Raw genomic sequence first — 144,179 nt, 5'->3', positions numbered from 1 at the left:
GTAGATTTGGATATGAAGAATCAATGCGTAGCTGAACAGTGCTATGGCAGAGGGAATAGGCAAAGGTTCCACTCTCTTACAAAGAGTCCTTGAGCCATCAGCCAACTCAGGCTGGTCAGAAAGTGGCTCATGGTTCATGGCTTCAATTTGCTTTGTCTTTCCCTTATTTCTTTTTCATCTACTCTTTCTGGACTTATTTTCTATGACCTTTAAAACTGACCCTATGATTTCACACTCTATTGGCTGGTCCCAACTCTTTAGTGTGTCTCTTACCCTATATAAAACTATAGGCTCAGGGGCTTGTACAGAAATTATACCATCTGAGTAGAGCTCACAGCATCTTGGACACCAAAATCCTGAATCCTTGCTGTGGCAGTCTGGAATGATTATGATAGAAAATGTAATAATAGCTATTACATAGTTGTTTTGATTCTAATCAAAATACTAGGACAGATCACAGAACGAAAAAATGAAGGAGAAATAGTTGACTGAGAGGACACAGAGTTGGCTTCCATCATGGGACTTAATGGCTGACATGTTTTATTAGAAACCAAATGAAGTTAAATATGTCTGATATTATGTGTGCTACTCATGATTGGACATAAGGATTCCTGGTGCAAGGCCAAGTATCAGCTAGAGGAGCACACAATCAGCTCTGCTGTTAATGGTCTGGCTCGAGTCAGCGGCACAGGACAGCTGGGGAGCTCCATACCTGAAAGGCAGCAGATGATGGCTGGATTAGCCATTGCTCTAAAAGGAAAGTAAAGTAACACAACTGAGCTACAAAAAAACATCTGTATTGTTTTCCTTTTGGAAGGGTGAAACTCACCACATTGATGTCCTGTGTTTGACTTTAAAAAAAAAACAAACAAACAAAAAAATTTTTTTAGAAGGTAGTTTACAAACATAAAAATAACACTGACTGTTGCAGCAAGCTTTCTGTTGTGACTTACTTCTGTTGATAAAACAGCTCTGTATCTGAAATCTTTGTAATGGCAAGTAGACCAGTTTAAGTAAAACACTGTAACGAAGGATGGAAAACAAATGCTCCATGTTGTCATGTATCTGTTTCCCTTGGTTTATGTTTGAGCTTGCCCTGCTGATTCAGCAGATATTCTCACCAGTTTCCTTCTTGCGCTCATTTTCATTATTGTCCTACCAGACATTTCCATTTCCTTTCTCATTGGAAAGTTTCTCTCTTTCCTCTGCATGCTGACTGTCTAATCCAGCAATCTGCCAGGCTAACTAAGGGGAGTGTGATGCCAGTCTGAGGCCACCTAATCTCATGGTGCAGTGCCTCAGATGGGAACCAATTTATCAACTGAGCCACCATGGGCAGCTGCCTAATTCTCCTCAGTCACCTCTGAGATGAGTGTACAGGACATCAAATACTTAAAGAGGAGATTTTTGGATGCAATACAAGGGAATTACACAATTTACCTTTCTTCACTTGTAGTGGACAGGACATGGCTGCAACGCTTGCACTGCGTTGCACAGAAAGTTCAACCTGTGTGCCTTTTCTGTTGAGGATGTTCTAATGCAGTGACGGGGGAAACCAAGGGCCACCTGGGTCTGAGGTGCAGGAAGACCCTGTGTCTGTGTGACGTGGGATGGAGTCACCCGATTGTGCTGCCAGTGTCTTTAGGGCACATCAGTGGGACCTGGGGATGCAATACAGATAGCAACTGCAGATCTGAATCCTTGCTCTGCCACTGGAATGCTGTGGCACCTTAACCTACCGCTGCTTCTGCTGGACACTGAAAATAGTGGCCTTAATAATACTGTAAAGGCTTAAAAGTGCAAGAAATGTGAAAGACTTTGCTACGTAAATTCTAGCCAGAATAAACTGAAAACCTACGTGAACCTAAGTTGCACTTTGATATCCTCATCAATAACGGCCTGGATTGCTCACTTTTAAAACAGAAAGAAAAATACGGACAAAGCAAAGTGGCTTATGTTCCATGTAAAGGGGAAAGACCTGACTTGGGCCACAGTGCCTCAGTCATCCTGTGAAAATGATAAGAGAATTTGCTAAAAAAAAAAAAAAAAATTCCTCAGCCAGACTGAAGGATCACGGAAATGTGATGTTACAGCTCAGTGTGGCTGCCTGAAGTACACGTGAGAGAGAACGATCAGGATGTTTGTTTAATTGATAGTATTAAGCGCAAGAGAGAATAGCTACATTTACTGCATGATGAATTTTACACCTTTACAGGAAATAAACAGAAAAGCTTTACTATTACGATTCCTTTTGCAGCAGATGTTGTTTGTCAATACAGCAGGCTTAAGCAGCGCTGGCTGTGACTCGGATTAGATTCCTATAAATCCTCCAGGTAACCCTGGTACAGAGCGGGTGATGGAATCTTTGCAAATCTTGCTCCCAAGCTGAGAACCAACAAAATGAGGAGTGGACAGTGCAAATGCCTGTATGACTTGCCTAGCTTAACCTGGGAACTCTGTAGCAGAGGTGTTTAGTGAAATATGAAAATGGAACAAGTTTGGGGGAAAAAACAAAACAAAACAACAACTCAAGTCTTCATGACTTATTTAAACCTTTTCCACACTGTCATGGAAAGTTACTCTGAATGCATAGGGAAAAATATTCTTCTTCTAGCCATGGTAAACAGATTAAGTTTTAGGGTATGAAAATGCAGACCAAACACTTCTAGCCTCTTAAATGAAGCTGTGCTAACATGATTTTTTGGAGGCTTTGTATACCATCTGCCCAGCCATTATCAAAAGGCAGTGTTCTACATGTATCAAGAAAGAACTGAATATTAAAGCATGAGATTTAGCCTGGGTAATCCTATTTGAACTTCTTTTGAAGTTTTATTGTTCAATTCACATGCATAAGTTTGGAAAATCTTTAGGGTTTTAACATTCACACAAACCAAAACACTCGTGAAAAAAGAAAGTTTGTTTACAGCTCTGCAGCTAATCTTCTTAATTAACAGATAGCTCAGAAAAGTAGATTTCTTCAGTGGTTTTCTGAGTTGAATGAGTTTTCTTTTCCTTGCTACAAGTGTGTTTCTGTTGCTGTGGATGTTTCAGGTGCTCAATAGACCATCTAAAAGTCATGGTCTAGTTAGGACAACTGCATTTGAAAATGTCGGCACAAACGGCTGGCTCAAGGGCACATAAAAAGCTCATGGCAGAGGAGGGAAATGAGCACAGATTTCCAAGCACTTTGCCTCCTGCTTTTGGGATAGAGAATCCTTCCCCTCTTGAAATAAAAATGAATGGTTTGTATCCAAACTCTTCACATCCTTTCTGTTTCCAGCCAAGTTTTGGTCAATGTTTTTCACCAGGTATTTTTTGTCTAAACTATTTTTCTCTACCTCATTCTTCTCCAGTTTCATGTCAAATCTTTCATCCATCCTTTTCACATGCCAAAAACTCTTCCTCTTTAGCTTTCAGCCAAGCACTTTGTCTGCTGCTGTCTCATACCCATCTCTATAGTTAAAACACCAGAATCTTCTGTTATTCAAGTTCTCCAATTGCTGTTCTGATCTTTTATTCTTCCATGTCAGCTCTTCTTTAAACTCAGTATTAATTTTCTAAATCTCTTGTATTTATCACTAGAACTCTAAATGGACAAGCTTTAATTTCACCTGCTACTACTTTCCTCAATTAAATTTCATTTTCTGCGATGAAGAGGAAAGATGCCAAGTTTTATGGTAATTCATGTCAACAACTAATTTGAACCTGTCAGTATAGCACCACATGTTGACATAGATGTGCCCTTGGGAAAATCTTTCTCTGCTTATGTACTGAACACCAGAGATGACAAACAATAATGAAATATATTGTTGTCAAGAGCAGTCATGGAAGATCATCTGTTAATTGTTTCCTTCCAGTACCTTCTGGAAAGCATTTTATCTTTTGTCAGACAAACCAACTAATTCTAATTGGCTGCTGGATGGAAACAACATCCTGATATCTGTACAGAAAGACCCTGATTAGAAAATTTAGTATTCAAGTATCAGTATATTAAGGACAACCAAGTGAATGGGAAGTGCAATGAAGTATTAAAAAACCCAATATTGTTATCTATTCTGGTTTTTTTTTGCCTCTTCAACTGGCCAAAAGATTCCGTATATTAACTTTTCCAATAACATTGCCTAAGACATCCATGAGCTGTGGTAGGAGACATGGGCAGGCAAGACAAAAAAGAAGGGAAAGTCAGAGCAGCTTTCCTTTGTTGCTTAAATGCTTCTCCTGAGTAAAATGGCAATTGTCAACTGTGGGAGTTAGTTCAGCAATATGAATGTTCAGAGCAGCTATAGAGGAAAAGCTATAAAATACTGGATAAAACATAAAAATGTTGCAGTATCAAGAGCTGCAACAAAAGTTTCCTTTTCAGTCAAAATAATTAGTAGCACAAGAAAAGCCCCAAACCATTGCAGCACAAAGTTTTTTCATCCGCCTTAATTACTTTCCATAGGGAAGACATTAAAAATCCAAATGGTCCTTGTCAGAAGGTTACAAAATGATGGCACAAGAGCCCCAGGCAGTGGTACGTGAATGGTTATCCAGACACACACAGACTGGTACTATGAGACGGGCCTTTTTGTCTCAAGCTTTTTTCCATTTTTCTTTTTGCCGTAGGTAGGTGTTTGCCACTGGATTCCATCCATGCACAGCCACAGCATTTGCTTTTTGTGACAGGCAGGTTGTAAGGAATCACATTGGTACCTAAGCACTGAAACTCTCACTTTGTTTAAAGTAAAAGCCCATCATCATTAACAAAAGCCGTATCTCGGAGAAAATGAGCTATAGAGATACATATTCTGATGAGGAGCAATCAAACAATATTCTGAAAATCTCCAGGGTGGTTCGCAGTGCTGTGTGTAAGGTATTGGGTTTGGCTTGTTCCATGCTGTTCAAAAAGGGAAAAGCTCTTTGTCAGTGATTCCCAGTGATCCAGACAAATGTGCCTTTTTCTGAAAAGAATATCTTACTGCTTAATGACAATGGGCAAGTAAATGCATTAATTAGCCATTGGAATAGCGTCGCTGCCACAGTCAGAGCACATCAGAAGGGAAATCTTCCAAATGCAATTAAAATATCAAAGTTACCTAGAGTGAGTTTATAGCTTTCCAGAGCCAAGCAACTAAGGGACAGCAGGGATGGGATATGATTAAACTTTACTGTGTGGCTTCTAAATTGGGGAACTGTGGCAGTTTGAAGCAGAGAAGGACAACAAAGAGTGCAGGCTAGAAACGCAGTTAAATTGGAGAAAGTAGTTTTATGTGAACTTTGAAAAACGTCTGTGATGGCATCCTTCTCATGGGGCTACCTTAGAGGGGAGCAAAGGCCAAAGACAACCTTTCTGCCTCCACCTCCCAATATTTCCACAGGGCACTGATGCCCAAAATTCAGGGAGGGGATATTGACTAATTACTTCTGTCTCCCTGGAAGAGTGGGGTTGTAGTACAGAGGAAACACTTCTTCTAATCTATTTTAAATTCTTGAAGTAGTTAAGATTACAGACCCATGAATTGCTGAAACCACTTTACAGTTTAATTTCCTCTCGTGTCCCCCATCATGAGCTGTGAACATTGGGTTGAAGACAAGCTGGAATCCCTGAAGTCTGGAAGAGAATTCTCCTAGAGTAAATGAGCCATCACAGGAAAATCTGTGATACACAGAGAATAAATAAACCAAAGCCCTAATCACGCATCTTAGAAGATGATTTAAAAAAAAAAACACAAAAAACCACAAGAGAAAACAGCCCAAACATTCCTGCAGGAGATTCAGGAAAGTCTAAAAGCTTTAACTTTGCTATTAAACCCCACCATTACCACCTACCTTTTATTTATTTTTTTTTTCCTGATAAAGAATCAAGTAACTTATATTTCCTATGAACAATGCTTTAGACACATCTATCAGTTTATTGGATTTGATGGATTTAAATTAGGTGGGTGGGAGCGGGGAAAGCAACAAACAAAAAAAACTAGAAACCCTATTCATAACGAGCCTACAACCATCTGTGGGTTATTTTTGTATGTGTTGCTAATGTTTCCATTTATCTAGTAGTCCAAAATGTCTCCTTGCAGTGGTATGTGTATGTCTGAGGACTGTGAAGATGGCAAACAACTTCTTTGACACAGGATGCTATGCAAGCATGAACATAAAATATGGCTCTGGTTTATATCGCTTATTAGATCCATTGTGTGTTGCAGCTATAAAGCAACTCATGCATTCTTTTGCTATCAATTTTGTCAAGTCAATGAGTTCTGAAATAATTATATTTGCAGTTCTGAATCTATGTACACCAGATTATAAAATCCCTCAGCAGAGTACTTCTATACCTGCTTGTGTCAATTTTGGCTTCCATCAGATTTTAGCACTTTTAAATTCAAGATATGCTGAAAAATCGTCTCTATATCAGGAATTAAACTGCTAATGATCAATGACTGCTAATCAAAACACAGCTTCCTCCTTGTCTTGGTACTTCTATGACTCTCTAACTGAGGTTTAACATCTCTGTACATTGTTGCTCTGTGAAAGAACAGACTGCTGTTCTTATTTTCTAAAAGAATAAAAGTGAATAATGAAAAATAATATTTCAAATAAGCTAAGATACTAGTTAAAAATGCTACTTTAAAATATATAAAATATATTTTTAATCCTGAAGGTAAATTATTTTCATATGTCCTTGGCACTGTGTGGGGTAGCCAAGAACCAATTGCATGTGACTTTTGTTTTTAATTACCAGCTGATATTGGAATAACACCACTCCAGCTACACCTGATTCTTATTAGCACCAGTGAAGGCTGAAACTTGCTTTTTATTTATTTATTTATTGCTTAATAACAGTGACTCCACACATTAATTTGAAAATAAAATCACGCATGCACTTTATTGCTTAAAGGGCAGAAACCTAATCGAAGGTAGTAAAAAGAGATCTGCAGCAAGCAGTGCTGGGAGTCAGGCAAGAAAGGGATGTTTTGCTAACATCACTGTTTTGGCTTTTTTACCTCTGCTGTCGCCCACAAAGACAGATGCTGTGAACAGGAGGTGGTGTTAGAAAGTCAGATGCTTTGGGATTATCTGTGAGCTGGTTTTAAGGTAATGGAGAGGGGCAACACCTGAAAGCAGAAAAACAGACAGGAGAAATTGCATCCTTTGAAACAGGAGTCCACGCTCAGGCCAAGAAACTGCTTGTATTGAGTTTCGTTTAAATTTTTTCAGTCTAAGAAAGTGGGAAACATTGAAAGTGAGAATTATGCTCCATCCTTTCATAAAATATCGTACAACACACTCTGTTCTCCCTGTCCATGTCTTTGATTTTTTTTTTTCCTCTGCTGTTGTTTTACTTTCCAGTTCTCTTTTTCAGCTTAGTTTCCCCCTCAGGCTATTTTTGGTCTTATGTACATTCTGTTATTTCATCGTCTCTTTTCACACTCTTACAAGTACACGATTTATCCTGTGATTTTCATCTTCTTTTAGCAGTTATTTTTTCTTTCAAGTATTTCCTTTTCCTTCTTTAATGAGATTTTTTTTTTTTAATGGTCATTTTCAGGCTTCCTATCTAGATCCCTTCCCTTTTTCTCTCTGCACTCTACTAAGCATGTTTTTGTCCATGTAACTTTTATCTCTCACCCTCTAACTCTAGCATCTGCCTTTTGTCCTTTTCTTTTTTTTTTTTCCACACCCCCCATGTGATTAATTTTATTTTGTCTACATCTAATTTATCTCCTTTCACTGCACCCTGGTAACTCCCATGTTGTTTCATTATGCGTCATGGTCATCTTAATTGGAAATTACATTCAATAACTGAAGATTATTTTGAATTGCACCTCCTTTTTCTACCCTGTGTTACAAGGAAGATGACTATTTTCTAGCTAAATGATACTTTGGTATCCTCATAATCTAAAGCATGCTTCACCTCTGTCTCTCTCCACCTCAAAGCTAATCATGGAGAGGCCCTGCTGTGGCACCTAGTTCAGGCCATTTGTGAGATTAAGACTCTAAATTATCTTGGAGGGAGGGAAAAAAAAGGGAAAACAAACTGTGGAAATTGTTGGCTAACGTCAGTTGTCTTGTCTTTTGTAAACCATTAAGTATCCGTGAGCCAACAGCCTGAAGCATAACGTTGCAGAAGTAGAGTGTGGGAGAAGAAATCTATTGCATTCGGTACGTTAGCCATAATTGTAAAAAGAACAGTGGGTCTTTTTCACAGCTAAATCCGGGTTTCTCCTGGCTGCTGTAAGATGGGGCTGATGAATAAGAGTGGTTTGACATGTAACAAAGGGAGCTTAAGGATGCAGATGCAGGCTTGATGCCCCAAAAGCAAAGAAACAGTTTTGGTCTGATCTCTAAGTGATTATATGGTTAATTTGTTTTTCATTCAATGGAGAAAATCTGACCAAAGTTCTGATCTTAGCTTTACTGAAAACAATATCTCTGAGCATGTTTCCAAGATGGAGCATCTCAGCATTGGTTCGTCACAGTATGGCATAGGTCAGTAATGTGAATACGTGGCATCTAGTAGATGCCAGGGCTTGTATCAAACCAAGAAATTTTCTTTTTTTCTTTTTCTTCCCCAAAAACGTTACAATCAGATTCTTCCTTTGATGCCCTCTGCCTGCTTTATAAATGTCACCTTAGTCTGTGAGACATCGATGGTGATCAATTTTCCTTAGTTACCCTGTGTGGATATTCCTATGTGATGAGAAAAGCCACTCCACCTCATTCTTTCTCTTTAATACATGTAGTTTGGGCATCAGTCAGCCTGTCCTGCACTGTGTTACTTAAAATGTGACATGGTTGTGTCTTTGCTGATGTGGACAGGTTGTGATGTTTGACAAGCTGCCATGAATATTCATTCCCTGCTCAGCCCACAGGTAGACCCAGATCTTAAACCTACAGAGGTCGATGAGGTGCTGAGCTTATGGCTCTCTGCATGACAAGATCCTCAAGCATCTTTACGCCTTCTGCACTGGAAGTTCAAATTAAGCCACACTATCACAAGCATCATCAGGTTGTGTTTTCTGTGGGGACTTCTCATGACAAAAAAAAAATACCTACTTTAAGTGCATTCCTCAGGAACGTTTTCATGATGAAAGGAAAAATGATGGTAAATTGGCCATGCTACTCCCTAAAGAATAACCACCCATATGTTGTCCATATGGAAAGTACTCTCCTTTCTGAAAGGTTTGAGGTTGAGGGAGTGCTGTGACAGAAATAGCTCCAACTTTTTTTACATGGGAACGGCAACACCCACACTTTTTACTTTAATTATCAGTCAGGGAAGAAGGGTTCTTGTGTGCTGGTAGACATGCAATCTGTGTTGGCTTTTTTTTTTTTGTGCCGTGTACGGGACCAGGATATTTGTCAAGGTGCACAAAAACAGCAGTTCTCATCACCATATAGTTGGAGTAACAGATTCTTGATTTTACTCAGAGCTGAACAATGCAGAGTTCTACTTCCCACTAGGAGGTTCAATGTCGTATTGAATGTAACAGGGCTGAAATGAGGACTGGGAATATTTTTTGCATAAAAGTCCATTTAAATTAGGTAAACATGAAGATTCTCTATTGTCTTTTTCTTTTTTTTTTTTTTTTTAATTTTATTTTACCACTTCAGTGAATGAAAACACCTCCAAACACAACGTTTGGGGATTTAACTTGCAGGAACTTTAAAATCGTCCGGTTCTGTCAATGAAAGGTACTGAGATCTGAAAGTTTTCCATCCTAATCAGCTCTAAGAAGCTCTTCTGAACAGTAATTTCTTTGCTGATTATTCTTTTCTATATAGCAAGTATTTCAGCACTTTTGGTACCTACTCTTCTGCGTCAATGGTGGAAGTGTAGCTTTTATTTTACCTTGTGATTCTTCTTTAATATTCATATCCCTATGATATCTGCTTGTCAAGGCTTTTAGCAGAAAGCTAAGACTATAGTTACCTAAGTATTATTGCCAGTTTCTTAAAAGGAGGGAAAATAAAGATACAGTAAGTGCTGATTTCTCAAAGGTCAGGGAGAAAGTCAGCATACGGGAGGTGGAGAAGTACTTGAGAGATTTATGAAAAAAAAAACCAACATAAAAAATCACTACAGCTGGAATTAGATTGTTCTGTTAAAATCGTGAATCTGCAGTATCACTCATGCCATTCAGCCACTATGAAAAGGCCACTAATGGTATCACTCACTGAAAGCTGATAGTTACCCTTTGAGGGTGACCTTTTGTGAAACCAATTCTCCCTGGCCTGGGCTGTAATGCATCAACATTTCCTATTCAGGGAGGTTGATAGAGTAAACAGTCCAAAAAAATTAGTAACAATGGAAGAATCTCTGCCAGCAAAAGGAAAACTTTCTATAGTTGCTGCTCTTTTTTTTTTTTTTTTTATGGGTGGGTCAACATTATCATTTTAGTTCAGGTCAGGAGTGAGCTTTTGGAGCAACTCAGACTTATCACCCACTTGCCACTTTTAAGTTTGTGTTGTGGAGCTCACAGCTGGATCCTTTTTGAAGAAGAAAAATCAGAAACTGTGTTCCTACTACAAATGAGTGTCCAGTCCATTGGACCAGACCAGTCCAAAGCACATAATGAAGCATGTAGAGTGAGAACATCGGATCCTCAGAACAAACATTCTGCTCCGGTGACCATTTCCCACTTCATGATACTGCTCGCTAATGAAAACACAGACTGAGCAAAAAGAAAGCACCTGAACCAGATTTTGAGTGTACAAGTGAACGGTGTTCCTCAGGCTTCCTACTTAGTCTGATTTGAATTTGAACATGGCAATGTCTTACAGAGCTGGTTAGGCTGCATGGATAGTCACATAAAGAGAAGTTTCCAGCAGAAGCTATTTCCTTAGCAGTGAATTTTTCTGTACAAAACAGTGGCTGAAAACCCTCATAGGTTGGGCTTGAAGTTACTCCATACCGTGTTAAAGAGAAGTCAGCTCAGGGTATCTGTTAGGTGCAAGGCTTCCCATCTACTCATCATCTGGCCTGTCCAGGTTGTATGAAAGAGTGTGGAGCTGCCCCAAGAGACTTTCCAATAAGCTTGAAGGTTCAAGCAGTGTGTCCTGTGTACTTACTATATCTGATGTAGGTAATAAGTAGTATTTGGCTCAGGAAAGGGCTCAAACTTCCATTTAAAAGATTGAAGACATTCGCTTATTAAAGACTGTCCAACAATGCCATTAACTAAAATAGGAGTGGAAGAAATGTTTTGATCTAAAGAAGATAGAAATAGAGGAGCCTGCAAGCATTATTTTGACACTTCTACAAGTCAGTATTCATCCTTTGGGCTGTATCTTTGAAAAATGAATCTGACATATCTACAGGAGTTAGGCAAGAAGGACTGTTGGGGCCATCTGCTTTCCCTTCCACATCAAACTACAACAAACCTCCCCACGGGGCCTCTTCTGGCTCTGAACCCTGCTGCCAGGAAGGTGGGCCGCCCATCGGGAACCAGCAGAGCTTTGCAGTCCTGACCGAAATGACAACACACACAGGGCATTGAGGTTGTGGACAGGTTGGTACCTTGAAGTTCTCATCACAGTAGTTCTGGAGTTTTAATTATTACCTGAAAAAGCCATTTGATCTGAAAACTGCTTTACAGCCACATAATCCCCCATGAATCTGTAATTCAGGGAATTTTATTATAAAAATACTAGATTTCATAATGATGCGATGAAATAGGAAGCTTAAGTAATGAAATCCTACAAGTAACCTGTTTTACATTCAGTACTTCAAAGCACAGAATATTAACAAATGTCTTGGGTGCTATTGGGAACTGCATAAATAATAACAAGAATAGGGGATTAAAGGAAACTATAGTAGTAAAAGTCACATGTGTCTGAAATCACAAGGTAATACATCAGCCTGCAGAGCAAGACAATGTTTTAAGGTTGAAAGAATGTATTGTTTTAAGGAAATTACCCTGGAGAAAATGACAAAAATATATAATTTATGAATTACTGGTGGTATTTATAATAAATCTTGTACATAAGAGAGCTGTAGCATGTTAAAATCTTATAACACTCACAAAGTTTGGATCTGGCTTGAGACTGAGGGAGTAAGGATGCTTGTAGCCAGCATTCTACAGTGTGCATCCTAATTTCTGCATGCAGATGTCTGCTTTTATTTTTTTTTCCTGCTTACTAAATAAGGATTTCTCAGCTGTCTTATGTATATTATAAGCTGATCTAAAGCCCTCTAGAGTCAATGGACATATTCAGCAGGCATCACATGAGACTCACTTGAGATGAGTCCTCAGCTGATACCTTTTGGGGATGGAAGTCTGATACTTTTGTGTGTTTGATTCTTAGTGGGGCTTACTCTGCAAGCCAGATTTGGGAAATCGGCCTCATTTAAAACACAACTGCTTAACTCTCGACTGAGACTTAAAAGCCCAACACTGTATGCTTAGTTTGCTTGAGGAGGGCAGTCACAAGGTTAGCTTTGCTGTCTGTACAGCCAGCGAGGCTGACTCCAGGCATGGCCAAGGGCTGTTCGCACATACAGTATGGGCTCCCATGTGCTCAAACATCAGCAATTTAATAGGCTTTTAGATATTGGGCACAACTATACCTACTGCTAGTTCATCAGTGGTGTCAAAGCCATGTAAAAAGCCCAGCCCTGCAGTCAGGAAGCGGATGAAATGCAGAGCACCCTGTGCTTTATGAGCACTTTGAAGCCCACTCATGAGTATAGTGTTATGGACATCCACAGCCCAGCAGACATGAAAGTACTTTTGTGAAAAAGTATAGCCGCAAAGACAAGGTCAATTATCTCAGTTAAGCATCATGTTAATAGATACTACAATAGACTGAGGAGGGGTGGAAATGTATGTTTCCTCTCGTTCTGTTACACAATTCAGTATTTGGTTTCTGCCAATTCTCAGTTCCGTAGCAATCCTTAATGAAAACGCTTTTACGTGGGTGTCTTCAAAGTTTGATTATGTTGGAAGCGTCAGAACTTTTTCTCTCTCTCAGGCAAAAGAAATGTGTTGGTCAGTGTTTACCTCCCCAGTGGATATATATATTCAATATTCTGTTAAGCAGAATTCCACCAAAGATATTATTGGCATGAGCTGTGTTAATTAGAAAATGCATTGAATGTTGACCTGGCTGACAAATGATATTGACTTCTAATGTGGCTGGAAGCAAGAAATTTCATTAGATACTAACAGTTAATGATTTGAATAATTGACTCGAGAGAGGAAAAGAAAGATTAGTGTTGATACACAGAAAATTGTGCTGGCACTAGTCCTGTAAAAATGACAGCAAATAAAGCAAGTATTGAGAAAAAGTCCGACCTGGGCAGGCTGTGGGGTAGGTTCCTAGGTAACAGAAATGTCCCTGTCTGCTTGAAACATGAAAATATTTTGGAACGTTCTGATCATTTTACTTTCAAATTTCAAATTGTGTCCAAACAGACAAGTTGGGAAGAACATCAGGAAATCCCACTGCTGTCATGGATGTTCTCTTCTTTAACTAGCTGTGGCTGTAACTCACATCAGTGAAGTTTTTAAACACAAATTTTAACTAAAATTACTGAGAAAAAAAAAAAAAAGAGTATAAGTGAAAGTGGTAGATAATCTTCCCAAGTTACCATAGACTACCAGTAGTTAATATGACTCCTACCACAAAAATAGTTCTGCCCAAGTATCATGGCTTTATCCCTGCAGTGTTTGTCCTGAAGTAAAATTGCAGCTGCCCAGATCCATCCGGCTCACACACAGGTTTGTCCATTCCATGACCTACACTCGCCCAATCTTTGTTCTCCTGCAGAATCGCCCAAAGATGTTTTATGCTGCAGTGTGATCCTCGTGCAAGAGAGGCCACCACAGAGCAGGCCATCCTTGACCTCCAAGTTCTAAAGAGAAACTGAGAATGAGCATGGAAGTATCTAGTCCAGAGAAAGATGCTGTGTCTGGGGATAGCTTCAGGGTTAGTGAGCTTCCAGAGAGATTCCTGCTTATTCCTGGAGTACCACATCTGGTTATGAATCGGGAAACATGACTGGTGAGAAAGCACAGACTACTAGCTGAGATTGTACCTAACATCAAAGCCTGCCACAGACCACTCCTTACTTTCATGAAGTTAAATGTAGAAAAATTAATGACACCATTGTTACGTGGATAAAGTAGACCTTTTGTGGGATTGACCTGTGCTAGCTAGCCAATGCTTAGCTTCTGACCCTTCACTGACACACATGCACAGACACAGGTAAAATAAATCAGGAGCAATCACCACAGAGAACCCAGGACTGGAAGCAGAATTACTTACTCATTTTATGTAGTTCCTCTACATGACAGTTGAGGTGTATCAGAGGAAAAATGGGATGGGTTTCACTATTGGCAGCTGTTTTGTATTTGTCTCATGGCTAGCAAATTCTTACTTCCAAAACTCACAGTCCAATGCCTTTTATTAGTGATACCTCTGCGTAGTTGCTTATTAATACAACAGACATTCTGGAGAACTGAGATCCGTAACAATCTCTGAGTAATTTCCTGCATGAATGACTTTGTGTAATTTATTATAGTGGCATGGATATTGCTAAGAACTGGTTAGGATATTCATAAGTTTTACTTCTTCGTATAAAACACTTGCACGCTGAGCAGTGAGCATTGATTTGCTATAACATCTCATTTTAGAATGTTCATCATATTACAAAATGTAATACTATGCTTATCAGAATCCCTTAACCTATATTTTTCACTGTCTTTGTCTAGTTTGTCATTCTTTTTAATGTTTTTATATTACTGTTTCACAGTCCATGTGTACTCAGAAATACATCTGAAGAACACTTATTCTTTTAATCTGCAAAGCATAAAATGTCAATTTAAAAAAATCTTGTTTATCACAGTACAAAAAGTCTTATCAATTATTAAATCTTTCCAAATCTCTCTGCTTTACAATGAAATCAACAGAGTTCAAGTTATGCTTTTATAACCCTATGAAATGGAAGACTATAATTCTTATGAAAAAGTTATTAACTAAGGCAATGTATTATGGAGTCTGAGAAGTAAACGACTTCTCTGTGAGCAGCTATAAATACAGGTTTTCAGATTGTATTAAACAAAGACAGCCAGTTTGGAAACATTAAAAAAAACGGAAGAACAAAGGGCACGCATCAGGAGGTGCCCAGGAGGTGACATAGGCACCCGGTTCAGCTTTGCTGTGCTGTTCTGCAGGGGATTTCTCTCTGCGTAGCACTTTCCTTATGCACAGAGGAAGGAAAAGAGGCATTGAACCTGGTGTTTCCGTAAATTTTGAGAGGACAGGTTAACAAAACATGCATATGAATTTTCTACTGAAATTGTGAAAAAAGCTCACCAGCCTCCTCTTTTCCAAAAGCTGTCTCAATTTTTCTTCATGCTATTCGCCGTCCTTTTCAGATCATACTGCAGGAAAGCCTCCACCTTCTTCCCACACCTCCAAATATCATTCCCTGCTCCCTAACATCCCCAGTTCCTTTCTTTCCCTGAGACCAGCTTGCTTGGCTGGTTTAGAGCTATGCCTTTGCCCAACTGCCTCCCTGCCTCTAGGGACAGGTAAGAGCTGAGCTCCATCTTTCTTATCTCTGCGGGGCTCTAATAGGGTCTGTTCTCCCTAGCTGCTGGATTTCCTGCCATTTGTCCAGTCACCTATCTAGATTTCCCTGCCCTTTTGTCACAAGCAACAGGAAAGTCAACTGAGCAAGAGTAGATGGGCTGGTTTGGATGCCTCAGGTTTTTGTGCACAGAGAGATGCTAGAGGGGCTTGAAGCTGTAGAAAATTCATCTTCTGAAAATCAAGCTTTTCAAGTGACTTCAGGCTGAATAATCAGAAATCTTGTGAGCGATTTGGAGAGTTCAGGTGTAGCCCATGTCCTGAGTCCTTACGATAGTAAATGGACAGATCTGTGTTCCGGCTTTTTCTGGGCTGGAAAAAGGAAAGCAATGCTGCCTCTGCACCTCACAGATATGTAAGTCTTCTGCACTTTACTAGCCCTCCAACTTTTCTCCCGTAGCTACTGTTGCTCCCAGGGTGTTCTCCTCCTCCACCAACTCTTTCAGCAACTCTTCTGTATGTCTTTTACTTGTGGTACTTCATTTCTTCCACAATGAAGAAATGAAGAGCAAAAGACCATTGAAGAGCAGCAATTGATTGTCTCCTGATCCATAACAAGGAGTATATATAACTTTGCATTAACTGGATCACGCTTCCAACAGCATTTCCATTTCCACCGTCAAAGTTGCCAGCTCCCAGGGCAGACTTTGAATCATATGACAAACTGCAACTAACTCCTTGTCAAGCAAAGTTCCTAGCACCTTTTATTTACTATACAGATATTAATCTTTAAAATGCATTTTTGTTGAGAGATATTTAAGGACTCAGTTTCCTGTCATAGCTGGATGCCATCAAAGAGGAACTATTTAGAAAAAAAAACATCCAGGCACCGAGGGCTCATGTTTAGTGTGGCTCATAGCAGAGAAAATTTGGTGTTTAGAGTAATGTGTGATTTCAGCTACTTAGGTTATTTTCTGTTGTCCTGCTCTGCAGCGTATTTTTGTTTAGTTGAGATATTTTATTTTCTATTCCAGCATGGTCAGAGCTAACAGTACACATCTTTCATTCCTTGCTGTCCTTTGCAGTTTCAGCTTTAATTCTGAAAATTTGGCTTATAAGCTTCAAGACAGATAAAGAAAAGAGTCCCCAGGATCAAAGAGGTGGTAGCAGATGAAAGAAAACTGGAGAATCCGTTTAGGGATTAAGAAGGAGTCTTGAGGAAAAAGAACCAAAGATCCACCAAACTCTGGAGAAAAATCTCTGTGGGAAAAGAAGTGGAATTTTATAAGGAAGGATGATTGCTGGTACTTAGGCAAAAGCTGAATTTCTGATGGTGATGTGAGAGAGAATATATAGGAAGAAAAATGGGGTTTGCCATCATCCTAGAGTGAAAACTAGAAATAGCAGTGACCCTGTATTAGAGGATTCATTATTTATAACTCTCTTGAGACAAAATAAAATAGTTCATGTTCTTCATTCACCCCTATGATTTGAAGCATAGGGAATGAGCTTTCTTTTCCGAGATGTTCAGGCTCTGCTAAGAAAAGCTAATGTTTCAGTAAGAAATCAGTATTGTTGCATGATCATATGTTTCACTTAAGTATGGAAGTAACAAATCATGCTGCAAATACATAAGAATAAGCAAATGCTGACCTGTGATAAATCATCTTTCTGAACAGTATATTTAGATAATGAGCATATGAAAATCCTAATATGGAGCCTATTACTTAATGGAAATTCTTCCTGCTGAATTTAGTTAGCTTTTGTACAGGCTATGGAAGAGAAATAAATATCTGCTGCCAAATTCTAGGTCATTATTGCATCTTTCTCTGACATGTAATTAGAGAAACTACCCACAGGAGTCAATGGCAATAACCTGTTATGCTTTGTTGGAAATGTGGAATCTAACAACTTTGCCATGCGGCAGCTCCGAGCATCCTTTGGCTCACTGAACACACTGAGTTGATAAAAGCTGAGTAAGAGCTAAAACTGGCTTATATTGCATGAACGACTTTGTCTTAAATCGTTTATATTTATGTTCATTCTCTCCTTGAACCATCCCAGAATTTTCATGTCTGGATTACTCAGTTACTTTTTAAAATACGGGTTAGTTCGTGCAATTAAGGACTCTCTTCAAACAGTGAATGCATTCAAAGTACTCACCCTACCTAAAAAAAAATGCAGCTGCTATTTTTAAGTGTTCTTAATTATTTGCTATGTTCAGTGTCCTGTGACCTTTGTGAAGGGTATATGAATAATTCATTGTTGTACATGCCTTGAATGATGGAAAATATTTTACTTGTTTTAGTCTATCTAGCTCTAATAACTGTTAACTACAGCTCATAGTCAGGACAGCCAAGGCAGGGAGTTTTACCTAAGCTTGAAGTATTTTACAAAAAACTACCCTGGAACAAGCTGAGCCTGCAGCAAGTCCAACTTGAGTATGTGAAAAGATTCAGCCTGGGCCAGGCTGTTGTGCTAAGTGGGTAGCTAGTGGGATGAGAAAATGATGGGAGGGAGTTTCAGTGACACTGTCTTAACATTTTGTCTGGTTTGATAAGGAAGGGACTGGTGGAGGACTGTTGGACCAGGAAGATCAGAAAAGCTTAAAGGAAGCTTTGACAGAGAGAATGAAGAGGTTGGTAGTTGGGAGACTTGCAGACACTGAAGATGAAGTCAGTTACTCCTTGCCCAGCTATAGGCTTGGCAGAGACTTGGGGAAGTTGCCCTTTCTCAGTCCCTGCAGGTTACTTTTCTCCTTGGCTCTCCTCTATTTTAGAGGGAGTCAGGAAAGACTTAGGCTTAGCATCAGTGTGGGGCACATACAGTCTCTGGAAGGGCTGAGGAAAGCTGAAAATTACAGTAGGGTGAATTTCTCATGTTTCTGGAGGGCACTAGGATATTCACATGGCCCCAGGATGCTGTAAAAGCTTTGTGTCACCCCAGTTTGTGTCTCTAAACACCCAGGAAATTGCTGACACTCAGCATCTCACAGGGCCCAGTTCTGATGCAGCTTGTAAAGTCCACACATAACTAGCATGGGAAGGTCCCTTCAAGCCTCAAGCTTTTGAAAAATGGACAAGGTTTACTACCCCAAATGTCATCACAACCAGCTATTTATCAAAGCACAGCACACTGCACATGGGAAAGGCACCGTGCTGCAGTATTTGCTTTCACTGGACATTCTGGGAAAAGAAAATAGCCTAGCAAAAATCAAACGGTTTTAGAAATTACTTAAAGGAAATAACGAAGTGATCCAAAATATACTCTTCTTGGGTTATTAAATTACATTAAAAACATTAGTCCTGCATAGATCATTATTTTATCATTAGCTTAACGTCATTAGTTAATGAAGACTTTCAAGAAACATTCATGCAGCTATCGAATATGGTTTGTCAGGCTACACACACCCATGGATAACAGATGCAACTAAAATGCTGCCAAAGTCATCATCTTTGCAACAAAGCTTTGTCAGTGTCTATCAGTGCTCCAACAGCACAGTTTTTTGGTGGTGGGAAATAGTTCTAATTTTACCCATATGGATGTTTGTTTCCCACTAACTCTAATTTTGCCTGTAGCATCAAGATAGGAAGTTTTCTGTCAGAAATGATTTACCGTTCTTGCAATACCACCTCCTCCTCCTTCCACATTTCAGGAAGGTGTATGTTTAACATATGTCACTGATAGGGAGGAAATGAAGTGGTTAGAAAAGGAATAAGTGTCTAAAGGATGATAGCCTTCTAGCAAAATTATCGTACTGATGTTTTTTTGTTTTTAATTTGTAACCTCGGGACTACAATTTATTTCTGTCTGCATCTGTATAAGATTTCAAAATGTAATACTCACCTCTGCAAAATACAGATTTAGCATCTTTCTGCCAATACTGTTGTGCTGGTTTTGGCTGGAGTAGAGTTAATTTTCTTCATAGTAGCTGGTATGGGGCTACATTTTGGATTTGTGCTGGAAACAGTGCTGATAACACCGGGATGTTTTCATCATTGCTGAGCAGTGCTCACACAGAGCCAAGGCCTTCTCTGCTCTGCATCCCACCCCACCAGCTGGTAGGCTGGGGGTGCACAAGAAGCTGGGAGGGCACACAGCTGGGACAGCTGATCCCAACTGACCGAATGTTCCATACCATATGACATCATGCTCAGCATATAAAGATGGGAAAGAAGAAGGAAGGAAGGGTGGGACATTTGGAGTGATGGTGTTTGCCTTCCCAAGTAACCGTCACGCATGGCGGAGCCCTGCTTTCCTGGGGATGGCTGATGGGAAGTAGGGAATGAATTCCTGGTTTTGCTTTGCTTGCGCCTGTGGCTTTTGCTTTCCCTATTAAACTGTCTTTATCTCTGCTCACGAGTTTTCTCACGTTCACTCTTCTGATTGTCTCCCCCACCCCACTGCAGGGAAGTGAGTGAGTGAGTGGTCAGGTGGGCCTTGGTTGTTGGCTGAAGGTAAACCACGACAACTATATGTTTTAGCAAAGTATTAAGGCATAGTTTAATCTCATTACATTTTATTATAGGGAGGTTAAGACTCATAGTGGAAAACATACTAATTAATTAAGCAGAGCTGTCTATATTTGCTCCTTGGAGCTGTTTCAGTACATATAAAAGAGCTCCTTTCATTATTTAAGGAAAGGGTAATCCCAATGAGTTGGTTAACATTTACTCTCCTTGCTAATAACACAGGATGGCACTGCTACAGCGTACCTGGAAAATATTGTACATTAGCCGCAGCTCCTTCATGTCTGCTGCCATTTCAGGCACCATGAAGTCCCCTGAGGCAGGCTGTATGAAGAACTGCTAGCTGTAGTAAATCCCTCTTGCAATCCCTGCCTTCCTGCCATCCCCACGAATTCCTGCCCAGCAAGTAGAATAAAAAAATGCTTAAACATGAAAAAGTTGCAACTCAGCTTGAATCTGAATTGTTTCAGAAATCTAAATCTGCTGTTTGGTTTTCAAAATGGACTTCTCTTGGATATTCAGATTGAGATGAAAACACAATGGCTACAAATTCAAGATAGCTGTACACCCGTGGGTATTAGCCAGTATTTTGAATGATATTTTCACCTGTTCATCTTGTTCCTCCTGTTGTCCCTTCTGCAAAGTAGTTCATGATTTTGCATTCATGTTTATGGATGATGTCCTACAAATAGGTCATTCTACCTTTAAAAAGCATTTGCAAATGTTTTCAGAAAATAGGTTTCCTTGAGACCACTTAGGATCTGCTGGACATGATGGAATGAAATTAGAGGTTTTAAGTTCATACTCTTTATATGTAAATTACTCTGAGTCACCACTTTAAAACTGAATCCTTGATGATGTCTTAGCGAAAAACTAGCACTATACACTCTGAGTATGTGTAGTCTTCAGCTTGTTGAAATTAAACACAAGACTCTTCTCCCATGTCTACCAGAGCTTCCAGCACAAAGCTGAGACAGGACAAAGCAGAGAAGCTCACAAGGTCACTGGCCAGATTGTCAATGCAGTATCTCTCAGAAGGAATAGATTTGGTTTTTCAAAACTCAAACCAAGCAATTTAATAAAGAAGCCTGTGCTGCTTCAGGATGTACAACTGTTCGTTTGCTGGAAGGTTAGGAAGCATTTCTAGAGAACTTAAAGATTTATTTGCACATTGTTGCTGATATATTATAAAACAAAACGCTGGGGTTTTGGCGTTGTCAGTTGAGAGAGCTGTTCGTTGAACTGTGCCATCTATTTGCAGGAGAGAAAACAGAGAGAGATGGGGGCTTCATTTGCCCACCCCTATGTAGAGCGTGTGTTGCTGTTCACAGATAATTCATCAGCATCATTTGTTCCTCCCATGTCCCCTGTTTGCAGAGACCTCAAGAAAGAGAAGCTAGGCTGTCCCTGTTACCTGTGCCATTGTCTTCTCGGGGTTTCCTGCCCTCTGTGCAGGAGTGAGGTCCTGGAGTGTGAGGCCAGGGACTGCTTTGATCACTCGAAATGCCAGAAGCCGAGGTGCAGAGGCAGCCAGCCTGGAGTGGCTGTTGGGCATCCCACCTACCGCTGGGAACTGCAGTCTGGTGGTGACAAAGGGTGGAAACCTCAGCCAGCTCACCTGAATCACCCTCTGTGTCTTGTAATTAATGTCCTGAGACTTTCAGCTGCTCATCTCACAAAGAAAAAGAGAGGATTTTTCCTGAAATCTTGTTATAATTAAATAACTTTGTTTCCCTAATGTTCGTCCTAATTTAAATTTTTAGATTTAGTGTCTTTAATGTCACATAGCCAGTACTGCAGAACTGTGCTCTCCAGGTTGGCAGATGCTTCTCACAATTAACCCAGTTTTCAGCCAAAGAAGCAAGCCAACATTTTTCAGACTTGTATACTGAAGACCTATAAATACACACCATGGTCTGTTTTCCAAAGGCACTAAGCAAACTCGGTATCTTTTAATACGCGGGGAAAATCAGGTTGTTTGAACGCAGGAATCAGGGGTGGATTTGAGCACTTAACTCAGCAAACCAGCCTGAACAACTGCTGTTTTGGTTGCTAGCAAAGGGCAGAGGAGAAGAGAACTCAGGAACAAAACCACCTGGGTGGATGCTGCAGCAGCACAGTGGTCAGTGGGAACATGGTCATCCTCACTTGCCAGGTTTGTTGATGCTGTAATCAGTGTCAGGGTTGTCAGTCCTCAGCTGTACAAAACTATGAAGGTTCTTGCAGGAGGCCTTTGTTGAAACAAAAAGCTGCAGTTCTGAATACAGTTTCTTCACCCAAATTTTTACTTCAGCAAGTTGCATGGACTGGGAACTAACATGCTGTTATAAAGTTTATGTTTGATTTCGTTTGAAAAGCACAACAACAAAGAAGCGCTGTGCACCAGCTGAATTTCTATTAGCATATGAAGACAAACTCAATGAGCTGTAGCAATGTATTTTGATTTAGGTCAGGTTATTTTCTTAACCAAAATTCTGTATTCTACCAGCAATGTCTCCGAGTGGATTTTTATCAGTGGATGGCAACTGGGGAGCAACTACTCCTCAGGAATAGTATGAAATGCAAATGCAGTTAAAAACATCACCAAAAATCTTGAAATTAGTTAGTTTTTTGAGATGATTAAAATCTGCAGTAGGAATTCTCCTTTTATTTATTGTTCTTGGAGGAGTTTCAGATCTTTGTAAGAGAAAGGGCTTGCAAGGTTTTGGTGCTGGCTGTTTGCAGTTCTTAGCACTTTCTATAATTTATTCCCCAATGTAATGCAGTTTCAGCAGGCTGAGGAGAGAATTGTGTTCTTGGAAGGAAATCGGGATGTTTCAACTGAATTTGCCAGACAGACACGTTGAGTTGTTTTTCAGCTTGGTGGTAGAAGTTAAATTATTTTGCATGACATGGGTGAAGATAATGGCATTGTTTGCACTGGTGGACATACTTGTACACCTTAAGAGTGCCAGCAAGGAAGGACATTATAATAAATGAATTTGTAGCATAAAGTAAATATCAGGATTTGAGTAAGGCTTATCTAAAAATAAAATCCAAGCAATGTCCATCCTCATTACAAATGTTTAAGAAATGACAAATACAAACATGAGTGTACAGATTGCCATTTCACAGGGGATTCTTTTAGGCAAGTAAGGAAAATTTCTTTAATTTAATTTAAGCAAAAGGAAAATTTCTATTCTGTTCCAGTCAAGGAGTGAATGGTACAAGTTTCTGCTTATCTCAAAACAGTGAGAAATTCAGGTTTTTACCTAAATGGGGTTAGAGAGTTGGCTGTAGTCCTCATTAGTACCATGAGCTCTGCCTGCAGAGAAGAGGATGCAAGCGGAGACGATGTCTCACTGAGCAAATATCCTTGAACAGGATTTGCTTTTTAGGCAAAAAAAATGTGTTTTTAAAGATATCCTGAGCTTCCTACACTTGTATTTCTTATAGCTTTCCAGTAGTGTGTACTGGTCCCTAACCGAGAAGGCTATAAACGCTCCTGCCTAAAGACCATCTCAACCCAAAAAATGCTATTTGTCTGGCAGAGAGAGGCATTTGCAGCCACTTTCTTAAGTGAAAATGCAGTGGGTGACTTCCGGGGAAAGAATTAATTAACTGGAATTAACATTTGGGTCAAGTCTGGAGCAGCACCCTTCACTCTCTTTCTGACTCCTAGAGAATGTTTCAACGTGATTTCGCAAGTGTCTTCATGTGTGTGAGGCGTCAGTCAAGTTCATGGGGGGCTGTGGTTAAGAAAGATTGGTTTTCAATTTTTGCACGTGCTGCAATCTTAACTTCAGCATCCCTCAAATCTGAGCAACTTCTGTCTGCCCAAAACACCACCATCGTTTCTCTTCTCTACTTTCACAATAATCAGCTAATTTATACTTCCCATATGACTCAGCATAACTATTCATTTCAGTAGAGGAGCATCATTTTACGCTATGTAAGCATCACTTCATCAAATTCGCTCTGGCTGAGAAGATTTATTACATGTTATTATTACAACAGTAATATTAATAAGAAATTGCAGGGTACCATTACAGTGAGTCGCAGGTTGTTTCCATTTTAGTGAGAAGACAGTAATTCCTTCCTACAATTTCATTTCTTGCACCCTTTAGGGTCTGTAGAATTAAGGTATTTTCTTTTACTGACAGTAAGAATAAGTATGTTCTGTATTTTTTCGTAATAGATAGTATTATAATAAGTAATATGATTTCCTCACTCTCCTTAAAAACTAATTAGTTTTATTAGTCCAAAATGACAGAGAAAAAAAAATCTACTCAGAAAACCTCTGGAATTTACCATAAGTTATTGTATGTCCTGTCTAAGATCTGAAAGTTGATTGCCCTTTGATTGTTTAATCCTATTAATTACAGCCTTATATTATTGATCATTTTAGATGCATGTGCCATCCCCACAGCACCATTGATTAATTCCTTCTCAGGAGCTGCTTATGGAAATACTATCCCAGTATTAGGCAATATCAGGATATGTATGAATGGGTCAACAAATGAACGCACGTTTGCTGCTCTAGGGATCAGGACTCTGAGCTCCCCTGTCCCTGAAGACCGTAGAGAGACACTTGAGAACTGCCAGATACCTACCATTAGGTCATTGATTACATTCTATTAGAAATTAGTAGGTCACATTTTGGTTATTATCTTTCACGCAACCAAACAAATACATGACATCGTGCTAAGGCAAAAGGACATAAAGTCATGCTTCACACTGATTGCATCCTTCTTTTACAGCTAGACTAGAATTTTTTATTAAACCTAGTGCTTTTGCATATATCTCAGATACAAAGTTAATTTTCAGAAGGTAGAAATTACTGGCATAATTTCTGATTTTGGGGAAATTTATGATAATGATAGGTGTTCATCTAAACATTATATTTTTCAGTGTAATGGAATGGAGAAATTGGTTAGAATTAATCAATGATGCACTTTAATCCAGAGGGTAGCCTTTACCGTTAGTGCTTTGGGCAATATTGGAATGAGAATATTAAAATAGTTTGTGCCCTGAAGGCTATCCTGGTTACTTTTCCATCGTTTTAAAGAAAATGCTTTTCTGAGGTGCTAGGAAGAGAGATACTTAGTTTTCATTCAAAACAAAGTCCAGAGTCTCCATCATTCTGACTTGTGACTATCCAGTCTTTAGCCTTAGGGCTAAGAAATCCCATGGCTTGAGCATGTGACAAAGCAGATCCCCTCATCCCTCACAGACCTTAAACATGAGCTAGAAACAGGAGTAATTTGGGGAATCTGCAATTTGCTCTTTTAAAAAGCAACTATTTCAATGACCAAGTTAAAAGGGACATTACCAAAAAAGTTACTTATGGAACACAGAAAATGAATTAAAAATCATGAAGACAAAACTAACATTTTGAAGCACATCTTGCAAAACATATAAGGAAAGTATATATTCAAACTCATCAGAAGAGACTTCTAATATTCAAACTTTTTAACTTAAAGGTATTAAGAAATAGTAACAGATGGCTAGTCCACAAAACAGGACTTTTACCCAAATGATTTAAACTGATTACACAGAATAATAGTCAGCCACTTGCTGAGTGTATGGGTAAAATATAGCAGAGGAAAACAACAGACGTATTCAACCTAGCTTTTTGGGAACCTTTGATTTATCACTGCTAGACGTGACTGAAATCTCATTCTCTAGTGCTTTCTCTGTTCTTTTTCTTTCTATTTGCTTCCAATTTCTGGTCTTTTTTTTTTTTTTCCCCCTCCTGTTCTTTGACTTTTGGAAAAGACCTACTATATGAAAACACAAGAGAAATAAAGCATAACAAAACCCAAGTCAGGCTAATTTCTAAATCTTTTTTTTTCTCAACCATAAACTTGTGGGGATACATTTTTAATACACTCAGAGCTGTTAGTTAATTAGAAGATGTCACTGCCTTTGAGGACTCCAGGTGGTACAATCAAAATTCCAGAAGTCTTCGCATACTTCTAGACAGCTTTGAAAAAGTATCCCTATAGTGACCAAATGGATCAAAATATGTAAAAATAGAAAAGCTATAAGGGGGTTCAATTGTTTAATCAAAGAGATGCATAGGAATTGCAAATGTATGTGCAATTGCCTTTGGGAAAGGCTACAGTAAATGTGGCAGAGTATTGCATGCAAATATGCTGACAAAATCCACTTTCCTGTACGAGACAGGGCATCTCACTGGTGCAATCTGTTATCTTTAGAAAGGCTGTAGGGCTGATTTTTTTCTATATTGTTCTTTTCCAAAATTAAATCTACATTTTAAATCTTAACTCATGCCATCTTAGTAATTAGTTTCAGCGTCTATCTGTACCAGTCACCGCCACCGTAATTTTTGTTAATTAAAACCAGTCGTGGCAAGGGAAAATTAAAAATGCTGTTGTGGAAATTTGGAATATTTGTTGAAAAGGCAAAATTTTTCACTGAAATTAATCTGCTGCTTTTGTACATTTTCAGCAGAACACCAACGCCGAGACTACTTAATATTACAAATATTAACCTGTAGGCTGCATTTTGGTAAGCCGTGAGCAAATGAATCAAATGCTGGTCCTGGGCAACATCGATTTTGTTGAGAGAGTGGTTGGCCAAACGTGCATGGCAAGAGCATTCGTATTCCAGCCTGTGCACAGCATTGCTTCCACTTCCACGGTCTGCAAAAAAATCCAGAAGAGCCACGACACCTTGTTTGCTTTCAAGGGCTCTTGCAACTATTTTTTCTCATTGCAGCTGCTTTCTTCGTTGCTGTTGAGAGAGAAAAGAATGGATCAAACTCATCCTAGCAGTAAATCCACTGATGTGAGCTTGCATTAGAAAACTGCATTCTTTTCAAAGGCAAAATTATCACAAGCAGTGAGAAGGGGTTGTGTGTCACGTTAAGGCTTTGTAAAAGAGCCAGTATTCTCATACTTTATTAATGAGGATTTTTCTTTTGACAGATGTGCTTTGTATCCCAGTAGCTGCAAGTGGTTTCAGTGTTACAAATACTTTTATGGGAAATGCCAGGGTTGCTTACAGCTAAACGGTGATTTTCAAAGAAGAGTTGATAGGAAATCCACGATGCATCAGTTAATGAGGAGGTTTTGCTACGCAGCCTCCTGCCGTTTGTTTGTGAATCTTTTTATTTGAGGGAACACATATAAAGCATCAGACTGGGATGGAAGAGACTCACATTCTTCCTAGCTGTGCCACCAGTTTGTCGGATGATCTGGATGAGTCTCTTCATCTTCCTGTGAGATAATTTTTCCTACAGCAAAATGAGCATCATGACACTTCTTTTTAGAAGGTGTATAGTGAGGAATGTTAAGTGCAGTACAAGACATAAGTATTCTTATTTCAATATAAGAAATATGTTCAATATATTTCAATATTCTTATTTCTTCTTAAAGCAGATGTTCATTGTTAACCCCTTCTTACAAATGCCTCTGCCAGGCCACTCACACCGACGGACATCAGCAGCAAACAGTTAACAGGACTAATTGCCACTTCGTATCATGTGAGCAATCGCAATTAACCAAAGGTAAACTTTTTAGTATCCAGGGTACTGCTGAGTTTTGACCAGTAAAAGCCTCCTTTACTGGAAAACACAGCGCAGGGGTAGCACAGTTTTTAGAATCACCATAGAATCATCATAGAATGGTTAGGGCTGGAAGGGACCTTCAAAGGTCATCTAGTCCAACCCCCCTGCAAGGAACAGGGATATCTCCAACTAGATCAGGTTGCTCAGGGCCTCGAGCCTTTCTATTCATGCTTCAGAGCTACTTACAAACCAACCCATCGTTTTCCCACCCCCCCCATATTTACTAGTATTTTGTGACCTATCTGCAAGCTGACAGTCTTGCCTGTTACTAAATCTCGTTGCGCACTAAGGTGTCTCAGACAGTGACTCACTCAACTGAATAGAACAGATATTGAAAAATTGCAAATCAGGTTGTTTTCAACCTAATCAAAGATGCGAGAACTCATTTTCCCCAGTAGCTCAACTGAGGAGATCAACATGAAAATTGGAAAAAAAAAAAGATTGCTGATTGTTAAGAACAATGTAGTTCTTCTCATTGAACTTTGTAGTGAAATGAGGAATGCACTTAATTATATGATCCCAATGGTAATATCTGAAATAATCAGGTTTCTATTTGGTTGTCGTCTTATTCCTCCCTGCCACCATCCTTGTGTAAATTCTATTCATGCTAAAATAATTGTTAAATTACTGTCTAATGTTTCAAGCATAAATAAGGATATGAAGAGGGCTAGAAGAGTGTAAATATCCACAGTGCCAGCATAATCAGTCTCGTCTGTTGCAAAAATACTTTCTTGGTTGCTTAAATAGTCCTTCCAAGCTTTAAATATATGGAAAAAAAAGAAAAAAATGAAGAATTTAGAGGGGGAAAAATGGCTAACCTTTTTTTTCCCCTGTGTAAATAAGCAATTATCCCTTAGTAAATTGTAGCACAATGAATTAGACATGCTTGTCGAGACCATGTAAAAATCAAGGCTTTAAGATGACTCGTGTTAAAATGACTTTGCAAAGGACTACAAAATACAAGATTATGTTTCAAAACTGGCTTTCTTCCTTAAAATTGTGCAAGAAATCATGACTCTTGGCCATGCACATCATCTGCATCTACCTAATTTGTTGACTTCAGATGACAATCAGCTTTTCTATACCCTGGAAATTCAGGGGAATCTTCTGGAATTTAAGACTTTATACTCAAACCAATTTTGACAAATACAAAACCTTATGGATCTATGTCTGCCTAATTTCCATACCACATTTTCTGTGCTCCACAATTTTTCGTATATAGTGTGCATGAAAGGTTCTTATATTTAGGACAAATAAGAGGAGGATTAACTTGTGGTAGTATGTTCTGCCTTTCTGGAAGGTTTCTCCTTCTTTCCTGGAGATGGAAGGCAACCTACCCTGCCTGCCTCTCCTCTACTCCTCTCTTCTCCTTCTATACTGAAGAGATAATGGAGTGAATGGTCTTTGCAACTGGGCTCTCTGAAGCAGAAACCTCAGCACCCACAGGTGGGTAAGTAAGCATTGAGTGATTGATTGCCAGGGACAGGAGGATTGTGGTTCCCACTAGGCTGAAAACGTCCCTGAAAGGGCTATCACATGTTATATTTGAGATAACAAAAAAAGTTTATTATCAGAAAGCCTTAAAAAAGAATACTCACATTTATGAAGCAAAAGAAACTTCAATGTAAAATGTTCTTTTAACTTCTCCAAATGCAAGTCAGAACTTTTGAGCAGTACATAACAAAATTTCCAGAGATACATTCTACAAAAATTTAGAAAGATAGATATAGGGACTTGTGGTTTTATTTGAGAAATTATTTGTTAAAAGGTTAAACACTTTTTGGCATCAAAATCAAGAATGTTTTGTAAATATCACCACTCAGACTTCAAATTTCCTTTGGTTTCAATATTCTATAACTCATGTTAAATATTTAATTTTGTTTAAATATATTTTCTGCTCTGAAACTTGCATGTCCAGGATGTGATTGAGATTGACACTTCTGTCTTCAAATCAGGGATATTTTATTTAAACTTCTATGGAGAATAGGGAGCTAGAAAAATGTTTTATCATGGCAAACTCATCTACAATAATCCACTATGTGAAAAACATCTGCATTTCTCAGTACGTGCAACATGTAGCAAAGAGAGTCAAAAAGAAGGAACATGAAAATACAAGGATGAAGACGGAACAGAATTGATAAGCAGAGAAAAGCTGCTTTGGGCTCACTGTTTTAGACCTGTTGAACTTGTCAGTGAAAAAGTGGCTGTTTAATTTGCATTAAAACTGAATATCAGATCTCTTCTCATAGCAGAAATTCCCAAATTGCTGGAAGACAGAGTTTTCAGAGGAATAGGAAACAAAATGAAGGAAGCCTTTCAAGAGGAGCTGAAGACTTAGCCTGTGAAAATTATGTTTACCACAGATTCCTGTTTCCCCTGGTTTGGTAGCAGCTGAGCTCTTAGTCATGTTGATGAGCATTGCTTTACTGTCTTCTTGTAGTCCTTCACCTTTTGAATTTCCCTGCTGTCTCTGCCTGACACTTGAGTAACTTCTCAGGAGCTTAGGTTGTGCAGCTTGTCTTGTTGAGCTTCAAGAGCAAAGTTCTAACCATGGACCACGACATCAGTCTCTTTTGCTAATGAATCGATGATCAAAGGGAAACGTGAGGCTATAGGGAACCAGCTCCCTGTTGAAATGAGAATGATAGCTTCCTCGGCAGACAGAGAGCAGGAGCATTTCTCCAGATGAGGGAATCATATCCTTCATCTGATACTGCAGTAATCTGCTTTGTACTTTGCCAAAAAAATTCATACAACTGTTCTTTGCTTAAAAGAGGTCTGATGCCATTTGTTCAGCCAGAAGCACATTCAGAGAGAAATGCAGGCCATTGACTTTGAAGAGTTGGGGCACTCCAGGAATCCCAAATGACATCATGTGAAGAAAAATCATCTGAGGACTGGACAGAACTCGTCATCTTCCCACAGTATGTAGAAAGCACTAGCATTCCGATAGGCATGTCATTTATTTTAATTAATCAAATACTTTTTAGATCATTGATAATAGATAATAGAATGTGATAAAACATGAACAGAATTTTTTTTTCATTTGAATGCTCTGCAGATTGGTGCCTCTCAAATCCACTGAGCTTCCTTTCTTTCATGCTTCATACACATTGCCAAAGAGGAGAGGGGATTGAGGCAGTCTCTGCTTCTCAAAAGTATGCGAGAAATGCTTCATGTGTTAAGCATTGCACCACCAGCAACACGCAGAAACACAGAAAAATCATTACATGTAACAATATTTGGAAATAAAGGTTTCTTACTCTCCCAATTTGTGTCCCATTAAGAATGCCAGTCATCAAGTATACTATTGCAAATATGATCTGAGAGAACTGACTTTATAACTGATCATATTCCTTCCTTCCTGATCATGGGAGTCCTATTTTGGAGAGGAGAAACAACAGAAAACTGAATCATCCCCTGTATTTGCAGTACAGGAATATAGCAGCTCCTTTACGGCAGAGTTTCAAGGCAACAACCTAAAAATGTTTTGCAAGAAAGAAATAGAGGTACATTTTCATGACTAACAAAATCCCACTTAATGCCATAGATTTTAAATTCCCCAGCCACATTCCACTCTGGAAAAAATCAGACTTGTTAAATTACCTCATGCAGTATTGCTTTTAAAAGTTATTTTCAAGAAAGCTTGTCTTGAAAAAGCAGTTGTCAGATGCTTCCAAACATAACTTGTGTGAAAAAATTACTACACGTTTGTGCATTCCTGTATAAATTGCCCTGTAAATTTGAGTTCCCACATGCATTTCTTATAGCTCTGCTCTACGACTCTGTAAGAGTGAAGTTAAAAAAATAAATTCTTAAGTAGTTTAACTTTTCTGAACTTCTTCAACACTGATTGGGTCATTTCAGGCAAGCTTAATGAGGTGTGGAAGAACACTGTGTATCCTCATAGAAGTCCTAGATTTCAGAGACTTCTTAGTCCTGCATTTTATCATAATTCCCACTTGAACAGAGATCATAATTCTGCAGCATGAGATGCTTTTAACTGATAAAACTCCTAAAAAGAACTTCATGCCAAACCCTGAAGGCCGGGGGTTTTTCTGCTTTGGTGGTTTGTTTTTTTTTTTTCCTGCGTGTGCAGGTTTTTTTGGTGTGTTTTTATTTTTTTAATCTACCTTTGTTTTTCTTCTGTGCTGAGGAGAAAAAAATCAGAAAGGGAAAGGTAAATAAAATCATATATGGGAATATTGCGACAGTGTGGAGAGCCTTAAAGTCAATTTATCACACGGCCGAAGCCAGTCAAACTTGTCCTGAATATATGAGAATGAACTAAAACAACAGCTGATGCCAAAGAATATAAACCTACACATGCAGCTCAAATAGAATTGTGAAGGAATACGTTTTACTCGTAGCTGGTGAGGCAAGGGTCTCATCTCTACTACAATGTCAGTATTTTTTTTAAATGGACTCTTCAGAGGATGGTTTTCATATCTATGGACACATGGTATTTGTCTATTAATAGATACAGTATTTCAGCCAAGTCATTTCCTACCCTGCAGACATTTATAAGAACAAGACACTCCATATGTCAAATGTGATGGGTCTTGTGAGGATTTTTACTTCCACATTACCTTTATCAGTGATCATAAAACTTGCTTTTTCAGCACTATTTCAAAGTCAGATCAAATAATTACTGTCCTTGTGGGAAACATTTACATAAGCTCTTTCAAATCTGAAATCTGAACAGTAACACACCACAGAAAAAGTACTAAGAATCACTTATTTCTTTTAGTAACTTAGGGCCACATGAGAAAGCAGCTTAAAATGTGAAAAAAACAGCCATGGCAGGAGTCAGCCTTACTGACAAAAAAGCACTTGTGACCTGCCTTCATTCCACTGACCACATATTTTTCAATGGTAATGGCTTTAAACTGAAAGAGGGGAGATTTAGATTAGACATACGGAAGAAATTCTTCCCTCTGAGGGTGGTGAGGCACTGGAACAGGTTGCCCAGAGGAGCTGTGGCTGCCCCATCCCTGGAAGTGTTCAAGGCCAGGTTGGATGAGGCTTGGAGCAACCTGATCTAGCGGAAGGTGTCCCTGCCCATGGGATGATGATCTTTAAGGTCCCTTCCAACCCAAACCATTCTATGATCAATGAACCAACTTCAGAAGCTGCTTTTTTAAACATTTTGATTTAATAGTTGGATTCCGGTATCTGTGTACAATTACACTCTCTGCCTGTCAAAAATTTGGATGTTTTGTTCTGCTGCCAATATACAGATTGTCTTTGTCTAGATCATAATTTTGTTCTGCCAGACTGCTGCATGATTTTCTGATTCTTACAGGCTGGTTCCTAGGCAACCATTCTTTGCTTTATTTAAACTGGAAAAGTGACAAATTCCAAATCAAGCTGACCAGGAACTCTGGTGCACTTACACCTTGTGTTCCAAAACAGTCATCTTTTCTTCCTGCCTGTGATCAATTTATAATTACTCCTGAGGAAAAAGAAATCGTGGTGCAGTTAGAGAGAAGTCACAGGTCATCACTGTGGTGAGTAAGAAAGAAAGCTTTGTACATCATTTCCAGAATTTTCCTGGACCTTCTATCTTTTGCTTGTGTTTACCTCCAAGGCTTTGGTCCTCCATCTAATATATATCACTGTGTCAGAGATCAGAGCATTTTCCAGGACACTTTGCAAAAAAGTGCAATAAAGTTCACCAAAGAACCCCAATCCCATAGCAAAACATTGTGTAACACTCTTGGAAGTTATTTTATTAGGAAAAAAAAATGAGCAATTACAAAGCTGCTACTTAGACTGAATATGTAAGGCCTTCTCAGAAACTATTACCTGAAGCTGCTGATACCTCCCAGAGGAACTGGTGAGAATACATCCATAACCTGTAATAGCAGAGGTCATTCATAGAAGCAACTGAGAGCTGAGTAACTGCCACAAGCGGTGAACAAAACCCCACTTTAAATAATGTCTCTGTCTGCTCGACACTGCTGTTTGTGTTTAAACAGGGACTTTATCTTTCACAGGCCATCTCAGCCCTTTATTTGATTCTTTATACTGCACCAAGCTGTAAGCATCCTCAGTTTCGCTTGAGCTTATGAGAGGTTCAGAAGCTCAAAGCTCCACAGTGTAACTTAGTCATAAACCAGGCCAGACCACCGAATTCACATCCTTGTTTGTGCAGGAGAGACAGCGGTGCAGGAATTGTCACAGTTCAAGTGGCTGATACGCTAGGCTGTTGGTTTCCTTGCCACGTGCGATTGCTCTGCCACACGCTGAATTATACACAGTTATTTTGCATCATATTGAGACTTCCACGGATGTCTTTCATCTAAACCCTTGAAGTGGGGCCATATTTTACATCAAGGCCAGGTTGGATGAGGCTTCCAGCAGCCTGATCTAGTGGAAGGTGCCCCTGCCCATGGTAGGGAGGTTGGAACTAGATGATCTTTATGGTCCCTTCTAAACCCAAACCATTCTGTGAATCTATGATCAACAGCCAAACCTGATGGGACGTTGAAATCAGACAAGTCCTAACATAAAATTTTCCGAAGAATGTGAAAATCATTCCATGAAAATGGTATTCATTATAAAATAACCAAAGGTTTATGCTCTCATAAGGATCATTTTTGGGCTCTATCCAACCTAAATATTGATGTGTAGGATATATTACATGCAGCAATTAGTAACACTTTACTGGATATACATGGTTACTGTGGTTCCTGGACATTTAAATTTCTGAATTCAATTTAAAAAACACCCGCACAACCCAAAACATCAATAACGAATTAAAACCTTTTCCAGCTGTTTAATATGCAATATAGACGAGGACATTTTTATTTCTCAGTTTATACTTTATCAAATTCAATAAATTACCACGTTCACATTTTCATTAGCTGTAGTCATGGAGTTGCAGATGGCTATTAAAATCAGTCTTTACTTCATTTTCCATGATTTTTTCATGAAGCATGTCTTCTTAGAGATTTCTTCTTCTTTAAACTTTCATGTCATGGAACATCAGGTTGTCAGGAACACTGATTGATTTATCAGGCTTGAGTATACTGCATTGTTTCACATAGATTTCAAATCCCAACTTCACATCACTGTTGCTCTTATTCTGTATCCTAGAGCAGAAATGTACTGATGCTACTAAATTGCTTATTAGCTATACAAAATATTACTTTATGTACATACTTAATAAAATAGTACGCAAATGCTTTCTCAGATGGCTAGGGCGTTTCCAAAGCTCTGAAATACGCCAACCTTCTCTTCTTCTACCCATTAGCTGGATCATTTACTGGCATGGATATCTATTGCACAGTGCCTGCCGTCCCAGGCACAAAACTCCCATGCTTACCCACAAGCAGGTATGGGTGCACAAGAGCCAGTGTCTGAATTTTAGCAACAGTCACCACTAAAAAAGCTCAGAGGTTATGTTAATGGAAATTTTGATTTCCTTTCTTAGGAAAAAACCTAATATTTGAAGCCCAAATCAATCAAATGGGCATTGGGTGTAGATATCTGGGATTAGCGTTCTCATTCCCTCTTTGTGTCTGTGAGTGATTACGCCCATATTTCAGATCTATGTCTCTCTATCTGATGTATTTCTCAGGAGATCGTTCCCATTGTCAGTGTACAGGATATTACAGGATTGGTGGGTACACTGTTATTCTTTCACTTTCCTATTTCCATGTAGGCTCTCTAGGTTGCAATTTAACTCAGAACTTCCATGAGTTCTGAGTACATGAGACTCCATACAAACGCAGAGTAACAGACAATCTGTCTCAAGACCTTGTAAACTGAACATAAAAGAGAAAAGTGGAAGGAAAAAAGGTACTTGCTTATCTGGTATTGGGTGGGAAATGAGTCAAAGAGATGTCGATTCAGATGAACTCACTCTCCCCAGGTACTGTGTCATGCACAGGACTGCATCGGTCAGCATTAGATAAGGTGGGATGATTTAGAGATATTGGCAAATTTGTAGCAGAATTAGATTGAGCTCTCTGTCCTACACATTAGCCCTCTCTTTGTTTTGTTTATGACTTCTCTGATGCTGTGTTTCAAAGTATTTAACAAACTATTATGACAGACAAGGTTGATGCAGCAATAATTTAACTGTTTAAGATTATTCCAGTTAATTATTTCATAGTGCCAATACTTGGAAGAGATGTTGCCTGGGTAACAGAATAATTCTCTCTTCTTTTTACAAAAGCTTTAAATCTTTTATGATTTGTTTCATCCCTCATTCAGAGGATTAAGCCACTCCAATATTCTGGTCCAGCATCATTACACTGCATGGTTCCAACTCCTAAGTAGTTTTTGAGTTTCCCTTCACGAAAGTCTACCAAAGCCAGAGAGAAGAGGAAAATAGGTGTGTTCACATTTAAAAGAAATGAAGGACATGATGCGTTGCTGTTACACACATGATCTCCAGCAACCACTGGCAGCATGAGTCATGCAGAACCACCAGCAATCCAGCAGTAGGAAGCTCATGATGTCCTCCGCTCAACACGCTCTTCTCATGTTGACTGGATGTCCGCTCTCATTCCAGGTCTCTGAATACACATACTGAGCTGCACACTAAGAACAGATACCAGTGGGGTGAGATTTCTGCCCCCACAAAGGGCTAAAAGAAGCCTTGACAGTGGCTGTCCATGTCACTTACTGTATACAAGAGAAGAATCACTGATTAGAGGACTGTTCTCTTAACAGCTGTCTCTAAATGACATTTCCTGAAATCACACCTGAAACCCAAACAGTTAAATTTAATGACAATTCTCTTTAACAATAGCAGATTGCAAATCTACTCCAGCTGCGACCTCAGTTGTAGCAATGTATTTCAGGGAGTGGGTGAATGCTCATCAGCAGAAGTATTCAAAGAAAGGACTCAAGAGGAAACAAAGGACCAGAGCTTCTCGGTGATTGTGTTAAAGCAGTCCCAGATACTTGAGGCTACGATGAAATCCGAACTGGCACCATAGATATTAAGTTTAGTTTGTGAATAAAATAATAATTTGTTCTACATCCCACCATCTTTTTGGATCCTTAGAAAAAGAGAAATTCTTCAGGCTAAGGAAAATATTTTTGGGGAAAACAGCAGACCACTTGGTAAGTTTTTCCTTTGACAACTCTTAGTCAGAACAAAGTGAGGCTGCAGGCAGTCATTAGAGCTCTCTCTTCATAGTTGGCTTCACTGCCTTTGGAAGTCCAGTGGACTTCCAGCAAGGTCAGTGGAACTCAATTAGACCACACATGCTCACTTGGAGAAGAGTTTCTGGATAATTTTTGAGCTGAAAGCATTTGGGAAGAGAGACAAATATTTGAGCTTTTGGTCAAAACCGTCTGGTTTTGCATAAAATTGATAGGGTTCTAGATGCTGAATATTTTACGCTCTGAAATTCATACATTGATTTTATCTTTATCTTAATTTTAGCAGAACTCTGAAGTCCCAGAAATAGAATGTCTTTCAGCAATACCTTTTATTTAATCCTTTTTCTGAAAATACAAAATGAAATACAAAGATCCCTCTTAGGGTTATACAGCTAGGTTGTGATTAAATATAATAATTTTGAATATAATAATCTTGACTTCAGATGCATTCCTTTTGCCAAACAAACAAACAAAAAAATTGCTTGATTTTAAATAGCAACGTTACCCACACTAACACTCAAAGCAAGGGAGGGCATACTGAATTCCATGGTGTTCAGAGATGCCTTGAGATGTTTCTGTCCCTTTTCTTTAGTGCAGCTTTAGAAACACCTGAAGTGTTTTGTTGCACAGCATGCTTTGCTGAATAAGGACGGGATTGCTCACCCCTCTTTGTTGGAGAAGAGTGCTTTGCTGAAAGAGGACCTAATTCTCTGCTGTTCTGAACGCAGACCTCTCGGCTGTCATCTTGAGAAAAGTGTCACGTCAGGTCAAGCGATGGGGAACGTGTCTTCCCAAGGGAACTGCCTTCTGGTGTTGCTTCCTGGAACACAGTCTGTGATGTGACACAGCCGTACCGTACCTGCCTTTACACTCGGTGATCCCAAGCCGCAGGTGCAGCAGGACAGCTTGTTTCAGACGAGCTGTCTGCCACGTGAGGAGGTTCCAGTCGCGGGGGCAGAGGACATGGCAGGGAGCAAGGGATGTGTGAGGCATAGACACAGCTGTGAGGCTGTACAAGGCAAAGGACACTGTGCAAATTTCATGCTCTGTGCACGAGTCCTGATGGAGAGAACGGCATCGGTCCTGTGCATAGTTTTCCCTGTCAGCCCCCGTTCAACAAGGGATACTTAACTAGGAAAGAACTTCAGAAGCCTTAAATGCATGGAGTAGAACTGATACACTAAAGCAATAACAATGTAATTTGTAAGGCAAATATAACCCTGCCTGACAGCATATATGAAATGGTTACATATCCTGATTTCAAGCTGAGTTTTGCATAATGGAATGCAGCAGCACATATTCTTGAATCGTGGTGGTTCCTCGGTGGATCCCAGGAGCTCCTGGAGCTCTACTTTAAGGCCATGGAAATGAAAGAATTCCCAGAAGCTTTCACAGGATTATTCCTGCAGTAGTTATTATATAAAAGAGAAACCTAAAAGAGAGAGACTGTGTACATATCTCTACCTTGGTCCTGCTTTTTCCTGTTCAAACTTGCAGAAAAATTATTTAGTATAATGAGCCGAAAGCTATGTAAAACCATACTTCTCATTATTTATTTAATCCAAAGTTTTTTGCTTTCTTGTTTTTATGACCACCTACAACCTCATTTTCCATATGTACTTTGTGAGGGCAACTGGAGCTCAAGCTATCTGGAATGAAGTCTCTCCCACCGAGTATCACATCTTGGACATTTGCTAGTCCCAGAGGTTTTCGTGGGTCTAACAGAATTACTGACTATGCAGTTAAACGGCTTAAAGTTTGATATTTATTGTTTGTAAAGCAATCAAAAGTGTATCTTTGTATTTACAGATGAGTGAGGAGACTTAGTGCCCTGATGTGAGTATTTTGCATTCTCGCTTAGCAATGATTTAAATGAAAAGTAAGACATAAAAGAGTGCTTTATGTCTAACCACCTCAAAGACATGTGTCTATGTTAACCACCTCAAAGACAAAGTCAGCATCTCTGGGCTTAGTTTATATCCATTTGATGTGCATCAGTTTCTGTGTTGGTGAGTAGCTACGGATGGACCTCAGGAATCGCACGTGGTTCACCCAGTGCACTGCTCTTCTTCCCCTCTGACATCTCACAACATTCCTATTCCTTTCAGCTCTTCTGATGTTCCGTATCATTGTTCACAAACCTCTTCCTCATCTCCTCTCTATCCCTCTGACAAATCTTCAGTACGTGTTCATCTGGCTGAGGCACTCTGATTTTCATCCCGTTATCCGACCCTGAAAACCACTCTTAGATTCTTAATTTTTCAATCTAGCATTTGGTGACACAGTCCTCACTTCCTCCCTTTTTCCCATTCTTCAACTACCTTTGTCCTTATCTTCAAATACCTTGAAGTATCTATTTCTTTTAAGTGTTTCATTTATCTCTTGGCTTTCTGATGACAAGAAAATGGATGGAAAATTGTCAAGAAGAGCCTCTGTCTCTCTTGTGCAAAAAAAGTTTCAAAGCACCCTTCTCACAAAAGCCCAGTCGAACAAACCCAGCAAACAACCAAAGCCCTCTGAAAACTTGAGTAGCAGCAGGATGTCCAAGGACACAGAGGAACAAAACAGAATTAGCAAAAAATAACTAAAATTGACGATGTCAGTGGCCACTCTGGCTCCTGCAAAATTGATCTCTGGAGGTGTAGATCATGTTGTCCTCAAAAGGCAGCAAACAAAACGGAACAAAAAATTCCTCCACTTCTTGAAAAAAAAATTGATTTTTCAGCTTTTAAGGGTAGAGAGATATTTTGGGAGGAGGGAGTGTAGAGAAATAAGTTCCAATATTAAAGTGACCTGAAAAGATTATTGAATAATGTACACTATGTTTCACCAGCGCATTTCTTTAGAAGAGAATTGGAAAAGACATCAGCTGCAGCTTGTTCCTTGAGTTCCCACTCACACGAATTCAATTGTGATTAAAAAGAAAAGGAAAAAAAAAAAAACAAGAAATGGCATTATTGCACCTTCTGTGACAAAGCGACACTGCAGCATTGCAAAAACGTGTCGCTGGCATTACCATCTTGCCAACTTTGGCCGTCTAGTGGCATCTTTTTCGCTACGAAAAATAACAAAAATAACAAAAATAATAACTACCTCTGTTTTGAAGAGAAACCCCCAAACGGTGCATGTATGTCAAGTAACAACGCCTGGAGCTATGCGATTGTGGCCGTCTGATGAACGGTGTGGCACAGAAAAAATCTCTGGATGTTTCAAACCTCGGCAGCCTGGTGCACTTCGGTGCAAACGCGGAGTGCTCTTGCACATGGATGTGCCAACCTGGATGGCTTTGCCAAGCGGGAGGGACAGCCTGGGGGCAGGCTGGGTGGCAGGTTGAGACTCGGTTAGGTGAGACTTGGTACTTCGTGGTGCAAGTGCGATTGAGGGATGGAGCAGCAACACAACCCTGTTGTGTTCTGCCAATTACAGGTAACTTTGGAGCAGAAATGACTACTGTGGATGGAATTCTCTGGATCTGGCAGCGGGTCCTGCAGTACCCGTGCACCTGGAGATCTCGTGGCAGCCCTTGGCACGCCGAGGTGCCTTCACCTGCCCGAGCCGTGGACTGGCAACAGGCACAGGTTTCCCTGGAGCTGTTCAGCCAGGGCAGACGGCGCCTCTGGCATCCTCACGGCGTCTTTTCCTTCCAGGCTGCGGGATTTACAGCCAGTGCGGCAGAACTCGTGCCCGCAGGCCCGGGTGGCTGTTCCGGGGTTGCCCGGAGGCACGGCGGGGCGGCTGGAGCCCGGACGTGCAGCGGCGGGCGTGCCCGGCCCCGGAACTGCCGCTCCCGAGCCGCGGGGCCCCGGCGGACCCCGGCGGCACGGACCGGCGGCGCCGCCGAGGAGGCGCTTCCTGGGCGGGGGCGCGGCGGACTCGGTTACGGCCCCCCCGGCCCCACCATGCAGCGCTTCACGGTGAACATCAAGCTGCCGGCGCGGACCCTGACGGGCGCCCTCAGCGCGCCGAACAGGGCGGCGGCGGACTGGTGAGGGGCCGGGGCCGGGCTCGGGAGGGAACGGGGGCGGCCGGGGTGCCCGGGGCCGCTCCCCGCCGCTCTCCTGCTGGCCCCGGGTCTGCCTCCTCCAGCCGGGGGGGGCCGCGTGTTCAACGGGACGCTCAGCTTTGTAATTGCCGTCGGTGGCGCGTCACCTCCGCGAAAGTCAGACACTGTTAGTGAGAACGTTGTTCACATGTTCCCTTTTTGTCTCCAGAAAAACCCCAAACAAAACAATTAATTATATAATTGCAAGTCTATTGCTTACCTGCATGCTTGCAAATAAAATTTGGGCATGTTCTTCATACGCTCCAATGTGATGTCTTAAATTTACGGAAGAGAATTTTTGTAGATGGGCACGAGAAGGTGCTTCGCGACGGCTTAGGGTTCGGCAGGCAGCGCAGCAATGGCGCTTTGTAATGCTTTTGGGTTTTATTCTGTGAAATGGTTAATGTTTGTACCTAGCAGCATGCATTCAGCTAACAGAGAAAACCACCTCTTGGCTGATGCGAAGTGCTTTTTGTCCTTGTTTTGCTCGTTTGGTGATGATGATGTGTGCTTTTCCAGGGGCTGGCAAGGCTTGATTGCATACGGATGTCATTCTCTCGTGCTGGTAGTTGATGCCAATACTGCTCAGACTTTACAGGTTTTGGAAAGACACAAAGCCAGTGTTGTCAAGGTGAGGCGAACGTGTTTGAAGGTATATGACTTGGTTCTGGTCTATAAATTATTTTTCTAAATCACTGTAAATACTTGAAATGATGTTGCACTTGATTTTCACATAAAATCTGTTGTAAAATACCTGTATTTTATATGATCTCTTTTACAGCTAAATCAAACTATACATGCTGAAATTTGAGCTGTGGTTGATGGTATACCTTTAAATATACAGAAACATGTTTGGTAGTGTTGTAGAACACATGCAACAACGTTTCTGAGAAAGCTCTTAACGTGGCAGAATTTCAAAGGAACATTAAAAAATATGACACGAATCTTTGTTGATGCCCTTGCTGATCTTTCCTGTTGTGGGGGAACAACATTGAACTAGAAAGTTACTTTTAAGTTTTTAATTCTGTTCTTACCTATAGAGAAGGAACAATAGCAGACAAAACCAAACGTTTATTTTAGCGATAAAAAAGTGCCTAAAATTGAAGCAAGTGTAGGGTACCTGTACTTCCCTTTGAAGATCCTTGACTTGAAATCGTAGGGAGTTTGACTTTGGGTCGAGTGTGGAACAGGATGTATTTCTTTGATATGCCATTTCTTTGACTGACAGATTCAGTCAGGGTTTAGAGGAATGTTTGGCAGATGTACTGTTTGATAGTCCTTAGCCCAAATGCTATATTAGAAGGCAGTCTGTAATTTGTGAAGAAAGCCAGATATTTAGATAGGGGGATTTTGGTGGGTTTTTTTGTAGTAAAAGAAAAAGTTTGAATGTGCCTTCTGGAAATTGCACACTGTTTTTTTCCCATGTGTAGTTTTCTTTAAATAGGCCATCTTCATACAGATACACTAATACTATATCAGATATGGCCACTCTGGTATTTTTAAATTAAAGACAATTCTTTTGTCTTTGGGTTTGATAATTTACTGACTTCTGAGCCATCATGTTCTGATGATGTCTTTCTGCATGCTAAAGAGCTTCAATGTTTTGGTGAGTGATTTTGAAATTTTAGTACGTTAAGTGATTACAGAGGTGGTGATGTTTGTGTATCTTTATATTGTATAATGTATTTATGTGCTACAGAGTCCAGTTGTGTGCTTTTTTATAATAATAAATAAATTGTTCAAATCCTGGGTGAAAATATTTGTTCGGGCAAAACTGATATACATCCATACAAGATCTTGGCCAAGAGCCATACGGATAATGACATTGTAGCTTTTAAAAATGATTGTAAAGTTTAGGAATTAATTTTTCTTGTTTAGAGAGAATTTTGAAACTGACTAGCAAAAAGGAAGGTAGAAGGGTTAAGTTTCAAAATAGATCTTTTATGTTATTTTTTGAGACTTGAGTGCTGTGATGTGTTTAAAAATAATACTAAAATGTCATAAAGGACCGAAGACTGGTTTCTTCGAGCATGTTTGTATATTTGCCCAAATCTTTCACTGAATTTTGAGGTTTGTCAGGGTTGCCCAAACACTGCTGTCAGCTTAGAGCTTGTACCATTGATACGAATAACTTCTGTGGTGACAAACATGAGGCAGCTTACCTGACCTTAAGTAAGGAGAGGTTATTTCTTAGTTATCTCAGAGCAAAGGTGCGTACATGACAGCAGCCACAGAGTAAGCAGCACTCTGTGAGTCAATACCTTTGCTTGCCTTTTAGCAGCTTGTTTGCATAAGAAACCCTTAGCCTCAGTTGTCTTCAGGCTGCCCTTTAAAACAAACAAATCAATTCAAATGTCTATAATTGTGTGAAAAATAGAAAATGTAAGTGGTACAGAGTTATCATCAGCTATAACGATGACTCTGCTGTAAAATTTTCACTTAGCTTAGATAATAAGTTGTAACATAATTAGTTTTTGATCCACGTAATGATAGTATTTTAATGTGCTTCAGTTACTTTCACTAGCTTTGAGAAGTAACGTTACTTAAATAGGAAACCAAATGCTCATGTCGAAATAGTTTTAATATAATTTAGAAGGTGATTTTTGAAAAACTGCTATCTGGTGCTTTATTAGCAGAAATAGACTGTAAGAAAATGACTAATTTATAAAGACGAAGAATGAAGAGAAATTCTGTTCTGCTTTAAGAAGTACATATTATGTGAGAAATGATGATGATCATTGCAGATACCTTTATCTACATTTGTAAGAAATTTTCTTCAATTCCTAGCTGACTTGTTTTTTTGTTTGTTGATACTAAGAGTGTAAATAAGCTGGAGGTGGTCTGTAAGAAGTCTGCTGTGTATGTCTGACTTAAACTCTTTGTAGTGGAGGTTCACACAAGCAAACTCAGTCTACAGGGAATCTTATCCCCCAAAACCCATGCTTCAGATTTGGAAAATTTCAAAACAAACCACTATCTGCAATAAAAAAGCAAAGAGAAAAGCAATTGTTTCATAATCCTTCTGCAGTCTATTTAACTATTTTTCTTTAAATACTTCCTGGCCTTTGACTGTCATGACTGTCTGGAATAGGTAATGGTTTCACTGAAAACGGATCTATGGTACGTGTCTGTGTGTCCATATGGTGTTTGTGGGTTACTGATAACTTTGTACAGAATGGATTGTATCTGATTTATTTTTTTTTTACCTTTAGGAAGAGTATTTGAAAGAGTATTTTTACAAAAGAAAATGCAATTACGGGAATAATTTTTTAGTTGAGAATTGAAATTCATTTGTGTCTGTTCTGATATGTTAATAAACAGTGATAATAAGGTTCTTTAAATCAGGTGAGATAGACTGTGAAAATTAAAAAACTTCACCTCTGGTTCCTGTTTCTGACTGATGCTGCTGTATTTTGAAGTCACAGTAGAGAGGCAGTGACCAGTACAGTAAGAAAGTAGTCTGTTTAGGAGAGGGATCAGGTCATGTGTGGGGACTCTGTTGGAGCAGTGCAACAACAGTGAGAAAAAAGGGTTACAGTGTTAGAGAATCACATGAGCTCTGATTGAGATTGATCATGTTAGAGGTCTCCTTGTTGTTCATAACCTAGTGACAGCTCCTCCCTTGGGAAATGATGTTTTCCAGACTTAGAATTTGCTTCAAAGTGTTGTATGTTTAACTGAGGAAGAAATAGCTTTGCTGGTTTCTATAATTACTGTTTTTAATACCTGCGTAGCTACATGCAGGTATCATCATGAGTTATTTTTTTTTAACAGCAGGGAATCAGGAATTGCAAAACTGGAATTTGCAGGTAGAGGAGACTCTCCTAAGTGTTATTCTGGTAGAAACACGCTTCGGTTTTATAGCTAGAGCTCTTTGACGATTGCTTGCTGTGCCTGTGTAATGTTTGTTAATTTACTCAGGTAGGCTTTTGAGACACGTCCTGGTCACACCTCTGCGAGGGATAGCACGAAGGTGGCTACAGTGCCCTGAGCACTGTTACAAATCTAATTCATGTTGCAAAGTTAGTGGTGCCTAATGATAATTCTACTTCTGTTTTACTGATGTCATGCTTTCAACATCTGCAAAAAGTGATGGTTTTGGCCTCACCCTTTCTCTGTCAGGAGCTGTGATGGCACACAGCTAGCTAGCTACAGGGTCATTTTTGTAGTAGGTAAACTCCCTTTAGCTTAGCATTAAGGTTTCTTTATTTTGGTAGTGTCTTCAGTCTCTCTTAGGGGCAGAAGTTCACGTTGAAAGCAGATAGCAAAGCAAATCCATGGGAAATAGGTAAGGAAGGAGTCAGTGTTATCTCCGTATAATCTCAGGACACTTGCAGGCAGAATGTTTCAAATTTCAAGACACATAGTTTTCATAAGTATTGCCAGCTTTCAAGCCCATGCAGCTTGAAATCCCAAACCAGAAAGTGGTATGTGGAAATAAGTGGTGGCGACGTGCTGAAAAGGACCAAAAAAGATAGCTAATGTCAGCGATAGCTTGACATGAGGCAACATATAGATCAAAGACTCACCTTCCTTCATCCCCAGCACCATAATACGCTTATATTTGACAGACTAGGAAAATGACATGTTTTAGAATGTATATAAAAGTTGGATGGTAAACTTCCACTTTAATTTGTTTGGAAATTAGTGGGTAGATTGTAGATCTTTGCAGATGTGCACAGAACCTTAAACATTGCCATTTGGCCTCTAAATATCTGAGGAAACTTTTTGTATACATAGCATATATTTATGGATTGTTGTAGTTACCTTCAGGAACAAGGATTGTTGATTTATTTAATTTGAAAATACCAACCATACAGTTGTGAAGCACGGTTGCAACATACCTTAAATTTGCACAACTGATGGTAGCTTAAAGGTGTGCTTACACAGATGCTAGTACCGTTAACTATTACTGTGCTTTCTTGATGAGTTGTTTATTATTTATCCATCTGAAAAATATGAAATATGCTGTCTGTGTTATATAAGTTTGCCAACTTTGACCGATTTTCATCTGTATCTTCAGGTTAAGTGGGCTAAAGAAAATTACCATCACAATATTGGCTCTCCATATTCTTTACGTTTAGCTTCTGCTGATGTTACTGGAAAAATAATTGTATGGGATGTGGCAACAGGAACAGCTCGTTGTGAAATACAAGAACATGCAAAACCAATTCAAGGTAATGATAGTGCATTTGCATGGAAGTTATTTTATGGAGTATTGTGTGCAAATCCATCACCTAGGTTTTGCAAACAGTGCTTAGTTCTGCCATTGAATTGTACTGTTGGGATTAGTAGCCTTCTCTTATGTTTGTCTACTCGTTTTCTGTGTCAATGTAAGACTTACTGTCTCCCAGAGGGATGCTGTGAGAATTAATTCATTGTGGTAATGTTTTCCAAGGTCTTCTGGAAAAAAGTTACAATCTATTTTTATTAATGTTATTGATTGACATAATAATATTGAAACTGAGTTTATCATGGTCGAATTATGTTTCAGTTGTAATTAAGTGGACATAAATAGTAAGGATTAACACAAACAGTCAAGAGAAGAGGACGTTTGAGATGGTATAAACAACTGAATTTGGCTTTCAATTGAGAAGATAGTTTAGTGGTGATATTTGCTGTTTTGATTCTGTTGTGTGGGTGGTAGCCCAGTGCAGCTGAGAAGGGCTGAAAAATACTCAATAAACTCTACCGAAACAGTTCTGGGCAGCTGGATGTTTAAAGATTCTTCATCCCATTACCGGAAGAAAAAATCATGATCTCGTTCAGGAATTTCACAAGTCTCTGGGGGAAGTAAAAAAAACAAAAGCAAAAACCAACCAACCAACCAACCAAAATCCCCATAAAACTCCAAATAAACAAACGAAAAAAAGCCTGGAGAAATGAGCTATGAGATTGATGTTGTGAGCTATAGATTTATGTTTGCTTGTGCTAGAGGCAGAAATGTCTAGAAGCCTGGTATAGAGGTCAGTACTGTCTTAATTGGTCTGGTGAATGATAGAGAACAGAAAATATAGCCACTGGCTGAGTGTATGACACAATTAAGATAATATATGGGAAAGGAATAATAAGTGTGTTTTTCCTCACTTCTTTCTGTGCTCATCTATTAGTAAGGTGTCATCTGTCAAGTGCTCCCTTTCATTAGTTAGCGTCTTGTGCTTCGTCAATGAAAGAGTTAAGGTAGTGATTAGAACTCAGAAAAAGGAATCAAAAGATCTAGACTTCATTCCTTGGTGCATCACACACTCAATATCAATTTTACTGTTGCTTTAATTGGTGCAGTTTGTAGTTGATAGTAGTACTCTCCTACTATTGTAAAACTTGTTTTTTTGGTTCTAATTACTTATGGTAGGCGCTTTTTTTGGTTCTAATTACTTATGGTAGGCACTTTTCTGTGTATTGGAACCAGTCCTAACAGAGCTGGCCAGGAGCTGGCTGGAGTTAGTTTTGTGGCGGGGATACTGTGGCTGCTCTGCTTCCAGTGCCTGAGCTGATGCTGCGAGTGGACCACTTCCAGCATTGGGATGACTCTTTCAGGATTAGCTGGCAGGGATAACTCTGCAAGAACAGCAGCATCTACATGCTCTGCTTCATGTTCTGGATTTCTGTTTATTGCTACTGCTGCCCATACTGGCAATACGTCTACAAATTATTTCTGAAATAAAATGTCAGAGACTTTCTTTTTCTTTTTTTCTCCTGTCAGACAAACTACCATAATGAATTTCTAAGAATAATTTATAGTTTATTTGGACTATTTTAAAAACTTCTGATAATGCTTGTGTTATGTCTGCTTTTTATTTTGAATTCTATTATTTGAAAACCCACTTAGGAAATTTTTTAAATCCTGTGAAAGTAAGTACAATATTGTAAGTCTGACAGTGAGACACTGAAAATTTATTCTATTGACTGCAGTTAATTTTGTTAGTTTTATTTCTTTTTTTGTGTGCATTATTTACTCCTGATACCTATTCACTGAATGCTTGGTGAAGTTTTGACCATGTCATTTGAAGATTTTTCCAGGTTTTCAGACTCAACGAAGACTTTCCAATCTGCTCTGTGTGGGGGAAAAAAAGGAATTAAAATTCTGTTCTTTCCTCAGTCCCTGGTTTGATTCAGCAATAGCCTCTAACAAAACCAGCTTGTTTTTCTTTCCGTCTGTTACTTAGGCCTCTGGCTGTTAGAAGCCTGTAGAAAATGGTGCAAATACAGAGATCTCGGACCAGAGGGATCTGCTGGTTCTCTGTGTGTTACCTGCAGGAGCTTTGTAGGGTAACAGCTGGAGCCTCATGGTTTCAGAGAGGAGAAAAGTGGTGCTGCAGTGTAAGTTACTTCTGGTCACGGAGGTGGCTCTCCGTTCTTATTGACAGAAAACAGTCTTTTGTGTCCATTTATCTTGAATGTTTAAATGATGATGATTGGCAGCCATACCTCTTCATAAATACTCTATTCTCGACCGTTTGTTACAGTCAGCTTCATTTTACTCTTAAACTTAAGACTCTGTTGAAAGTATTTGAAGCGTAGAAGACGTTTGTTTTCAGGTGCACTGCTGATACCATCTCAGATATTGATTTGGGATAGCGTATTGTTCGTGGTGCCATCCCAAATATTAAGTGTGATGTTGTATGGTTCTTTTCATTTTGACTCTGCAGTGGTTCTGTACAATCCAGTATGTTGGTTCAGGTAGGAATTCACTGGATGAAAAGATCTGACTTCTTCAGATCCGATGTGGGTTGTGTGCATGTGTGACCCAGTGGATTGCTGCTTGTTAAAAACATAAATTCAGACTGTAAAAGGAACTTACTGTTTAGAATTGTGAAATAGGAATGTCTTGTTACTAACACGTCACTGTTCATTTCTTTAAAGACCAGGTATTACAGAAGAAAAATAGTATTAAAATAGAACAAACTTTTTTTGAAAATTATTTTCACTGTTTGTTGTTCCTTCTTTCTCTTGACAGACATGCAGTGGTTGTGGAATCAAGATGCTTCTAGAGATTTACTGCTTGCCGTTCATCCACCTAACTATATTGTACTGTGGAATGCAGACACAGGCACTAAACTTTGGAAGAAAAGTTATGCTGAAAATATTCTGTCTTTTTCATTTGACCCCTTTGATCCATCACACTTAGCTTGTAAGTTTGCATGTGTAAAATAGTGTGATGAGAATATGGGTGACCAGTAAAATGTTAAACTAAAATGTTAGTATTGAGATTAAAGTAATGAATTGCAGAGAATAATGTCATTAATACCAAGAAGTAGTGTCAAAACAAACAGGGGAGTCTGTGGTCAACGTGGAATCTTCTAAAATAAGATGCTATTGTGTGAGAGGTCGGGAAAGGTAGGCATGAGTAGAGAAGTTAGAGATCTGAAAATAAATGTTTGAGACTTTATAAAGATGGTGGAAAGCACGGAGATAGGGAGCTGGAGGAAGCCAAACAGAGAACTCTGTTAAACTGACATAAAAAGCTATAAAAGGATGGATGCAGAGGGAGAATCCAGCGAAATGAGTAGACGAAGAATAAATAGTATTTTCAATAGAAAGGACTTTTTTAAAATGAATAGAGTGTGAGCAGCAGTTTCAGGAGCAATTCAAATGTTAAGGGGGATGTAGTGCAGATTTATTGACATTTTAGCAGAAAGAAGCTAAGAGAATTTAAGAGAGTCACCATTTTATTCTTTAATTTAGCTTGATCACTCCTGATGTATAATGAGACAGTGTAGTTTCCTGGCTTTGGGATTGTCTTTTTTTAATCTGCCATACCATTCAACCTAAAAAAAGAACTTTATTTTCGAATAAACATGTAATAAAATCTTAAGCCACATCTTTACAGCTCAGCTGAATCTTTATACTGCAACATAAATAATGTGAGTTAATGATTCTTTGAGCCATGCTCTGCATGAGAACAAAAAATGGTGATATAGCCAGTGAGGGCAACCCTGCCTTCTATTTGTGTTGTGAAGCTTAAAGAAAAATAGTTGATGAGAGAGAATAACTATACTGAAGAAAGAAGAGGTTTCTGCCAGTAATGCCCACAGTATTTTTTTCATACAGATTTAATTTTGAAAAATTGAGTTTTGTGGATATAATTACTGTAATGAACCATCTGCAGCTCTTTCAGTAGAAGGTACCTGTTGTCTACAATGATGAGTTTTCTACCTAATACAATATTATTAAAGTTATTAGCATTTCTCTTCACCAAAATTTCATTAATTGGAATACCACAATCAAATTACAGATTGGATTTTTCTATAATAAAAACTGTTTTTCTTGGTACAGTGCTCACCAGTGAAGGAATAGTGTTCATCTCCGACTTCTCTCCTTCCAAAGCTCCTGCCAGCTCAGGGAAGAAAGTTTATATCTCTAGTCCACATTCCAGTCCTTCTCACAACAAACTGGCTGCTGCTACAGGGGCCAAAAAGGCCCTTGATAAAGTAAAAATCTTAATCAGTAATGAAAAACCAAGGTAGGTTGCAAATATTTCTTCTCAGGTAATGTTTTGTGTATCTGTGTATTTTACAGGTGTAATTAGATTAAAGTCTGTAAGATAATTAGTTTTTAAAAAGAAAATTCATTGAGGTAGGCAGGTGGTTGGATGTCCTATGTAAGAATACAACATTGACAGTTGTTCATCCAGTTCTGTTTATGAAAGCAGCCATATTGTCCCAGCATGTTCTACGTAAGTTAATGATGTAATGTTCTCCCTTCACTAATGGATTTTCATGCAGGTGTAAATTCAGAAACATCTTTCTTGGAGAAGTTGGGTTGGGGGGGAGAAGATGCAAATGGGCTAACGTATCTCATTTCAATTGTGGATGAGAAGGGATGTAATAAGAGAATAAAAATTCTGTAAGTACTGATATCTGAGAAGAGTTGTCATTCTGGTATTATATATCTTACTGCAGTAGGAGGCATTTTTTAAATTAATAGTGTATAAATAAAACTAGAATTTAATACATTTGTCTGTTTTCTGACCTTTTAAATCTAAAGTTGTTGCATTTTGAGGTTTGGGTTGGTTTTTTTTTTTAGAAATTCTCTAGACCGCTTTCTTTTGTGTGGTGTATTTCTTTTTTTCCTTTTGTGCTTTCGGTTTGAGTAATAAAAGTATTTATTGAGCATCTAGCGAATTTGAGAACAAACTAGTCAGACTATGTTGTCTTGAACCGAAAATTTAGTGCAGATATGGAGTTTATACTCTGTTGTAATAAGATTTTTAAATTGCATACTGGAGAGAAGATTTAATGATACTTCCTTTCGTAATCATTTAAGAAATCGTGATTTTTTTTTTTTATATGAAGTTAAAGGGCGTGATCTTGTGTCATTTTCTGTTCTGTAATGCCTGATGAGACAGTACCTGTGCTGCTGCAGCCTTATGTATGCTCTGTAATAACAGCAGATGAGCAAAGATACCATTTTTCTGCATTCTCCTGATTGCGTTTTAAGTTGTGTGTGTGTATTGCAAAGAGTATGATAGTCTTCTCTTTTCCTCCCTCCTTTTCTATACAGAACACCCCAAAAAAGTAGAACCAGAAAAGGAGAGGAAAAAATTGTAGCAGCAATGATTTATCTGGTTTTACTTTACTTTAGGGAAACTTTGAGGAAAGAGGAGCAGGAGATTGTCAGGAAAGTGATTGCAGACAAAAAGGGGCTCATACTCCTGAAGCAAGGAGTGAGATGCAAGGATGGTTTACTTTATGGTAAAATGAGGAGATTGAGACCAAGCAAAACCCCTCAAAGGGATGATACATTAAATCAATTCAGAGACCTTCAAACCTGAACAGAGCACGAGGATGATTTTCTTCAATGTGACTTAAATGCAGTTCACTGAATGGCATGTACCTAATGAACCTCTTCACGTTGCAGCCAGTCTCCTGTTAACAGTCAACAAAACGATGAACATTCCTGCTCATTGCTGCTTTCTTTGAGTTTGAGGACTGGTATTCTTGATAGGCTGGTTCTGTTCATTTCAAAATGAAGTAATATGCATAATAATGTAAACATTGAAGCAAGCAGTATGTTTAAGGGAAATGTTCCATGAATACCAGTAAACGTCATGGCAGCTAGCACTGTTCATAATTGAATTGCTTTGTATTTGAGATGTGCAAGAATTATACTTGCTCCATTTGAATTACGTACTATTGTAAAAATTACGCTTATTTTATTTAGCCAAAAGTCAACACATTGTGTGTCATTTAAAGGTCAGTGATGCTTTGCACTGCTGTAGCAATTAAATGGAATTTTACAGTTCCCCAGTGACGAAAGTGGGGAATACTGGAAAAAATGCAACTGCAGGAAAATTTATGCTGTTAATTTTATTTTGAACTTGAAGCATTTGTTGATACTGAACTTGATTAAAGTTTGTATCTGATGTTTTGCAGTGCTGAATCTGTAACACTCAACGACTGTCTTCAGTTGTCATATTTGCCTTCCAAAAGAAACTACATGCTGTTACTGTATCCCAGAGAAATTTTGATTCTTGACTTGGAAGTCAATCAGACAGTGGGTGTGATTGCAATTGAAAGAACAGGTGTGCCTTTCCTTCAGGTAATGATTGGTTTCTATTGTTGTAATAGTTTATTAAGATCATGTGTAAGTTCATAACCCACTGATAGTTGTGTTTTAATTAGTTCTAGAGGATGAAAAGAAGTTGGGTCACCAGGAGTAAGAATCTCCTCTGAGCCAAGCATTGTTTCATTTAGTTTTCTGAACTCTGAAGCAAAACCACTTAATTTTGTGGTATTAAAAAAGTTACCGGTGTGGAAACAGGACGTTTTGTTCTCTAGTGGTTAAGCTGCTTACACGCAAGTTAATACTAGTTCTATGAGCATCTACCTTTGCTTAATTAGACAGCTAAGTCTAGTCTGAGGTCTTACTGAAACATCTTTATTCTCTTGGAATCATGGATTCTGATATCAAAAAAGTAAGTTGGTTGTTGTTATTTTTTCAAGTGATAGCTAAAAAGATTGAGTACATCAATGTTTAAAAAAACCCCACCAAATCAGCAAACAATTCAAACAACTTTCAATGAATTTCTCAAATTAATTTATTTCCTTAGTCACAAGTACTGTAACTAAAGAAATTCATGGAAGTTTTGCATTAATGGTAACATTTTTAGTGATTTGCTTATACATCAGAGATTGTTACGTTCATTTGCAAGTGTACTCTACAAAGGATAAAATTTTGATAACCCAATATAATGTGGTATCTCTTTACCTAGGTAATTCCTTGTTTTCAACGCGATGGGTTATTTTGCCTACATGAAAATGGTTGTATAACTTTGAGAGTTCGGAGATCTAACAGCAGTATAACTGGAACTCCAAATGAAGAGCCAGGTAACTTTTGTGTCAAAAATGTCTGGAGGTGAACGTTGAGACGTTTTAATTAGTACTTTAGTACCAGTATTAACCATCATGCCTCATGCAGGGTGGTGAATTACAACCCTCCTAGGGTTTTTTTCTTATATATGAAATTTAAATTTAAATTTATGCTGCATTCTCCCAAAATTGTTTTTGACTTGTCTATAATTGAGTGCAAAATAAGATATTAATATTCTGAAAATCCTTTTATCACTAAAACTACTTAAGTTATGAAGTGACTTAACAGTCACATATACCAGAAAGTTTTAGATAAAATATTTCTTTGTGTTTTTATCTTTAAGAAAAAACATATCTTCCAGGAAAACATAAGGTTTTGGAAGTAGTTTGGTCAATTGGAAGAACTGATTTTAGAACTTAAGACAGGCTTAAATTTAGATTAAAATCTTAAGTTATTAAACCTTTTCTCTTTTATGGAAGATTACTAAGAATGACCTTTTAAATATAATGGTGGAGTTTGGAAAAAAGAAAGGAGAACGTAGTTCTGTAAATGTAAATAAGATATTTTAAAGACAAAGTCACGATTTGGAGAACTTTTTAAAGCTGTATTGTATACAGCAAGATCAACAATTTATTGGTTTTGATTATTGGTCCTGATTATTGCACAGGAAGCATGTGGATTTCCACCAAAAAGCTCAATCACCCTGTAAACTTGCCTCTGTTGATTGATCACATTGTATGTTTTCCATTCTAATTGTTTGTCCTCTGTGGGACGTTGACATTACAGATCCAGACCCAGTTCAGGAGCTGATTTATGATTTAAGAAGTCAGTGTGATGCAATCAGGGTCACAAAAACAGTTCGACCCTTCAGTATGGTGTGTTGCCCAGTGAATGAGAATTCTGCAGCTCTCATAGTCAGTGATGGCAGAGTAATGATCTGGGAATTAAAATCAAGTATTTCTGGCAGAAATTTGCGTAACAGGTAATGGTTATTTATTTTTCTTATCCAGTCTTCCATCTGTTACATTTACAAGTGGCATGTAGTATTTAATTATATTCTAAAAGCAACAGTGGTGTCCTATGAATGAAAGGAAGAGGAATAAAATATATCATCCAAATAGATTAGTTCCTTTGATTTGGGGAAGTGAAGGAACTGTATTTACTCTTCTTTCTTTAAAAAAATGATTTCATACTAAGTGGTTGGAATAAGGAAACAAAAGATAAGAATGAATACTCACATTATTTGGGGGGAACATTTTCTTCTCACTTGGCTTTCTTCAGACTATATAATTTTTGTTAGGAATGACTCTCACTTTCAGTCACGTGAAAGGACTGCAAAATGACATTTTTAGTAGGGGAAAGGTTTTCTGCTAGATTGTGTGAATTTGACACAGAGGAACATAAGACTGCACAGCAAGTGGCTGGAATATGATGGTATAAACAATATTTTTATATACAAAGCCTTTAGATTCTGAGCAGTTTCTAAAAATACTGTATAAAGTAGTATAGTTCTTTAAACATTCAGTGTATTAAGGTCATTCTGCTGCAATAAACCTTTAAAGTACTATTAGATAAAATAAATAACTTACTGCAATAAAAGAAATACAGAATTCTTACTACGTGCTTAAATGTCAGAAGTACCGTATTTTCAACATAGATCCTTTTGTTGCTCATTAGTGATTTAACTTTTTTATTCTTGGTATTCTCAAAAATACTGTTAGATGGATTCTTTGTGATGCATATCCAAGAGAGCTGTTTAGCATCTATTTGTTACTGGGTTTTACTTCTTAGGATTCTTGGCTCTTTTCTAAAACATTGACTTTTGTCATGATTATATAACCAGGAAAAATGTAATAATAATAATAATGATAGAAGAGCTGCTGAGCCTAGAGGATTCTGGATATGGTTGGATTGTACTGAAAAGTAAAGCCTATTTCTAGTTAGCACAGTGTCTTTCATGGATTTTTGGAGGAGTCTTTCTCCATTAGCTCTTGATCCTGCTGGATTTGATGGTCTTAATGGTAAACTTAGGTAGCGCTGTTTCTGTTGTAGCTTTGTAGGTGCAGAGGCAATTGGGTTTCATATGTTAGGCATTGCTTCAGTTATGGGTTTTGTCATCTGGAACCTATATAAGAAGTTTATATAGGTTAACAAAAAGTGTTCCCCAAGTTCAGGAATCTGTTCTTAAACGTTGAAATATTTATGGTCGTTCCTTAGCTGTGTTCATTACCGTAGCTCTACATATTAATACACATTAAACATTTTAAAGTTTCCATTCTATGCTTAGCTACGCTTCAGAACAAGGTCTATGTCTGATTGTTCTTCTGTTACTTGTGAATATTTCTGTAAGGAAGATGAAAGTTATTTTATATTTTGTACATTTTTGTGTGCCTTATCTCCTGGTAGAGTTGGTCATGGAAGTTGATGTTGAGACTAATCTTGTCAAAATACTCTGCAACTAGTAAGTGGTAGTAATACTGAAAGAACAACCTCAGGGAAAAAACTAAATTGAGGATGTAAGTCAACAGCTGTCTGGTTTGTATTAGGAAATTGCTTTCTTTTCTTTTACAGCAGTTCAAGCGCATCGCCTTTGTATTCCCCAGTCTCATTCTGTGGAATTCCTGTAGGAGCGTTCCAGAATAAACTTCCTGACCTCTCATTAGACAACATGATTGGTAAGAATTTCTTTCACTAATATTATTGTTACCCATTTCTAGGATTTTTGAATCACTGTACATCTCAGTTTACTTAAAACCGACATATGTTAGAATCATTTTCTATGCAATTTAAGTAGTAATTCTGAAAGAGAATAATTCCTATTTGCTAAAGAAATTATCAAATTAATCTTTTTGAGGATTTTATGTTGAGGACCAATGTTCAAAGTTCATTCTCTCTCATGAAAAGAAGTAATTTAAAATGGAATTTGGCCAAAACGCCTTCATTTTTTAAAAATAATCTTAAACGGAGGAAGACACTTTATCTGACGCATCCATCTTTCTGAAATCTAGCTAGCAACCAACACTTCAGTACTGAGAAATGTTCTTAAAGGTGGTTACCTTTCTGTTTTAGACTAATTTTTGTTGGAAAAGTGACTAGCTCTGCTTAAAGCCGCGTTGATGCAGGTTTGAATGTGGTTTGATAAAAGTTGTCGATATTGCTAGGCGCAGGCAGCTTACCACTGCGGGAGGTTCTTTTGTGCTTTATCTCATCTATTTAAAGTCTGCATTTAGGGCATGATTTTTTCTCTGATCTGCATTTCCTGTAGTCATTGACATCATAGCTATTGTCATTTTGTACCTTACATCACTTGGACTAGTACAGCTGACTGCAGAAGTTATGCAGCAGTGGAATTATGTGTTTCTTGTGCCCATCTTTATTGTAGCATCCAAGCAAGTTCACTGTATTTCTAGCAGTGGATTGCACTCAGTTTTTCCTGTTCACAGTTATACCTCCATATGGCTTTGAATGGGTCTAATAATTTTAAAATATTTGTAACTAACCTCAAAAAAAAAAAGGAGAAAAAAAATAGAAACTACCCTTGAATTCTGGAAGAAGACTGAAATGATTGCACTTACTTTTTTTCCCCTCTTTCTTCCTTTTTTTTTTTCCTTTTCTTCTTCTTACTGTTTGGAAAGAAAGCTGGTATTGGAGAAATTAGATGAACTGCAACCTTCCAAAAGGCTTTATCGTACAGATTTCAGCATGAAGGAATGTCTCTTTAAATAAACATTGCTAAAATATGTTAGGTTATTTGTAATTTTTATTTTATAAACTCCTGTGTCTGATAACTTTCTGTAACATCTCAGATTGAAATTTAATACTAACAAGAGCTTTCATTTTTAAGCAGGGCAAGGCACAATTGCTGGAGAAGAGCAGTTAAAAAGTTCTTTTCTGCAAGAAGTGCACCTCAAATTTCTGCTGACTGGACTTCTTTCAGGACTTCCTTTGCCTCCGTTTGTTATCCGCATGTGCCCACCTCTTACAACAAAAAACATTAAACAGTATGAACCAATCCTTGCTGTTGGTAAATATCTTGAATAGTTTATCAGTTGCTCTGAAAATATTAAATTCTAGATTAAATGCAAATATAGTTACTAATACAGAAAAAAATCTATTTTTTGATTCAATGTAACTCATCACAAATAGTGACCCTTGTATTAATTTGCATCTATGATAGCATTTGGATTCTTTTTTTTACTGCCTTGTGTTAAAATAGTGCTACCTGAAAAATTGCAACATATTAGCAAGTTTGTATTTATCCTTTCATTTACTATGATATTGGTCTGTTGATATGCTCAGCGTTTTGCATGCTGCTCTCACATCATTCTAAATATCACTAAATATGGACTTCTGCAGCGCTGCATTCCTAGAATAACTAAATTAAGAGACTGTACTTTTGTTACGATGTAAGTACCTAAAAATATACTTAAAGCTTGTTATTTTTCCTGAATTAATCTATTCTATCTTACTACAAATGTAGTTAACTCATCTGGATATTACAGTAGTTGCCAGTGGGCACCTGATTTATTAACTCTTGGGTTCTTCCTGTTTAAATCTGATTTTTCTGGCATGCTCTTCCGCACCACATCAGGGATTTCACAGTGTATCCACACAGGCTGCTGTCTTTCTCTGCAGTCAGTGGACTGGAACAGTAGACACATAGGTTGTAGTAGGCTCTAAAATTAGACCTCCAGATTTGAATTGTTCAAACGTGCTCTTGGTATATCTAAGGTACCAGTTGATTCTCGGCTGCCCTGTCAGGGTTGTGCCTGTCGCAAGTCAGACTTGGGAGTTTCCTGTTATTCTTAAGGTTGCCAGTACTATAAAACCTTAGATTTTTGGACGAGACAGGGGCAGGGGGATTGTGAAGCTGAAGGCTATACAGGAGCTTACAAAGAGGATCTCACTCCAGTAATGAAAATGCCATAATAATGCACGTATGTATGTGTGGTGTTCTTGTAATACTTACATTATTACTGAGCTGAAAGTACCCTCAATAATTGTGCTCTGAAATGCAGGCAAGCTGTCATTTGTACATGATGTGATGCTACTAAAATGTAACTCTCAACTTCTATATAAGCAGTAGCTGTTAAAACAGGTGAAATATAAAGATTAGAAAACTAATAGGTTAAGTATAAAGTACATTTACAGCAAAGTCTGCAGCACTCCAGACTCAGGGTACCTGAATGGCTCTTCAGATATCCATTGTTGTATTTAATAAGTTGATATGAGTATAAAGAAAAAAGGAGAAGGAAAAGTAAGTCTTCCCAGTGTCTAACAGAAAATTATAACTTTCAGTGTTTCAGAAGGTATTTGATCTAGTTGAAGCTACTAGCTACCAAGTTATTGATTTATAATTGGAAAGAGGTCATTATTTCAGGGATGAGAAAGCAGAATTGCTTTAATGATTCAGTAAAATCTACCCATGATTCTCTCCTGGGATTATTGTGGATAAGAGTTAATACTTTTCCTTGAGGCATTTACTTATCTTGAGCAATCAAAACAAAACAAAACGTTCCTCTCTCCTGCAACTGGGTATGCTGTGAAAATGCAAGAATGAACAGATTTTCCACAGGCCCTACAAGTAGGTTCAGCAAAATGTCTTGATCCGAATGGATTTCACTGGCTGCAGAGAACCTTGGAGAGTTTAATATTTGGGGTTTAAGCAGTAAAAATCAAAATACCTTTTCTAAAATTGTAAAATAAAAGTTAAAAAAATAGACAAATAACTGTAAATCCTGCATTTTCACTAAAGTATGGAAGAAGAGAATAAAATGAGTCTATATTTTTTTTTTTTTTAAATCACTATAGGTACAAGTAATGGCTCTGTCCTGGTGTTTCATCTTACAAGTGGACTCTTGCACAAAGAGTTAAGCATCCATTCCTGTGAAGTCAAGTAAGATTTTAATTTTAATTCTTACTGTAATCCTTGTCGGAGGCAAACATTTAACCATCTAATGAATGTTGTACCAGCAATGTGGGTGTCTTGTTTTATTGTTAATGATGCTCAAGAAAATTGCCTGTTGAGTAGTCTACCTTAACAGTATCTTTGCTGTGTATAAGCAGTAACAGACTGTGAAAATTAGAGTGAAAATTACACTGAACTAAATATTTGAATTGGGGCTGAAATTGCTATTGAGGCAGTTCTAGTCCTAATTGAAGTAAAAATAATTTTATCGTTAAAAGATTTTAAAGACCAAATGCAGGACTTGGTATTTATCCATCCACAGTTTTAAAGCTGTTGTACTGTGTGTTTGTGTATACGCTTTTTGGATAACTAATGGCAAAGATATTCAAGATGGTGCTTGCTGGATACATTTTTCTAGATAGACTTAAGCATGGGAAATGCAGTATTTATTTTTAGTTGTAATATTAAAAAAAAAAAAAATTGTACCAGAGTTGTGGCATGAAGCCTTCATCACGGTGAAGTCTTCATTTTACTGTTCATTCTACAAAACTATAAGAAAAATATAGGAGTCTGAGAATAGATAACTTCATTATGTAAAGCTACTTTGAATTTACCACCAAAATCACGTAAATACATTTACGTTTGTGGTGTGATTAGTAGGCAATGTAAGCATATAATTTTCCTTTCTGTTCTAAACCATTGGAGGTTTTTTGTTTCATAGCATTAACTACTTACAAAATTATTTTAATTTTGTATTCCCTGACACAGCACAAGAAGAGACTGCTTTTATTCTCATTAAGGTGGTTATTGAATTCAAAATTAAAACCACTACTAACATTTCACAGATTAAAAAAACAAACAAAAAAGTAAGGTGAGGAGACAGGAGGAAATATATTTTTGAAAAAATAATTTTTTTTGGGAGGGGGGGCTTCATGTATTTTTGGAAGTATTGTTAGTTTGGGCTTTTCTCTTTGTGAAGGTTTTGCAAGTTTTGAATACATTGTCTTTCTAGGAACTGTCCTTGCACAAATGGTATTTTTAGAACAAAATTTAAATGATTGTGAATTTTGTTTAGTCATGAGCTGTTACTTGGATAAGTCTTTTAAATATTTATTTTAATTCCTCAATCCCTCTCTTAATGGTCTGAATGACTTTCTGCATAATTTTTACAAGTTCAAGTGAGTGCTTTAAACAATGTAGAATAAGGTAGAGTAATTTTTTTTTTTTCTTAATAATTCCTGTTCGTGGAGTGCAACAGCTTTTCTTTTGGTGGGAATTCTTACTTTACCTCTAAAGTGCAGGTAGATTGGATAATGCCTCTATTTTAGTTTTAACTGAAAATACACATTCAGGGAACACCATTATTTTAGTATATAATTGTGAATACCTTGAAATTGTAAATCAAGGCCAGCAGAGTTTTCAGTGTCTTGTAAGTTTAAGAAGAGAATGTAATAAAACTAAGTTCTTTGGAATAGTGACTGTCCTTTACATGTCAACTGTGCTGAAGTAATGGCCACTGAGTTGTCTAGGTGCTAGCAATTGACATTTTTTTTGAGATTGAAGTGCTCCTTTTTAGAAGCTACATATGAAGTCAAGTACCGATTTAAAAAAAAAAAAAAAAATTAAAATTCGCAGTTCTGTATTGTGGTTAAACGTAGGGCAAATTGTTTTACTGTCCTCCATTTAACATAGTTAATACTTGTGAGTAACCTTGAATATTCATTTTGTCTGTGATTATTATTTAGCTGTTTCACTATTTATTTAGAATTATGAGAGTAAATACTTTTCCCTGGAGCTTAATTTGCTTTTATTAGGAGATCAATTTGGTTTTATTAGGAGATGGAGGCAAGAAGCAGCGGAAATGCTTCAGAGCACACAGAAAAGTTAATCAGACTACTGCTAGGAGTATAAGTGAGGGGAAAAAACAGGGAGACTGTAGCATGTGTGCTGGCTGAAAGAAGCTGTGAGCAGGAGGTCAGTCTTTCTTCCTTCTTCAGGATACAGAGAAATGCAATTAATTCTTAGTACTGAGGGCAATTAGAAGAACTGTGAAATAACCAAGTCTGATACCTGTTCTAAGTGGGTGAATCTAAGCTATTGTGGTAGGATACACGAGATGATGATACTTCTTCAATGCAGAGGCGAATGGATTTGAGACATGTAAATAAAATGCCTGCGATGTAGCTTCTAGTTGAGTGAAAGTAGTACATCTGCAGTGCCTTTCACTGCTCCTTTTGCTTATTCTGGTAGATAGTTAGCTATGACTAGAGCAGTGCTTCTCATTCTTTTTCACTGAAGCGCAGCAAGTTGAAGGTTACTTTAATTTTTAAAATCGAATTCCGAAGTCTCCGTTAGAGGATGTACAACCACCTCAGATGTACCATGTTCTCCACTTGTTTGTAATTTCTTTTTCCTTCATCTTGCCCTTCTTAAAAAGGAAAAACTTGTTCCATTGCTGATGTTACTTTTGGATATGTACACTATACAAATACTTTTGAAGAAAATTCTTTTCAAATAATAAAATCTGAGGCTGAGAGTATTTTCTGATAATATGATGGAGATTTTAATACGTTTTTCTTTAATATACAATTTTATTTCCAATGTTACCTTTCTCTTTTTCTTATAATTCTTGAAATTAATATGAGTAGCAGCTGCCTTATCATAAAGTCACAACAATCCATTCCCAGCTGGAAAAGTTTTTTGTTTGTTTTTTTTTTATCTGCTTCAGTACACTCTGTAATTTATTTGCATTGGAAACATTCATCTGAATATTACCCCTACAGTAACTGAGGCAAGTTGAATGTATAGAATACCTGAATTTCATATTTTAAAAGAGTGGATCCAATCTGAGAAACAGTTTACAGCTGAATGTGACCTTTAATTCTAGTAGACAGAGATGTCTTTTATTAGGAAATCTCACAAATGGAGATGTTTCAGTAGGAAAGGTATTAATTATTGCCTTCATTAATACCACTGTCGTCAGATTCTCAGTTTACATGTATGACAATAACAATAACTGTATTGTTTCAGGTGCAAGCATTTATTTAAGCTAAGGTTTCCTTTTGATTATGAATGATTTGGGTTTCTGTAAATTTTTATTGGTATTGACAGATGGCCAGCTGACAGCAAAGAAAAAGGACTTGTCCTGTTAAATATGAGCTAATGAAAGAAGTATAGAAAATACCTCAGGTCTTTGAACAAGGTTGATGAATAACTACTGGCAATAACAATGCATTACGAGTATTCTATGCTTTTTCCAAAAAAACATAGTAGAAAAAGAGATAAAAATTAGAAAGATGTCCGAACTTGTGTTTCTTCCATTTCAGAAAGCACCCTGTATTTGCAACCTTTCGGAGACTTGCAATTTCTTTCATTATTGCAGGCAAAGATTCCTATTCAATCGTTCCTGTAATGTTTCAGTTAATAATTGAATACTTCTCATTTTGATTGAAATTATTGCTTGAACTTTCATAGGTCCTGGTGGGAAAAGGACTGGGTCCTAAATTTTTAACTTTACTTGAGGATTTAGGAATAAAGCCTCCCCTTTTTTTTTTTTCTAAAGCTTGAAATAAAAAAATAAAGAAAAATATGGCTGTAACTTGTATGTAAAAATATTATGGGAGTGCTTTTTGCTTTTACCTTTCTACATTGAATTTAGGAAGCTGCACTCTAGCGTTGAGTATCTGTGAGTGATTTTATAGAATCGTAGAACCATAAAATGGTTTGGGTGGGAAGGGACCTCAAAGATCATCTAGGTCCAACCCCCCCCTACCATGGGCAGGGAAAGCCTCCACTACACCAGGTTGCTCAAAGCCTCATCCAACCTGGCCTTGAACACTGCCAGGGATGGGGCAGCCACAACTTCTCTGGGCAACCTGTTCCAGTGCCTCACCACCCTCACAGTGAAGAGGGTTGGGGGCCCCAGAGCTGAACACAGCACTGCAGGGGGGTCTCACCAGAGCAGAGCAGAGGGGCAGAATCCCCTCCCTCGCCCTGCTGCCCACGCTGCTTTGGATGCAGCCCAGGACACAGTTGGCTTTCTGGGCTGCCAGCGCACATTACCGGCTCATGGTGAGCTTCTCATCAACCAACACCCCCAAGTCCTTCTCCTGAGTAGAAGTTTTTTTTCACAAAAAAAAACCCAACAACCACTTTAAAAAAAAAAAAAAGTTTTTATTCTCAGGAGAAGAATTTCCACAAAAGTAACCGGTGTTTGTAACTGAAATTTTTGTTTTAACTAAACAAAAAACAGTGTAGTCTGAAAAGAAAGCGCTTCCTTAATTTAATTTGGTAACTTTACATTTGCATCATAGTTGTAAACACGTAGCTTCTTCTAATGCTTAAATATAGTGTTTCCATAAAATGTAGAAAATTCCTTTTGTACTGTTATTAAATTGAAGAATATGCATGAAAAAAGAATTATTGTACTTCAGCCAGGCTATTTTCTAGCCATTCAAATATTTTTGGCTAATATGCTCCATGTACTCTCTTCTGATGACAGGGGAATTGAGTGGATAAGCTTGACTGGGTTTATTTCCTTTGCCACATCAACACCTAACAATCTGGGACTAGTAAGGAATGAGCTGCAGCTGGTGGACCTACCAACAGGTTAGTGTTGCCTGAGAAATCTGTACAAGAGGTTGACAGATTTGCTGGGGAGTGACAAACAAGTTCTTGCTACTTTTTTTTTTTTTAAATTCTTTTGTCATGACAAGACAATAGAGAGAAGTTTTAACTGGTTTGCTCTTCTGTCCTTGTGAAGCCACGTAATGTTTTTTGTCTGGTGCTCTGCAGACAGACTTGAAACACCACCTTCCCAGAGATGCAAAGGCTTGGGCTTGCTAAAAGAATGAATACGTGTCAGGAGGAGGTTTAGGAGCATTCACACAGCATGAGTATTAGTGGTCTATCTTGTTCACAAAGTGCATGTATTTCCAAATGTGTTTTGTCGTAGTCTACACCCGTTTTTTCATGTGCACCTGAAAGAGTGTTGAACCATTTATTGTGGTTTGTATCAAAACCAGAAAGTTTTTCAAGATAGACCAGACGCGTGGCCAGATTTTGAGTGTGTGTATGAATGTAATATGGATATTTTAATAATAAAATTGGAAGCTTTTATAAAGAATTGGAAGTTAAAACTAAAAATTTTTTTTAAAGATACAGTTGACAGCAAAACTTACAGTCAGATTGTGTTTTTCACCTACTCTGGCCCTATAATGGATGACAAGTATATTTGTGATTGAGTCCAATATTTGCACAGTACTAGGAGGTATAATTTGGCAGATTAGATGGCCCAAAATAAGAAGCACTTCAATAATTTTAAATTATTTTTGAATGTGAAAACCTGAAGCCGTTTAATTTCCAATTAGTCTTGTAACACATGTCTAATTCTGAATTGCTTTATGTAGCATAAAGTGATTTTTTTAAGTTGTTTTTTAAGCTTATGGAAGAGACTTAATTTTTATATTTCTAGAGAGCTGCACAAAGAGGCTGTTCCTTTAACATGACAATATTGTAATTTTTTTTCCAGATAATGTCTTTTGTTAATTTGTTTAAAATCAAAACAGAAAAGAGATATAAAATAGGATTTTGATTTTTCACTCAGCTTGTAAATCAGTGTTGAAACATTTATAAATATGTGATAAAAGGCTCAGTATTTCCACAGGCAACCAAGTTTCAAGTAAGTGTGAATACCTGAGACTTTAGCATATGGTTTGCTTAAAAAAATGTTATTTTTCCTCTTTTAAAGCTTACAGCAAAGACCTAACTACTTAACTGTTTGTTTGTTGGTTCTTCCATCACTAATTAGCCCAACTTTCCATTTTTGGGCTAGGAGAACTGTACTGATTTATATCTAGATCATCAGCACTTTGACAAAATTCTCATTTATGCTTCTGAAAGATAAGGAAGAAAATTCCTAAGGTATTTGATCACTGATGAAGAAAATGGTGCTGGAAGGTTTCCTATAGGCTGGCCTCTGACATGAGAACTCTAACTAGCATTGTTTATAACTAGGTTTATTCACCTAATTGGCATAAGATAAGTAATTTGGCATAAGGTAAGAAATTTAGCTATGAGTAGCCACAGAAGTGGCTAAAGTTTGAAAACTTGAATTTTCCTTGATGGAGAATGAAACTCGCATAAGAGATTCTGTGATAACCCAGTGTTTGTAGATCGTTATTTATTTTAGTGATACATATAATACCTTTAATTCTGCAACGCTTGGTTCAGGTGGGTCAAAATTTCATTGGGAATAAGATTATAAGTTCTTCAGGTTTTTTCTTTTAACTGGAAAGAAATAGAGAATGGTTCAGCTAAGTGTTGAATGAGTTAGTACTTCATGGAAATGCTTTCAGACTTCTAAATATGAGTTTATGTCAGAGTTGATTTCTCTTACAAACCTTGAAATCTACTCATGAATTTCCTTCTTTGGGTAATGGAGAGTATATCTGATTGACTTTGAGTGGAAAATAACGACTCTTTGTACTCTATACACAAAATGCTGATTATGCATCAGTTTCAGTAGTGCTCTGGAAGTGAGTCAGGTGTTATATTGGACAGTAAAGTTTACATTATATTTAGTCCTTTGAAACCTAGTAAAACTTTGACAGGGATGAGAGTAATGTAAGATACGGCAGATCACTTGCAGATGTTCTAATATAGTTTGTAAACAATTTCTGTTTGCAAACAGAATAGTTTATAAACTATTTCTGTATTTAGTTTAGTAGCTATTTCTGTTTTCCCCCATGTCCTTTTTTGTGTTCCAGGCAGGAGCATCGCGTTTCGTGGGGAGCGAGGCAATGACGAGCCCGCTATTGAAATGATAAAGGTGTCTCATTTGAAGTAAGCAGATCAGCCTCGTGAAGTTTATAACATCTACTCTGCTACATTAAGATCCTCATAACTTAATAGAAATACCAGGAAAAAACATTCCAGAGAGTATAGAAAAATGTGCAACAGCATAAAAAGAAAACATACTCTGGAATATTAGTTCAAAGTGCAAAAGCTGTGAATGATTCTGTGGTTGACTGTAACGTGCATCCAGTCACGTTGCAAGATCAGTCACTAATATCTTGGCTCTTTTAAGAGTTGTGTTCACTGAACTGACACTTTAATAATATTATGGAGAATAAAAGTGCTGAAGAATTTTTGTAAACTTCAATTATGTTATGAATTAATTTGCTTTTATATAGCATAAAGCTTACTTATAACTAAAAGATTGGCATTGAAGATGGGATGATTTTTTCACGTGTTTATTGATTTTCCTAAGTATGTATTTCACACCTTTATAATGTCTACTCTAAAGCCACTTATGAGGTATAGTTGTTTGAGAAGGCAGCTAATAAATGACCAAATTGCTTACCATCAAATTCTGCTTTTGATATCAGGCCTGACAGGAGGCTCTGGTCTTTATAGTATTAAAAATAATAACAGTAGTAATCTGTGAGATCACTTCACTTTCCTGTGTAAATGTAATTAAAATAGTGTTGAATTTAATAAGACATGTCTCTAAATTTTCAAAGTTTTTTTCTTTAGTGGAGGAAAGAATTAATGTTCCCTAGCTTGCATAGGAATATTTTTGGAAATACGTACGAGTTCCAGAGAACTTGGAAGAGTTCAACTGTATCAAGGTTTATTCATACATTAAAAATTGAGAACAGCCATGGGCTTAGATGGAGAGACTGCAGAATATTAAGTGAGAACAAGAAAGGATAATTTATTTGACCAGAGATTAATGGAGTTGAGAAGAGTACATATAACTGCAGAGCCTCTCTGTGTTTTCAAGTTACACATGGAAGTGTTAGACTGAAAGTGTTTTACTTACCTAGCTCCACAGATTAAAGGTCTGAAGACACAACTGACAAGTGGTTTAGTGTAAGAGGATTTTATGTTCATTTATCACTGGATTAGGGAAGTGGCATGCGCCTTGGAGTAGAGGAAAAAAAATCTATCCAACCTGAAGTCTTGGTATGTCTTTCTGATATCTTGTGCATTCATCAATTTGGGCTCAATATGGCTGAATTAGAGGTGCTGCTGCTTTCTCTGAATTCCTTCCCTTGTCTTCTTATTGTAATTCTGCAGTGTCACTTGACAGAAATTCCTAATTCTTTTAGTTTGGAAGGAGACCTCTTTTCAGACAGATTCTTTTGCACCTGAGTAACTCAAGGAAATCACAATTTTCAAAGTGGGTTTTGAGCCAAATTAATTTACTCTGCTTTCTCTTAGTTTTAGAGGGTTTCTGGAGTGCTGACGTGAACAACACGTGTGAAGTAAAATGCTCAAATTAAAATGGAAGGATTACTTTTGATGTAGTAAATTCTTATTTGTTTTAGGCAGTATCTGGCTGTGGTATTTAAAGACAAACCTCTGGAGATCTGGGATGTCAGAACATGCACTCTGCTCAGAGAAATGTCTAAGAACTTCCCTACAGCGACTGCTTTGGTAAAGAATAAAACCTGTTACTTACGGTTTATTAACTGTAATATGCTGAGATAGTATAAAAATCTATGAACAATTTTGCAGCAGAATGTTACCGTGTCTGTAGCATACAGATAAGTGCTTTCACCCTTCTGTTTTCATCTGTCATCAAATAGAGGCAAGAAAAAAGGAGCTACTGTTGGAAAAATCTGGTCTGCTCCTTGGGTGACGGAGGGAGGTATCACAGAAAGCAATCTTCATTGAAATCATTATAATTGACAGAAAAATCCCCAGTAAATTCAGGGAGTAAACATATGTCTTTTCCATTTTTTCCTGGACAATTTTTCACAGGAGTGGTCACCTTCTCATAACTTAAAAAGCCTAAGGAAGAAGCAGTTAGCAGCCCGTGAGGCCATGGCCCGACAGACGGTTGCATCGGACACGGAAGTTAGCAGCGTGGAATCTTCTGTTATCAGGTATTTCTCGTGCTGATTTAATACTGTTCTCTGTCAGTTGTTGTTTTTCCACCGTGTGCCATTGTTCCATAGAACAGAATATTTTTGGAACTGATTCTTCAGTACATAGCAGGCAAAGCAACTTTATGGGCCTCCCTGTAGCTTTTAGATGTGGGACTTTGGGAATCTACTGCTGAATGAGAGAAACAGTGTACGTGTTTCTCTCAGGTGTGTCTGTAGCAGTCCCTTATTTACCTGATTCTTGAAGTAAATTATTTGCCCCAAACATTTCCACAAGTGTATAAATGATTGAACTGTTGCTGCTGGTAAATTGTTTTGAAGGAAATACGTATTTTTGTGCTGCTTCTGTGCATTAGTTAGGGAGAATTTGCCTTGCAATTCTAATTTCAAAAAAGGAATGCGAGTGTCTCATTGTGTTCTCTTTAAAGCTTGTTACAGGAAGCCGAAAGCAAATCGGAGCTGAGCCAGAACATTTCTGCCAGAGAGCACTTTGTGTTTACTGGTGCTGATGGGCAGGTTTATCATCTCACAGTAGAAGGAAACTCAGTAAAAGACAGTGCAAGAATTCCTCCTGATGTGAGTTCCAATTTTCTGTGTTGTTGATGCTTTAATGCGAGTGGTCATTAATACGGCAGTTTGAAATATGAAATAAAAATTCCAACTTCAAAAACGGTAGCAATTCTCTTTTCACGTTCTTACAGTTTTTCCATTGAAAACTCTGTTGAAATAAATGTGGGTTTTTTACAAGTTAAAATCCTCATGTGCCCTGACTTGCTTTCTGAATAAATTACTTGAAATATTTGTAAAAATTTTAGTAAAGCGTACACAAAAAGCTCAAATAACAAAGGGGATGTTATTGAAGCATGTGTTTGTGCTGTTAGTGGATTTTACCTTACATCATAAGCAGCACTTGAGTGGGCCAGAGCACTATTTGTGAGTTTTAAGTTTGGGGTTTTTTTGAGTTACTCTGAAGAACAATCTAAATTTTTTCAGTTGTTCTTGAAGGCTTTGATAAATTGAACTTACAAATAGGAATTTTTTTTTTTTTTGCCTGCTTTAGTGTGTGCTAGTTTATGTTTAATGAGGTCTGTCATGTTGGTGTTTCCTTGCAACAAGAGACAAAGAAATGATTTCCATTGCTTTAAAGCCAAAATTTCTTACAAGGAAATGCCTTTTGAAGCATATTGAAGCAAATGTGGTTGACTTGATAAATGCTTATGTTCAGTAGAATTTTTTTCTGTTTTAACTGAGCAGAACTTGGTCTATTATATCATATAATAGTTTTTTAAAAAAGAAATACTGATGCTAAAATGTTAATTCCTATCTTTGGCTCTATTAATCACAAGATTTTATTCTGCTTCTTAAATACTTCCAGGGAAGTATGGGTAGCATTACATGTATTGCCTGGAAAGGGGACATCCTGGTTCTTGGAGATGTTGATGGAAACTTAAACTTCTGGGATTTGAAAGCTAGAGTATCCAGGTATGAATGCAAATTCAGTCTGACAGCATGAGATAATGAGTGTTAAAATGTCGTCCTCCCTGTATTTCAAGCATTTAATCTTTGTAGTTTTCATGATAATCTGGATAGCCATATGTGTGTATCTATAGAGACAGATTTGTCGTCCTTCTCAATCTGTACAATATCAGGATCTGCAAGGTTTGTGGAAAGGTTTTTACTATCCATGATACTAGGTATAGAATGGTTGATACTAGTCTTATGCTTTGCTTTTCTTAGGGGCATTCCTACACATCGAAGCTGGGTGAAAAAGATACGATTTGCCCCAGGGAAAGGAAATCAAAAACTTCTTGCAATGTACAACGATGGAGCAGAAATTTGGGATTCAAAAGAGGTAAGCGTCTGGCATTTTGATTATGTGCTTCTTTGCAAAATATACATATTACTTCTCAAAATCAGGACATCAGGGATTAAGTTTTACTTAGCCATAATTTCTTGCCAACAGTTTTATAATAAAGTTGTATGGCTTTTCTCAGAAGACTTTTAGTTTTCTGTCAAGCATTTTTAAGCTGTCATCAATGAAAAGTACCTTTCACTCGTAAAGATGAAAATGTCTCTGTGATACTCTGTTATTCTCATGTAGTGTTTTTGAGGCAAACATTGAAAATCTAAAGGGGAGTCCTCAATCTTACAATTTAGTCTGTGGACAAGAAAGTATTTTTACTACAGGGTTTTTACTTCTGTGCGTATTCAGGAGTATGTATTCTTCATATCATGGGTTTAATTGGTTAGGGAATACTAGAAAGCTTGCCACTTGTTAATTAACGTTGTCTAGCTTCTCTTCTTATTCAATAATTCTGTAGTAATGTTCACAAATCTGGGCTTTGCTTCAGAGGTCTTTCAGGGGATTATAGTACCATGGGGAAGGAAAGATAATTGTACTATTTTAGCTTTGGCCCCTGGAGGAAATTCAGGGTATGAGGGTGTGAAATGGGAATTTAATTTTTTTTTCTGTTCCCTTTGTAGTGAGCACCAGCTCTGAACTCAGACACTTAATTTGAGCAATATGAAACTCTCCACTGATGATAAGAGTTGGACAGTCAGTATGACTAACAACTGTGAGTTATGTAGTCAGAGCAGAATATTAACATGAGTCCCTCCTTGAAGAACGTTTGAATAGTTTTGATGCCATGGGATACTCCTCGTGTAGCTGTTCCCTCCCTTTTTCTGGGGCAAGGGAAAGAGTGTCCTACATTAAAGTATTTAAAATTAATTCACATTTTCAGCCAAAACTCTTTCAGAATATCTGTAGAAATATTTTATGGTCTCGCTCCTATTATCCATATAATCCTCTCCTTAGAACTTCATCTTTGCCTATAACCAGTTACCTGATATTTCCACATTTTTCTCTTTAAGTCTCAGAAATCATACTCTAGAGCTGTTGTACCTTACATCTCTCTAACTGTGTGCTTTGCTCTAGAACAAGTGAAAGGAAACAGCATAATGTTGATTGCAGCAGAGGCTTTGTCAATATTTCCTTATATTGTAGTGTTCTGTGATGGCTACAGAAGGGTTACAAAATGTCTAACTGCTGCCCTGCGGTTGAAAGTGCAGTTTAGAAGGTTTTGTTTATCTCTGTTTTGTTTGTGGACAATAAATCATCCTATTCACATAATACTATATTAATAGTATGTCTAAATGTGTTTCTAGACAACTTCAGTATTTACCAAGAAAGTATATGTTTATGAAGAGCTTGAGTTAATTAATGAGGACCTCACTTCTACCTTGGTGCACGTGTGCTAGATCAGGGACTAGAGTTAAAACGGGCATGTAAATTTCCACCAGTTTACTGTGGAAATTTTATGTCAGAACAGGTAACAAAAAGGCAGCTGTGCTCAAAAGGATCTTTTCTCAGCTCTCAATTGGGAAAAGGTATTGTTTCAGGGCAACCATGTGCCCTACTCCAAGGCTTCTGCATTCCCTACTCTCCAGAAGAGACCATCATTAAAGTGATTTATGACTAACTTCACCTTTTATTGCAAGTTTTGCGGTATGCCTCATGGGCACATGAGAGAGTCTTACTCTGTGTGATGGAGAGCCTACTAAAAATGAAAAATAACTCAACTTTTCGAGGTACAAATGGTGAGCAGTTTAAGAAGTGGAAGAAATGTCAATTTCCGAATCCTGGATGTGGACTGGTGCACTTCAGACAAAGTGGTCTTGGCGTCAGATGATGGGTGCATTAGAGTTCTAGACTTGTCCATGAAACCATCATGTTTTAGAATGGATGAACAGGACTTAATAGGTATGTTGGTTTCTTTTTTGCTATTGACTGCTAGATATTTCATATTGAAGATAGACTATAAAAATGTTCAGCACTTCTATTAGAAGAGCAGAGAATTGTCATACGTAGACAATTAGAGGTGTCCCTATAGTAGTTCTTGTAGATCCAGATAAATTTTGTAGGCTTAGGGAATGTGGGTCATTTTTTGGTACAAGCTTAATCTGCTAAATAAGCTCTACTTTTTAATATCTTAATTGGAATATAAATTAACAAAATAAGAGCTTTTCATACCGATGTCTAGAAAGTTGACTGAAAAAGCATCAGTACACAAGTTGAGTATCAGTACCTACATTGATATTCATTAAATGATTTTCAAACATTTGTTCATGTGTGAAATTATCTTTTCTGATATTTCCAGATATCAAAGTTAGTTTCTAGACTGATTCATTACTTTTCAAAGTAGATTTTCCCACTGAACTCTAAAATAGCAATATTAGTGCTGTTTGAATTTTTGCTATCCGTTTAATAAAGGAATTAACTAAGCTACATTTTCCTTTTTGTGCGTGTGTTTTTTTTAACTGCTGTTCCAAATAACAGCTTTTGTTTTGGTCTTTTTGGTCAATCCTCCCTTTACTCATAGAATTTCCTTAAAACATGTAGATTCTGACTAAGACATATGTAATAAACACGATTGTGATGTGAGGAGCTGTGGTGTGGGGCGTTTGAGGAAACACATAATTAATCACAGCTATTTTTACTATCAAATGAATGTCCTCTAATATTAAGCTATAAAAAACTGATGTTCTAAAACCAAGCATGCTGAAATTAGGATATGCCAGGGTTAAGGTTGCCTATGATTTAGCTGTCCTTCTGCCTCTACACTGTGATAATTTTAATTACAAAATTGCATTTACAAGATTCCTGCATCTTTCAGTGCATATGAAATAAGGGAATTGCTGACTGTTTAATAATGTAGCTGGCTGTTACTTGTTTTATTCCTAAGTCTCTGGGTATCATCCAAACCTTGTACTGACTTCTAAATTTGCATGACAACAGTTAGTACTATAATTTTCATTATTATTTATTACTTCATTATTTCTTTGCTAATATAGACATGTATTAACTTCACAACATCCTTTTGGATGACGGGCATTAATCCTTGTATTATACTGTGGAAGCTACAATTGCAAAGTACACCTGAAACATGCATTATGCTACGTTCTGGTGGAGCTGTACTTACTTTCCAGCATGTCCTTGTAGTAGCAATAATCATTGTATACAGCTCTACTTACTGCTAGAATAATGTGTTCCAGGAGTCTGTGGCTAAATTTGATATGGAACGTCCTGAAATTCTCATTTGAGTGTGGTTGATAACCCTATACCTTCTATGAAATGTTTTTGCTCGAGTGTAAAGATAAGCTTTTATGTCTAGTAACCCGTGCTGTGTATATGAAAAGACTGTGATTTATGATTTTCTTCTGGTGCTTGCAAACAAGGTGGTGTGTTTTATGGTTACTGAACGCGGTGTTGCGCGTTAGCCACTCAACAATGAGTCTCTTCCTTTTGTTTCAGAACCTGCGTGGTGTCCCTATCTGCTTGTTCCGAGGGCTTCGTTAGCTTTAAAAGCATTCTTGTTGCATCAGCCATGGAATGAGAAATATTCTCTAGATATTATAAACATGTAAGAAGAAATACATATCTATATATATATATATTATTTTAAATACTATGGTTTTTATTAGTCTTTCTGTGCAAATAGCTGTTAGACGTGTAAGATTCCTCACTCTGGGACAGTCAAAAAGATAATAGCTTTGCTATTTGTTACTAAAAGGGAAAAATAGAAAAGGCTCTAAGGTCAAGTATTTTATTTCTTTTGACTTGCAGTAGCCCTTGGCTATTGAAAACTGCTGTCTTCTTTAAGGTGCTGGCAATATTTGTGTGTCACTTATGGGTTGTATTACTTCAGAGAACAACTGTGTGTTCTCTTTGTTCATGAAGTTAATGTAAGAATAGTCAGAGTTGGTTCCTGAAGTGTAATTGAAAGTGATAGTCTAACTTTAGAAAGTGATAATCTTTACTTTTAGTGAGCCATGCTCCACATCATAGTAGGAGCACCTTTCTGTATCCTTCATTGTGTTTGTGTACTGTTGGTGGTCACGTAATAATGGGCTAGGCATTGTCATTTTCGTTCATTTCAAGGTTAATGAACAACAGAAAAGTGGGAAAAGTAAGATCGGTGGCACTGACTCTGGGGTTGAGAGAAAGCAAAAACAATCTTTCGTTACTATTTTGGAACTAGTAACTAGATAAAGAATCTCACATGAACGGCTTACTGTGAGAATATGAAAGATTGTTTCCAAATATATTCTTGAGGTTTTCTACTACAAGTAATACTTTTCCATTTCAGATAATTCTGTCGGTTTAGTAATGTAGGAAACCTGTTCCTTTTTTCTTTTTTTTAATCCAGTGATTATCCAGAGAATGAAAATATTAAAAACCTTCTTCAAGAGCAATTGAATTCGCTGTCCAAGTAAGAATTTTCCTATTAATATTTGAGTAACCTAGTGAATTCAGAGAAGGCAAAAAAGCTGAAATGTGTGGCAATTCACAACTTAATAAAGAAAGAATGCTTTTTGCCTCTCTAAAGATCGTCTTGAGTAATGATAGCTTTTATTTTAAACACAGTTAATTTTTATGTAATTCCCGAGGGTGGTGCTTTATTCATTTTATTGAAGACTTTAATTTTTTATTTCTTTTTTTTTACTCAGAAATAAAAAATAATACAATCTGAAAAAAAAAATTAAATAAGCAAACTATCTCAAAGTAGTTTGTTAAGTATTGGCTCAAGAGTCAAAATGTATTGTTCTGAATATATAAAGTGTGATGGAAGTCAGTATTGAATTTTTAACATATAGTAGTGGCTGATACTGTAGAGATTTAAAGATACTGATGAGGGTTAATATATAATCTGTAATTGAGTAGTGAGCATTCATAATTTTTTAGGCAATACTTCTTGATGATGTATGGTTCTTTTGATGTTGGTCCAGAATGTGTTGGACACTGCTACTTAAATACTCCAAGGTTTGTTAAGATATTTAAGCTGAAGAAGACAAGACAAACAATTCTAAAAATCTTTTATTGAAGATATACTTCCAGAGTAATGTTTGTACGCATTGCTTTGCTTGCACAGAAAACAGATTTTGACATTCCATTTAAACTATGAAAATTATATTTGAAGCTAGTAAACAGAAGTTTTTCCATTTTCCTTTTGTCCCTTCATTTAGTAGGATAGAAAGGATAACTTAGTGTATTTTCATCCAGTCTGAAACATATGCAGAAAACCTAAATTCATGCGTGTGGATCTCTTATGCTATGGCACTACATAGTTGCAAAATTACTTGCAATTCAATTAATCTTGTAACTTGTAGAAGCCCTGCAGACTAATTTATAGCTTCATATGCACCCTTGTGGTTGTTCTCTTTATTACAAGAATAAGGAGTTCCTGACAGACTCATTATTTGTATTTAAACTGATAGTGATGTGCTCCTTGAGATCAATTATATTTCAAATTAAGTTTGCTTCCTGTTATAATTGTTTTGATAGATGCATTTTTTTCAGTTCAGAAAAGAAATTGTGTGTTTTCATTTTTGTCAGTTTGTAGGTGATATGTCCTGTTTGTGTTCAAAAAACAAACTTGCACGGCATTTCACAGATTATTTATGGCCTTCTCTTCTTGCAGTGACATAAAGAAACTTCTGCTTGATCCAGATTTTACTCTCTTGCAAAGATGTCTCCTAGTTGCCAGGTAGTAGAGATTGAGATAACTATATCAAATGCTTCCTAATAAAATCTTGATCCTATTAATGCATACAAATGTGATTATGAATGCATATGTGCATGTGAATGAGTGTAAGTACTCAACTCATTCTCCTTTAACTCAGTGCAATTCCTAAACTACTTTGTTACTCCTGTATTAGAGTGTTTTCAGGACTGAGAATGGAAATGTTATCCTGCTGAAACACTTTTTTTTTTGATTTGCTTGCCGCATGTAGAGAGCTTCCATCAGTCTTGGTGGTACTTTCATAAATGCAGTTCTGCCAGCTACATTACGTTGAGTTGTACAATGCCCAAAAATAATTCACAAGTTCACAACACACAGTAGATTGTATGCAAACAGGGGAAGGCGTATTTTTAATTTCAAACCTATTTATTCTGTGTTGTTCTTCTACGTAAACCGTAGCTAGTTGTAGTCTGTCTGTATTCAGATATGTTTTTCAAACTTAGTAACTTTCTCGTAGTTGAAAGAGAATATTAGTGATCAAGTGTAAAATAATAGTAAAATATCAATTTCCACATATTTATATGCTGAATATTCACTGAGTTTAATTGGTATTTTAACAGTCTTCTGGCCAGCCTCTTACTTGTCTAGCTTGCTGAATATGATTCCTTAATTTTGTAATTTTTGAGTAGTGCAAAGTACTCGTGGTGCCCACAAGAACACGTCTCTTTGCAAAAAGAGACATTAAATGTATAATATTTTTATGTGACATATGAAAAAATACAAACCTATTTCACATCCTGATTTATATTTTCTCAGACTGTATGGGGACGAATCTGAACTGCATTTCTGGACTATTGCTGCCCACTATTTGCACAGCATATCCCAGGAAAAGCCTGCAAAACCAAGAGACACAGCTATCCTTCAAGAACAGTTGGTTAATCCCTTGGATATATGCTATGACATACTGTGTGAAAATTATTACTTCCAGGTATTTCAAGGAGCTCAAAAATATATTTAGTGAGAATCATCAGCACAATAAACGCTCAGTGTAGTAACTCTCTTTTTACCTTACAGTTTTTCACTATATATATTTCACTTTTATTAGTAACGTACCACTCTGGATTAAATCACTCCCTATTAATTAAAAATAGGGGGTGTTCCAAAAACTCTCAAAATACTTGCCTATCTTTTAAATGCTTGTTTTTATGTCTTATGGTAGTCTTACATTTCAAATGTTTTTCCTTCTTTGTGCAGAAATTCCAGCTTGAAAGAGTAAATCTCCAAGAAGTGAAGAGGTCAACGTATGATCATACCAGGAAATGTGCTGATCAACTTCTTCTCTTGGGCCAGGTTTGTGGGTAATATTTGAATTTTTTATTTTCTTCCCTGTCCATTTTATGTACTTATCCTATTCAAGTAAAGTTTGATCTAACTTCTAGGTGTTGTTTCATACTTTTATTCACCCAGTGCATAGTTTTTTGCTGTCTTAATATGTTATCACACTGCAGACTCTGTGTAATGACATGCTATATGGTAATATTTGGTGTTACCTGCTTCAGGCTATTTCATGTTTGTGGGAACAATATAAAAATCTTTCTTTCTGTCTTGTGACTAGAAAAGAAAAATTACATTTTCAGTTTCCCAGAAATAACTAAAATGTAACATCTTTGGGATAACTCTGTTTGCACTTAGTACTCTTGTTTTAGGTGACAAAGGATGTACCTAAGCTTCCAGCAGATCCTACTGAGCAGTGAGACACTGTACAGAGCTGCTCACTGAGACCCTGATAAGAATATTGTTGCATTTGTAGAGTATATGTATCATGAGCTGTTCTCTAATAATGAAGTTGTGCTGTGTCCATTTCCAAAAATAGCTTTGGTATTACTAGCTCAAACTTAAATGATTTCTATGCCACTGTGTGTTTGAGCATGTCAACAAATGTTACTAGTAAAAGATGCCAGAAATACTTAGTCTGTAGATAGTCTATTTGCCAGTTTGTTGAAGTTTACAAATGCCATTTATTGAATCACTGTACTTTAATATGTATTTAATGTGGCTTTTCATTATTTCTGTAACTATGTAAGCCATCAGCTTGACTGATCTCACCAATTTTACCTCTCTAAAAGTTGGGCACCTCATTTTAGTAACAGGCAGAGATGACATTCCTGTAGTGATTCATTCAATTCAGAGACAGGTGTCTGCTGCCCGTGTAATGAGCCCCACTGGTTAGGTGCTCAGCTGGAGCTAATAAATGGATGAATTCTACCTTTGTATTGAAATACCAAGTATTGAATCAGTCCTTGAGATCCTGTCCAGTTTCTGCATCTTTACAATTTCATTTCTTCTCTGCTTATTTTAAATGCTTCTCTTCCTTTTATAACTCTGGAAAAGATGATGTAAACAAGGAAATAAATATTCTGAATTACATTTTTCTTTGGCTTCTTCTAGCAGTATTAGTCTGTGATTAAACATTGTATTCATGATGGATGTTTAAATGCTGTCTTTACTAAGGATGTTTTATTAAAATAGAGTCTTAATTATTACTATGCTGGTAGATATTTTTGTAGTCTGTTTTGGAATAACATTCATTGTTATTTGTTCCATGTCTTAAAAGGGGTAAAAATATGAAAGACTTTTGTTTAAAAGTGAGTATGTTGTAGTCAAAGTTGTATATTTTTTTCTCTTGCCAGACTGACAGAGCAGTACAACTATTGCTAGAAACAAGTTCAGAGAATGCACATTATTACTGCGATTCACTCAAAGCTTGCTTGGTCACAACTGTCACTTCATCAGGTCCATCTCAAAGTACCATTAAACTGGTAGCAACTAACATGATAGCCAATGGAAAGCTCGCAGGTAAAATGTGACTTTAATTTTATGTTTGCTTATAAACTAGTAATTCTCATCTTAAGGCAGCTGATGGAGATGGGAGAGCAGAAGTATGTGATAGATCTTATACGTTATTGTATGCACTGCCTGCAGCAGTAACACAAAAGTGAGCAATAACTCAGTTATTAAGCTCAACTTGTTTTCGTTCATTTTCATTGGAGTAATTCTCCTGGCAACTGTTTGCTCTAAAAGAAGCTGAGCACATAAAGCAACATATTTTCCACTTTCCTAACTACAGAATTAATTAAAAAGTTGTTTCTTATTACTGAAGTTGAAATACAGACTTAGTTTCCTTTCCAGTTCAGAACTTGTTTCAAAAAGTGTGTTTTCTTACATGTTCAGGTTAATTTTGCTTAATGCAAGAGATGTTCATAATACGATGATTGACTGAAATACTCAAAGACGTGCAGAGACAGTACAAATGTCTGTACTTGCCTGGAAAAATACTTTCCGCTCTGTGCACAATTAACACTTCACTCTCAATAATTACATTATGGACAACATTAAGTTAAAATAAAGGATTATTTTTGAAATCTATTTATTTGAATTACAAAGATCGTTATCGCTTCATGATGAGAAGTCAAGTGAACTCCTTGTCATTTGTATTTAGAACAAAGATAAGTGAGAGCTTTGTGAGGTCCAAGCTCTGTAGCCCAGGAAAAAGATATGATAGCTGACACCCAGCCTATATGGAGAGCCAGGTGGTAGAAATTAAGGTTTTTCAACATCTTCATATGCTAAAAAGGATATAAAAGGTCCTTTTTCTAGGGATGAGTGATCTGCTTACACTTACGTAGCAACTCTTTTTTCCCTTAACTTATTATAGTGTGCTCTTTATTTTGCAGAAGGTGTGCAGTTACTGTGTCTGATCGATAAGGCTGCCGATGCCTGTCGCTACTTGCAGACTTACGGCGAATGGAATCGTGCAGCATGGCTTGCCAAGGTATGTCATTTCTCAGCTTTCAGTTTGCTAACATGAACGACCTGCTTAGTGCATGTAGGTGTGAAGGCTGACGAGGGTGCTAAAGTTCTCCAAAGTTAAAAAGCCAAAACATCAGTTTGAAACATCATCATCAGTTCTTTCCATGTGTTAAGGTGTAACAAGCCAGTCCGTTCTATCAGTGTTGACAGATTCTTCTTCAGCCTTTTGACTGCAGAGGTCCACCCTGGTTGTTCAAAGGATGGAATTGAGGCCTAAAAATGGTTTGAATACTTAATTTTTCTAATTTTTAAGCAGTGGTTTGTGAGGTTGCATATAGCTGCAGCAGTACAGAGTTCATAATACACTACAAAAAAAACACTCCTGGAGGAGGATAAATAATTAGGCAGTGACTTTGCTGAGCTCCATGGGCATGTGTGCTGATTTTAAAGTTAGCATCAACCACATAAATTTGCATCAACTTCTGTTTTGGTATGCAGATGTAGTTACAGTAAAAGTACCTAGACACAGCCTTAATTCTCCAAATCATAATGGACAGGAATCAGTAAAGACTATCTTTGAGCCTGTCTGAGTAAAATCTCTGGTATGTTTCCTGCAGAAAGTATTGAGAAAGTCGTGCTCAGATTTTCTAATAGGTGAATCCTACTCTTAAGAAAAAATGAAGCTGTTTTGTCCTTAAGCCTTCTGTAAAGGATACAGGTTTCTAACTTCTTGATACTTGAGGTTTTAGAAAAGCCTTGTGGTAAAAATAATGTTAATTGTATGTAAATGGTCAGGAGTGACCCGAGTGGAGTATTTTTATACCTATATATTTCTAATTTCCCTTTATATTGTATTCATTCAAGGGATAAGTGTATCTTTTTATAATAAAGCTGGTAATTTCAGATGCTTTTATTTCTGCTCAAACTGTTTCACTGAAAAAAAAATAAAACAGAAGCAGAATGCTCTCTTTAGTTAGCAGATGAGAATTCATAACTGACTTTCCCATCTCTTCAAGGTTCGTTTGAGCTCAGAGGAGTGTGCCGATGTGTTAAAGCGTTGGGTAGATCACCTTTGCTCTCCACAAGTCAACCAGAAGTCCAAAGCCATTCTTGTCCTCTTGTCACTTGGATGCTTCACAAAAGTTGCAGAGATGTTGCACAGGTAAGGATGAAACAGCACAATCTATTTTTGTCCTGTCCAAAATAGTTATTTAGGCATTTGTGACTCAGAAGTCAAGGGGGAGGGAGGAGGTCTGCAGTTTGATTTCTGACATTTGTTTCTATTTTAGTTCTTTAATTAACTTTAACCTCAGTAGTACATCACTTCTGTGGGCTTGAACTGATCCTTTTGTTGCAATTTCAGTAAATATACTGGCATTTAATTTACTGCAGGCTTTGATTGCTAGCACCCATTGACCAAGCAGTAAGAATTTATAGTAGCTATGATTATTTCTGAGTAGGTTAAGCCTTGATCTTCCAACAATATTGTGTCAAACGTCAGTTCCTTGCGTTCAGGGAGGAAGAGGGGATGTAAGAGGCTTGGGAAGAGGGCAGTACCAGAATAGCGGGTGTGAATGGGGCCGGAGGCAGTGTGTGGGAATGGCATGACCTGTTCCTACGTGCAGCCTGGGAGCAGAGTAGCAGCATTCACTGCCGTGAGGAAAGCACTCAGTGCTGTCCCGGTGTATTGAATGCTCAAGGCCTACGAAGCATGAAGGCACAGAGAGCAAGGTGGAGCAACGCTGGAAACTGAGAGCAGCGTGTGGTGTGGGACCATGAATCTGTGCCATAGTGGCAGCTAAAGGGTGATACTGTTTGACTTTGGTGATAATGGGAAGCCTTGTTCCGCCCTCAGGGCTGAAGAGATCTGCACCAGACCTAGGTGCAAAGTTTTAGAAAGCCTGTTGCAAATGTTTTGATGCAACGTCCTGGAATGCTTTTCTATTTTCCCACCCTAACAAATGATTCTCTTGTTTTTCTGTTTAACAGTATGAGGTACTTTGATAGAGCAGCTTTATTTGTTGAAGCTTGTCTGAAGTATGGGGCATTTGAACGTAATGATGATACAAATATCCTTTCTCTGAAATCCTGGTTTTGCATGTGTGCTAATACACAGTGAGTATGCGTGAGCCAATGTTAGGTGAACTAGTCTGCACCGGAAAGGAGTTCCTGTTTGAATTTTCCAAGTTGTGTAGTTTGAAAAAAGTATGAGGAAATGAGTGAAAGGGAGTCATTTGCATAAATCCATAACGTTACCTCCTCCTGATGCTCTGTGATGCCAGTGACACTGGAAAACAAACTAAAAGTGAAAAAATAAACATAGGGGAGGAAAGAACAGGTGATAAAATGTTCTTTGCAGAACTTGGAAAATATTAATGCAGACTGTGTAGTGAAGTCAGTGGTTCAGTTGTCTTTTAAACACTGCATCTCCAGAAAAAAAATCCCTCAGTACATCAACATACTGTTTTAGTGATTGAAGTCCTTTATGAAGGAGTCAGTTCCAAGCCAGAGAAAACAAAGTAAATGAGAGGTCAAGATCAGATGAGCTGAAAATGTAGGAGGTATTTTAAAAGTCATCTAACATAGTGCTCACTACATTCTGCGTTCTGGAAACTCTGAACTGTTGCTCTAACTTTCGTATTTAGGTATATGCAATAGGTAATAATGCAAATGTAAATAATACCTGATTGTGTTTTATGGAGTCATCGCTAATTTCGGCTTGTAAATAAAAAAAGCCACTAATAACTCCAGATACATCTGATTAACAAACAAATCTTGTCATATGACCTTATGATTTCTTGATTTCTTTTGCAATGTAACGTGGTATTATGGTAGGTACTTATGCTTTTCTGAAATGTATCTGGTTTAGTTTATAGCCCTCTGCACATTGCCTGATAAATGCTAATATGCATTCAGTGATAGAATTTAAAGCAACATTTTTATCTTTATTTGTGCTGAAAAATATTGGATTAGCACAATTGGCAGCAATGTTCAGCATTTTCAGCTTGGGAGACCTAAGGAATGAGGAGAAAAAAGAAAGGAGATTCTGATTTTTTTCATTTTGCTGTTTATTTGTGTTTTCCTTAATGCTTCATTTACATAAATTGATCCATGCTGTATATGCTGACTATGCCAGAAGCTTGAAGCTCCTGGGCTTTAAACAGGGAGCTATTCTCTTTGCCTCCAAAGCAGGAGAAGCTGGTAAAGAGTTACTGATTGAGCTCAAACAGCCTAAAGAGGAAGTGACACAAGAGTAAGAATTCTGTGTTTGTGAAGAGATTTGGGTTGTCTATCAGACTGAGATTCCAGTGCGTGAAAATACTTTTTTTTTTTTTTTCTCTTGAATCACTGTAGTAGCTGATATGTGTGATTTGAGCAAATGTTGTTAAATGTATGTGGAGGCAAGATTAAGAACTGTTTTCTGGTAATTTTTATGATAAAATTGTCTTCATTTTCACAAGAGGGGGAAGAAGCCTATGATAAAATGATACAAGAATATTTCCATTTTTTTCAACTATAGCAGAAGTCAAATTTAAAAATGTGCTGAAAGAGTTCTGTACCTGTGTAAAATCTACTTCATTGACTTCTAAAAATCAAATCTTTGTAGTTCTTCACTACTTTTGTGTTTATATGTATAAATGTTTCAATCTGTACTATAAAAATATAAATATATTTAAAGAATAAATATAGATCACAAAACACACAGTTCTTTCCTGGAACGTTGTGTTTTCTCAATCCAATTTTTCTATTTAAAATTACTGTGGTTATAAATCAGTTCACTGTATTGTCATTTTTGTAACTGTCTGGAATGGAATCTTTAGCAGGTTTACTGACAAAAGTCTCCTGACGTTCCAAAAATCCATGAAACGTCCTTTTTCTCAATGAAGGTATTGTTATATTTCATGTTATTCTTAAGAGTGCACTCCCTGTGCACCTTAGGGACTAAATTCTGCCTTGTGTTGACTGGTTCCTGGGATCAAAGGATGGGAGAAGATCCTACCTCAAAAACAGCAAGGTAGGCTCCTGCAGAATATTCAGGAGACTGCTAACACTGTCTCCACAGTTATTGTTTTGTTTGTTATTTGAATGTTTGATTAACAATAGGTAGAAAAGGCATTGCGAAAGCCAAAATGTTGGCTTTTTGATTCTATACTTCTTATGCTAACGCATCTTATGGCCCAGTTACTTCAGGATGCCACCAGTAACATCTTTTCTCATTTTCGTGCCAGTATTTCAGTATTTAAGTACTTGTTTTCATTACTGTTTCTTATGTCAGATCATTTCTGTTTTTTACTGATTGACTGAAAAATTTTACAGCCGAGGAGTGGATGTTGATGTTACATTGTCCTTGCAAATTGAAGACTGTGCGAAAAGTAATCTTGGCTAAAAAATAAAATTATTCTTTGTACCAAGGTGTTGGAGCTACTGAAGTTTAGTACGCAATACTGAAAAAAATTGTCATGTAAAAGATCTGTCATTAGAATGTAATTTGTGGCTTGTCTACTTAAAGTAATAGTGCATTGGCTTCTCCTTATGTTTGAGTATTTGTGGACACGTGTTCTACACTTCTTCCTAGAAGAACACCAGCTTCGGGACATCTCTTTAACTCTGTAAACTTTTCAAATCTAAAATAGCATTTCTGATAAAATTTGAAAGGTACATCTTTTCGATAATGATGTTTTTCTACACAAATTGAAAATGTGAGTTCATTGCTCTAAATAGAAAAGTAAATATTTTAACTGCAATGTGTCTTATTTTTTCTCGCCACATCTTACGTACACCATAAATTACTTTTTGCTCAACTAATTATGAACAATGCTTATATAGTTACTTTAGCTTGGGAGATTAAGTATACAATGAAATTTGCCTTAAGTTTTAACGGGTGAGCAATAGAGTTGAGCAAAATTAACTGTCATTTACAATGGGCTAAATTCTGGCTCGCATTGTCTACTACAACACTCCTCAGTTCCTACGTTTGTTTTTGGGAGCAGTACAAGGCTGCTACAGAGTTAATGTAAGCACATGCAAACTTGTTCTTTGACAGATCATGTAGAATTACTTGTCAGTGGGTATCTAGGAAAAAAAAAATTTGCTGTAATATACACTTGGATTTATAAATTTACTGTTTTTAAAAGAAATGTGTTGCAAAGGCCTTTTAATACTGAATGTTTCTGTAAACTTTTAAGTGAGAAGGTTGCAGAATACTGTGTGGCATTCCCAACTGAAACTGTTATGATGAAAATAGAGTGTAAAAGTGATTGAAAAGTTTATTTAGATAATAATGCAGTCACACTTCAGTAATAAAACCGAACTTTTGAAATCTCTGTTTGTCTTTATTTGATAACAAAAACATCATCTGTTGCACTGGGATTGAATGCTGATTGTGTAATTGTTGTCATTTTGCCTTCCAGACCGGAGCGTGCTCAGAGCTGATTTAGTAGAGGAGGTGATTATCCTTTGTACATATTTGGTAGATATTATCATGAGACTCTTGTGGTAGTACTTAATTTTAAAAATGGGGGTTTTAAAGTCCAAATTATTTCAGTTTTATGGTAATGGATTTTCTCGTTCTAGCTGTAAATAAGTCTAGAAAATAGTCTAGCAGCTAAGTTTCAGTATAAGCAAGCTTTATTTAGAGTTTTGATTGGAAAATGGTGTGCCTCACAATAAAGGCAGTCTCTGTAAATTAATCATATTAACAGTGTCTAAAATTGCCTAAATTGGATCAGTTTCTGAAGTACTTCTTAAAACATTTAGTTCTATATATATTGTGTTTGTGTGTATATATACACACACATATTATATACACACATATACATATATTTGATTCCAGGGGAATAATCTACGGAAAAATGACAAAATGAATTCTTTTATTACAGTGTATAAAGTGTTTAGTACTATATTGCAAATTATAAATAATTTACTTTCATTAAAATGCAAACAGTCTGCCAATTTAGAGACTTTGCAGTCAGATAAAGGCATATATTATACATCAAGGAAATGTGGTCCAGAATGTTGATGTGTTTAGTGTCTGAGTAAGTAATCTAGGAGATGAGGTTTTGTAGCAGTTGGCCCTAGAGACAGAAAATAAGGACTATCACAGATTCTTTAATGGGAAATGAGTTTGGTTTGGGTGATCACTAGCTGCCCAAAATTGTAATCTGAAAGCTCAGCTAAAAAGTTAATTGATGGTGAGCAGTAGAATAATAAGAACTTGGTAAAGAGTAAGGTCTTCTATTTATTTATTTATTTATTTGTTACTTTCTCAGAAGAATTCAGCACAACTCTGATACTAATGTGAACCTGGTAAGAGAATTAATTGAGTTCAGGGTAAACATTTTGTATAGATTTAAGTATTGGCATAAAATTCTTTAATGAGGCTGATACTGTCTCATCAATATTTTTTAATTGGGACTTCCTGATAAGAACTTACTCAGTTTCTACTTAAACACAAGATACGAGCCACAGCTGTGGCAGTTTCCAAGCTTCTCATCTGGTTCTGCTGGAAGGCAGCAACGTTAAGCAGAATTAAAAAGGAAAGAGCTCGGATAGCTGCTGGTGTATAATGTAGTTTCCTTAAGATGACGCACCTTCCTGCTTCATCATTCCACTGCATGAGGACACGTATAAACTGGCTGCTAAAATTTCTGTATTAGGTCAGAAAAATCAGAGAGAAGGAAAACAAATGGGCTTGAATAGGTTATGCTTAGGCCTTACCAAAATCTGTCACACATTGAGCTATATTCGTGACAGAATATTGCAGCAATTCAGTGTGCAGAGATGAAAACAGTCTCTTCCACCTCGTTCAGTAAAGGCAGGTGGTGACAGATGTCAAAGCTCAGCGTAAGCTTCCAAGAAGAGTGAGAAAAACGAGTAGAAACTGGGAAAGGAGAACTTGACAATTCTTAAACTGAACTGGACAGAAAAAGTCTTTGAAAGTCCTTTTTCTTCATGCCTGGGGAAAGAGTGTTTTAAAAGGCTTCTGTTAAAACGTAGGAATGGAAGAATGGCAAAACAGAATCAGAGGATGGACGCTGGTGATGGATTTGCAAATACTCGAGGCAAAACCATTTTGCTTAAAAGTGACAGATTTAATACAGGATTATTCATAAAGGGATTCAGCGGAACTGTGTGCTCACCTCTCCAAAGGCTGTAGTACTAAAAATAATAAATAGCAAAGTCAGTATGTGTTCATTTACAAAAAGAAGGTACAAAAATAATTTGGAGTCTTCTTTCATCTTCATACCTACTTGCTGGCATGTCGTGTGTTGCTTTGTGTAGGTGGGATCTCATAGGAATTCTAAGTTACCCCACAGGCAAAATGTATTTTGACACCTGTTGATTCCAAGGGAGATGAGGCATCGTGATAGGATCTGAATTTATTTATTTATTTATTTATTTAAAGCAGACTGGTAGGATTGTACGCACTGAACTTATTTGTGTGGAAACTTTCTTTGCAAGTCTGAAACCTGGCTTTCCTAAAGGATGGGCAGGTGTTGGCAGTACATACAGTTAAACTTTACTGCCCATGTGCAAAGTATGGTTATTTTTCTCTTTTGATCAAAAGACAAGGTCTACCTTTTGAACAATGCCTGGCTTCTGACAAGTATTTGTTAAGTGCGGTGAATTAAGAGATCCTATGAAAGTACATGCTGACAATTTAAATGGAAGACACTAATTTCCTTCTTGCAGATTTTAACAATAACAATGAAGAGAGACTGGAAATTTATAGATATGGTCTGTTTTAAAGAATCAACTACCAGAAGCTTCCAACTTCCTCTAATAGAGAACGTTGACCTTTTCAGAGCTCTTTGTTATTTCGCTGTTCTCTTCAGTCCATCTGAACAAATTAAGTTGTAATAAGTTGGGAATGGAATGACCAGACAATGAAAATGTGAAACACTGAAAAGGGTAAAATGTAACGTATTGGCATGGGTTGTATGTACAGCGTGTGAGGGATTGCAGCTGGTACCTCATCCATCTGCTTCCATTTGCTCTTATAGAATGATAATAGAAAACATGCAAATATGTCTGAATTAAAGCATCTAGATTTGTTTTAATTTTTAAAAAATTCTAGAATTTCTTTATGTTTAACTTGCTCTGAATTTGTTTATTTGTTTAAGATTTAAATTACTTTCTAGCTTGGACACAACAGTTGAAGGAGAAAAGGAAAAATGTGTATACTCAGAGAAGGAAATCAACATACTCAAAATGCAGTTCTGGAAGGTGAGTGGTGCCCCCCTATGCCTGCTGGAGGAAGGGAAGTCTGATTTCGGGCTTGAAAATCTTAGATAAGTGATTACATGATACTAGGTTCATTTCCACAGTATTCATTGAAATTGTTTGTCCCCTTTCATAGGTTAAACTTCCCCCCCCACCTTTCTAATTTCTTCTCCTTGTTTGTTTATGCAGCAGCAGCAGGAGGAATCGTGGATGATATTGATGGATTATGATGGTGGATGACATGGAACAGCTCATGCGCAGGGCAGCAGATGCTACAGGTGAACCGAGGGCTGTCTGTTAGATTCCAGTCTCAGCAGATGGTAAAGGCAAGGACATTTAAACTCTTCTTCAGATTGACTATTGGCCCAACCTAATGGTTTTCTTTCCAGGATGCAAGTCCCTAAGTTGAAAATTCTTTTTTTTTTTTTTCCCCCCATGTTGTCACCGCTACTTTATTTGGCAAATAATGACCGCAGTTCAGTGCGGTTCCCACTGGCAAGCTCCCTTTCAGTGGCTGCTTTCCAGAGGGTTATTGGCTGATAGCATTATATATTGTTCAAACCAGGTGCCAACAGGTGCTTTTAAAAAAAAGGCAGTGTTTTGTCCTTACGTTCCACCTTGCAGTAGCAGGAGATAATAGAGTTATATCAGACTTGTCTGGCTTCTATTCCACTTGCTGCAACTAATAAAAAGCTATAGGCAACGTATCTCAGTTGCAAGAAGAAGGTCATCTCTGTGCTTTTCTGATGAGTGATCGTTTTTTTCAAACACCTGTTTCATGGTTGTGGCCCTAGTAGTCAGTCTGTCCTTGCTGTGAGGCCGGCTTTTCGAATCCAACCATAGACTCGTGAACAATATTATTTTGATGTCCCTTTGAAAATATTTTTTTTCAGTGTTGTTTGTGAATGAAATTTTACAGTAGCCTGTAACAAGCAGTCACAGATCTTGACTCGAAAAAGTGGGTGTGTGGTGTGTGTCTTCATGAATCACTGTTCCTTGGTAGTATAATGCATGATGTTCATAGTCCCCTCTTGGTGAAGGTGCTACCCTTTCCACAGTGATGATCTCATCCCTGATGGTCGCAGGATCCAGAGGCTCGCTGACATAAAGGCAAAGGTTACTGTGTTTCTACACACCTGTCTCTTCTGAGTATGTTTTTTCAGTTGTGGTCTTCAAGATGGTTCCAGTACACTGGACTGTTAAGACTTCTCTTCTTCATTGTGCTATGGCATCTCAAATTTGAAGGTTTGGAGGCATAATGCTTAAATAGAAATAAAATATTAACTCATTTCAGCACATTTCCAAGTACTCAGGGTATTCTACAACTGAGAAAAGGTCTATTGTGTTTTTTTTTTTTTATGTGTCAGGTAACAGGGATTGTCAAGTACCCATGTTCTCTTTTCTAAGTTTCTACATCTGCCACTTGTCTATAGACATATCTCATTTTACCCTTTTTGTTTTCTGTCTGTAGTAATGCTTTACAGAATCAGTAATTTATTCTGGTGTTTTATGTTACTTGCAGGACTACTATCTAGTCTTTACATCCAAGCTATGTCAGAAAGTTTTGTTGATGGTTTCCATATAATGCATCTTCTGCAGGCTCTGTAACTCTTGTCTGGGTTTATGTGTAACTCCTTTCTCTTCTTCAGCCCTAGAATTATCTTGTGTTACAGAAAACTAGCAAGATTGCTGCTGCAGGTGTTGTTTTCCAGGGCCAGGGCTTTGATCACATCACCGTGCTCTTGTACTCCTTATTCACCAGGTCAAAAAGTTGGTCTTACCTTCCAGTCTCGGTTCTCAGGGCTCCACCTCTGAACACTTGTTTTGATTTTTGTGGGTTTTGATGTTGTTTTCCCATGTTTGGGAGAGAGGTTTTTTTTTTCTTTTTTCTTCCCCTCACCCCCCCATTTTTTCTTTTTTTAAGAGAAGCTGTTTTTCAGATGGAATGCAAAGTAGGAAGTACAGATGAAAGGCAGCAAAATGACCTTGGGAATAGGCTGTTCTGTCTTAACTCTGCTTCTGTGCTACCCTCCCATTTTTTACTTTCTTTCCTACTAGTAAGCCATGATACAGAAGCATGGAAATGGCAGCAGTAAATTAAACAAAGCAACCACCTCCTAAGCCAAGTTGGAGCTACAGCACGGTGCTATGACAATCAAAGCTCCAGTCTTATGCTGGGGAAATGAAGGGGAGATGCAAACGTGGCTCTGCCCAGGAGCACCACTGGCTGCTTTGTCTTCCCACCTCGACTTCCTCTGTTTCTGCTGAGGAAGCTGCTCTGCCATTGTCATAGTGTTTAATTTTGTACATACAAGAGAGGACTCCAGCTCTAAAATCCAAGACTTCTTGAAAGTCTTGACTTACTTGACATTGACTTACTCCATCAGTCAAGTTCCACATTGTCCATTGCACTGTAGATTTGCGAGTTTTCCTAGAACTCATAATCTGGGCCAGAAGAAATTATTTTCATCTTTTTTCATCAGAACAGATTTTATGCAATCATCTTGATGAAGTTGCTTCTCCTGTGGCTCCTAGATAAACTTACTCCCTGCGTACTACGTGGTGGTTTTGTAGCCAGCAACCTTTCTGTTGCAGAAGATATCGGCCCTGGGAACAAGAGGACTGTCTTAAAGCAATGAACGTAACATTTGGAGAACAACTAGAGATGGAAAATACGATGTATTAAATAGTAAGTTATTTGTCTGCTTTAACAGAATTCCATTTGCCGGAGAAAACACTTGTGAGGAAGCTGTTTCAGATTCACTTCTGGGTGATGAGGGCATCCTGGGCGCTGGTACGTAGCTGTGAACACAGCAGCTTTACACTCCCTTTTGCATGGGGTTTCCACTCTGTGTCCTGCCAGAGGAAGTAGATTTGAAACCAGAGAATTATGCATGTTGAGACACATGTGAACATAAGTTAAGAATAATTTGATATTTCCTCATAATCAGAAGCACCCTTATGACTTCTGAATTATTTTTGGCCTTTGCTGACTGCAAACGGAATCAGAAAACTTTCTTGGCCTCTTGGGACCACCAGAAGGCAAGATTTTTCTAATTAAAGAGGTCAGTGGCTTTTGATGCTTCTTTTGCTACGTATCAGTTGCTCTGCTCCCTGGTTTAGGACGGCAGACAAAGAGGGCTGAGCTGTGAGCTGTGCTGTTAGCACGTTTTCTTGGCTGGAGAGAGGAGACTTGGCAAAACTGCCCTGGTTGGAAGGGTTTCAACCTAAAGCCAGAGCCACATGCTGAAGAAAGGTTTCTCTGAGCATCCACATCTCTGCTGAGCCAAGAACATCTTGTCATTACTCTGCAGTTTCTCCTGAACAAGTTGAGATAAGCCAGTGCTCTTGAATATAAATAGTATTAATTAGTCTTTTCCCCTTGACTGATAGAAGAATTCCCCCAAATGCCTTTTCTGTTCTGTTCTTAGTTCTTTGAATAATCTGGCATATCTTTACAGAACTTTGGCTATATCTGATGTCTCTTTCAGGAAAAAAGTAGCATGCACTGTCTGTCCACTCAGCTAGGAGCTGTGTAGTTGCACAAGCCCAGGGCTAAGCCAGTCCCTGGTGAGCTGGTTCAGTAAGTGATGTGCTCTCGTACCCACGCTCCTCTCCACGTGTTCTCACTTAGGTTGTGCTGGTGCTTGTGTGGCAGAGTCACAAGAGATGTCTGGAGACTGAACTGGCTGGAAAATATGGAGTTTTGTTTGGTTTGAGGTCTTTGTGGTTTTTTTTAAGATTAAGATTTTGCTGGATCAGTTCCATGGTCTGGTTCACCCAACGCTTACAGAGTGCAAAGGCACCGAGAGGTCAATGCAGATAGGAGAGTTTGGGGTGAGGATAGTCTGCCTTTGGGTTGCCTGTGCAGACATGAAACCTTGCTCTTGATTGAAACCTCTGGGGAGAGAGAAGCATGTGAGGGGTTTCGTTGTTATTTTGAATTACAAAATTTGGCTTGCAACATCTGTGTTTGAAGAGCCTAGCACAATCATTTGCATTGGAGGTAGCATACATCAGATGTTCATGGTGTATACCATCAGTAGCTGGAAATCGTTAAAAGGAAAAAAAAAACATGAACAAAAAAACAAGATATGAAGTTGCAAATACCTGAGTGTCTCTTACCTTACCATGTTCTTATTTCAGTAATTTCTTGCATCTGAAATTTTAACTGATACCGCCGGTAATTGGAGTGTTGTATCATGACTTCTGGTGACTTCTGGTTTCTTGCACACAATCCCTCTCCAGCACAAGAACAACTCAATAATTTGGAGTACTCATTCGCTTGGTTTTTAATTCCTGATAACCCCAAAATTTTGTTTCCACAATTATAGAGAGGACTGTTCTCCAAACTATCAACATAGACTTTTGCTTTTTGTATGTAACACAATTTAATAGGAGTTGCTGCATGCAAAATGCTGTACAAACCAGCTTATTCTTCCTACATTTGGGAAAAGACGACAGGCAGAGCCATTTTTCCAAACTGGAACAAAATGGAGTATTTTCTTTCTTCCTTCCTTCCTTCCCTCTAGAAAAATAGTTCTTAAATACTTATCAAGCCAAAGAGACTTTCTTTCTGTTTCTTCCAGTTCTATTCTGTGGTTTACCTCAGCATCTGCTTTCTTTTTCCACTCTCCAGAGTTAAGCCTGGTTTTGATTAAAAGTGGACTGAAAGGCAGATTAATGCACTGCAAGAAAAAGCAGCCTTGCTAATATGAAAAGAGAGCAGGAAGGTAATTTATCAGTGATCGCCTGGTCCTGAATGCGGCGTTTTCTGGTAGCAACTTTTTCTCCCAGTAGGACTAAGCCAACGAATAGTGGGTTTTGTTATTATTTTATGCCACAACTATCTCATCAAAAAGCCAAGACATGTTCTTTGAACCGAACTGAAATCATCTGTTTGTCCTTTCTGACTGCTTTGCAGGCAAATTCCTCAGCCACAAAATCACTGTGAAGTACATTATTTTTCTCTTTCCCATGCCACCGCATTTTCATTTTTGATGAACTTCTAAAATGTTTGTGTTTCTCTGAAAACAAAGAATTGTGATAATATCTGACGTGACTTCAGCTTTCAAACCCAAGAGGTAGTGTGAAATCAGTCTTACAAATTATTATCCCGAGCAGATCCCATAGGCAATCTAGTTCTTAGTATTCCTCAGTTTTTGTCGAAGAAATGCTGGATGAGTTAAATAATAACAGAAAAGGTAGACAGCATAGAAAAAAACAAAAACAACCAAAAGCCCAGTATGTAGAGTGCAAGACAGTGAATGATGAAATGCTGAGACTGGAGGAGGGAAATAAAGGAGAAGATCAAACTCTGCAGGAGAGGAGAGGGAGGTACCAAGATTCTGTATGCAGAAGAAGATGGACTTTTTTTCTGTAAACTGAAGGAACCACAGAATCTTCAACCACCTGAAGGCAGCGTGTAGACTGGGCTGCTTCATTTCTGAGCTGTAGCTGGAGAATCCCTAAGACAGTGGCTGCCTGACGGGGAGCACAGCACTGCGAAGCATCTCTCTCCCCAAGCTCTGGGCTGCCTTGGCAGGGACCGGCGCCGGGCTCTGCTACAGCCTGGCTCTGTGGCTGCAGCACCTCAAAGTTGAAAAGCAGCTACTCTGCTTCTCACAGGAGCAACAGAGTGTTTACCTCCCTATATATGTATAATAGATAAGTTTATCACTTTTAAATTTTCTGCTCTTTTGCTGGATATCTCCCTAGCAGAGCCTTCAAATAGACATCAATACCTGGATATATTTTTTTTAATAATTATTATTATTAATAATAATAATAATAATAATTGATGTTGTTGTTATTATTATTATTTTGTCTCTTACTCCATTCAGTAAGCTGTGATGAGCACTTTCCCTTTTCAGCTTCAGTTTTCCCTAATCCTAAAACTCCTGCCCCATCCCCTCTGGGTTTAAACAAGTCACCATTAGCAGCCTTTATAAATAGTTTTTTCATTGAAACTCCTCGGCGGAGGGTTTCCAGCTTTTCCAGCAGGAGAGGGCAGCAGAGATCAGCAAATGAAGGAGCCGGAGGGACACTCGCAGGGTGAAGTAACGTGAACCGAAGGGTTGGGGTTTTTCTTTCCTTATATTCGGTTTTAAAGAGTGGCAGCTCGAAGGCACTAGCCCAGCAGGAGCCATCTCAGTTCTGCATTTTAATGTCATTTCTAAAAAGCTGCAGGCTCTCTGGAAAGGAGGGAAGGGCACCAAGAGTATCCAGCTTTCTTACCAGGCAATACGAAGCAGGAGCTGGGGTTGTTATCAAACACGAGGCCACACCTCGTTTGAAATCTGTTTTGATTTGACAAGTAAGGAATGCTTGGAAATGCATTAATAAATACGATTTATAGCATTCTTTTGCATCTAGTGCAGGAAGGGGGGGTAGGGTTTGCTTTAGAACTTGGTGGCTGGTTGTGGTCAAGTCTAGTTCAGTTTATGCCTGTGTTGAAGGATTGCCTTAGAATTATTTACAGTAAAGGGGAGATTCAGTCTCTAGAAAATACTGAGAGCAGATCTGATGCACACAGAAATTGCAAGAAGTTTATCCTGTGTTCAGATGACAAAAGAACTATTCCTACGTTTACTTGGAGGATCAGAGGATGCTTGTGCCAATACTCAGCAGCAAACTGCTGGCAGGGTTCCTGCATACCGCCAGAGATCACAGTAGCTTATATTTTGTGTGCATGTGCAGGAAAAAGAAAGGAGAAAATTTATGATAGGAGAAGTTCTCTCTGATGGTTTTCGAAGATATATACCTCAGCACTTGCTGGTATGGGTGTTTCTGGTGAGCAGCAAATCGTTGTCTGTGAATTTTAATATGGTTTTAGCATTTTTAAGTCAACTGAAAAGTAATGAGAGCACAACTGACCAGAGACACTGGTGTGTTTTGGACAACAGATATGCTGAGATAATCTTTTATTATTGTTATTAAAACTTATTAACCGTTGCATCATGCACAGAACACTCATATCATCTTCACGGCATCCCCTTTGAAGGGAAACCAAACAGAATGATTTCTCATTCAACAAGCAGACTTGTCATGGTGCTTAAAGCCCTGCATGAGAGAACTCTGAGCCCAGAGCTGTTTCAGTTCAGCGGGAAGCAATTCCTACATTTTCAGCTGGAAAATCAACACAGAAACGGGTTTATTATTTGGTAGAAGCATCGAATATTTGTAACTAGTGATGAGAGTTCATAACGGTGCTGATTCTTGAGGCCCAGCTCCACAAAGGCCATGGTCTCGTTTGAACCGTGTGTCTATCCCTGTGGAGCTTTAGGTGGATGACACATATGGGGAGGTTTGCTCTTGTGCTTAAAGCAAAGCTTCTCACTTGCCAGATATAGTTTTTCAGCTAATATGGTCAAAAGTGATAGGAAAACAAGGACAATGATGCACCTGCTATTGAAAGGACTCTCACCTTTACCCCTGACAGCATCTCTGAGGAGCTTGTGCCATCTTCTGACCTCTCCAGAACTCCTTCATTTCCTTGCCCTTTTCCTATTGCAGGCTCATGAATTCTATGGGTTGGGGACCAAGGAAGGTATATTTGTACCTTGCATGTCATTCACAACATTTGTCAAAATAGAGCATAACTTACCGGGAAGAAAATGCACTAAAAAGCCCGAAGACACATACTGTGCAATGGCTTTGCACAAGAAGGGTTTGTGACAAATGCAAAGATAAGTGTTGCCTAATGCTTTCTTTGAATACAGATTATTTATTTTATGAAGCAAGTCATTCTGTTTTAAAGCACGGACCTGCTCATGCTCGCACCTTGAATCCAGGGATTTAAGATATGATTATATAGACAAAGCTCGTAGTCCTTATTGTGTTGGCCTCCTCCCAGCTTTTAATTCACTCTGGGGTCCTGTTTGGTGTCTGCTCGAGGGACTGGGCAATGGCAATGTGTAAGAGCATCACTTCTAGGCGGGAGGCTGGTTTCTGCGGCTGCGGGCTGGAGCTGGCCCCAGCACAGGGTGGGGAGGGAGGGCAGGTGCCCCCTAGTCCCACGGATTTGGGGGCTGCTTTGTCTCGGTTACTGGGAGCTGTGCTCCTCACTTTGGGTTTGTTCACCCTGCAGTTCGAGGAAGTAGTAAGATGCTCTGAGTAAAGAGCATTACTGAATCTTTCACTTGCAGGTCGAGCTGGAAGCCAGCTCAGGCTGACAGCAGTTGCACCCCAGGAGAGTGATAAATTGCCTACATAAATAAAAATGATGTAAACACCAGCAATGTCGGGGGAACTACCTCCCACAAGCAATTCTGGGTTCACTGATGCAGTCTGTGCTTAGCTCTCCTGTTATAAGAGGTCTGAGAAATGTTCTTCCATCTCTCAGCCCAGTAGCAAAGTTGGATGCTGTTGGCAGGGCGACGTCGGTTCCCCTGCTCTGCGCTTGCAGTTAGCAGAAGCAAGACTGCCTGGAGATAGGGAATCGAGGCAGTTCCCAGCATCAGCAATAGTAAAAAATGAAAGCTGGGGAATGGTTTTGCCTCCTGATATTGTCTGCTCAGTCTCTGCATCCCTGAGCCTGTGGCAGAGGGAGCTGAAGCAATTTTCTCTAGGGCTTGAAGTCACTTTTGTCTTTCTTCTCCAACCCTGATCATGACAGATATTCAGAGCAATACTGGTAGTTGAACATCTTGTTATAATCTGCAGTGCAACTATGTGATGCTTTGCATTAAATTCATGGGAATGTCTACCAAATTCTGGAACCGCCCATGTAACTTGGCATAATATTCAGGATACTGATAGTCAGCAAAATGAAAAAGTAATCTGCTAACGTTTTATATGTCGTATGTATTTTTGGCCTTACTAGAATAAGAATATTTTTCACAGTAGCTAAATGCAATTTTATAGGGTACATCTCTGTAAATTAAGTATATATCTGTCTTCCAAAGTATAAAATTAGATCTGATGAGAAAAAAGGGAAAAAAGCAAAAATGGTTTTGTTTCAGAATTTCAGCAGTTATATTTGTTTCTAGAGATGTTTGACTAGCTATGCAACTGTTAAAACCATTTAAAAATATATCGATAAAATTATCCATGATGAGAGTAGCCCTTTGTCATATAGAATTTTCAGCAAAAGCTTATGTCAAAGGCATCTTTATCTGATCTCGTAGGAGTAAGTAATCAGTAGGAAAGAACCACAGTGCAGGAACTGGAGCATTTTCCTGGGGCAGCTGTTGGCACAACACACAACACCGATGGACACCCTTCTTTGGGGCTTGTAGCATATTGCTATCAAGTAAAAGAGCACTTTGGAGATCTTTGCAAGTGTATTTATTTGTCAGTCTAAAGCTTTTTAGCCAGTACATGAGAGTGAGAAAGTGATTTAAGACCTTGGCCAACCTTGTGTATATTAAAAAGCACATGTTATTTCCCCACTAACACGAACCAAGCCCAACGCTGATGAAGCACGGCTGTGGCGAGGACTGAGCGTTGCTTTGCTCCAAGAGTTGCTATCGTCCCTGACTCAGTGCCAAAATAAGCACGACTGAAGCAAAGGACAGTGACTGTTTTAATGTTGTGCATCTCGGAAGCTATTGTAGCTGGAAGGAATGGAGGAATCCCCAGAGCAGGCAGCCTTCCTTTTTTTTTTTTTTTTTTAGTTTATACTGCTTTGTGCACCATAAGTTAGAAATTATATAATGTCAGTTTTAATCATCTGCATTGCTGATGGTTGACTTAACAGTTTGATCCAGTTTGTTGCTATTTATTTTATTTTACGTGTTGCTTTCTTATTTAATAAGAGGAACTGGCTTTCTGCTAGCACATCTTCTCCATCCTTTTCCTGCTGCAGAGTCTTTTAAACGATAACATGTTTTCACAGAGGAATGACTTACACTGAAAAGCTCAACTCCCTCCAAAATATTTCCTTCTTTTCATGTCTCTGTAGGGTTTCATCCGTGCCAACTCTTTTCTCAAGTTCCATGCTGCTTACGTATGTAACTTTTGAAGATGGTTTTCTTGTCAGTGTCTCTGTGGCAGAGCATTTTATGGCAGTAATTATCTTAGAACAGATACTTACTTGGGATTAAAGGTTTCAATTAATGTCCTTTTGGTTTTGTGAGGGTTTTAAAAAAAAAAAAAAATTCTGCGTGCAAATCATGAGCTGCTGTTTAATTGCGTGTTCCAAACTTTTAATTATTTAAAATTTTGCTGTGTCTTCTTTGACTAACAGCGTTACAGGTTCTCTATGGGAGTCCAGTTCAGGATTCAGTAATAAAACTGAGCAAAGAGTTAATTGCTTGGGCTCAATCCCATCCTATTGTCCCATCCTGACTCAATAGCTAAAATCCTTAAAATGAGATAGCTGATGGGAACAGTTGCATTCACATGAGGTGAATAATCTCCAAGAGAGCTTTTCAAACTCACTGTGATGCATCTTCAGGATGTAACTGAGCGTAGCATTTCTGAAGCCAGTTGTATACCAGCCGAGGATCTGCCCAAAGATTTCTTCTGTACCACGCCTTCACTAAATTCATTCATGCTAGGTTATTCAAAGAGAATTAAAAAAAAAAAAGATCAGCAAAGGAAATTCATATTTGCATTGAAAATTTATAGAAAAGGATTGGATTCTTTTCTGTGACTTTGGCAGGTTCTGATTCAGCTCTGGCAGTAATTATTCAGAGCAAAGATGGATTCTGTATGAGAGAGGGAGAGCGAGAAAATACACATAATTCCCAGGGAGTCTTGACAGCCTACGCAATTAAACTGATTTCTGACATCTCTGGACAGCGGGAATGGATTAAAATGAAGCTCATACTTGATATACATGAATTCTTAAGCTAGAAAAGCCAGCTTGTCTTCCAAGATGCCACACGATTCTGCATCTGCCCCGCGGTTGCTGGTTAGGCAGGAGGTCACCTCTGAGATGCCCTCTCCAGATTTACAGTCTCATTTAAAATTACAGCTTCTGCTAAAAAAAAAAGGAAAGAAAACTATGTGCTGTATTTCCAAATTGAATTAGTCTTCAGCTTCCCGCCCTTCGAAGCCCCCGACTCGGAGGGGATGCGCCTTCTGCTGGCGCATCGTGGAGGCACGGCAGGATCTGTAGATGCCCAGAGATTTTCACTGCTACCTCCCCCCACCCGGTTACGCAGTTTAATCATTGCCCGCTGTGGTTCTTTTCAAAGCACAAAGGGCTGTTCTCTAAGACAATGCACGCAGTGAAATTCAGCATTTCTGGTGCCTTTGTGTAACAGAGATGTTCTGTTTCTTGGGAAGACCCCTGCTGAAACGCTGCATGTGAGTGTTGCCAAGCGGTCGGCTGATCTCCTGCCCCCTTAGAAGCGCCTTCATGAAGGCGGCGTTTTACCGCTGGCTGTCTGAGAGCTGAACGCCCGTTTTATTCTGATCAGATTTCGGCTTCTGAAAATCGTTTCTGAACTTCCCAGCAGTAGTGATTCCTGCTGTAAAAACCTTCATCAAACAGTCTGTTGTAATACCAGGCAAGTGTCCTACCCAAAGCAGAAAAATCCAGACATGGATACACTGAAAATATTCCTCGTGCTGCTAATTGATAGAAAGCGATCGCTCAAATGTGTCCTTAGTCGCATATTCTGGTGACATTGCTAGACAAAAATGATAACTTGATCTCTTTTTTTTTTTTTAAGGGGATCAGTGGTTAAAATGAAATCTAAATTCATGTCTATGATGTTGCTCTCCATTTCTGCGTGGTCTCCTAGCACGATGTTCAGAAGCGGGCAACCTTCACTGCTTCCTTCTATGAAGCAACCAATTACTTGTATGTTGCATGGACTCACTTTATCCCATGCTATCAAGTGAAGTCCAGAGCATGAATTCAAATTGAATGGAAACATCATTCATGTTTGTTGCTGGATTTGGTTGTTTGTTTTGGTTTGGTTTTGAAGAAGAAACCATCATCTCTTCTTGATGGTAAATCAACATCATTTATTAGCTATCATATCTTCACATTATGTACCCAGCAGAATCCTCCTATCATGACCGTCTTCCAAATTAAACTTTAAGATTCCAGTGAAATTGTAATGTTTTAAGTCAGTCAGACATGAAGCTAATGGAAGAGGCTGGAGGAACGTTCCTGGTGCGGCACTTAGTTTCTGCTTACAGCACAGTTTCATCTGAAAGGCTGGACTCGCTTATCTAGGGTATGTATAGCAGGATGGGAGTTTAAGTAAGGTAAAACTGAGCAAATATCAGTCAAATATCAAAGCCTCATCCAACCTGGCCTTGAACATCTCCAGGGATGGGGCATCCACAACTTCTCGGCAACCTGTTCCAGTGTTTCACCAGTGTCATTGTAAAAAGTTTCTTCCTTAGATCTCATCTAAATCTCCCCTCTTTCAGTTTAAAACCATTACCCCTTGTCCTATCACTACATGCCCTTGCAAAAAGTCCCTCTCCAGCTTTCTTGTAGGCTCCTTTTAAGTACTGGAAGGCTCTGCTGGTAGGTCTCCTCAGAGCCTTCTCTTCTCCAAGCTGAAAAACCCCCAACTCTCTCAGCCCGTCTTCATAGAAGAGGTGAACATGATGTTTACTACCATTGAGTCACACACAGAAACCTAAATGCTACCTAAAACGTCCCAAGGTGACAAAGTTAAAGTTCCATAACAAACTACCAACATAACAAAACAATGTCAACAGCCTTCAAATATATGAGCTGTTTCTGATCTGTTAGTGGCAGAGAAGTGTTCTTGCTGCTGAAACACCCAAAGCTGCTGAGATGAGTTTTCCAAAGCAGGACAGATCTTCTGAGAAGACTGGTCAGGCTCTTCCAAACGGTCATAAAGTAAGTTGACTTCCTGAAAAACAGGACAATTTCACTAAAAATAAGCAGCAGGGATCATCTTGGGGCAAGGCAAATGAAGTAGCTGGAAGAACTCATACACAGAAAACTCCCTGCATGCAGAAAGCCCTGACTCCTCCAGTGTTGTCTGGCTCAACTTTGCTGAAAAAGTACACAAAATTCGCCAAAGTGGACCACACAATTAAAGCAGCAAGACACTTTTCCAGTAAAAACTTTTACATAGAAAGGTCAGTGGGGCCTGGTGAATTTTTTGGTGCATATGATTTCGTAGCTTGCTGAATACTGTCTTGATATTTTGCTGTTCAGAGATTATCTACCTCTCTCAAGCTTTTCAGGATTTTGTTTCAACACAAGCAGTTACCCTGTGTTCCTCATCATTAATTCTTGTGTATACAGATGCACAGCAGGTCAGTGATACTTATTTTAATATTGATGAAAAGCAAAGATTGTGTTTAGTAAAACACCTTCTCCAGTAAAACACTTTATCCTAAACCAGTTCTGGTTTCCTCTGTTGACTTCCATTTTTTTCCGCTATATATGAAATTGTATTCATACAAACAAATTGTGGGTGGAATGTATTGCAATTGTCATGGATGATCTTTATAGATTTGCTTATATGTTTTCTCTGGCAGTGTTTTGAGCCCAAATTTGAAATCCTCTAAACAAAACCAAACCATGAACTACTTAAGGTGATGACTGCTTTAGATTCCTTTTGATGTCTCTGCAGACTCAGGCCTAATTTAGAGAATCTGTTCATACATTTTGATTATTTTTTTTTTCCCAAAAAAGATTACAAATCAGAATCTCAAAAGGTTTTTTTAAAGGAAAAAAAAAAAAAAGAAGCCATGCTGCTATTTTTTTCCCTTATAAGTCTATTCAGATATACAGCAGTATCACAAAATTAACAGGCACAAAAAGATGAATTAGTCCTCATTGAGTCCTTATTGTACAAGAAATAGTGTGACCATCAGGAATGAGGAAGTGACCTGTATTTGGCAGTCTCATTTCTGGTCATTTGAAGTCAGTGAAACTTTGTTTTCTGCCAGTGGGGAAAGAAATCATAAGAGCTGCTCTTTATTAAGCCTTCACGCCAGAATTTTACCCTGTCACATGAGGAAACAGAAATAATCTCTCCTGTCAGCGTTGTCCATAATGTACTGTGAGGTTTCCCATTTTTTATGGTAGCTGCAATATTGAGGAACAACGTTTGGCATCTGCAGGTGTTTGATTTACAGTCTTATCCTTCATCTTCTAAGTTTAGGTAGGACAGAAGCTGCATGACCTTCAGACTGCTTCTGGTCCACAGCATACTGAGAGTTTTACAGAGGTCTATTTCATCAAAAAGTGACTCTTCCATTTCAGTTTGCTGAAGTCCCACAAATTTCTTTACCATCTTCTAAAAACAAGTTATTACTTCTTACGTTATGCCCTGGAAAGTATTTATAACTTCTGATTAGTCCATGAGCCCATATTCCTGTTGACAGCTGTTGGTTCCATCCTGTGGCCTAGATGAAGAAGTCATCTTTGCTGTAACTACACTTCACCTGGAGCTGGTCAGAAAGGTGAAGAAAAGGTTTCATTTTCATTAGAAAACGCAATTTGTTTGGACTAAAATATTCATAGCAATGCATCTGATTGCAAAAGCAGATGTTACAGCTGAGGTTGTCATGGCTAGGATGGAACGTGGTCCAATGAGGACAGCAGAGTCAAGTCAGCAGCCCAGAGGTCACGTGCCTGTGAACACCTGACTACCAAGTGTGTCACTGGTCACAAAGCTTTTGAATATCTGGAAATATTTACTTCCCCATTGCATTTTTTTAGGGCAAAAGATCCACAGATAACCTTCAATTTTCCCAAACTATTGTAGAATGAATTTCTGTTGTCTCATCACTCAAAACAGCCTCCCTGACCTCTCTCCCTTCTCCCATTTCCTTCCACAGTCTCTCTATAGCTGGGATGGAGACTCAGGCTTAAAACCTGCTCCATCTTCGCTGCCTCAGCATCTCACAAAAGACCTTTGCAATGTCTGCCTGCGATCATGCAATAAAGTAACCAGATCAACAGGCTTTGAGCCAGTGTTGGGACGTGAAGTTAAGGAAGGGAGCACAAGGCATTAGCCGATACTATTCTCATCATCTCCAGAAAAGTTTTCTCTGAAGTGGTTTATTCATCCTCCAAATTGGATGAAGCCAAAAAGGGAGCACTAGCTTTAAGGCATACAGCACATATACTTAATAAAAAGAAGCTTTCAAGAGAGGAATGTGTGAGCTAATGCAATCCTGGAGCAAGAGTAACTCATGCTTCAACAAGTTATATGTGTTTTTGTGTCTGTGGCTGATAACTTGCCCTTGCTTGTCAGTGCTAGTTGTCTCCTGCTAAATGAATGTTCGACTCTCAGTGGTCAAGGGGTTCAACACCTAAATGAACAATTCCTAGCTGTCAGACAGTAAGTTTCCCCACGTGTGGGTTAGTGAGGTAGGATGTAACCATGTCTATTGAGCACAAGATTGGTTGGGGTACAAGCTCCAGTTGGAAGGCATATGCAGGACAGAAAAAAAAAATATCAGATTGAAAACAAGACATTTCAAATAACGAGAGCCAAAAACATCAGAGCATGTGGTAATATCCTTGACATTTAGCATCTTGAAGTAAAAATTGACAAGGGAGGTTTTGGAATCAACACTAGAGAAGGTTTGTTTTTAAGGAAACCAAGGCAAAGATATGCTAGGATTGGCACAGGTTGATTGTCCAAGGGCAGAAGATTAGGTGACTGGCTTCTCATGGTCTCTTACACTCTAATTTTCTGCATAAAATATTGACACTGTCTCTGTAAAATACATTCTCTATTTTAGCTTAAAAGATGTTGCCTTTTGGGTTTCAGTTAGCATCCAGGTATTCCTGTCATTTGGAAGCTGCAGCTGGCAGCTATGGCTTCGGGGGGAAAATGGTGGTGGCTCTGACAGTAGCACAATAGCAGAGCAGGTATGAGATAGCTAACAGTATTCATAAAGGTGTAATTCTGTCTTAGACTGAGCTTTCCTGTGGGGTCAGCAGGATTTCTGGAGAAAATGTTAAGGCACAAATGAAATATTCCTGGAGAGAGCTTCATTCCTGGGGCAGAGGGAGGACGAAGGAGGGAGAGAGAAGGAATTCTCTGTGCTCCAGGGTAACTCAGGCTGGAAGGGACCTTGGGAGAGCTCTAGTCTAACCTCCCGCTCTGAGCAGGATCAGCTCTGGGGTCACATAAGGTTGTGCAGAGCGTCCTGCAGTCTGGTCTTGGAAACTTCTAGTGATGGAGACCTCACAGCCTCCTGGGTCAACCTGCTCCACCAGCCTTATGAGGGAAAGCTTTTCTATCAGCATGTTAAGGCACTTGACTCTAGATATTTGAAATCACAAGACAAATGTGACCACTCGTGGCCTTTGAGACACTTCTTTTTCTGTGAGAAGACAGGAACGTTGATCTTTGGAGGCAGAGCTTTGTCACTAGACCACTCTGGTTTTGGAGAGCCTTTATCCAACCTGTCCTGATGGAGCTGTTCCAACTCACGTGAGATACTTCTGGGAGGTGAAGTGAGTAGGAGTCTGTTGGTTGGACCCTTGTTGCAAGACAGCAGGCAGGAATTCTTGCTGGTGTTTTGCTTTGCAGTATTTCACATGGGGTCTCACCTGACAGGGCAGCTCTCCTGCTGCCTCTTGGATGGAGTCCATCAGGTAGAGCAGGAAAAAAAAGTAGCTGATTCGTAGTGCCAGATGGAGCTTTTGCCGTCTGGTCGCTGTCTAGACCCAAGAAGCTTTCCGAAGGGCTTCAGGTGCCTTCACCATGGCTGAATGGCTGATCAGGCTTTCAGGGGCTTTAAGCCTGTGCTTTCCGTGAGCTAACAGCTGTGAGTTTTCCAGCTAGGTCGTGGATCTCACTGTCTGGTCTGCACAGGGGACAGCAGAGGAGAGTTTTGCTATTCATTTCACCTCCTGTGCAGCAAAGATGCCACAAAGGACAGAAACTGCACTCAAGCTTCAAGTTGAAACCCTGAAAAGAGCTGAAGAGCAGCAAAAGCCTGCTCCAGAGTAGCAGCCTACAGAGCTTAAGTGCTTGGCACACAGTTACGTGATGTTTGGATAGGACTCTTCTCACACTCCAGGTTAATCATCTTGGCTGACCAAAGCCAAGAACTCTGAATATTGTAAAATCACATCTCATGTTGGTGCCTGTTGAAGTGTATGTATATCATCGATACTGGATGTCTGGAAGGAATTTGAGCTCTGTTGATAAGTCCCCGGGGTTTTCTTTCTTGATTTATTCTTCTTTTAGAGTTTGGCTTAATAGATTGTATACAAATATCGGTGTTTATTTATCAATGGGAATGTAGGAGGCAGGAATTTTGAGTTTGTTTGCTTGTTGATACTGACCTTTTTTTGTGGCTTTAGAAATGGCATTCTATCCAACAGAATCCAAAATACATATCCAAAATACGATTTGCTTTTTAACATCTACCAGTCATTAGGCTTTATGGTTATTGATTAATAAATTCTTTGAGGAGGAGGTATTTTTATTGTAAAATGTCACAATGTGATGGTGTATTTTGATGCTCTATTCTGTGAATAGTAGATACAGATTTTTATTATTGTTTAAATGTAAAAATTAAATCAATTGCTTTATTTTCTGACACCTGAAGAAAGGCTATTGACAAATCTAAATGTTTACCAAGGTAATAGCTGTGTTTATGACTGGTTTTAGCTGTAAAGTTTGACCAGATTGGAATGGGGACTAATGTTTTAAAAGCTGTTTTTCATATCAAATGCTATGGTAAATGCAAAATTTTAATTTTAAAGCATTTAAGGGAATAACAGCAGTCGCTAAACAGTGTGTACTTGCGTGGTCTTTACCTTTGCAATCCTGGTACTATGGATGAGACTACTCACATGACTGAAGGTTGCGAGACTGGATGCAGAGTAAATACTTGACTTAGTGGGATAATATTCTGAGTGCTTTGAAATGTTATTCAGGATACTCTAAAGTGTATTTATAATTTACTGAAAATGTTTGCTGTTCCCAACTTATTTTTCTTTCTCTATTGGTAGTATTTGATGTGTACTTACTCTAGCTTTTAATAGCTCACTGTAAAATAGATGTCTTCCACTCATTTTGAATGCTTTTGGGTTAAGTAACCATAGGTTAGAACATACTCTTTTTTTAAAAAAAAAAAAAAAATTCAAAACAAAACCTAAACCTTTTCGATGTCTTTCATCATAAAGAAAAGGCTAAGATCTAAAGTAAAAACAAAAATCCTATAGTTTGGTCTGAGCTATGAAATGGATTCTGATATGTTTATGTCTATATTTCAGAAAGTAATTTTGAAAATCCTCATGGCAAAATCTAGGGGAAAATATACACACTTAAAATGGCATTTTACTGGAATTTAAACACCTACATGAAGAAAGTGATCTGGATAGTTTGGTTTTGTATCTTGTGTCTTGCCCAGATTTTGAAACTTAAGTGCCCAGCACCTGGCCGGGCTGCCTCCATGGAGCTCTTGCCTCCCTAAGGCAAGCACCACGTCTGCTATAGCCATGGACAGTGTCACCAGCACTCACCTCTTCCATGGCTGGCTCATGACCACTGCCTCAGCTGAGAGGTAGGTGAAGTAGTCTTTCTTGCCTGGGCAATTCCTAGTTCTCCCAAAATTGTGCAGATCCCTACAGACTCCTGACTATTCTGTGTTGAGATATCATCCATTTCTCTTGTTGAAGCTGAATTATTGTGCAGCCAGGAACACAAGTCTCATGAGATGAAGGCAAAGCGGGAGGCAGTTAGGCTTGTGCCTAGGAGATTTTGGGGATACTTGTTTGGTTTTCATCACTGTTGTTTCTGTCAGGTGGAGTCAACTCTCTTAGGACTCTTCCAAAAGATGCAGCTGTTGAGAGTTAGGTGATTCTGGCAACAATGGTTTAGCTGTGATACATAAATCTCTGTGCTCTGCAATCCATCATTAAATTAAGGACCTAATTTCTGCAAATACATCTCCTAAAAGTTGTGCTTGCTGTCAGTAGTCCCACTGAAAGACCTTACAGTGGGTATAGTATATATGTTTATATTTTCTAATAGCATATTAACATGACCTACTTGCTGCTTGGTTTCTTACAAAAATGTTTAAGAAACTCATTCTCTACAATTCCATTTTAGGACACTTCACTTAACTATTTACATCTTCAATAATATTTAAATTTCTGTCTAAGGGACATCGGTTCTTGAGAGAGCTGCTTAACAACCAGCACTGTGTTGCCATCTCCATGCATGGATGCAAACACGTGTGCCCAGCCAGCATTTTCGCATGTATGTATGTGATTAATGTACGTGGGATATTTCTACTCTTAACTCGACTGAACCTGAGCTGACGTATATTTTAAGCAGACTTCTCAAAGAAAAAAGTAAGACGGCACAGAATCAGGCCCTTTACCTTCATCTAACTTAGAGAAGCCTCCAGAGGTTTATTTTATTTTGACTGTCATGGTGAAAACAAATTCACTGCTCATGCAGGTTGAGATTGTAACCAGATAAACCTGAGTACAAAGCACGTTTTACGTGCACACCATGAACCCTTGAAAACAGAGGCTTATAAGGACATTGCTGACAGTGTTTAGTGTTGCAGTAGAGTTGATTCCAGCATGGTTGGCTAAAATGATCTTGTTTTTAAGGTAAAGATTGAAATCTGTTTTTACACAGTAATATCTTGAAAATAGAGGGGAAAATATTGCTTAGGATGAGTCATAAAAGTGTTTTAAAAATCCTCTTAAGATTTAAGGCATAATGTAACTCCTATAAATCCACTCTGCATTCTTTCACTGGCAATGACTGACTTTTGTGAAAACTAGGGATTGTAAATCAAGAACCTAATTAGAAGGGTTTTTTTTGACATGTAGATATAGATTATGCACGAGCCAAGCCCTGACTTGACTGCCCCATGGTTCCACGGGGGGCACACAAAGTAGGCATTTATTCTCCTGAGCAACAGTTTTGCCGTGTAAAAGCTGGTAAGCAAAAGCTTGATTTATCATTCCTCTAGTGAGAAACCTTTTTTTCCTAGCGATTTGGGAAGGGGATTTGCTTACCCTCTCACTCAGTCCTGCTTTTCTGCCTCCCTGTTTGCTCATCTCTTGTTTGGCACTCTGCATGTGTGTGTTTTTGAGGAGATGGCGTCCCTTCTGAAAGCACTCCTGAAGCTCTCTAAACACAAATGTTAGCTGGAAGGATGAACCCACGCACACGTGCAAGCAAGCACACTCAGACACACGTAATGAACATACCCCCCACCTTTCCCAGTGTTCATAGGGAGAGCTTGCTCTGTTTCTGAAGTTGTTTCGAGAAGCAGCTTCCACCCCGAACTGTCTTTCAAAACCCATCAAACACCCTCAGGAAATGCCAATTTCTTGCGTTATCATGAATATATTTGACCGTTGGCATCCTTGCCCTCGGCTTCATTAGTTTTCTTCTCGTACCTGCGCCGCGGCGCAGACGGGGCAGTGGTGCACAGCTGGCACTCCCCTGCCCCTCCAGCTGCTGATCTGAGCAGAGAGCAGCCCTGGCCCCCTCGCAGCAGCCAGCTTACTTAACCTTATCTGCTTTACGCTGCTATATTTAAACAAGGAGGGCTCTTTGTTGCTGAACGAATATAAAACATAACTTGACAAGATGCCTGACTTTTAAAGAAAGGGCATCTATCACTTTTATGTGGCATTTCAAAGGAGAAGGCATTTAATAACGTTGAAAGACAAAGAAGGGAGTCTGTCTTAATGTACAACTAGTTGTCTAATGATTAACTTCTCTTAATACTTAATCAATTTACGGTGGAAAAAACCCACCAGTGCCATGGCATGGTTCAGCGTTGTGTTAAGGAGTTTGCTGCTCTGCCTAAAGTGATGCAAAAGCCAGATACAGTCAGTGCGTAATAGTGTATGATACATTTGAAAAAAAATGAATTCAAGCAGTATACAAAATCATTTAAAGCAGGAGGGTGAAGAGGGCAGCAATGATCCTTGACCTTGCAGCAGGAGCACTGGGTGCAGACCATGATGTCCTTGTGCACCTGAGATAATTGCCCCAGGCTGTCCCACCTGCCCAGTCCCTCTGTCTCAAGGCCAGCGTCTCGCTTGTCCCAGACCCTACTGCTTGGCACAGTAGGGACTGTCAGGCAGCTGCCAGCAGTTTGGGAAAGGAAAAGGACTGCTTTTACCCGCTGCAGTGTGGTGAGGTGTCACCTGAGTGGGGAACTTCTAACTTGAGACTACGATGGGAATTTATTCATGCTTTTCGACAAGACTCTCCAAGCCAGCCTTATTGCAGATATGTCCTTGCATAAGTGTTGGTTTGTATCGGGTAAAACTTTCTTTCTGTGCCTTCTTCCTGGAGAACTGAGAAGTTAGTTTATCTTCTCAAAAAATCCTGTCCAAGGTTTTTACATGATACGAAAATATTTTGCAAATATAGTCTTAAAGTACATAAGACAAAACTGGGGAAAAAGCTCCTAGGAAATTGTTACAGTGGATACGACTTTCATTCATGGTGATTTTACCCTTTTCTTCTAAGAGTAAAAGTTTACAAAAGTTTACATGAGGCAGCTCTCCCATTGCCTCTATTTACATACAATAGAAATAGAAATAATCTTTTCCTTTACTTTGGAAAAATACTTGCTTTTTTTTTTTTTTCAGTGAGCTTCACAGCTTACATACAGCGTAAGAGTGTGGAGTACAGTGTCCATTTCATTACTGTCTCACTGGACTAGCTCACTGCATTTGTCCATATTTGTGAGAAGAACCTACTGAATCTGTTCCACCCTCAGCTTAAGAGAGAGAGAGAGAGATGAAGTGTGCATCCTCACTGCTCATCCTCCAGAGGAAAAATGCCTTCATACATCCAATCTCTTTTTTTATGACAGCATGTCAAATGAGGAAGAGCAGGATGTTTTGACTTGCCAGTGAATTTCCAGTTAGTTGAAAGACCCTATGCTGATTTTTTTCATGAGGATGGTCATTATATGTATTTTCAACTGAAATTGTTTAAAAGAGAGGCAGTTGTGGAAAAAAAAGTATTTTTTGTCAACTGTAAGCAACTGCACACAGTAACTTTGTGCCTGTCGCAGTTTATAATAGCAGCAATACGCAGCGTACACCTTACACTGTAGTCATGGTCCTGGAAATTCAGTATGCACTCTCATAGAATCGTGGAACGGTGTGGGTTGGAAGGGGCCTCAAAGATCATCTAGTTCCACCCCCTCTGCCATGGGCAGGGACACCTTCCGCTAGACCAGGTTGCTCAAAGCCTCATCCAACCTGGCCTTGAACGCTTCCAGGGATGGGGCATCCACATCTTCTCTGGGCAACCTGTGCCAGTGCCTCACCACTTTTCTCCATTTGAAACACAATGAAAACCTCGAGCTGAGTGCCCCTGGGTAGAGATCACTTAGAGGTGATTTGAACGGGGGTTTCTCTGGGTGGAGGGACCTCCTGAGACCTGTTCACATCACAAGCGCGTTGCGTGAGTCACCCCAAAGGGCAGTTCAGATGTAGTTGCCGTGATTTTCCTGGGAGGGAGTTCCAGCAACGCGCAGTCCCCGCTGCCGTTTGAAATCACAGCTCGATTCTGGCTTGCTTACCTTTTGGCCTAAACTTCTTAAGAGGTGCGTGAACTTTCGTGAACCCAGCCTGCTCTCAGGACATGGGGCTCTGATTATTAAACACTTTTTCAATCTCTGTAACAGCTTTCACCCAAAGACCTTAGGACACTTGAATGCACTCATGATTAACTGCACGCTCTGCACTCTGTCCCAGTAGAAAACACCTGGGAAAGCCATGTCAGCTCTGAATATACTTTCCCAACACAAGGACATGGTGGAGGGGGACCTGGACCGAAATCTCATTTGAAATATCTCAGACGATTCAGCAGCTCTGCTTTCCAGCTCTATGTTTTGAGTGGCCTTCTTCTATAGCATGATTTAAATCACTTCCGACCACTTCCACAACCCCTTCCAAATTCTGAAAAAATACAGACACCGTGTTCATATACACAGTATACAGCCAAATCTGTTTGATGGTTATACAGTGAAATGAAGGACAGTCCCAGGTTTAGAGTACTGGTGTCTGATTTGAAAACCTGGTTTCCAGTTTTCTTTTCCTGTTACAGGATTTTTGATGGGTTGAAGAAAATAGTTCTGCCTCTCTGTTTCATACGAACGTTTATTGCTTTATTAAACTGTTATCTTGTGTGAAACACAGAACCTTTCTCACGGCAGCATATTAGGCAGGAAAATGCACTGAAAATGAGATCTGCCCCAGTGTCAGGGTAGCAGTGGCCAGGTAGATGTCACGGATAATCCATGTTCAATCACTTCCATTGACTGGCACGGCCATCTCTCCGCAAAGAGCCAGCAGTGGGTACAGTGTCTGCATTAGCTCCCTTGTCCTGATCTAGGGACCTCCGGCAACACAGAGAAGTCCTTGCCAACCTTCTGAACACCAAAGCCCTAACAGTCTCTCATCCATACAGGTGGTGTTTAGAGGGAATTTGCTTTATTTTTAAAAAATTTTAATTATTTTTGTTAGTTTATTATGTATTTTATTATTTTTAATTTTTATTATTATTTTTTATTTTTATTTTTTCCCAAAGTTGCGTCTGTCCTACAGCCCAAACTGCAGGTGAGTTTGCCATTTATGTTACTGGATTTTGTGTCTTTGAATATATCTGAAGGCAACTGTCAACACCGATCCTTCTTCTGCCTCCTTTCAGTCTTTCGGACACAGCTAAGCATAAAACCACAGAGTTGCACAGCCAAAGCCTTCTGCCAGCTTTCTTACGTGGCCAGGATTTTACAGCGATATCACACTCAGGTGTGACTGACAATTCATAAAAACCCAGAAGTCGGAGGTGGAAAAGACTGGTAGGTCACCAGCTCTATTTCACTGCCAGGGTGGGATATATGCCACAGGTGTTTCTGCTCTAAGACTTACAGAAGTGCTGTGCCAGAGGTGGTTGTCATTAATTAGTGTATTTGTGAGCCTACGACTAAATCTTGGTGGTTCTGAGCCACCACCTTATAGCTGTGGGAGTCCCAATAGTTCAGTTCTTCCCAGACTTGGGACATCCTGGTTTGAAACATGATCTCCTGTGATCTTTTGTCCAGAAGAGTAGAGGACAATAAAGCACATGGATGAACTGGGTTATTCATGCAGGGCATAGTTTCTATAGCTGGTGAGAGTTAAACAGGTAGCTGTACCCACTCAGTGTGGTACCTTAGCCTGGCATTGCCTATTTTTAAGTTAGGGAGGAATTTTCTTTTGCTACAGGTTAGTTCATTCACGTTTAAGTGTGCCCTTTCCCTCCTTGATAGTTCAGTACTGTGCAAATCACCGGGATCTTTTATTACAAAGTTTTCTGCAAAGGATGTTTCAAGCTATTCATTACTAGGTAGGCATTACAACATTTTGCTTGAACTTGTAGAATTAGGTACTTTTTTTCCCTTTTTTTTTTTGTTTTTTTCAAGTAAGAATGAAATTCTTTTACTATTTTATGAACGTCTTAATGTATCTGACACAAAGAAAATAGAATTAAAGCGCACGGTAAGTCAGTTTTTACAACAATATGAAATCCTGTTTGTTCTCTGATTGCACATCAAATGTTGACATTAACTAGAAGATATGCCACTTCCATGCCAGGGTTTCATTCCTGGGACGTGAGATCAGACCGATTCTGTGAAAATAAATATTGAAGAAAACCTGCTCGGTAAAGTGCTCAGCTCATAAAGATGCAGTGCTCAGAAATCTGGGCAGCCGCTGCTGCCCCTGCTGAGGCTTGCTCAGCTCTCACTTTCCAAGATTTGCATTACAGTTGTGTTTTTTGCAGGCAGCCCACATGATCGCGTTTCTATTTTGTTATATGACTTCAGTTTCCAGTTCTCCCCTCCAAACACTGTGTTTTGAATGAGCTCTTCTCTAGATACTGCAAGAATCAGTTCCTTTACTATTTTTCAGCTGCTTCCATTTCGTCATAACCTGGCGCTTCCTCAGCTTGTTTTGTTACAAAGCAGGAGACTTGTATTTTTAGTGCTGTTTCCTTCTTTTTTTTGAGCTTCCTCAGGTTCCAGCAATGACCCCGCGGTGACAGGCAACGTGCCACATGCTTACTTCTCCTTCGCAGCTGTACAGAAGCTATGCGTGGCGCACGCTCTCCTTGCCTGACCTTCATGAGATGTTAGTACCTGAGACATGAACGTACTAGTTGGATACTGCCAGTGTTTCCACTGAGCTGAAGCTATTTACTGTAGAGCAAAGATTGGTTCTAGGTGAGGAAAGTAGAACTTAATGCAGCTTTTGGCTCTAGGATGGGACAGTAACAGCCTAGTTCATTCAGCCTTTGGTTATCACGTTTGAATACTTCTCTGATGGAGTGCACTCACTTTCTGTTGCCCTATTCTCTTCTCTCCACCTCTTCCCTAAAGAGGCACAAAAGTTTTAGAGAACAGAGAAGGTTAGGAGAGCCTGGGCAGTTACTGAGGACTTCTGCCTCACACCCATGTAGTAAACACCATATAATGAGTTTTAAATTTTATAATGTTACAACAGCAAGAGGTCCTGGACAGGCAGAAGCTCCAGAACGCCAGTGTGTTGTATGTGTGTGTATCTACTCCATCCTTTCTTTGAAGATTTCCCAAATGTAGACCTATCCTTCTAGGAGCTTCCCCAAAGGTAGACCCTCCTTGCTTTCCGTGACTGTGCTGTGAACCAGCTCCTTTCAGGATCGGGGTCTGAGGAAAGACTAGATGAAAACAGGTGAGTAAATATCTAAAAGGAAGAAAAAGGAGAGGGAAATACTTTTCCCTAGGTTTATATTTAAAGCTGAATAGGGAGTTCTGGGTTGAAAGGTTAGGGAGAGAAATTATTTTTGTTTCAGGTGGAGCTCTCATTGGAGGGAAGTGTTGAAATGAGAGAGCTTTGGGGTTAAGAAAATGTCTATGCTCAAGTAAGTGGTAGCTGAGAAATTACTTTAAATAACATCAGTAAAACTAGTGAGCAGGGAAATTAATTTCCTTTCAAAATGATGTGGGGGAAAGGCAAAGCCTTGGGTTACAGCTTGGACAAAAGAAAAGATAAATGCTTTGCATTGAATTCCTTGTACATTTCATACTTTTACAGACATCTTTGAAATTTACAGTGTAGATGCGCTGGTTTGAAGTACAAGCTCACCTTGCCTGACCTCCCCTATAACACAGGCCTTTGAATCTGACCCTGTAATTTCTGCATCAGGCACCTCTCTCTCTGTTTGAGCTATAACATGTCTCTTAGATATCCATCTAGTCTTGACTGGAAGACTGCAAATAAAGGAAATCCATCACATCCTTAGGTAGCTGTGTTTAAATCACTAAGATAAGCCTGTACATCTAAGGCTTTCCCTGAAGACAAGGCAGCAACAAGAATTTGCTGAAGAGGCCAGTGCTCGTGGGAGGGTAGGAGGCTGCAGATCCAGCCATTATTTTCACAAAGCTCAGGAAGGGGGGAAAAAAAGCAAAGTGTTGCTCCAGTTCTGATATAACATAAGCGTAACATCATTCTGGAGAGAACTTAATCTGAAACGTATTCTTCACAAAGTTAAAGGGCTTTGAAAGACCAATGGACTTTGGTTTATTTATTATTTGGTTTTCAAGGCTGATGTTGGTTGGGTGACCAGGCAGTAATGCTATAGTAAGAACAAATTAAAAACTTGTTGAGAAAAGGGAAATGATGCTACCTGTGAAAATAATTCTATCTGGTTTTGTACTATGTGATTACAGATCATCTTCTTCTGTCCCAATTGTTTCAAAAATTGCTTTGAAAATATTTCACTTACATTTTTGGCATTTGGGGAGCCAAATTTGGTGTCTATACCAAAGACATAGGTGAAATTTAAGCCTAATTTAAAAAGAATAAAGTTGTCTGATGTAACACTACATGGAATATTTTTATTTCATGTTGATCACCTCCAAGTGATGTTACTCTCTAGTGATTATTAATATTAACTCAGATTTCAGTTTTTTCTTTCTTTCTATCAGTATTTGTGAAAACCTGTATTCACAGTTTCTCAACCCTGAGCATGAAGTTTCAGATGGACTGATTTCAATACTATTAGACAAAATACTTTGTATATTATTTAAGTGATATTGTTCTTACCAAAGTTTGAAAAAAGGTGCTGACTTAAACCATCCAATGGCTCTATATCTTTTTTATAGAGACCTTTTAACATATTGAGGAGTTTTCAAGTCTTTCTGTGTGGTTTTTTCCCCCTCTCATCTACTAAATCTTTACTGTAAATCTCACATTTTTGCTTCATTCCTTTTCTGTCTCCTGCTTTCCTTAATGCAGACCTCTGGTTCCTAGCACCCATCAATCAAACTGTAAATCCCAGACAAAAACAGTCAGTGCGGGTGACTCCTGGGTGCAGGTGGAGCTGGGTGGCAGCAGCCCGGAGCTGAAGCTGCCTTGTGTGGGGTGGACCTCAGCTAGTGTCCATCGGTGCTCCTTTGGCAGAGCACTTCGCTCTATTTTCATTGCATTTCACTGAGAAGGTTTCTGTAAGTTACGTGCTTGTTCCGTGGAACAAGTCCTGGGTGACTCACTCAGAAAGAACAGTAGGATGTCCTCTGAGGTGACATGTGTGTACAAATGCCCTTTTCAACGACACCACTGCCTTTGGATGCCTGATTTCACTTTGTATTCAAACAGCGTTAACTCGTATATTTCCCATTCAATATTTTCATGTCTTTTATTCGTTGTTCCATCAGTGACATCTGTGGAGTTTAAAGCAGATTTAAATCATCTGGCTTAACAGGGAGGACAGATCCGTCTTCTCTTACTAGATTTGTTCTTACCTGGGTTAGCCTTCCCACTGACAGTTCTTTGATTTCTTTGTCTTCTGCTCTTTTTCCCATTACAGACATCCGAAAGAGATTTTGCAGTGTTTCAGACGACTGAGGCAGCCCCTGGGTTGTATTATTCCACATGTTTCTCTGTTCACCTAGACTGCTTCAGCATTACATTTGCTTTCATGCTATAGAAAGAGCCGTTCCACGTTTTTAGTGCATCCTAGGGCAGAATGACCAATATTGGTCATGCACAGGCATCCGAAAGCTATTCTGGTTAATTGAACTACAGCAGTATAATGAATCTGAAAAATACAAAGGTGCCTTTCTCAGATTCAGGAAAATCTCTTTCAAGGTTAACGAGATTCCCCCTACCTCTCCTTAGAAAACTACCCAAACAAGCACTCTAGTGGCTTTTTTTTCCTCATAGAAGCCTCTTAAGAAGGGGAGTGAGTGGGTCATGATCAGGTCAAGAGTCTTTGGTTATGAACGCTACCTTTCATTTGCTTGAGTAGGTAACCACTCGGCCCTGCGTAACGTTTGGTACAGCCTTGTGTCACCGGTTGTTAGAGATGAGGTAACATGTTTATGGATGGAGGCGTCAAGCGTGTGGTTCTGTAGCTCCAAATTTTATGCAGTTCGTTATTTCTCCCTGCCCATCTGAATTTTCATTAACAGTGATACAGAACAACTTTGTTAAGCAAGTAGAACATGCTGAATTTGTTTAAGGGCAATTATTTCAAATGCAGTTGGCCTGTACTTTGTGGGTAAAAGCACATTTAAATAAGCTTCTAAATAAGGGACTAGAACAGAGTTTCTTATCCTTAAAACACTTACTGTGCCTGAGGTAAAAAAATAGAAAAAGAAATCTGCTTGGGTACCTGTGAGATGAAAACCAAGGTAGCTAGGTGGAAAAGATGAGTAAAAAAGATTGGAAAGTAGAGTGTCGTTCGTTAATCTATCACCGTATGCCAATTGTTTTGGGCTTTCTTAAGATAAATTATATAGGATGCTATCTGAGGATACACAAAATCCTAGAATACATAAGAAAGTTGATCTTTCAGGTACATAATGTAATTAAGTAAATATATTTAGTTAGTAGCCCAGTTTCAGGAATATGGGCTAGACTCACTAGTTTGTGGAAGCTGCCTACACCAATTTAGCACAATTGGAAGAATTTTGTCTGCTTAGAGTTGTTCATATGCAACTCTTCTGAACCTTCTATTATTACCACTACAATACTGGAAATCATAAAAGACTTAGGGAATTTAGGACTCCTGTGCATAACATACCAGTACATTAAAAGTCATAATTCTTAGGTTTTACTGCTGCTTAGAATTAACTGAACTGGAAGCAAATGAAATACAATTTTTGCACAGAATAGCAGGAATGTACTCTACAGAGCATTTGGCTACAAAGATGTACGCTTCAAGGAATCTATTGTACCAAAAATATAGAGAGTTCCCTTTTTTTAGCAGGCAATGAGGAAAAGAATGTGTAGATTACTGTTCTATGGAAACATTAGAGAATTGCTGAAGGTCAGGCACACACTGGTAGACTTCTACAGTTACCAGTGCTGTTTTCTGTGCAAAACTTTTCTATGGAAAAAGCTCTTTATATTTCACAGTAGAGCTAGGATTTATTGCACTAGCCATTAAGTGTTTAAAAGTTAGGATCCTATACCAAACTAACTTTCTAGTTTAGGCAAAGGAAAGAGGTAGACACCGGATAGCAACTCTTCCCACCTGTTTCTAGATGGCTGACTGAAGAGAAGTTAAGTCTCAAATCCTCATTAGTCTCTCTTCATGCATGAGGAGCAGGGGACCTACCATGTTGTTAGGCAGAGCATTGGAAATATGAAGTAAAATGTTTATTTTCCAAAAGCAATTAGGTGCTAGTGAGGTCCTGCCTGTTTTGGGCACTTCTAAAGGAACTGGCTAGAATTTGGTAAGTGCTGGCCTATCCTGTGAATGACAATATTAAAAATAAAAGCATTGAATTTGGAAGGCAGCATCTGGATAACTCCCAGTGGTTCCTAAACCGTGTCTTTAATAAAACCTCAACCTTATGCTGCTCCTATAGTAAAATTAACTGAGTAAAGTAGATTAGTACTGTCCAATATAACCCTCTGACTTCCAGGTCTCTTCCAGACCGCTTTGCAAGTCCAACTTAATTACTAGCTCATGCTAAGAATTCAGAAGCAAATTGTGTACGGCCTCCATCTACACTGGGCTAGACGTATTTTGGGTCTGTTATCCCATGCCTGACTTTGATTACTTGTTTTATTTTGATTGCTTCACAGGATATCAGTAATTTTTATGGAAGCAAAATGAAATTAAATAAAAGTTTTTCCAAAAGGTTATAGGAAGTATGGACTCATAGCCTAGGAAACCTTACCAAATTCAAGTCAACTATACAGCCTGTGACCACAGAAGTGTTTTAGGAAATTTTCTTTCATTTGTCTTAATTTTATGTATCATGAGGTGCTTAATAAGATGCCATGTGTAATGCTGAAGTGACCTGCTTCTACTTTACAAGTGCAATTACCTAAAGACAAGCTGGCTTTTGTGCAGTTTTCTGCTGGGACGTCAAGGAGACGGCAGGTGGTAAAGCAGTTGGTGCCAACTATTACAGCGCTGCCCTTCCTAAAAGTGAAGTCGAGGTGAAAAATGTGACCACATCTCTGGGTCACCTTTCCTCTCCGAGCCTCCCACTCTGGAGGGAAGCCTCACCATTCAAAGGCTCGCGTTGTACCTGTGGCCTTTCTAAATAACATAAAACTCACCCTGGTTCAGTGTGGGTGGGCAGTTAAAGCTAAAAGTAAACAACCCGCATTGCCAAGCAATATTTTTTTAAGCAGTAGGCAAGATGCATTTCAACCAATGCGTTTCAAAAGGAGTAACCACAAAGATATGGGAAACACCTGCAAGCCTTTGTTGTATGGGACTCTCTACAGAGGGACCCAACGGGAGTGCAAAGCCCACCTGTAACTTCTCTGCAAAGCTGTTGCAACATCTGCGTGGCAGGGAAAAAAATGCACCTATTGATTGAGCGTGTTTCGCTCGTGAAAATGAGCCTGGGTGCACACAATAGTCACTGCAAATGTGAAAGCAGGTTGCCTCCCCGTTATTCGTGGGGAAGAGCTGGGTAGAGAAAGGGCCAAAGGGGCTGATTGTCCCCTCCAGAGCAGCCCAGGAGGGCACAGCTGCACCCCATTGTGTGACACAGCACCGGCTGTTTACCTGGGGTGTTTTAAGATCTCAGCCTCGAGATTTACTTGCTGACATCCCTGCAGATACAGCTGTGATTCGCAGATGTCAAGCTAACGGCATGTTTTTGTCAAATACACCTTGTCCTGGCTAGTTTCATTTGATGTCTTGAAAATGTCATCGCCTTGAGTGGGGAGGAGACGAACTTGTTCTATAGGAGCAAGTAACATTATTTAACAAGTTTACAATCATTTGTAGAGGGAGGCCAGAAGGGAATATTTGACTTCCTGTGTAGTACAGGGCAGCCTGCATTATTCCACAAAAGGATATATTTTAGAAAGACATTCACTTTTGTTTAAAAAATTCAAGTGATGGGGAAACCATGCATGAGAAGTTCTTGCAGTGATCGACTGCCATCGAGTAAAAGTCATCACCTTTTTTCCAGTTTGTATTTATGCATCTTCAGCTTCTGGTCTCTCAATCTTGGTGTGATATTGTCTGATATGTTTTAAAAACATCCTCTGATATCCAAATTTTTCTCCATTTCACTCCAGATTAGGGACTGGATATTGACTGGTCACCTTTAGAAGTTAAAGTAGACCGAGCTTCTAAAATTACTCCAAATTTTCCAGAGATCATATTATTCTTTCATCCGTCTTTCAGCCTGTCTCCAGTGTTTCTCTTACAGAAGCAGTACTCACAATCCTTCCTCACAAGATTAGGTCTTTTAATTCTTATTCTCTCTACATTTCTTTATAAACTTGCCCCTTGGTTATGACATGGTTGACACCTTCCCAGCTGATGAGCTGCCATGACGAGCAGCACGCGTGCTGCTCGTCATGACAGCTTCTGCTACAGCCCCAGGCTCAAGGAAAAAAGGGAAAACAGGGCAGCCTGTGCCCCTGGGTGTCCTGACCCTCATGAGCACAGCCAAAAGTACAGTAAATTAGAATAAATGGAATGGCGCTGAAGAAGCCCTGTGCCCACAAAGCTGGTCCGGTGCTACGAGAAGGTTTGACTTAACTCATCGACATCTGTAACAACTTAGGAAAATACCACGGTTACGTATGATCCTAGTTAATGTCATCACCTCCCTATAAAACCCATCACAGCAGTGGTCTGAAGTCGTGGCAGTAGTACAGCTTGGAGCTGTAGAGGTCTTGGACTACGTAGCGTGTTTGTTTTGTCAAAAGCCTTTTCCTGGACTCTAGCTGCAGGCTCTAGCACGTATTTGTGTCATATTTTACTAGCATGCATGGCCCCTCTCTCCCCCTGGTCCAAGCAAACTGGAGGTCATATAGCCATGATTGGTATGGGAGTAATTCTAAGGGGAAAAAACTGCAGGGAGACCAGGATAGGAGTGGAATTTGGTTATATTCGTACCAAAACAGTATTTAGTCCTGCCCCCCCCCAACAATAAATAATTCTAAGAATACAAAAATACATCGCTACCTTTTGTTGGCTGAAGATAATAGGCATCTTTACAGGCTTAAACAAACTCCCGGTGGAAAGACTCTTGTTGGATGAGACACAGCTTGGGGCTCTTGTCAAAAACTTACTGTACGAATTTTGCCGTCATGAGACACTGATCTGTTTCCTAAGTCTACTTAGACTCAGATCTGTTTACTTTGGTCTTTAAATAGCCTATTGCTACTCTTTAGGAGGTTTTCTCAGTCCTGTAGAAGTGGATGGTAACTGGAGTGCTGGCTCACATACCGTGAGTTAGAGTTTTATAACGTTCTCATTATAAGATCTTTTCAGAAAGCGTGACCCAGAAAATATCAGACTTTACCTTTGTTGAGCTCTGTGACAGGCAGTAGCAAACCCATCCTTTCAGTGCTAAACTGGATATGTTTGATGGAGAAATAATCGCAAGGCAGGAAATAGGGATTCCCAGGATGCAATTTTTACAAGTTTGCTTTTCACAGAAGTGCACTGTAGCACACATCATTGAGCTTCTACTGTTTTTGTTTTCTTGGAAAGAAGAAAGATCTCCTCCTGTTATTGGAATAGTATGAAAAATACAGAATTGAAAAGCCTAAAGAGACGATCTGAGGCTGAGGCGACACTTACAAACCCTGGGATTTCGATAGGTTTAAAAAAAATGAAGATCAAATGTCTAACCATTTGAAGTTTTCTTCCATGGGTTGTTTTCATAGTGAAAAGTCACATATGGTTCTACATTGATATTTCATTGTAAGAAAGAAGCAAGAAGACAGCATATATGTCTGTCTCCCATTCTAGGACACAGGTCCAAGTCATATATTGTGAATTTTTAAAAATATTTTCACTGTCCTACAGCAGTCGGAGAATTTTTCTTCTCAGAGTTTGGTCTCTCAGGTAGGCTTCTCACTACTGTTATATGGCAGAAAGGGGCGCAGTGCTGTGCATCTGTGTCTCATGAAACACTACTGAATTAGTAGTCCAGAGACTAACCTCTCAGGTGGCAGAGGTGAATTAAATGTTCCAGCAGTAATGGATCTTCTCTTACTCTTGCTCCTGGGATGGTATGACTATAGGCACTGTTACAATCTGTTATACAACAAAGGCAAATCAGAAAAGAATAATAATTCAAAAAGCATGATGAAAAGGAAATAAGAGGATTAAACAGTTTCTTTATCTCCCTACATTTGTTCTCAAATTGTAGTCAGTGACAGGATAAAGATCCACCCTGTCAGGGATAAGAAGGAGTTACGGAAGACAGTGCTCTGGGGAGATGTTGCTTTGCTTAAGGAGCACTAATGTTGTATTAACAGAATCCTGAAAGTTTAATGGCTGCTGTCCTGCTGTAAGTGCTGTGGACTTACTTTGTTTTAGAAAACCGAAGAAAACCCCAAATTTGTGCTCATTGCACTATTGATAAGAAGAGAAGCTACTTAAAATGTTTTTGTCTGACAGATGACTGATGACTCTCTTTGGATTAATGGACCATTAATGCAGGATGTCCCTGCAGGCTCAGTTTTTGCTCCTTTCCTACTGGCAAGTTGTAGCACGATACAAGTATGCGAGTGCCAGAAGCGTCTTTTCCATCTTGCTTGGTGTCACACAGTAAAGTACTGGAATGCCAAACAAACAAAACATGTCTCCTTGCTGTCAAAAGCCTGTCATGCTGGTACTAAAAACTGGAACCATGAAAGAAAAGGTCGTTTCTCTCTCTTTGCACAGAAACTGATGGTTTTGTTATGTTGATCAAATACATGGATTCTGATCCGTAACCGGAGCTGAAATACAAAATAAATACTAAAGATGACAGCAGCACTGATGTAAAATAGCCAACTAACTTCACACAGGATTTTGAATCCTGTTTGGAGGAGGTCTAGTTTTCTAATAACCTGTGTCTGGGGCTCATTGGAAGTCACGCATGGAGACCATTTGCCTTTTTCCCTACCAGCAATACTTCTCTTCTTTCAGGGATGACAGGCCAATAGCATCCCAGGGCGTGCTGAGCTAATGCCAGCAGTATTTCTCCTTTGTGGATCAAATAGCAGGAATTGGAATGAGCCTTCCTCAAATTCTCTTTCAGGATCTCCTCCAGGCAAAACTTTGAGGTTTGCATAACTCTGAAAAGTAATCTGACTTGACTTTGGCAATGAAAAAGAAGCCTCTTATTTGTGCCAAGCAAAAATATATTTCTTCTTAGTAGCATTTTTCGTTGCTAATATGTCATTTCTATCTTCCTTTTTTTTCCTCTTGCTGTGATTTTTCCTTCTTTTAAGGACATTTTTACATATATTGTTTCAGGCGTGCTGAGACAAGAGTAAGATATTTGCAATAGTTTATCAGAATGCATGAGTTGAATGTGGTCAAACAAAACATTTCAGTTAGTGATCTCAATGTGTTGCTGAAAACTGAAGGATGATATGAGTAAGTAGAAAAATCAATTTTCCTTTGTTTCTTGAAGTACTTCCAGAAGCCTCCATAAGGATAATCCAAAAAAAAAGAAAAAAAGAATGTCACTTTGCAATTAATAGATAGAAATACGATTTTAATACATCGTAATAAATTGCCAGAATAAAAGTAAAGCAGCTATCATCTTCATTCTTTGATCAAGGCAAAGAATTTCTGTGATGCTTTTCATTTTCTCATATGAAATATTACTTTTAGTTTGGAGCGGGCCGCAGCCACAGAGACATCAAGACGTGGTACCTTCTGCCATTAGAACTTTGTGCTAGCAGTTACGAGAGAACTTAGTTCAAGACCTACAAGATTATTTGGGCATTTTCAAGAGGCAGCTTGTGGATATTTACTTAAAAAAAAAAAAGAAAAAAGAAAAAAAAAAAGATACATATATGTCTTCTCAGTGATACAGCTGTGGCTGCTTCTTGCAGGTGGGTTTTTTTGACATTCCTCAATGTGGCAAGCTCTGTAATGATAATCTCAAATTCCTCGTGATTTTCTAATGTTCTGGTGTGTTTCAAAATATCACAGACATGCTGTGCCTTTAAATGGTCATGCTCCCCTCATTCACGCTTTAATCTTTTTGGAAAAGGAAAGAGAAAACAGTCTAGCTGTACATGACGTATTTAAATCAAGAAATGTCAGGGGAGCCGTACAGAGAGGGGAGCTGCTAAGATGGGTTGGAAAGAGGTCAGGCTGGATCACATGGATCACTAGTTACGGCTTTAACCACACAGAGGAAAATCACTAAGGCACAACATGGGCAATGCACAGCTTTCATCGCACCTTTGTCAGCTATGGGGGTGATGGAGCACAGGTTGTAAGTCCTTGATGTTAAATATGGTGATGCCCCATGGGGCTTAAGTTAATAATAAAGAGAGGAGCAAGGGAACACAATTTTGAACAAAAGGGGCAGGTTGAAGTGATTTATTGGGAGGGCTGAATTTTTCATTACTGTGTAATGGAGGAAAAAGTTTTTAAGACCCGAGAAGTTCTGAGGTTTCCTATGGCTGGAGATGAGTGCTTTGCAGTAAGATGAGAAGGCAGAGGATGTCCTTGTCTTACATTGCGTCATTATTCTGTGGGGAACAGCACTTGCTCTGTTCTGTGTGCCCTCTTCAAGCATTTACTCTCTGATCCTTCTCATAAATTAAGAGGCAACAATCACCTACTGCTTTTCAAAGTTTCCTGTTCCTGTTTGATGTCGTGCTTAATTCATCCTTTACACCAGGGTTAAGCCTGGCTTGCTTTTTTTCGTGCTGCCCCTATTTAATCTTCTTAATTTATGTCATGTGCTGATATTTGTTTAGAACTCTAAAATAGATATAAATAGTAAAATGGAGACATCACTGAAACAAAGAGAACCTCTGTTAATAAGAACTGGAAAGTAATCTTTCTGTCTTCTCTAAAGAGATCACATTCGTGAAGAGAAACTGTGTAAAGAGGAAAGGGTTCACTTTGTGTAAGATTGTTTTTTAAGGAGAAAATAGAACCCAGGAACAGATTTTTGGTGTCTTTTTTTTGGTATTACATCCCAAATACAAAGCACAAGATTCCATACAAAAGATGACGTGATCTAGAACATCTCAGTACTATTAGCTGTCATTAATTATTTTTTTTTATGAAAAAGACTATGTTTTCAGAAGCAAAAGATGCACCATCTATTGACCACACTAGACAAAATCCTCTCCAAGCCATAACAACTTTAGCTGAATTAAAGATATCATTTAAAAATAACTTCTCTTTATTTTCCTCCAACCTCACATACCTTAGGATGTGCAGCTGTATGCATTTTTGAGAAGATGGTGGCAGAAGGTGCGTTGACAGCCCATTCAGAGGTCAATCCTGTCAACTCTCACGGCTGATTGGACTAAAACACTCATCTGCATAGCAGGTAGTGTAATCCAAATTTATGACAGACCCAACAGGACTTCTCTAGAACTTAATTTCGGTATAACATTGCAGAATCATGACAATGGAAGAAAATGGTGTAACAGGGTTGACCTTGACCATGAAATGCATTTCTGCTGGTGTGTAGGAACTTCCAGCTTAGTCTTCTGATTTAAATGATCCTCCTCTCTACCCCACAGAAGTTGTTGATTGCACCAGTGTCTGTTTGTCTTGCTATCCCTGTGAGGTCATTATGTAGGAACATGCCTGCATTCCTGAAATTAATTCCTTTTTGCTTACTCAATGCCTGTTGATATGCCTTTGGTCATTTAATAAGACCAACAGGGTCATTTTTTCACTTATCTAACGTTATTACATCTGGGTTTACACTCAGTCTGGTGGAGAAGCTGTGGGTAAGATTTATCATTTGCCATTTCTCAGCTGGACTTCCTCATCTGAGTGGCTAAAAACTTCAGGCTAAAGAAGGCCATTTTATGGGAGCTGTAAAACTATTCCAGTAAATCAGCCTCATTGTTCGATCTCTTCTAAACCATGATCACCAGCTAAATTTATTGTAACTGTTTGGATTAAGGAGATGTTCTTTAGATTAACAGTATATGAGGGGGTTTTTTTGTTTGTTTAGAAGGATTGTTAAGTGTTGTGGCTTCACATAACAATAAATGAGAAAGGATATATCAATTAAGCTTATCAGCAGCATTGCTGGGAGAGATGGGATTTAGCATGACAAAATAATATCCTTCTATACAGGATTCTCAAAGGAAATAAATTAAACTGGCAAAAGTGTGGGTTTTGCAGCAAGGATTACACTGATTTTAGGTTGTTAGTCAGCTGAGCTTTGCTGGTCAGCCAGGGATTTCTTTTCTATCTTCCTAACCACTAAAATTATGCCAGCAAAACTCATAGATTTTAGACAGAATGTTAATTGACATATTTCAGTTTAATGATGTCTAAATGTTTTGTGTCTCAGTCTCACAAATGTCCTTTTCAACACCAATTTACCGAAGTTGGTTTTGTAAGTGCATTAGATGTTCCCTTGCTTTTGTATATAGTTTTGTAAAACAATAACAGAACAACATATAAGAGGGACCTTATTCCTCTAAGTGACTCTTTGTACCTTTCAAATACTCAGCGTTTCTCAAATAATCCTATAATGCTCTGTATTTCTCAAATAATCATTCTTATTTGTAATAATTAGACCTGTAAATAATTAGACCTATAAAATTTATTATTATTATTATTATAAAAAATAATAGTAAAAACCAAGATTTGCAGACTTCCAGGTTCAAATTCTGTGCAGCAGTAATGAAATTCTTAGAGATCAGCAAAAAGGCAGAATCATGGGGTCATCAGAAAATAATTAGATGGTTTGTTGATGATGATTTACTGAGATGATTTAATTTTGTCAAATAGAGGAGAAAGAAGTTTCAAGGAGAAATTAGAAAAAGAGTGGCCCATCGTTTATCTTAGAGGATCCAGCTTAGTTGGCTGGCATTTTCAGCTTTCTGAATTCCTGTGGTCCAAACTTTGCATGTGTTTTCATCTGACTGATTACACATGAAAGTAGACGCTGAAGTTTCTTTGGATGCTTAGTTACCTTGAATTTTCCTAGGAAAGAATTTAAAACTTTCCTATGTTCTAAATCACATTTAAATAATCCAGGACTGGGATTTAGCTGTTTCAGGTCCTTTGCACACCCTGAGTGGAAGAGCTTCGCACAGCCTTTTGTCAAAAGCATATGGAGATAATCTGGTGGGAGGTGGAATGATTAGCAGTAACCAGCCCATTTCAGCTGCTCTGACAGTGGTACCAGGTTTCCTCCTCACTGGAGCTACTCAGATCATGATAGACAGAGTGTCTGACTCTCCAAGTGCTGAGCATCTGCATTCCCATTTACTCACTTGGAAATGTAAATCCTCAGCTGCTCTGAAATCCACTAAGTTTTGCAGTTATTTGGATGTTAAATCCTTCATGCACAGGTTATGTGCCTGGCTTTGTTCTCCAAAGAGGCCAGTCTTTCGGAAATCAAAGGCTCAGGTCTGTACTATGTAGCATGAACCATCCTGCCTATTAACTCAGCTTCATTTGTTTGGAAGAGTCTTCTCTTTCCTATGATCCCAGTAGTTTTTCTCTTGCCTCCTCATTATCAGGTTTCTCACATTCAATAACCAGAGCACAGTAGGACTTTCCTTCCTCTCCTAACACTAAAAATGAGGTGTCACTCCCAAACCTTTCCCACCTCATTCATGTTTTCCCAAGGCCATGTCACCATATGTGAACTTCCTTTTGTACTTGAATTTGCTCAAAGCTTGGGACCTCTTACCTGAGCACTGCATGGCTGCCCATTACGTGAGGAAGAAAGAGAAAGTTGTACTTCTGAGCAGAAATTTGTCCGGGGGGTGGAAAAACACGTCAGAGCCTGAAAAGCAAACTGCTGCTCCAGAAACCCTGCTGATCTGGTGTCTCCAGGCCTGGTCGCCTTGGTATAATGATATTTCTGGGCAGACCGTACCTTGTGTCCACTCGTCCTCTCTTTTATGCACAAGGAACAGCCAAAGGGGCTGCTCACCCTCTGGCTCACCCCTGGTGTGATCTCCTCAGGGCTGCTGGAACAAGCCAAAACTGTGCTGGCTTCACTGCGATCTTCACCGTGAGCTTCTCAACCACAGCTAGCAGCTCTGCTTCCTCTGGGCATTTTGTGCCTAACACTCTGCTATAGCAAGTCCTCAAGAAAGGCTTAAATTAGCATGTCCATTGTTAGAATAAGTGTATTTATCTTAGGCTAACATGACCACAGTTAATAATCGTACTGTAATTGAAATTTGCCTTTGACATCACCTTCCAACTGACTAATTGGATTGTGTCTCTCTCTTCTCTTTTTTTTTTTGTTTCCTGGCTATTTTGATCAGCCTGGAAGGTAACTTCTCAGCACTATTAAACTATAACTAAATTGATCTGTCACAGAAACCAAGGTGTGGGCCCATTTTTTACAGTAGAGACCTTTCTGAACAGGTTAAGCGAGTGAGGTGGAAGTTTGTGCTTCGGTGCATGGTGGAGCTCAACGACTTCTTGTGTCACCCAGGATTTTGGAAATCAGTTTTGCTGTTGCTTTGCTTTCATCATAATTATTTCCATCAGGACAATATGGGGTTTAAAGGCTTCCAAATCTGAATGTTAACATTATATTCTCTCACCATGTGTAAATGAACATATGAATTGTGGAATATTAAAATTATGTTCTTGGGGTGGTTCAGAGTGTATAACACACCCTTCATAATGCTATTTATAAACAGGGAGAGAGAAGTGAATGTCTCAGTTAAAACAGCCAGCTGACTATGTGGCTTACAACATATAAAGCACTTCCCTCATAATGTTTGCATTTGTGGGAATATTTCTTTTTCCTACACTTTGTCATGCACTGGTTTTAAATGACTGATCTCTTGCACGATAGCCTGTGTGGCTGTGATACAGCTGGCAGGCAACCTAAGGCATTCTTTAATTTTTTAAATAAATAAGTTAAAATAACAGTCATTGAAACTGTGGCTATATTAAACTTGATATAAATAACCTGACTTACATAAAGACAGCTACTTCATAACTTGAATTCACCTACAGATTCTGTATCACTTCATCTGTTATTCTAAAAACGTTTCTAAGGAAAACATACCAGCTGAATACCCATGATTTTTCTTGGAGGGACAGAAGGGACTTTTTATCCTTGAAGTCATCTGTTAATTTCTTAAAACCTTAAAGAGCAACAGGACATCATGTCACTCTATATACACACGAACTACCTGAATAATACAGAGATCAATTTCAATGCTGAGTTTATTTTTTCCACTACAAACAGCACCTGATATTTGTACTAAACAAGTACAGGAATTCACAGCTGGTGTAAATCAGCAAATTTCCATTGACTCCTTTTTGATGCAGTGTGACTTTAGGAAGTGTCTGGCATCATTATCAAAAGGGTAGACAACAAGCCACCAGCCAGGATCCTCAGACACAACTAACTCCCTGTAACTTCAGTGGGGAAGCATCGTATACACTATGCAGAAATTTTGTATGAATTTGTCTTAAACAACTCTAAGTGTGCTTTTTTCCTTGCTCTAGAAATGGTATAGATATGTCACGCATGCTAGAGAAAAAAAAATATAATTTAAGTAATATATATTACTTAACACAAGTGCTATTCCAAACATGCTGCATAAATCCATGCTCCTCATCTTAGCAGCTGAAGCAATCCCAGTCCTCTTGGGAGAAATGGAAGTCTTGGCTAACCCTACCGTGTCCTGCACCTCCCACTCCCACCCTTGGAGTGGGGTGAAAGGATTTAGGAGAGATTTACTGTGACTACAAGCCTAGGCCCATCTATTTAATTCCAGAGCTATTTTTCCTTTTTGCAAAAAGAAAGCACACAGCCTTTCTTTATGCACCACTTTGTGGTGTAAAACTTCTCCTGGTTGAAGCACTGTATAAATGCAAGACTTTTGTACCCTTGTCGTTGGCTGGTTATGCTGTTGGTTCATCTGCTACTGTTCACGCTGTGATCTTAAAGGCTTTTCATCACGTGATGTGTTTGGGTGCTGTTAGATTTATATCTGCGTTTGTTTCAGGTTGAGATTTTTCATATTGTTTAAGGGAGTTGGATGCCAAATTCCCACCGCACTGATGAGAACGTAACCTTTTCTTGTGTCTCAGCTGCAGGATTTCACTCTCACTAGCTAAAGTCTTTCTGGTACAGAGACTGTTAACGTATTTTACAGGCAATGGTTACTGATCAGATGCTGCTGTCACAGGTGAACAGGATGAAAATAGGTGGTAAAATTCCTTTCATTAACATCAATATGTGGGAATGGATTGACTTTGCAACTTTTGAGAAGGAATGGTAGATTCCTTTGAGTCCTGTAGTGCCCTTCCCAGCACCAGCTGCCCTTCTATATGTAAGAAGCTATACAATAAAGGTCCATGAGCTCTATCTTGTAAATCATGTTGATTTCTGTCTCCTAAAACAAGCTTAATACTTGGCTGAAAATCACCTCTGTTAATAATATTCTTTGTAAAACAAAAAATAAAACCCAACTGGGCTTACACATACGCTCTCCTGTTTGAGTGGAAAACTATAAAGATGGACTAACTGATTTTCTTTCCCTTAAAATTGTGTATTTCCTCTCTCTTCCATGTTTTCATGCAGTGTTTGGAATCCCTAAAGACTCTGTATCTAACTGCAGCAGGCAAATACAATTTCTTCCCTTAATCCCTGAAGCTCAGCAACTACGTTATTTCAAGCACCTGGAAGGCAAGAACAGGTGTTGTCATTTTTCTTCAGCACAACTTAATTTTTTCAGAGTCATTAATAACTAGAATGGTAGATTTTCACTCTTGGGTTCTGGTTTGTTTCAGAGCTTCCAAAAGGTCCCAAATTATATAAAGTTTCAGGAGGGATTCTTGTCTCCTCCACAAAGGCAATGCTGGAGACATATAAAAGCAACTCCAGAAACTGTTAAGATTGGACTTGTAGCCAGATGGGATGCCAGATGGTTGTTTTTTTTAAAGTTGTCATGGGTAGAAGAGAGGAAAGGAAGAGAACTAAAGCCCAGCTTCAGATGCATCTTCAACCTGCTGCGTATGAGGCTTTGAAAAGTATGATTTACTGCTCTCACTGTAAGAACCTGCACCAACTTTTGCTCCTGTACAGCAGAACTAATACGTGCATAAACAATGCAGCTACTTTCGTCATCTAACAAGAACAATTTTTTAGATTAGGACCTGTAGATGACTTTATTATACAATCACCAGCTTCATGAAGTAGAACCTGCTTTGAATAACCATGATCATCCCATGGAGACATCTCACAGAGGGATCGTTAAAACTCCTGATCACTTGCCAGTTGCCATAAAAGTTCTTTGTCACACAGTAGGACTATGGTGCTTTGTAACTAAGCAGACGAGGGTTTGTTTTCAATATTATTTTCCCTGTTTTGTTGCCTTTGGCAAGTTCATCGCTGTTGACTGCACACCTATAATGTTTAGTAGAACTTGATATGCTAAATCAGTTTCATGTTCATTTAATCTATGCCATGAATAGTATTTGCAAGAACAGTACCTGCCAGAAGTGAGTTAATGTTTGCATAAAAGATATAAGTTAATAAGAACTAGGCAAGCTCAAGGCTATCAAACTGACTTGGCTTATTGACAGCCTATTAATGTAAAATGCAGACCATGTTAATTGTTAAATATGCTGATCGTTCTTTTCAGTTCACATCAAACTACAGCCAACTTCAGAGTAAAAGAAGTAATTCAACTTCATCTTAAATGGCGATGCTCTTATTTTAATGTGCAGGTATTCCTAATCTTCCCCTTTCCCTTATCATTTGTACATACTCTTCCAGTCTTCTTGAGATAGTAAATGCTGCATGAAACATCATAACAGAACACATTGGCTACTGCTCCTGCTTTGCTCTAGTCTGGTTGTGTGATCTTAGCATGTTTCCCTAAAACTGCACAGAGAGATCCCTTTTCTGCAATACTTCCGAGAAATCATTCTCTAATTCTTGTTGTTGTTTGGGAATTATTGCTTAAAGGATCACAAAGTTCGTTGCACCGAACATGGCAGCCGACATATTCTGTGGACTTCGCAAGAATAACGTCAGACTCAGTTGAATGTTTGGATGCCTTAGGACTTGCTGCATCCAAGTTTAGGATATGTTCTTCAGTGTAAATCCATTAATATAACGATAGGTACTTAGTTATAGGTACCTAGAGCTATTTCCTTTTTGGACTACTAATGCTAATAGTGATCACAAAAAACTAAGTCACGTCTTTAATTTGTTTTAAAAATAAAACACTCCTCCCTACCTTTCAATAGTGTGATACTCTGTGCTCTTTCCAAAATTCTATAAATGGTCTTAGAAAGAAAAGCCTGAATCCGTGAAATGTGACGGGTTCATTTAACATCTGGAAGTACTCTCATGGCTGTCTTCACTTGCCTTCAAGACAGTGAAAAACTAGGCTGTATGATTTCTTAATATTCATATAAGGAGTGCCTAGTAGAATCATTGCTAGTAAATAAAAGATTAAATTTTCTGCACTGGAGATTGATGTTTTAAAGTTTGGGTTTGGGCATTTCCTGAGGGCCTGTTACTAATGCATCATGTTAGGAGCTATTTGTTTTTCCTTTGTAACTAGAGAAGGCAATCTAATGCTCATTAGGTAATCTTTATTGGCCCATCTCTGCTGTATTTATACTAAATAGTACCCTTATTACATGCTTAGTTCCATTTATTTCATCTGTTAAAATTAGATATTTCCACTGTATTCAAAAAGCATCCATTTTCTGGGCTAGCAGACCCAGAATTTGAAGCTAACCGTTAGAAACTGTTTCTAACACAACTTTTTGCCCCGTTTACTATTCCCATCTCTTCTGTTCAGGACCAAGTGTTCACAAAGCCTGTGGTACCAATCCCCCACATGGAAAATCAAGGGAAAGAATGCGGTGACAGCTGTGATTTTAATTAAAGTTAAAAGAAAACCCAAAACAACTGACAAAACGGGTAAGAAAGTAAACCTTCAAACATTTCATTTTATATAATAAAATATGAAGATTAAAAATGCTCCATGTTTAAAGGGCCCTTAGCATGTTCTCTTTAACACGGGATTAGTTGGGGATTTTTTACTGTCTCTGGCCACTTTTTGAATCTTTCTTAATTAACTTTAAAAAAAAAAAAAAGGAAAAAGAAAGGAGGAGAGAGAAGGAAAAAGAAAGGAAGCAGTTCTGGGCGTTTTTAACAGTTTAATCCCCTTTTTTGACATTTGCCATGTACTCCCTAGATTTACAGTCTACTGTTGCAGAGTGCTGTAGTGAAATACCAGCTATACAGAAGAAATAGGACATTAGTGTGGTCACAGCTATGTGACTTGAAGAAATGGCTGGAAAAAGCAAAGCACTTTGAATTAAATATGTGAAGAAAACAAATAATTGTTCAGACACCTTTGTATAGAAAACGTCCAGAGGTTTACACGGAAGGCACTGAAAGACACTGCTTGTGTCCTTTTTGTTAAATTCAGGTTTTAAATGTCTTTTTTTTCATTTTTCAGCTAAACCAATACAGAATAAAGGTGAAGCCATTCTTTCTCTGCAGGTATTTCAGGAGAAAAATCTCTGCATTTTAATAGATGTCCAGCGTTCACACAGCATGCAGCCTACAACGTTGGCACTGCGGCAGCGGCTGGCATCTTCTAGGAGCTTCTATTCACATACATCATTCATATAGATACTGACTCTGCTTGTCACGCATAAAAAGTTGACAGAAAACTCTAGCTTTTTGCTAGATCCTGCCAGGAGAAATTCGACAGCACAGTGTTTAATAATTATGTACTCTTGGAAGAAATACCAAGATTAAGTCAGTGAACTAGAGGATATTGAAGCACAGGAAAAAATACCATGGGCATAAAGCAAGCTTCCAGATGGACTTGACCTTCAGAGCTGTGTGCTGAACCTCCTGCTGAGACAGGCTGCTGGACACATTAGAAATGGGGCGATGACCCTCAGTTGATTTCACAATGGCCATCGTATCCAGCTGATGTTCCTGTGTTATTGTTTAACTAGTGACCTGAAGACAACAGTCTCCATGTTGCATGACTGATATCTAAACCAACAGAGACTTCCCATTTATCTGTGAAGACTTAACAGCTTTCTATACCGAGCTTGTTTTCTCCTGAAGAAACTACAATAAGCAGATACAGTGGTGGTGCGTGTTAATCCTATAGTCAGCTGGAGACTGTGCCATGCTGTCAAATCCAACAGACTTCATCAGGGTTGTGAGGAATTTCTTCCAGTAATTCCTCCCAAAATGGAAGTGATGGTTCAAGATCTCATGACCTCCATTGTGAACTTAACTCATTTCTTTACTGAAAGGAGTTTGTTTGTGGATATTTTCTTTGTATTTACTATTCCAAACAAAGGAAACTCTTGGTCGTTTTCTTTCATTGCAACATTTTCTTGGAAGACTCATTTGTATATTTTTACTTTCTTTATGTTTGTGTGTTCTCTATGAGGCACGGAAGAAATTTCAAAACAATGTATGCACCAGACTTTTCCTTCTCAATGTGACATGGTAGTCTCCAAAGGACTCTCACGTATGTGTGCTTGGGACTGTACTGCTAAGTTAGAATTCTTTGGAAGTGGCCACAGGTTCAGGGCTCATTAGTTTTGGGATGTCCCATTTGATGCATATGGCTTGTGTTATCTAATGATAAAGCAACTATTCATGTACTTTGCATTTTCTTTGCTAAAACCTTCTGAAGACAACTATTTCAAATTGAAAAATCTTAATAATGGATCACTTGAAAATACTGACTTACCAGTATAGTTTTGTCCTTTCCAGCTGCAATATGCTATATTGTGTCAAAAGTGAGTGATTTATTAGTTATTTTGACATGTTCTCATGGCAGTTCTGTATTTTTATGTTCTGGTGAGGGCTTAAAGTGTAAAACTAACAGAAGCTTTTCTAAACATTCAGAAAAAAGCCTGGCAAGGGAGCTCCTAGTGATTGTCCTGTTTGTTCTTGAATATGATAATACAAATACAGCATTTCGTAGCAGTGCATGGGATGTGCATGTGATAAGAAAGTTTTTCCTGAGGCTCCCAGCTCACTGTGTCATACAGTGTTGTGGAAGGGATCTGGATCCTTTAGCACAGACATCTGCTGCAGGGTTTTGTAAAGCAGTTCAACTTTGGTCATGGATGTAAACGTTCTCCCCAAATTCTTTTTTAAAGGAAGATTTTGGACAGAAATTAGATGAGCTAATCCTTATAACATACACCATACCAAGTAGAATTTAACATTTTAAAACTTTGGAAGCCCGTTAAGATCCATGACATTTAACCCAGTTTAATTTTTTGCAGCAAGATTCCTCTTCTATGAAATAACAGTCAATTCAGCTTTTCCAGCATTATGCTTGTGTGTAACGGAATCATCCATCAGCGTGACTGATGATCATCCAGGGCTTAACGAAGGAGGTTCTAGCACTTATAAATTCTGATTTGTAAGCAAGCAGACATACTTCAGGAGAGCCCTGCTCTAGCTTTGTGCCACATCAGGTATCCCTACACGTAGAGATGAAATTTAACAACCCAGAGCCAGAGGCTTTGGTGCACAGATACGTGAACTGACACTAATCAGATAGCTCCTTTTGTCTGGCATCTAAGACTTCATGTCTCATGTGAGCACTACCTTAGGGCTCCCTGCACACTTCCCAACTGCATAGTGTGGATAGGCCTTGTTAATTCCTGGAAATATCATTGACCAGAGAGCAGAGCTTCAAGAAAACTTTTTTCTTGGTTTCAGAGACTGAATTTAGTCTGGATTTGTGGCAAAAGTAGTAGCAGAATATCAAGATTTTTATTCAGTTTAGAGAAATGATTGTTCTTCATCAGTAGCCTAATGCTGTATTTAGGACCTATGTCATTATGACAGTGCAACAGGGATTTCTGTTCCGTTTTGTTCCACACTGACCCACTAATTAAAGGAGTTCAGCTGAGAAAAGAAAATAGAGATTATTTATTAAAAAAAGGGGGTGGCTATCTCTTAATGTTTGGGGTTTTTTAAAAAAAAACAACTTTTAGGTGGTGACATGGAAGGGTACTGTACACTGGAAAGGTGATGAAGAAAAAGGATCCTGGAAGGGCACAGCCCCAAAGTGAAAAGAGGAATTTGGGTAGAAGGAACTTGACTGTGCTGCTGTTTTGCTATATCTGTGTATCCCTTACATGGATTTAAGTAGAACGCACTTGGCTGTGGAGTCTTCCACAACTGGTGTCTGCGAAGGGTTTCACTAGAACTATTAAACAGGATAACCCAATAGGTAGAAATATGGGAGAAGGTTCTTTGATGTCATAGTGGCATCTTGGCTTTGGTTATTCTTTTTTTTTTCTCCCCCCAGTCCCGAAGTTCTTCAACATCGGAGTGAGATCTCTGAGGAAGCGACACTGAAGAGAGGAGGATGATTGCAAAGAAGTGTGACTGCAAAGGTCTACCAGAGAAATGGAAGAGAGCGCGTGCTGGAGTCTACAAGTGTTCAGGAAGATGAAAGCACAAGAGCCTACTATGGCGGACCACAGACACAGCATCCTGGTTTGTGACATTCAGTTCCAGGTATAATGTGACCTCCTGTTTTCCCTGCTATTGCTATCTACCAAATGAAGAGAGCTGAGCAGCTTTTTGCAGTGTGTATAACAGCATGGTAGAGTCAGACACAAGTGAAATCAGCCTCAGCTCACCATCTGATCTAGCTTGATGAACAGAGACTCAGTTTCCCTGTACTCATTGGACTGCAAACAGGTTTAAACTCACTCATGTATAACTTTGAATTTTTCCAGTAGAACCCTCTGAACTAAAACAGATGTGTTCATTATAAGTGTACCCTATTTAACTGAACTACAAGCAATTCATTAATTATATGGCATCATTCAGGAATTCCAGTACGCCCTATTCTACTGATTTTTTTTTTCCTTGCGATGGAAATAGGACCAGCTTACCCTAGCAGTGCACTAGATAATCCTGACAGGTTCAGAGAGTGACCTTGCCGAGGGCCTATCCATGACCTGCTTGGCTGCTGAGGCACCATCACAAAATCCCTTGCCGTTTGCCACCTGCTGCAAATGACACTAAAGATAGAGCTGAGACACTGGTTTACTAGAAAACATAATTACAGGTCCATTTTTCTTCATTAAACTAATGTTAAACATAATCTATTGCAGGAGTTCCATTCAAGGAACAGATGGTAAATATGAGATAATACAGATACAGATTAAATAATATTGACAGCAGCTGATACATTTACACAAAACACAAAGCTAGTAGGTGCTAAGTGTTCTTTAAAACTATGCTTAAATCATGGAAAACAAAATATTTTCATAGATTTGGTTTTAAATTTGTTGAGATGCAGAGTACTTTAATGAAGCTACATGGTAAAGGGCTCCCGAGATCTCTGTCTGTGAAAATTCAAAATGTACTCTATTAAACTTTTTGAAGATATTCCTGGCTTATGATATCCAACAAATAAATTGCTTGAGCAGGGAATCCAAGTGGTTAGATCCCAAAAATTAAAGCTGAGGTGCCTGGGCTTTTCCAGAGGGAGGAACTGCTGTCTTAAGAATAGTACAGCAAAATGTTGTTTGTCTAAGGAAAAAAAAACACCAAGGAATTCAGCTTCCACATGATAAAGTGTGAACTGCTGTGTGAAGCAACATATTTGCCACACCACAGCTAAAGACCAAAACAGAGCCTGCATCAAAATCCTTTCTTCTTCATGTTGCTGACATCTGCTGAATAGCCATTTAGTTTCTTATAGTACCCATAGTTTCCATTTGTGTAAGATCAACTAAAACTGTTCTGCATGCGTGACTGTTACTTTCCCATGGGGCTGGATGGGGCTGGGAAGAATCTAGTCCCTGGGATCTGGGCAAACAGTTTAGAACCACCCTGTGAGAGAATTTCTAGGAAAAAAAAAAAGCAACAGAAAAGTATTCCTCTCTTCCTTGTTTGGCTTGACAAGAAAGTGACAGAAATTATCTTGTTAAAAACTTGATTTTTGTTTTATGTTGAAACAATATCCAAGGGAATTTCCACATTTATTTAGTGTAAAGAGAACCCAGATTCAGACGTCCTACATTCCCCCAGACCCTATCTCTCTGCTTGCCACTGGCTGTAGGACTGTGCGACTGGACCACCAGGTCCACATAGTCATCTGCTAGATAGCTGGATCTTCCCAAGTATTGTTTGAGAACTGTGATCTCAAGCTCCCTTGAAAACATCACAAATGCGAGTCAAAGAGCAGCAGTGACTCAAACAGGGAAAGCTCATCTTCTCTATTATTTCTCCTTTATTCTGCTTCCCTCATTTGCTCCTTTTGCTCCCTCTCTCTCATCTCTCTGTCTTTCTCTGTGTGTTTTGAGGTATGTAAATTTATGCAAGTATATTTAAATTTATGCAAACAGCCCCCCTTTGCTTTGAAAATATTAAGTATTCAAATATCTGGGCAAGAAAAGGCAGTGAGTGGATTTTATGCACTGAAACAAAATAAAGCAAGAGAGAGAAACACTAGTTTTATTACAAAACTAAAATCCCAGAGCAATGCCTGCAAAACAATTGATTTTAAGTACAGTAGTAATTCCTTGAGTCAGATTATATGAGCCCCTTACACATGAGTTACGCTTCGACAGTGAAATGCAACTCAGTCTAGCAAAGAGATACGTGTTTAGAGCCAGAAGGATCTGGCTAGAAAATGTGCTTTCCTGAGTCACTGCAGAATCTAGCAGTATTACTCTGCAACTTTTCAAACACATAAGATCATGGAGTTTTCAGCATATGTTTTTTGGAGTTAATGAGGAGATGCCACATTCTTAGAGGAATATATAGATATTATTTTCCGAAATACCTACAGACGTGCTGTCCATTGATTCAGGGAATTCACCCGGGTGAAATCTAACCCATTGTTTAGGTAGGTTGGCTCTCTGATTCCTGTTGCACAGCATGACCACAGGCATGCAAGGACGGAGGTACCCATAGTGCTGGAAAGAGAGGGAGGGTACAGGCACACCTCATTGTAGTGCCTGATTTCTGGGTGACACTGAATCACCGTTGAGTTTCTGTGACGTAAGAGTCTGTCTCTAAGTATTTTACTACCCCCCCAACCCTGTTTTTCTTTTTCTTCTCCAGTTTGTGAAAGCCCTGCTTGAAATTTCTTATAATCCGTTTTTCTTAGGTGGGTTTTTACATATATATATATATATATATAACCTTGCACTGTTACAAATAATAAATTCTTTCCCTTCCTTAACAGCCTCCAGCACATATAATTTTGGCTAGCAGCTTGAATAAACATGTTCCTTCCCATCAAGGCTGCATAAACATATTGGGTGCTGCCTGATCCAAGACACCTTTACTCTTTCTTAGGCATTTGTACAGTCTACAGCAAGATGCCTTGGAAACTTCGACGCTTCCAGCATAGCAGAAAGTGCTAGTTCCAGATATTTAGTGTATAAACGCTCTTTCTTTCGCAATCTCACTCTCTCTCATGTTCCATTTGGAAAGCAATCTTATCACCACTTATTTTACGTAAGCCCCACTTCAAAATGAAATAGGACTTTCATTCTCCTTGTTTATTTTTTCCTGTCTCATCGTTCTTGGAAGGCTGTTTGTCCTGTTTTCCCACTTGGCGTGGATTCAGTAATTTTATTTTTTTCAGTTGTCACCAAGGCTACAATGCTAAAAGGCCCCAGAGGAGCTGGGTACTTAACTGGAGAGACACCAGCCATGTGGAGGCCCAACTTGTCTTTATTAGAAAGTTAGCAGAAATATGTTTTGCTGGGATTTTCAAAGGAAACTACAAGGCTGTAAGTACCAGCTTCCTACAAGTTACCACTAATCCCTGCACCTCCTTTGAAAACCCTAACATATGCATTCATCTCATGTGGATTTTGCTGTAAGCACTTCATGACTAACTGTAAAGGTCTAAAAGACAGCTTGCTTTAGAGCTTTACTCATGAGACATGATGCTGCTCACCAGTCCTGCTGTGCTCGTGAGCAGTGGGAATAGGAACACTTGGCCATTGCCAATCTTTTCTAACAACCATCAGCAGGAATGTGAAGCATTGCTCTGGGAAATGTAGTTTCAAATGGAAGAACTATCGTTATTTAAATTAAACTAGAATTAACTAAATAAATGGACTATATCTTTTATCCGTTCTAGACTCTTTGTGCCATAGGTGTAGTTTAGAAATGTTGTAGTAATTTAGCTGATTATTCTTTCTGAATTTCAAAGCTCTCTTGAAATTTTCTCATTGCTAAGTTTAAGTCAAAATTTTGAGGATGAAATATAAGTTTTTAAGAACCTTCTTCTGAGAAAAAGAGTGTTCAGTTAGGGTAGAGATTTTACTAGTGCTAAAAGTGACCAGAATAACCAATACCACTCCTGGCTAGGTCATGAGGGTGAGGGACCCACATTTTGTTGCATAAGTAATTATTTATAGAGAGTAGAACAGATCCAAAAGAAGAAAGTATCAATTTAAATAACCTAATGATTGAGTGCCGAAATAGGAGTCAAAGGACTTGACCTCACCTTATCTACAAGAGTAATCTAACAACTAAGAGCTACAAGACAGCCCCGAAGATCTTATTTTAGAGGGTAGCAGTGTCAAACACTGTCCTAGGTAGGACTAGTGTATACTGTGAACTTTCCTAGTCTAACTCCAGCTATGGCTCTGACCAAGTTCTTCGGACCAAAACGTTCTAGTGTTCACTAATTTTTGGCTATCAGATTTCTGACCAACTGCCCTAAGGATATGTCAGTTTGAGTTACAGAAGTGAAAAACATTAATCTATAGCTTCACCTGAAGGTGACAAGAACTGTCGCTCCCTCCTTCATTGCCCCAGAGCTTTTGCCAGCGGTTGAAAGTATCTTATCTGCCTGCTGCTTCTGAGGCACGGTTTCTCCAAAGGTTTTGGCTGGATAATGGTTATGTTATTATTTGTAAGAGTAAAACGTTGATTATATCATGTATTAGGAAAAAAAAATTGTAATGAGGCTACAAATTCCTTGGAGCTGAACACGACTGTGTAGAGCCAGCACACATATTTCTCCAAGAAACTTCTTTTTGCTTTGAACTACACTGGTCTCTTTCAAACATGACTTCTACAGGAGGTATTTGTTTCATAGCATTTTTTTTAACCCACAGCTTCTCTCTGAGTGTTGTGCTTATTTTATGTGTTCAGAGTTTCCTGCGTATGGGATGCCAGCCGAAAGCAGGAGCAGCATCACGAGCAGCCGTACTTGAAGCAGTCATGTGCAGTTGCACACGCGAGGAGCGAGTGGCACCGGGCAAAGGCTGCACCCTGCGACGTGCCCTCCACCCCGGTGAGCTTTGTTGGCTCAGAAGCACGTGCACAGTAGCTCTGTGGCAGGTCCACATGTCGATGCAGAGGCAAACTGCCTTACCCAGTCAGCTCCCCGAGTTAAAAACCAAGACTGGCAGTACATCAAGAACTAGAATTTGTTCCAGATTTAAGCAAATGCATAATGGCAGGTGTACAATGGAATTTAGGTCAGGCAGGCAAGAGAGATCAACAGTGCAGAGCCACAGGCTCTAATTCTAACTAATCAAGAGACCGGCCAGGGATTTAGTCCTGGCAATTGAAGTGGCAAACTGAGAATAATTACATGTTTGGAAAAACATCCCCTTGGGCCTTCGTAGTCAGCCCAGATGACTAGAAATGATTGTGATAAAAAGCATAATGGAATAACCAGGTCTACTGGTAGCAGCCAGAACATCTATTGCAATAATCATAATCCAGGCTCTGCAGAGAGATTTTGGGGGAAGGTTAGATGATTAGTGAAGAACTAGTGTGTGGGGAAGTGCAGCTACTTAGATATTTGAGAAACCAGAAATTTTGAAAGAATCCTATGTAAGAAAAAAGAACAATCTGACACATTAGATTTAGCAGAACATCTGGAGATAAATTTCGTTATTTCTATGACTGATGTCAAATATTTGAAAATAGTTGTTTGGAAAATTGCTGTTTATTTCAGGCAGGTGTTCAGCGATGCCTTTGGAGGAACATGAAGAGGTCTCTAGAAATCTAAAGCACATAAATTTGAGGAAATACCTTTAGGGTTAAGAAGTAGGACTTAATGTAAATTATTCATAGCTGGAAATTAGTAATTAGTCAGTCAGTGACAGAGGAGACAGGAAGCCTAGACAAAGTGTTCATTAAGAGGTTCTAGGCCCTCTTTCAGGCAGGCTGCAAAGTGATAACTAGAGTCATCGGCCAAAGAAAAGCCCACAATGCATCCAATTAAGTAGAGGTTATCTTGCAGGAGCAGATTGTAAGTCAGAGAATCTTACAGCTGTGTGAATAAAGCTGTGTTCTCTGTAGACCCAGGTGGAACTTCAATGAAAAGACGAAGACATTGCCCATAGGTGAGCTGCCAAACTACTGTTCAATGAACGGTGAGTCATCCGCTCTTTGAAAGATGTCCCTCAGCTAATGGAAGACATCTAAGTCCACGGGGTCACTCATTTAGGATCATGTGAAGCACACAAGTACATACCACTAGTGTGCCACTGTTTAATAGTGCACTATTATCCACTTTGAGCACTTTGGGGCAGGGGCCCTAGGGACCTATGGACTTACACAGTGAGTACTTACTACTTATGGGGGGCACACGCTCTCAGGTAACTGTAGATGTCTGCTGGAAAGGAAACAGAATGAAAGCATTTAACTAAGTAGGGGAATTGGAAATGTATGAAGACACAATAAATGAAATGTACAGTAATTAATGTAATAAAAAGAGATGCACAAAAAAGCGCCAACTATTTTAAAAATTAATCTTGGTGCTTTAACATGCTTAGAGGATTTAACTAACTCCCTACTATTTTTTGAGAACTGCTTCAGTAAACATTTTGTGTTTTGAAATATCAAAACTAGAAAAATGCAACGAAACTAAAAATCTTTACTAAGATAAATAAATACTTTTAAATAAAGAAATTTATCACCCAAAGAATTTATAACTTTTGGGGCTAAACTTTGGGAAAAAAAGTTACTTTGAATAAATAGGCTTTAAAACTCTGCAAATTTTTAATTTTAACCTGAAAATGCACATTTATTAAAAAAGATTATTAGTAACGTGTATCATATCATATGCAAGTTAATTTATTATGATTTCATAGATTCAATCGATACAATAGATTTAGGGGGAATATGATAGGCTACTATTTCCTAGGGGGTGGAGACCTCCGTTGGAATCCTCCCACAAAGGATCCTAAAGGATCAGAGAACTTTATTTTAGAGATATTCAGTAGAAAAGGAGCTGTACCTACCCTGATATAACTCTGTGCACACAGTATTATCACGGGTTTGACCCATGGCTGTCATTGCTCATGTTGGGAGAAGCAGGAAAACTGCCTGAGGGTTAGCAGTATGATTCTTCGCGCTGGAGTAAATTTAACAACTCTGTGTATTTGTTACCTGCAAATTCTCAGAGGGCTTACTCCATCTGAGGTTTGGGTTTTTTTATTTTTTTAGGGGGATATACATGTGAGAAGACTATTCAAAGCCCAAAAGTATTTGAGTGATATTGATTTGCAGTTACGTGTCAGAGAAGTGTTGTTAACCATCGATGAGCTTTGCTTTAGCCTTTACTTAGCCCTAGAAAAACACAAGGCAAAGCACTCCAGATGAGGGCCGAGGGCATTTTTGTGCTATAGGACTTAATTAGGGGCTTGTGTGTTGTAATTTGTGTTTATTTTGTAGAAAGGCGAGCCATAAGGATCTTTCTTAGCATGCTGTGTATGGGCTGTCTACATGTTATACAGAAGAAAGAAAATGCATACAAGGTCGAAGGCAAGTGCAGCATACAAGGAAACCGTGTGAAATTAGGGCACATATCTAGGTCAAGAAAGGGTTTTAATGGAGTGGAAAAAATGAGGGAGAGAAGATTTAAGACACACAAATAATTATCGAGTGAATTTTTGGCATGTGGACACCGTCAGGATAGAGTCAGTCAAATAGCTTATTTGAGCTGAAGTTGGCCAGGTTTTGCTGTAAGATCAGCATAGCAGTGAGGGTCATTTCCACAGGCCGGAGGGAGGAAGTGAGAAGATTACATATAAATCAACTCTATTGGAAAAATATAATCATATAAAATCCTGACAAATACTGTTTTAAAACACATTCACTTATTTAAAAGCCCTTACCGAAGCTGCATATAAACTCATAAGCTACAAAGAGTCTGAATAAGAGACGCTGGGGCTTTACTGATAAAAATGTGCTGACATTGTTGGGTCAGTTTAATGGTAGAATCAGAATGTACATCCACACATGACTTGAAAAGGAAAATGTCCAATTTGTGAAGTCTGGTACCAGCCAGTGAATGAGATTAAGAAAATGAGAACTTGACATAGGGAAAAGCTTCTGGTTTTCTCCCATAAAAACGAGTGATTGTACTTTCAACAGCAAATGTGAAACTATTCTAGTGGATGCTAGAACTATCCATTTACTATGGCAATGCAAAGTTGTTGACCAAGATACACACGTTTCCTTCCTCCCTACTTTCTTTTCTTTAATGTGTTTATTTTTTTAAATAAAAATTTTGCTTGTAGATAGCAAAAACGAAACGGACTAAGAGTGAAAGAATTAACTGTGGTCAGGCACCTAAGCTTAGCAATTTTCTACTTTTTTTTAGCGTAAATGGATCTGACCACAAAATCTGATTTGATTTTAGTTACTGTAAAGGATTGTGGATACAAAGAGCTAGAGTGCTGGTTCTGACCCAGCCATACTCTTTACTTTGTGATCTCTTAAAAACAGGTAGGCATGTCTAAACAAGTGCAGACAATCATGTTTGCTCCACCCTGAGATGAACCTAACTAGACATAAGCCTGTTTTAGACCAAAACCTGGGGAGTCACATCAAAGCCATCACGCTTCCTTGGGTTTATATTAATGCATTTACATCATTTCCAAAGATGTGGTTTATGGCTGGCAAGGTCAGAAAATAGGCCAAACCATGATTGTCTGCATCAGTTTGTGTAGACCCCCTTCTAAGAGAACATATTGATGGGCATTATTATTTGTGGTGCCACCAGTTTTACAGTCATTGTTTTTTTCATAGCCTTGTGCCAATTTAAAATTGCTTTTATTCTTTTCAAAGGAGAAGGAACACAATAGCAAGTTCTGGAGCAGATAGGTAAGACTGTACACACTGCTCTCAGGACAGGTGTTTATTTAGCTACTATAATGCTAGCAATTAAAATAAACATTCAGCCCAGCTTTAAACCAGGAGGTATAATTATGATATTCAAAGCCCTCAGTAAGATGATCGAAATATCATTTAGGTGTGTACATAATGGTCACGAGAAGTGTAAACAAGCACTTGGGCAGTTAGATTCCCCATATCTCTATAGAACAGCATGTGGTCAAGGGGACAGAACCATTATCTGCTCCGGCAACTCATGCTTTGTTTAATCTGTTTGCTCGTGAATGTAGTTATAATAGTAGTACTCCTTACTCTTATCAGAACTACAATAAAAAGTA

General features: G+C 38.6%; 1 protein-coding gene across 2 annotated transcripts; it reads left to right on the top strand.

The window, feature by feature from the left end:
* The first annotated feature begins 40,580 nt into the window (after nt 1–40,580).
* Nucleotides 40,581–82,777, top strand: WDR11 (WD repeat domain 11). 2 transcript variants are annotated; one of them, XM_086616658.1, is made up of 29 exons: nt 40,581–40,666; nt 41,243–41,354; nt 45,747–45,900; nt 48,681–48,854; nt 50,000–50,186; nt 52,099–52,264; nt 52,938–53,052; nt 53,822–54,017; nt 55,607–55,710; nt 56,883–57,059; nt 58,847–58,931; nt 63,445–63,551; nt 65,711–65,786; nt 67,277–67,385; nt 67,713–67,837; nt 68,266–68,413; nt 69,213–69,319; nt 69,575–69,689; nt 71,429–71,600; nt 73,152–73,260; nt 74,047–74,109; nt 75,319–75,384; nt 76,177–76,348; nt 76,615–76,710; nt 78,051–78,216; nt 79,095–79,192; nt 80,187–80,332; nt 81,160–81,239; nt 82,270–82,777. In XM_086616658.1, the coding sequence occupies exons 1-29, from the start codon at nt 40,581–40,583 to the stop codon at nt 82,425–82,427; spliced, it is 3,669 nt and encodes a 1,222-aa protein (XP_086472784.1). In that variant the 3' UTR covers nt 82,428–82,777. The 2 variants fall into 2 exon arrangements, with proteins under 2 accessions (XP_086472784.1, XP_086472783.1); XM_086616657.1 differs by having other exon boundaries at nt 56,880–57,059.
* Nucleotides 82,778–144,179: the final 61,402 nt, after the last annotated feature.

The sequence above is a fragment of the Tauraco erythrolophus genome, chromosome 9 (assembly GCF_009769465.1).
Source record: "Tauraco erythrolophus isolate bTauEry1 chromosome 9, bTauEry1.pri, whole genome shotgun sequence".
In the NCBI taxonomy this organism is placed as follows: domain Eukaryota; kingdom Metazoa; phylum Chordata; class Aves; order Musophagiformes; family Musophagidae; genus Tauraco; species Tauraco erythrolophus.
Note: the sequence above shows the minus strand (reverse complement) of the source record. Positions and strands in the feature narration are given on the sequence as shown.

Excerpts from the sequence above, each read along its gene's own strand:
- WDR11 (XM_086616657.1), top strand. The coding sequence starts at position 40,581 with ATGCAGCGCTTCACGGTGAACATCAAGCTGCCGGCGCGGACCCTGACG. Across the intron at positions 71,601-73,151 it reads GGATGAACAGGACTTAATAG|AACCTGCGTGGTGTCCCTAT; the intron begins GTATGTTGGTTT and ends CTTTTGTTTCAG. Across the intron at positions 79,193-80,186 it reads GTGCAGCATGGCTTGCCAAG|GTTCGTTTGAGCTCAGAGGA; the intron begins GTATGTCATTTC and ends CATCTCTTCAAG.